Source organism: Eptesicus fuscus, chromosome 13 (genome assembly GCF_027574615.1).
Source record: "Eptesicus fuscus isolate TK198812 chromosome 13, DD_ASM_mEF_20220401, whole genome shotgun sequence".
NCBI classification, from domain to species: domain Eukaryota; kingdom Metazoa; phylum Chordata; class Mammalia; order Chiroptera; family Vespertilionidae; genus Eptesicus; species Eptesicus fuscus.
This window is the reverse complement of record NC_072485.1, coordinates 47158205-47265516: the sequence shown is the minus strand read 5'-3', so window position 1 is coordinate 47265516 and position 107312 is coordinate 47158205. Positions and strand designations below refer to the sequence as shown.

The following is a 107312-nucleotide window of genomic DNA, read 5'->3' as shown; positions in this document are numbered from 1 at the left end:
TCCAGTCCCCTCAGTCCCACTGGAGTCCCCCAGTCCTTTCAGCTCTACCGGGGGGTGGGGTGGCAGGTGCATGATGTGGCCTGACCTGCCCTCAGCCCCCCAGCCGCCCAGGGCGGGCCCAAGGTGCAGGCAAGTCTCAGATGGCGGCTGCCCAGCTGATGCCCGAGGTGCAGGCAAGCCTCGGATAACAGCTGCCCAGCCGCCCAGGGCTGCTCAAGGCTCAGGTAACCAGGGCCGGCCGAGGCTTGTGCTACCGGCAGTGACAACAGCAGAGGAGTGATGGGGGCGTCGCCTTCCCCTGATTGCCAGGTCACCCCTGAGGGCTGAGGGAACCCCCCTCCAGTGCATGAATTTTCATGCACCGGGCCTCTAGTATATATATAATGTATAAATAGAGCCAGCTCTTATATTTAGAAAATACATCAAGAATAGAGTTTATACTCAGACTATTGGAATAGTTAAACATCAGAAAAATGTTATCAGTGTCATTTACCACATTAAGAGGAGAAAATATTATCTTGATAGATACAGGAAAACTTTTTTATAAAGTTTAATACCTATATATAACAAAAATTGCAGCAAGTCAGTAATAAGAATAATTTATTTTGATACATTGTTTACCAAAACTACATTAAATGTTATTTTTAATGGAAAACTTTAGATGCACTCTAAGATTGGGAAGTAAATAAAGAATCCCACTATCATTGCTGCAGTTGGATTTGGTACTGAAGGCTTTGGCCAAATGCTTTAAGGAAAGAGAAGTATTCGGTGTAAAGATTGGAAGGGAAAGATAAAACTTAATTATTTGAGTTTATATAATTAATTTCATTAAATTTAATTTTTTAAAGCACCTAACAGAATAAACAAATTTAAACTAAAATGAGCCCAGCTGGTGTAGCTCAGTTGGTCGAGCATCCTCCCATGCACCAAGTGATCGCTGGTTCAATTCCAGTCAGGGCACATGCCGGGTTGCGGCTGGATCCCCAGTAGGGGAGGAGCAGGAGGCAGCAGATTGATGTTTCTCTTTCATCGATGTTTCTAGCTATCTCTCCCTCCCCCTCCTGAAAACTATAAAAACATACTAAAAGGAAAAAAAAACACCTAAAGTGAGGCATTAGCAGTATTGCTGGACCCAACAAATGTGGCACCAGTTAATAGGATCTACCATCTTAAAATATAATCTTACTCCACAAGATGGCCCCCTCCATGAGAAATTTTTGGACAGCTGCTAAAGGATGAAAAGTTCTCAATATTGTTAGATTTGCTTACTCTTCTACCTCTCTTACCTAACCATTAGCTCTTTGAAGTCAAGACCTATGCTGATGGGAGGGAAGGTTGATGAAGTCTCTACTGACACTCTGCATTGCTTGAAGAAAGGAGCATTGAAGAAATTAGAAGTCCCCAGGAGGTGGGAGGCAGGTAGTGAGAGCATGGATGAGGTGCAGAGGAATGAGAGGGGTGCTCAGAGATGAGCAACTTCAGGGAGGGGAAGTTGGACAAAAGGCTGGGTCCAAGCAGATTAGAGCTCAAAGTTTTCAACTTCCTGCACTGAAAAAAGAGAAGTGCTGTTGAAAAAGCTCTGAATGTGAAGTCTGGAATCTGAGTTGGAAGAGTCATGACATGGGTCATTGCAGTCAAAGAAACTATTCCAGGCTTGTTTGTTTCCAGTCAAGAAAGGGTTTAAGGTGTTCTCCCTCCAGGAAGCACACCCAAGCCTGTCCCCTTCCCTGCTTTTCCCCCAAGGGCATTACCTTTTCTTTTCTCTCTCCTGAGCTCCAAGGGCCCCTTCTTTTTGTCTCGGTAACTTGTTCCCTGAGCCCATGTCTTCCTTCCAAGGGCTTCTTTTTATTTATTTATTTATTGCCTCTGTAACTTTCTAAATAAACGTTCTCTTATTAAAAAAGGGGGGGGAGGGTTTGAATAAATATATACTTACAAATTATGCGTTTTAAAAATAAATATATTTTTATTGATTTCAGAGAGGAGGGGAGAGGGAAAGAGATAGAAATATCAATGATGAGAGAGAATCGTTGATTGGCTGCCTCCTGCATGCCTCACACTGGGGCATGTGCCCTGACCAAGATCAAACCATGACCTCCCAGTTCCGTGGTCGGCAAACTGTGGCTCGCGAGCCACATGCGGCTCTTTGGCCCCTTGAGTGTGGCTCTTCCACAAAATACCACAGCCTGGGCAAGTCTATTTTGAAGAAGTGGTATTAGAAGAAGTTTAAGTTTAAAAAATTTGGCTCTCAAAAGTAATTTCAATCGTTGTACTGTTGATATTTGTCTCTGTTGACTAATGAGTTTGCCAACCACTGTCCCAGTTCATAGGTTGACGCTCAACCACTGAGCCACGCTGGCCAGATCTGTGTTATTTTTTTTTAATTGACCAGATGTTTTAGCTTAGTTTCATCATTATTAAGAATACTAGAGGCCTAGTACATGAAATTTGTGCAGGGTCGGGGTGTAGGTCCCCTCAGCCCTCTCCAAATCCAGGACCCCTCGGGGGATGTCTGATCAGGCCTAAACCAGCTGTCAGACATCCCTCTCACAATCCTGGACCACTGGCTCCTAATCGCTCACCTGCCTGCCTGCCTGGTCGCCCCTAACTGTCCCCTGCTGCCGGCTGCGTCACCCCTCACTGCCTCTGCATGCTGGCCTGATTGCCCCTAACTGCCCTCCCTGCCAGCCTGGTTGCCCCCAACTGCCCCCTGCTGCTGGCCTGGTACCCCTCACTGTCCCCCCTGCCAGCCTAATTGCCCCCAACTGCCCCCCTCTGCTGGCCTAGTTGCCCCTAACTGCCCCCCCCCCCGCCAGCCTGGTCACCCCCAACTGCCCCCCCCCGGCCTAGTCACCCCTCACTTGCCCCCCTGCCGGCCTGGTTGCCCCCAACTGCATCCCCCCACCGGCCTGGTTGCCTCTTACTGGCCCCCCTGCTGGCCTGGTTGCCCCCAACTCCCCCCCCCTGTTGGCCTGGTCGCCCCTTAAGGCCCCCCCCCCATGGCCTGGTTTCCCCATACAGCCTGCTGTTCAGTCGTTTGGTCGTCCCTCACTAACCCCCCTGCTGGCCTGATCATAGGCAGCCATCTTGTGAGGGCATGAGGGTTAATTTGCATATTACCTCTTTATTATATAGGATTATGGTAGAAGTGCATTCCATTAGAATGTGTGACATTTTGGAGTTAGTTTCAAGCAACTGTATTCTAGACATTTTAAGCAGAAAAAAGAACTTCACATATGGAATGTTATTTTTTTTTTTAATACATTTTATTGAAAGACAGACAGACAGACAGACAGACATATGCCCTGACTGGAGTCAAACTGGCAACCTCTCAGTTCAAGTGGTTCATGGGATGACAACCAACTGAACCACACTGGGCAGGGCCACATATGGAATTTCAGATTTTACAAAATCACTGGAAAGTTTGGAGGAGCAGGGTTTCGACTGAAGATCCAAGAATGACTCCTAGAAAAATCCAGAACTGGCAGTTATTGTGTTCAAGAGCTCACCACTATATCTGTGATTCCGAGCCCTTGCTGCTTCTTAGATCCTGAAGAGAGCCTGCTCCTTTTGCCACTGTAACGCTGTCACATCCTCCACAGGCTGGAGATGGACCACTGGGATCTCTAGACCCCTCCCTGCCCACGGAACACTGACAAAAGATGCAGGAAAATAGCCCTTGTTTCTCCTTTCCATTCAAATTTCTTGTAAATGCATCTAATTTGTGGGGCCTATTTAGCATGCAGAACTCCCGTTTTTTAGAGTTCATAGCTTTCCAGCCTCTGCAATAAAGAAAGGAATAATCATGGCCAGCTGCATAATTTGCAAAATAAAAATACAGCCTTTATTTAAAAAGCAAGGAAAAAATGCCATTAAAGGAAAACTAAAATACAAAGATTTTTCCTTTCCTCTAGGGACTTCTTGACTTGTCATGGTGTCTTTATAATATTGTTCTAAGAAAAAAGAATTTAAAATGTAAATTACTGGCTTGATTTTTTAAAATTTGTATTTATATGTTGCAGTGCCTATTTAAAATGCAAATGTAAGAGCACTTAACTGTCTGCGGAGTTGCTACCACCGGTGAGATGATGAGACCTGGGTTCTTGTCTTCTTGAAGGAAATATTTCAATTAAGAGACAAAGTGCAGCAAAGCAAGCAAGAGTTTATTGGCCGCAGCAAAAACACACTTAGGACAGTGAAACAAAGAAGGGCTTAGCATAGAAGAAGCAACAGGAGAACCTAGGCTGGGCTGCTTTGATTCACTGGAAAGTGAGAGAAAAGAGGGCCTTGGAGACAGGTTCAGGGAGTCAGGCCAGGACAAGCTGCAGCTACCCATAACTCCCTGGCTGTAAGGTCTCTTGGGGTCTTTTAGAGGGAAGAAGAGGGGAAGGGAATGGCATGCTCACCTGGGGTATTCATCTCTCTCTGGCAGGTGGGAATCTTAGGGGAGGTCTCAGGGGAGGGTTTCAATAGAATGTTCATCAGCTTTGCAGGTGTGCTCTTTCAGGGTCATGGTCGCCAATGATGGGTCAGTGCCCGGGCAGGCGCTGGTGACCTTCTGTACCTGGCCCATCGTATTTGCTATGCTCATGTCTGGCTAACTGCCTATAACAGAATCAATGAAGTTATACTTTTCTACTTGGAAACTCAAACACGCATATGAATTTCATCCTTACATGAATAGAGGAAATGCTGCAAAAAGTAACTCAGCTGTTTTTCGTTTACTTCTACCAACATTCTCTACCTTTGACTTACGGATGAGTAAGGCAGGACTGAAAGGAAAGGAAACTAGGTGTTGCTTTTTCCTCTATGTCATCATTTTTAGCAGGTGATTGGTTACTATAAGGAAGTCACATAAATAAGAATGAGAGAGGATTCCTTGGTGATTTGCATTTCTTAGAATACCATTGCCTTTTTTCTTAGTGGGAAGCAAGTTCTGGTTTGAATGGAGAGCATACCCTGTCAGGATAGTCAGCAGCCCTGCTTATGCAGTTATAGACGTAAAATTTTTGCCTTGTTCTGGCTTTGAAGCTCGCTGAACTAGCAGGCATCACAGGTCCACAGGAATTCTGCGCTCCTGTTGTACTGCAAACACCGTATGGGAATGAGGCGCAAGGAACAGCGGATGTGCATATTGCTCATACAGCATCTGCTCGTGTGCATGCTCCTTTGCCTCATCAGATTTCACTTACCAAACACAAATTCAAATATAAAATTATTAAGAATTTTAAGCCTAACCAGTGTGGCTCAGATGTTGAGCGTTGACCCATGAACCAGGAAGTCACAGTTCGATTCCTGGTCAGGGCACATGCCTGGATTGCGGGCTTGATCCCTAGAAGGGGATGTGCACAAGGCAGCCGGTCAGTGATTCTCTCTCATCATTCCTGTGTCTGTCTCTCTATTCCTATCCCTCTCTCTGAAATCAATTTTAAAAGAAGTGAGGGAGAGGGGGAAGAATTTTAAGACAGCAACAGCAGAGCATTAAGCCAAGTGTGTGGCCCTTCCGAATATTAAGCCCCATGCCCAGGTGGAACACCCATGAAACTAACCCTTAGCATAATAGATGGAGGTAGAAATGGAGTTGACTGCCAATTACTACATCCAGAATAGACACTTGTGAACAGATGGGTGAGGATGGAAGGTGAGGTGAGAAGAAGGAAGCAGGGGGGCAGGAAGAAACCGTGAGTGTGTGTGTGTGTGTGTGTGTGTGTGTGTGTGTGTGTGTGTGTGTGTATGAAACAGAGAGAGAGAGAGAGAGTGCACGCACAGCTGGTGTTAACTTCCTAATTCTGTGAGGCCCAGTTATACTTCTGTGTCTTGCACCCTGTTAAGCAATGCAGAGAAAAACAGCTCCACTGTTAGCTCATAGTGTGGTTTTGGGTGAACTAGGTGCCCCTTTCTTAAGATACTTTACTGCCATCTGTTGGAAAACTGTCATAATAACTATGTAAATTAATAATGACTACAATAAGTGATGTGTCTGGGACAATGATCAATTTGTATAAATGTGAGTGGCAGCCCATCTGTTACCCTCAGGGTCCCCTGGGGGCCAGAGGCACAAATGATAACTCACAAGCTGAGCTGAGCAAAGTCAGTGGGCAGCAGACAGGAGCTGAGATGGCAGGCCAAGGGGTGAGCTGGCCACACCTCTGAATCCCAGCCTCAGAGCCATCTAGTTGAGAATCAAAACCAGTAGTTCTTGGCTTTATGTTGTCTTGCTCTTGGCAGCCCATGAAGATTGTTGTGGTGGGGGCTTACGGCCAGTTCCAACATTTGACAAAGCCTAGTGGATGGGTCTGATATTTTTATCTGGGAGAAGCCTACTAGTATATAGGCTAAAAATTAAAGTTGTGGGTTTTTTGTTTGTTTGTTTTTGGCTTTTGGCTGGAGTTACATTAATTCTTTGCAGTTCACAAATCTTGTGCTAATTAAAAGGTCTGAACATCAGATGAATGTATCTTTTATGAATAAAAAATAGGTAAACTGGCCCTGGCCAGGTAGCTCAGTTGGTTAGGGCATCATCCAGATATGCCAAGGTTTCGGGTTTAATCCCTGGTCAGGACACATACAAGAAGCAAACAATGAATGAACACATAAATAAGTAGAACAACAAATCAATGTTTCTCTCTCTCAAAAAAAAGGTGGGAAAACAATTTGTTTCAGAGGTTTCTTTCTAATTAAAGGGTCCTTGAGGATGGAAAACAACAAAAGAACTTTAAAAGATGCCACTATTGGAAACCCTACTCAAGGCCAGGACCTTCTTTGTAGATGTGGGTAAGCCAAAGATGGGAAAGTGAAGGACCTGCCTGAGGTCACATCATTTGAGTAAACTGCAGAACTAGGATTCTACTCAGGTTTCCTGGTTCCTAAGCCAGGCTTCTTCTCTATCACCATGAGTTGGCATCTGCTTCTTTCTTCTTCCTCCTCCTCTTCTTCATAAAATGTCATGAACCTTTCTTTATTCAGACTGAGAGAAAAAACCTAAACCATTTCTTGAACATTTCCCAAAATTAGTAAGTTATTAGTAATTCTTTTGTAGCCTCTACACTTACTAGTGACCCAATAACATCTCTTTTTTTTTGTCACAGAGTATATTAAACATGGCTCTTAAAAGCAGAGCAACTTCTTATGTATGAATAAAGACAAAGTGTTTCCCAATACAATCTAGGACATAATGCTCTGAACTTTAGAAATTCAGTTTATTTTTATTATAGTTAATTCTTAATGTGTTGTTAAAGTCTTGTTGTGCTGTTTTAATTTTTTCAAATTTATTATAAATTTAATAATTCTGCCGAAACCGGTTTGGCTCAGTGGATAGAGCATCGGCCTGTGGACTCAAGGGTCCCAGGTTCGATTCCGGTCAAGGGCCTGTACCTTGGTTGCGGGCACATCCCCAGTAGGGGGTGTGCAGGAGGCAGCTGATCGATGTTTCTCTTTCATCGATGTTTCTAACTCTCTATCCCTCTCTCTTCCTCTCTGTAAAAAATCAATAAAATATGTTTAAAAAAATAAATTTAATAATTCCAATAATTAAATACTGATTTTTCTCTGTCATGATTCTTTTTTAAAAAAATATATTTTTATTCATTTTTTACAGAGCGGAAGGGAGAGGGATAGAGAGTTAGAAACATCGATGAAAGAGAAACATCGATCAGCTGTGTCCTGCACACCCCCTATTGGGGATGTGCCTGCAACCAAGGTACACGCCCTTGACCGGAATCGAACCTGGGACCCTTGAGTCTGCAGGCCGACGCTCTATCCACCAAGCCAAACCGGTTAGGGCTGTCATAATTTTGTAAGTTTTTTCTATGTTATACTAAAGGCAGACTGATATAACTTAGAATATTTATAGTATGACTGTATGTTTTTGTTTACAGTCAGCTGGAAAAGTACTAAAATATTCAATGATTAATTATTTATAACTTTTCCTACTTTTAAAAAATTAAGGTACCATTTACATACAGTAAAATTCACTCTTTTTTAGTGCATGATTCTGTGAGTTTTGACAAACATAAACAATTGTGTAACCACCACCACAATCAAGATATATAATAATTCCATCTTCCCCCCACCCCCAAAAAATCTTTGAGCGCTCAGCCAGTTAAATATGTCTTCCTTTTGGAATCTGGTCCAAGGGCCTTTCACTCCCCCTTACTAGACCATCTGGCCTTTCCCAGGAAGCTCTTGGCCCTCAAGTTGATGGAACAGTGAACCCACTGTGTTCACATTCCAAGGGAGAGGGCTGGATGCAGTACATATAAAGCTGTCCACCTAGACTCTCAAAAGGCTCTAACCTAGGGTGGTAGAGGGGAAGAGGGAACAGAGGGGCCCACCAGTGAGTCACTCCTGGGTTTGTCAAGAGCCCTAGGTACCCCTCTGCTTATCTGCTCTAGCCATCCTGCCTCTCTCAACCTCCTCAGATGCACACACACTACACATGCAATTATTTACACCTGCAAATACACAGACATACATCTAAAATATATAAGCACATATATATACCTGATCACCCCCATACACAAATGCTTACTCACATATAAAGAAGTTCCAACAGACATGTACATAGATATACACATGCATGTGCTCATGACCTGTTTTGGGGAAAGTTGCACCACTTGTGGACATTATCTGCAATTTGTTCCTCCTGTTGCTCAACTTCATACTTCCCCATAGCACAGAACATCAGATGCTGCTTGATGTGGAGTCTTCTTTGGGGCTTCTTGTTGTTAAGGGTAATGGTGGCTGAAAGGTGATGATTTTTTAACTGATTTAGGCAGCTTGGGTCATAGAAGAGACATGAAGAGTTCAATGCTGGTTATGAGCAAGGTGTTGGGGGCTGGTGGGACAGTAGAACAAGGGAAAGCAAAGCATGTGTGACAGTTTTGTAGAGATGGATGGCTGTGCAGAGAGCGCTGGCTGACAGAGATGGCTGTGGGTGTGTCCCTCTGTAGCTAGCTGTATTTGTGTTTCTAGTTTTAAGAAAGCCTGAATTGTAAAGCTTAGGTTTTTCTGTATGATCAGTGGGGTTCATCTGAGTGTGCACATGGCAAACTCTTCATTGAGCACTGGTGAGGAGCTCACATAGGTAATAAGAGTGGGCGTAGGGATTTAAACACTAAATCTTAAGAGCATCCAACTTTGTCCCCTTCCCCCCCCCCCCCCGCCCCCCCCCCACCCCCCAGCTCAACTCTGGAAGAAGCAATCATTCTGCCAAACATATTTCCTACTGGGAAGGAGATCACTTTACAGTTGAGTATTCTGGGCCTCTGAGCAGTTACATTTTCCAGGGCAAATTAATACAGTCAGACTTTTGTTTCTAATTTGTGTTTTGCAAGTTGAGTTGAGAGGTCTCCCAGCACCTGATCACCCAAGACACAGTGGATAAAAAGTCTGGACTTTCAATCTGAGGACATTTAAGCCTTTCCCAAGCCTCTTCTGAGATCATTTAAAGATGTGGGTCAGATTTTGTCACTCCTCGGCTTAAATTCCTTTCATTTACCACCCCCCTGACTTGCACATTTTACATAGCAAATTCCTTAGTCTGTCCTCCTCTGTCCCTCTCCTCTTTCCCTGCTTTCATCCCTTTTAATTCTTCATCTCCCATGAAATGAATTACTCGCTGTTGCTTGAATGTAATATTTTTATTTTAAAACATATTTTTATTGATCAGAGAGGAAGGGAGAGAAACATCAATAATGAAAAGAATCATTGATCAGCTGCCTCCTGGATTGAGCCCACAACCCGGGCATGTACCCTGACAGGGAATCGAACTGTGACCTCCTGGTTCATAGGTCGATGCTCAACCACTGAGCACACTGGTCAGGCTGAATGTAATATTTTAATCTGTCACTCCCTGTTGTTGTACATGCTTACTGAAACATCTTTTCCTCCCCTTTTTACCTGAGAAATTCCTCTTGATCCTTTGGACCTCAAATCAGATGATACCTCCTTCAAAAAGCCTTCCTGCCCATCTCCCAATCTGGAGAGATGTCCTTCTTTTGTGCAATGTAGCTATTTAGCCCTCTGAACCTCTGCTACTGTCTCAGAGTCCTCAGAATACTAGATAGGGTGGGGCATCACCCTAAATGGGTGTATAGCGCAGACTTTTTTGGACACCTTTGACAATCCAATATGGATTCACTGTCGGTCATGATAGTTTGTCAAGTGCATGTCAAGACTGAGGTAAAGGGGTGTAACTGGATGCCCTTAGGAGGGGCCCCCAACACCCAAAACCACCAAGCCTGTACACTTGGATAAGGACTCCATCTGGACAAGGATATGAGTGGGTCTCCCACCCCTGGAGGACTTTAAGAACTCAGAGCTCCGACTACCTAATGCTTGAAGTTGGCTGTACCATGAGTCACACCCTGATCCCTGCTAGACTTCCACTCCACTGGACTCTTGCCGCCTCAGTAGCTGCCTGACGTGAGACAAAGGCCGTCTCTCCACCTGCAGAGGCCAACTGCAGGTGGAGAGACAGTGACTGGGACTTCGTGTTGGGACACTGGCTCCGCTCCCTTATATCTCATAAGCTCCCCACTCTTGCATAACCTGCATGTGACTCTACTGCTTATTGGGGGAGATCTCCCCTAATCAACCTGGCATTGTGGGAAGATAAAAAAGGAGCGTGAGCGACTCCTTTCGGGGAATGCTCCCTTGCTCCTGACAATGGTCTTTGTGAAGCTATCTTCTCCTTCCCACGTTTCGTCCACAGGTTTAGGAAGGTTCCATATAGGGAGAGGCCGGTGCTATGGTTCCAAGTGAGGTAGGCTGTGACCTGCAGGCCATCCTCTCTAAGGGAACGGATGCTTGAGATGAGTCCTCTGGAGAGTGCACAGGGCCAGCCCTTGGGGAAGCTAGCTGCCTTCCAGGGCCCTTAGTAGCAGCCTGCCAGAGCAAATCGTGAGCATACCTCTTGCAGGAATAGTAGTAATTTATAATACATATGGACTATCTATAATACAGGAACGATTCTGACCATTTTACCTGTATGCACATTTATCTTATGTAATCGTCACAAAAACCGTGACTGCTCAAGGTTGAAGAGTAAATGACAACGTCAGCGTTCAAATCTGAGCGCTCTGTTGTTTCCAGAGCCCATGTTGGCAACCCTCGACTCTATTACCTTCCTGGCTTCTGATCTCCAGTTTCCTGCCCACCTCCTGTGGGAAACCAAGTCAGAGGGTCCCAAGACAAGGAAGACTTCCTCACCCACCCCGACTCCCACTTCCCTCAGGAGGGCCGGCTCAGGGATGGTCTGAGAATTCTCAGAAGCAGATGAGGAGCGCCCAAGTGGCAGGGGCCTCTGGAGGCTCAAGGGGAGAAAAGGTGCACCTGGCTCGTGGGAAAAGGCCTGGCTGGGGTGGGGGGGGGGGTGAGAGGGCTGGAAGCTGACTAGGAACCCAGGATTCGAGTCCAGACTTTGTCTCTTAGACGATATAGCCTTGGAATAAGTTCTTACTTCTTTCTGGGTCTCAGTTTCCCCGTTTGTAGGACGGGCTGATCCACCTTCGCCGAAAGAGGGGGCATCCTCAGCTGTTCCGGGCAAAGGGCCGGGCGTGGACGCCAGGGAGCGGGCGCAGGGAGGAGGCGCTATCTGGGGTCTCGGCCGAGAGCCCAGACATGGGATGAGGTGGGCTGCCGAGCTCAGTCCTGCAGCCTTATCCCTGTGACAGGGCCGGCGGTAAGCAGATCTCCGGACCTGGAGCGTCCAGTTTGCGGCGGAGGGGGAGCGCGGGCTGGAGGAGGGGATGAGGGGCTGTGAACCCGAGGGGTCCCGACGGCCTCTCCGCCCCTCGCTCTAGTAAGAGGCGGAGCATGGGCCTGGGCCTGGGTCCCCGCTCTGCGGGACGCGCCCGCTCCTCCCGCACCTTTTCAAGCCTCTCCAAGGAGTCACAGCCCCGGGGGAGTGGAGGTTGCCGGCGACACGAAGGTGGCCGACCGCGCTGCGGCGACAGCGGTGGAAACTGCAGCCCGCGGGGTCCGGGGAGCATCACGTCATCCTCTCCGCCTGGAGCCCGCCCCTCCCCGACGGCGCCTGCGCAAGCGCGCGGGAGGGGTCGGCGGGGAGGGCGCTGGGGCTCCGCCGAGCTCTCCGCCCTCCGCCAGGCTCGCTCGGTCCGCGGCGTTCTCGGTCGGCGGTAGCGGCGGAGGCGCGGCGGGGAAGGCATTCAGGATGCGGCGCGGGGCGGCCCGGTGCCCCCCTGCCCCGTCACGGCAGCCTCAGCGGCCGCGGGGACCGGGCCAGGGCCGGGGGCGGCGGCCCGAGCCGCGGTAGCGGCGGCGGCGGCGGCGGCGGCGGCGGCGGGAGGGGCGGCCTGAGGCCGGGCAGGCGCTCGGGTGCGGGGGCTTCGCGCTCCGCACGGCCTGGCCCGGCTCGGCCCCGGCGCCATGAGCGGCGGCGGCGGTGGCGGCGGCGGCGGAGGGGGCTCGGCGCCCAGCCGCTTCGCCGACTACTTTGTCATCTGCGGGCTGGACACCGAGACCGGGCTGGAGCCGGACGAGCTGTCGGGTGAGTGCGCCCGCCGAGCCCTGGGCCGCTTCCCCGCGCCCGCTGCGGCCGGGACCCTCTCCCCCCGCCACCCTTCCCTCCCCTCCCCTCCCCTCCCGGAACGCCCGCTCGCCCCTGCTTTGTCCCGGGAGCCGGGCGGGGATCGGTCGGAAGGACCCGGGGCGGGCGCCGGCGGAGGGGGAGCCGGGCTGGAGGAGGGGATGAGGGGCTCTGAACCCTGAGGGGTCCCGACGGCCTCGCCGCCCCCGGCGTTGGGCGCCGTCGTCCCTGACCGGGCGGAGGGCAGGGTGTGCGTGCTCTGTCCGGGGAAGGCGGAGGGACTTCGTGTAAAATTAATGGAAGCCCGAACACCCGTTAGGGAGGCAAGAAGGCATCGCGGAGAAAGTACTAGTAAGTTCCACCCAGACTTAAAAAAGAAAAAAGAAAAAGAAAGGAAAACTTTTTGAGTTGATCTGGCCCCGTCCCAAGAAGCCTGTGATGACAGTTCCTCAAAACGGTGCTAACCCAGCCTTGGGCCGGGTCCCCTGGGTGGATGGGATGTGACAAAGTGTGCGTGAGCCACACCGAGAGGAGGGAGAGCTCTCTCATTTCTAGAAAGGGCTTGCACCCCGGGGCCATGCATTCTTTTAAGGAAAGTAATGGATGTCCTCTCTGGGGCCAGCGTCATTTGTGAATAAAAGGGCAGCGACCTCGTTGGAGAGCCTGGGCTGCATCGTGATGCTTCTGAAGTCATCTTGCAAAGGGGAAGTGGTGGGGAAGCGAAGAAGGGCCCGTGTCCCGTCAGGCTGGACACCAGTTGGTGTCAGAATTGTAAAATCCCCATGAATTCCACTGCACCCGTCATGGGAGCCTTTGAGTTACAGCAGTTGTGGAAAAGTTTTTGTCTGGAGTGTCCGCTTTGCAGGTGTCATGTGGATACTCTTTCTAGTCTTCGGTCATGATGTGTGCACTGTCAAGTGTCTCTCCTGAAAGTTATTATCTTGTTGGCTAAATTTACTTTGCTTCAGAGAAGATACACAGGTCTGTTTGTCTTGGTCGCCAGAAAAATTCCAGTGTTATGAAAAAAAAAAAATTAGGTGCATACTTCAAAGGACGAAAATGGACTGTCTTTTTAAAAAACATGATCAATTGATGACCTTTAAAAGGTCAGAACAAATATACTGTTATCTTGAAATTGATAGCAGGCGGAGAAAAAAATAAACCATGAAGCAGTAAGACAGTTAAAACTGGGCCATTTGTTGGGGAAGCTTTATCGTTTCAAGTTCACTTTTTTTTTGTCTTCAAAACTCATAGTGCAGAAGCTAATTTTTCCTGTTTCATATTTATTAGATTTATGACTTTGTGGTGCAGTTGTTGGAATTCGGTTCATGTAATGGGAGCTGGAAGGGACCTCAAAGGGGAAAATGAAGCTTAGGAAGGAGGACTGCAGGGCCAGTGTCCTGTTAGTTAATTGCCTGACTTTCGGTCCAGCGCTCCTCTCCTGACACTAAACTACACCTCCTTGCCTGGTTGGGTCTTTAGAAAACAGTAACATGTTGAGAAAGACTAAAAATAACATAGTTCTCCCCAGTAAAAGAAACTTTAAGGTGGTGGAATAAACCAGTGTTAATATGGTGTGCTTTTGAGTGTCCATTAAATTGTATAGACATTTGAAAAAGGTAAAGGAAATAACAAATTATATGGACTATCTCTGTGATGGGGCAAGTTAGATAATTCATCAGTGAAAAAGAGAATGTAAATAAAAAACATCTTACCAAGTACATCCTCAAAAATGTGAATTCTCTTTAAGTAATTATCTGTTAATTTTCTGGCTTTTCTGTGAGCTAAAATTATATTCCTGTGTAAGCTTATTGGGAGGGTAAAGAAAGGGGGATGAGTTGTATAAAATGTGTAAAGAAGGGTATTTTTTTCTGTTTTAAAATGTGTTTGCAGTAGTGGAATGTCAAGACCATTTATTCAGTAGATGGCCTTTGTTAGAATAGGCACCGATTGAAGAATTTCTTTTCTTCATTTCATTTCTGGTGGGTTGGGGGGGGAAGGGGGCATTGACATCTGGACTACCCAGGGGGAATCTTTGAATAAAACAAACAGAATACAAATGACTCTATGCAAGTCAGTCTTGAGACCTACAGGGTGCATTTTCTCTGCTGAGCCTGCCTTATAGCTCCCAAATCGGTGATGTCATAGTAAGTAAATGACAGGAAATTGTGAACTGCACCCAGGTGCAGGAGTTACTTAGGAGTAAGTCTATGATTTTTCCAGCAAATTAAGTTATATATGTCAGATAGCCACTATATTTCTTTTTTTAAAAAAATATAAATATATTTTTATTGACTTCAGAGAGGAAGGGAGAGGGATAGAGAGATAGAAACATCAGTGATAGAGAGAATCATTGATCTGCTGCCTCCTGCACGCCCCCCCACTGGGGATTGAGCCTGCAACCTGGGCATGTGCCCTTGACTGGAATCAAACCCGGGACCCTCCATTCCCCAGGCCAACCTTCTATCCACTAAGCCAAACTGGCTAGGGCAGCCAATATATTCTTAAAAAGTGAATCCAGAAAAAACAAATCAAAGATGCTCAGTGTTTCTTCTGGTTTTGTGGAGGATTAAGATTCATTGTCTGGTTGCAAGCATACAGTTTGCTATGTTGAATATAGACCCAGATCATTGGTTTTTATAGTAGATGCTTCCTGTCACCTCCTGCTCTTTCTTGCATACTTAAGCATTTAGGGAAGCTATGTAGTTTATTTGTGCAAGGAACTGAGGAAGGTGTGAAAATTATTTTGTTTTCTTTTCTGGTTAATTGAAGAAGTTCTTTGGGTTGGAAGGATAGGAAGGTACTCTATGAATGAAGCACAAGAATAGTCAATTTTAGGAGATTGTATTTGCTTGTTAGCTTTTTGAGCTTGTCAGGTAGGTAAGCAAATCTGGAAGAATCGCTTTGATTTACATTTTCCATTATTGTTGGCCCATCCTAAGTGGGGAGGCAGATGGTAGTAGAGTCCAGTACCTCTTTCTACCTAAAGGTAGAAAAGTCCAGTACCTCTTTCTTTCTAAATGGCTGGGTTTCCTGGACATCTGTATTTTCCCTTTTTCTTCTGGTCACCACCAGGTGACTACAGGAGAATACTTACCATGAGGTGGGATTCCTGTTTATTTCCCTATCTCTGCCTGAACCTTCGAATTCCAGAATGTTTATGATCTATTTTTTAAAATATATTTTATTGATTTTTTTACAGAGAGGAAGGGAAAGGGATAGAGAGTTAGAAACATCGATGAGAGAGAAACATCTATCAGCTGCCTCCTGCACACCTCCTACTGGGGATGTGCCTGCAACCAAGGTACATGCCCTTGACCAGAATCGAACCTGGGACCTTTCAGTCCGCAGGCCGACGCTCTATCCACCGAACCAAACCAGTTAGGGCATGATCTATTTTTTTTTATCTTGGACTAGAGGCCCAGTGCATGAAAATTCATGCACTGGAATGGGGGTCCCACAGCCTGGCCTGCCCCCTCTCACAGTCTGGGAGCCCTCAGGGGAGGGAGGCAACCCGGTGATCAGGGGAAGGCAATGCCCCCATCACACCTTTGCTGCTGCCACTGCCAGCAGCGCAAGCCTCAGCCAGCCCTGGTTACCTGAGCCTCAGGTGGCCCTGGGCGGCTGGGGCAGCCACCATCTGAGGCTTGCCTGTGCCTCGGGCTGGCCCTGGGCGGCTGGGGTGCTGAGGGTACTGGGGGACTCTGGAGGTGGGCAGGCCTAGCCTTGCCGCACCTGCTGCCCCAGCGGGGCTGAGCACCTCCATCTTGTGGCTGTGGGCACCGCCATCTTTGAGGGTGTGACAATTAGCATATTCCCTCCTCATTGGCTGTAGGTGCTGCCATCTTTGAGGGCGGGGCAGTCAGTCAGCATATTCCCTCCTTATTGGCTGTGGGTACCATCACCTTTGAGGGCAGGACAGTCAATTAGCATATTCCAGTCTTATTGGCTGTGGGCACCACAATCTTTGTGATGGTGTGAGGGTCAATTAGCATATCCCTCTTTATTAGATAGGATTGTTTAAGTTCCTTTGAACTGACCTGCACCCAGCATTGAGATGTAGCTTAGGTTCATGCATCCACTGCTCCAGTTTTCCCAGGCTCTGAGTACAGGGCTTGCCAAGAATTGAAGAGAAGGGGTTGGTGACAGATAGATGGGAGAGTAGCCAGTGTCCTGTAGGAGTCTACTGAGAACACTAAGGATATGCTAAAATTGTCTCTTTATGTCCCCTTTAGAAGAGAGAAAAAATGCTCACTGTTCAGAAAAGCTGCGGACTGGTTAGATCATACTCCTCCTTAAACATATTGCCTAATGAAGTTAGAATGTCAGAATTGTGGAATATCAAACATTCAGTACTCTTAGAGATTATATAGCCTTCTGATTTTACAGATTAGGAGACTGAGGCCCTGAGAAAGTTAAAGAATATTCGTCTCCCTTGCCATTCCTACTTTCTGCTACTTGAAAGATGCTCTCTTTGCACGTTTTGCATTAATCTGAAGAATAGGGGAAACAAGTGAAATATTTGTCTGGCAGGGGCAGGAGCAGACATTATGGCAGTTTTCTCTAGTGCAGGTTTCTGTTTCATGTTAAAGAATACTGTGTGTGATTGTCCTGAGGCATATCTTTTTGTACTTTTTAGCTTTTCCTAATGTAATTTCACAGCAAGCATTGTTGTGAATAGTACAAAGAACTTCAGTACATCCTTTTCCCAGATTTACTGATTGTTAACATTTTGCTCCATTTGCTTTATCACTTATGTCTAATATATATAAACAACTTTATTGAGATATAATTAACATACTATATAATTTATTTATTTAAAATGTACAGTTCAGTGGTTTTTAGTATATTTCCAGAGTTATGCAATCATCACTGCAATCAATTTTTGAATATATTCACTGTTTCCAAAACCCATACCCATTAACAGTCACTCGCCATTTCTTCCAATTCCTTAACCTCCTCCAGCCCTAGCCAACCACTAATCTCCTTTTGATCTTTATAGATTTGCCTGTTCTGTATATTTCATAAAAATGCATGATTTTAAGTTTAATTAATGTTACTAGAGGTCCGACGCACAAAATTTGTGCAAGGGGCTCGGCCCTCGCAGCCGTGGCTTTGTCTGGAAGGTTGTCCGGAAGGTCGTCAGGCTGTCCGGTCTAATTAGCATATTACACTTTTATTATTATAGATAGCATGTAGCATGTATTTATTTTTGTTGCTGAATAATATTTCATTGTGTGACTATATCACATTTTATTTACCCATCAGTTGATGGACATTTGGGTTGTTTTTACTTTTTTATTATAATGAATAATGTTGCTGTGAATATTTGTGTACCTGCTTTTGTGTGGAAATATGATTTCATTTTTCTTGGAGTGGATTGCTAACTCTGTGCTTATTCTTTTGAGAAGTTACCAGACTGTTTTTCAAAATAGCTGCATCAGTTTACATCCCCACTAGCAGCATATAAAGGTTCCACTTTTTCCACATCCTTTTTTCCACAACACTTTTGAATATACTAGTAGATATCCTAGTGGGTATAAAGTGCTGCCTCATTGTGTGTGTGTTTTTTTCCAAATTATAAGAGAAAGTTTATTTAGAAAGTTAGGTAGTAGAAGTGAGCCTGCTGGGCTGCGTAGGCTCAGGACACCGGTTACAGAGGCTGAAGAAGGGCCCTTGGAACTTAGAAAGGCAAAGGTAACCCGCGTGGGTGAGGGCAGTGAGGGGGGGGGAAGAGAGGGAAAAAGTAAAGGCTTCATTGTGGTTTTGATTTGCATAACCTTGATGGGTAAGGATAACTTACTTAAAAGAAGAAAAAAAAAAAGACTGTTACTTCCCAGAGATGAGTATCTATAAAAAGTTTGATGAGCCAGTTTCAAACAGGGAGTCAGTATGAGCTAAACTTAATTTTTATTTTCCTCTACCAGTCTGGTCAGTTCTGTGCATATCCTCTCGTAGTCGCATCTCTGCTCTAAGGCCTAGACTCTTTTCTAGGTGAAGTGAAACTCAAATCCTGATAGCTTACCTCAGGCATATGTGGCACTTTCAGAGATAAAGGTTGCTGGGGGCAAAGGAAAGGCGGGTGGCAGGGAAGAATTCCTAAGTGAGGTGGTGTGTTTCCTGTTATAAAGTAGAGCAAGTAAGAAGTCAAGAGAAGAGAATAACATACAGAAGCAATTACAGAGCAGCCCAAGGCATTTATTTTAAATTTAGTTGGAGAGACTGTATATTCTTAAACATAAGAGAACCCCACTTCACACTCCCTCAGGAAGGGAGGATCACATTGAAGGATCACATTTTACTTGAATGTCACTGGGGCCCTGATCCTCTCTTTTTAGGAGGAAATCCTCAGTCAGTGTTTGATGGTTAAACCAAATTCTTTTAGACTCTGCTCAGCCCTTCCTTCCTTCCTAGATTAAAAATAAAATTTTCTTTGCCTAAGGCCTCCTTTGGCAACACCCATTTCCAGTGCTGTAACCTTTTATAAGCTTGTGTTTTGGCTAACTCTAAAGGTGTATTTGGATTTGGCTGGGCTCCTCAATTCCTGTTGCCAAGCCTGGGTTTGAATTACTATCAAGCGGTTTTAGAGGTCTCTCAGGAACCCAGGTACACATGATGGTACATATACTTGATCTGTTTTAGGTTCCTATTGGATAGGTCATAGGATCCAGTGGAAGAGAAAGCCTTGCCTTTTAGAAGTTGATCACTTCTTTTATATATATTATTGATTTCGGAGAGGAAGGGAGAGGAAGAGAGAGAAACATAATGATGAGAGAGAATCATCAATTGGCTGCCTACTGAGGATCGAGCCTGCAACCCGGTCATGTGCCCTGACTGGGAATCCAATGGTGATACTCAACCACTGAGCCACTAAGCAGGGCTAGAAGCTGTTCACTTCTTAAGAAATTCAGTGATTACATACATGTTATCATTGCCAGATTTTTAGATTTACTTTTCAAAAGTTACTAAGTGAAGCAGATATTGGTCAAATGTCTGTTTTCCAAATGTTCTGTGATGGCTGATTTTAGTTTAGAGTGTAGAGAACCCGGGACTGGATATGAGTGTCATGGTGGAAAATGAGATCAAGTACCTGCTCTCAAGCTGTTTAGAGTATGTTCCCAAGGGATCTGGTATAAAACTCTAGGAAGTAAGATGGGAAGAGTTATAGTTTAGACCAGTGGTCGGCAAACTCATTAGTCAACAGAACCAAATATCAACAGTACAATGATTGAAATTTCTTTTGAGAGCCAAATTTTTTAAACTTAACCTTTTGCACTCGGATGTCGAGTGTGACTTAGAATAAAGGACTCGAGAAAAAAGCAAGCGAGTGCAAAGGGTTAAACTTCTTCTAACGCCACTTCTTCAAAATAGACTCGTCCAGGCCGTGGTATTTTGTGGAAGAGCCACACTCAAGGGGCCAAAGAGCCGCATGTGGCTCGCGAGCAGCAGTTTGCCGACCACGGGTTTAGACCATCACGTTTCTCAATTATTATAATTAGGATATTTGCTTGATTGTCATCCATGGGATCTGTCATAATGTCCTATTAAAAAGAGCCAGGTTAGTAAATTTTTTTGTTCATTAGGGCAAAATTTTAGTAGGCCATTTGTGATCTATTGTATGGGCTGAACTAACTGGGTTAGTCTAAAAAATTTTCCTGGAATGCTGAGACCTAAGCAGGGAGAAGTTATGTGGAAGTTCCTTCATTCTTTTGTGAGTGTGGGAGTCCCTGATTTCTAAACCATTTCCAGTTGTCAAAATATAACAAGAGGGTACGTTTGTTTATATTGGTCACAGAATCAAAAAATGTCAGAGCTAGGAATCAGATAGTCCAGCCACCACTTTTGACAGATGGTAATGATTAATATTTATAAATGACAATATAGTTTTTCAGTATACTTTTAAACAGTTGGATTTTTCTCAGCCCTACTTAAAATACAAATTTTTGTTCAGCGTCACCCAGCAAGTTAGAAAGAACTGTTAGAATCCAGGTCTTCTATCTGCTGTCTCACCATTGATGAGATTATTTTAAATTATAGATTTGGGAAAACCAAAGTAGTGGCTTAATTACTGAATAGCAGAATTGTGGCATGGCCTCTTTAATTCAGTCTTCAGCCTACATTTCAGTAGAGGAGCTCTGTCAGGAGAGGAGTCAGGTCACTTGTTTTCTGAATAGTAGTTAAGGCTGGACATTATTTTATGTGTATTTTTTCCTTTTCCCCCACTCTTTATCAGTTCTGGAAATGTTTTTCTTAGAACAAATAGTTATTAGGGCTTTGTTTCTCTGAAGCTCCTTTTGTGTGTGTGACTGTTTCAGGATGTTTTATGCTTTTTGTTTGAGGTCTGTTTTCTTTGAAAAAAAAAAAAAAGGTTTCATTTGCTAACCTCAGAAATTCCTCAGTGTAGCCTGCAGTTTGCATCTTTTGTGGTTGTAGTTTGGGGGCTGGCTGTGACTTCTGGTTTACCAATTTTTTATAATGAAAGGATATGGGAAGCAACTTTCAGGATTTTAAAAGGCAGGAAGAGAGAGGAGGAAATGATTTAGAAATAATAATTATAAACCACAATTTACAGGCCTACCTCAGAGATACGGTGGGTTTGTTTCCAAAGCACCACTATAAAGTAAGTCATTTTCTGCTGGTAGAAGATCTTGCCTTCAATTTGAAAAACACACATCAGTGAAGTACAATAAAGTGAAGTGCAGTAAAATGAGGTATGTCTGTATAAATGAGTAAACCCAATTTAGAAAAAACATGCATTTTTGTTACAATGCATTAGAATTACTTTCCAGGAATGTCAAAGGATTTGGTTCTCAGTTGTGTCATCTCTGATGCCCTTTTCTTTCTTTGTTTTTGTAGTTGTAAAATAATGGCCCTCTAACAATGTGTTAGTCTTGTTATAAATTTAGGGATTAAAGATAGTGCTTTACATAGTAGTTGCTTGACAAGATTTGTGTATTAATTATGAAAAAATAGAGATTGCCTATTCAGATTTTCAAAGAATTGTATATTACCCCCTCTTTTTTATATAAGGTATAATACTTAACTTTTTAGAATAAATAAGCCAACTTTCCACAGCTTTTCAAAGTAATAAGTGAAGAATGTAGGGGTCTGTAGAAGAGAGGAATGGCAAAGATTATTTTTTCATACTCAAAAAGCTGAAGGCCAGAGTCAGATTTATAGGTGAAATGGTGTGATGGGAAAGGCATTTTGTGCTGCACTCTGATTATTTTATAATTTTTAATTTATACAGGTAAATTTTATAATAGTTCAGATGAGCCTGTACATTTTTTTAATAATATATTTTATTGCTTTTTTTACAGAGAGGAAGGGAGAGGGATAGAGAGTTAGAAACATTGATGAGAGAGAAACATCGATCAGTTGCCTCCTGCACACCCCCCAGTGGGGATGTGCCCGCCACCAAGGCACATGCCTTCGACTGGAATCGAACCTGGGACCCTTAAGTCCGCAGGCCGACGCCCCATCCACTGAGCCAAACCGGCCAGGGCTACTTTTTTTGTTTTTTAATGAGTCTTGTTTTAGTTTATTTAAGCATTTTTATTGTCTCAGAATCATAGTCTCTTATTGAGAACAATAAGACAAATATTTAGAATCTGCCAAACTGATATTCATCAGTTTTGCTTAACTTTGAGGTTTTGTCTGTCCCAATAATTTTTAATCCCTTTTTTTGCTAAGTAATTACCTAATCTTCTCCTACCTCCATTTTCTCACATCATCTGTCAGAAACACATTATTTCTCCTGCATTTCTATTGTGTGGAAGGTGATATTTAAGCATTTGCTAGTTTTACCTTCTAGAGGAATGTTTAATGTTTTAGTCAGCTGATCCAGCTCTGTTGGCTGCTTAGCTCAGTTGATTATGAGTGTGGTCCATTTAATGAGGCCAAGGTCATTGAGTCCATCTCCATATGGATCAGTTAACTTTGTTCTACCCACTTTGTGCAAGCCTCAATTGACCATCCCATTTGCAAGTACACTCTGGGGCGTAGGGGACAGGGACATAGGCAAGAAAGTGATGCTAGAGTAGCACTTTATTCCTGTTATAGACTAGAGGCCCTGTGCACGAATTCGTGCACCAATGAGGTCCCTAGGCCTGGCCTGCAGGATTGGGCTGAAACCGGCTTTCCGACATCCCCCAAGGGATCCTGGATTGCGAGAGGGCACAGGCCATACCGAGGGACCCCACCAGTGCACAGTAGGGGCTGGGGAGGGACACAGGAGGTTGGCCAGCCAGGGAGGGATCTCGGGGGGGCTCCAGGGCGTGTTTGGCCTGTCTTGCTCAGTGCGGATCAGCCGGACCCCAGCAGCAAGCTAACCTACCGGTTGGAGCATCTGCCCCCTGGTGGTCAGTGCATATCATAGTGAGCAGTTGAGCGGCCTTAGCATATCATTAGCATATTATGCTTTGATTGGTTGAACTGACCAGACACTTAGCATATTAGGCTTTTATTATATAGGACTAGTAGCCCAGCATGTGATATCGCGCGCAATAGGCCACCCGCCGCTTCCGTGGGAGCCGGCAGGAGCTGCAATGCATCCGCGGGAGCCAGGAGTGAGCTGCTCCACTTCCGCGGGAGCCGGGAGGGAGCCGCGCCGCTTCCACGGGAGGCGGGAGGGAGGAGCCGCCTCTGGGGCTGGGACCTAGAGGTGCTCCATGCATCTCCTGGTGACCAGTTGCACACGCAGCTCTACTCCTCGCCATGCGCAGCCCCTAATGAATGGTCATTACTGTGACACAGTAATGGATAATTTGCATATTACCTCTTTATATATATAGGTCTTTATATATATAGATGATAATTACATTACTAGACATGTATTGTTTATTAAATACACTTCAATGCCATGTCCCAGATGACATTATTCCTGTTTTATAGATTAGAAAACTGAAGTGCAGAGAATTTAAATAATATGATCTAGATCAGTGGTTGCCAACCTTTCGGACCTCACGGACCACCGGTTGGTGACCACTGACCTAGATCATATAGCAAGAATGGGAAGCCTGTTTTCTCTGTCTCAAAACCTCTACCACATACTTTCTGTTATTGAAAGACCAGCTTAATGATGGCACGTTGTTTACATAGATGTATGAGATATAGTTGATGTCCTTGAAGAACTCATAGTCTTCTGAGGAGTCATACATGTAAACCAATAACTGCAGAAAAGGATCAGTTTATTAAGAGAGGAGCAGCTCAGCCAGTGTACCTCAGGGTTAAATGTTGACCCATGAACCAAGAGGTCACCAGTTCAATTCCCTGGTCAGGGCATATGCCCAGGTTGTGGGCTTGATCCCCAGTAGGGGGCATGCAGGAGGCAGCTGATCGATATTTCTCCCGCATTGATGTTTCTATTTCTCTGACCCTCTCCCTTTCTGTCTCTCAAAAAAAAAAAAAAAAAAATCAATTAAAAATATATTAAAAAGAAAAAAAGAGAGGCGCAGATAATGGTTCAGGAGAGGGAAAGAGTTCTGTTCTTTAGCTTTTTAGTTTGTCTTTTTTTAAAATAGATTTTTATTGATTTCAGAGAGGAAGGAAAAGGGAGAGAGAGAGATAGAAACATCCATGATGAGAGAGAATCATGGATCAGCTGCCTCGTGCAAGTCCTCCACTGGGGATCGAGCTCACAAACCAGGCATGTGCCCTTGACTGGAATCGAAGCTGGGACCTTTCAGTTTGCAGGCCAGTGCTCTATCCACTGAGCCAAACCAGCTAGGGCTAGTTTATGTCTTACAGAATTTACTATGAAGTGCTTAGCTCTGGATGTGATCCTGAACAAAAACAATACTCTGATTATTTATTGATTAATATGTGTAAAAATACCTATGGGCCTATACATAAATTAAGAATCTGAGGGTTGGACCATGTAAGAAATGGTATTGTTCTCTCTCTAAAAATAAAACTGAGTTATAAAGTACATATTTCCTACAGGGATCTTAGAAATTCTAGAAAGGGCCTGGCCAGTGTTGTTCAGTGGTTGAATGTCGATCCATGCACCAAGAGGTCATGGTTTGATTCCCAGTCGGGGTACCTGCTGGGGCTGTGGGCTTGATCCCCAGTAGGGGGCATGCAGGAGGCAGCCAATTGATGTTTCTCTCATCTATGTTTCAATCTATTGCTCCCTCTCTCTAAAATCAATAAAAACATATTTTAGAAATTATAGAAAGGTACAGAAATACTAGTAAGTCACTCAAAATTCTATCCAGATTTAAGCCGTTAGCATTTGATGTCTTTATGTAGTACTTTACAGTTTAAAAACATTTTTATTGCAGTATAGCTTAAATATAAATCATAAGTATATAGCTTGACATGTTTGTAACCATCACCCAGATTAATTCTTTTCATTTTTTATCATATGTGGGTTTATGTGTGTATACTTTTACATGTGAGTCTGTCAGTGATATGCATTGAAAATATATTCTTGTAACCTTTGTGTATTCTCATTCTCTATGGTGACTTACTTTTGAGGAACAAAAGTTTTTAGTTATAATATTATCCAATTTTTCAGGCTTTTCTTTTTATGTTTAATGTATTTTGTTTTCTCTTAAAGGCTTTATTGTTTCACCTTTCACATTTAGACCTGTAATCCCAAAGCTAACTTTTAAACACTATGCTATAGCACTGCTTTGGACTGCTTGAAAAAAGCTCCCCCACGTTCTTTTGTGTGTGAGAACTATTTTCAGCACTCTACAGAGTGAAAGAGAAACATTTCCATTGCTCTCACAGCTGGGCCTGAAGTACAACAAGGCTTTTGATATGACCAATACAGTGCTTTTAGTGCACATTTATTAAAACAAATGCTAGTCTTTGTGCTTTGATTTAGTATCAATTGGTTAAATTTTAGTGATTAGGAAACTCTGTACAAAAATAATTTATTACTATAAAAAGTCTTAAGGTTAAAGAAAAATTTCTTCTGTTATTGAGGGTATCTTGACAGGAGGCTCCCAGATTCTTAAATCTGTGAGCTCTGGGGAAGAAGAGGCTGTTGGGGTGGGGTCCCCTATTATAAGATGTGGATTGAAATTTGGTTTTCTGGACATGTCAGTGTTCTGGGTACAGCCATATTTGCTGCTCTGGGCTCTACTTTGGTATGCGTTCTGTGAAGCAGATAGATGTTGTCACTTTCATGCAGCAGAGGCTTCCTTCTTGGGAAGCATTTGGGAATTTCCAGGGCATTTCTGTGTTTTGTTTTCCTGGTTATAGATTTAGAGGAGACTCTTGCATGTATGGCTGTTCTTTTGTGAGGAAAAGATCTACTATTTGTTGAGTACCTTTTGTGCTCCATATAGCTATGTCTCATATGGTTTACATATGTTAACTCGCTGAGTCCTCTCTATGGGCCTATGAAATAGGTATTATCCCCATGTTACAGATGAGGAAACTGAGATTCATAAACTTGAGCAGGTTACTTAAAATTCAACAAGACATGAAACTAGTATTTGAATCTAGATTTGCCTGTGTTTAAAGTCCTCTCTTCCATTATAGTGTATATACCACAGGATATATTGTAGTACCTTCCTGGCTTTATCTGGATGAGAGGCCTTCAGATTTGTGAGGCCTGTCTCACCTGAAAGAGATACAAGGTCACTCAGATGTGTTCACGAATTCTAGGAGAGGTTAGCTTTGAAAGATAAATTTTTATGTCTCTATAGCACTTAGCATAGAGCTGTGTACATAGTAGGAATTCAGTTGAGTATGGAATAATGTAGTAATGTAGCAGAATGGCTGAGTGAGGCGTAGACAAGTTCTCTGTCCCATGGTGACTGGGTGGAGAAAACATCCCTCTGACTGCATATACTAGTATTTATAGCTTGGATTTGAGGTTTTGGATGAATTGTGTGTTTTTAAAAAAATATATTTTATTGATTTTTCACAGAGAGGAAGGGAGAGGGATAGAGAGTTAGAAACATTGATGAGAGAGAAACATTGATCAGCTGCCTCCTGCACACTTCCCACTGGGGATGTGCCTGCAACCAAGGAACATGCCCTTGACCGGAATCGAACCCAGGACCCCTGAGTCCGTAGGCCTACACTCTATCTACTGAGCCAAACCGGCTAGGGCTGGTTGAATTGTTTTGATTAAGTCTTGCACATTTAGTAAATACTTGTAGATTGATATGGTGATGAATTGTGATGATATTTTCACCTTCAGGGATAATTTAAATTTTTGGCCTGGCACATTTTCTTCTCTTTCTCTATGGTAGCAAGATATGTTCATTTTCAGAATTCTTTAGCCTCATTTTGTAATAGATTGGCTAGTTTGGTTTTTGCTGCTGTGGTAAGAACTGTTGTAATTAGCCCTAGCTGGTTTGGCTCAGTGGATAGAGCGTCAGCCTGCGGACTGAAGGGTCCTGGGCTCGATTCCAGTCAAGGGCACATGCCCGGGTTGCGGGTTCAATCCCCAATAGGGGGCATGCAGGAGGCAGCCAATCAATGATTCTCTCTCATTGATGTTTCTATATCTCTCACCCTCTCCCTTCCTCTCTGAAATCAATAATATAATAATAATAATAATAATAAAGAACTGTTATAATTAGTATCTTTGCTTTCTCTAACAGTTTTATGGGTTTGCTTAGAAGAACCTAAAAAGAAAATAAAAAAGCAGAAGAAACTTTTATTTTGCTAAATATTTCTTCAAAAAGGGTATTTTATGCTGGGTGATACTCTAAATGTGGAGTCCCAAATAACCAAAATTTTCAAATACCCCCAAGATTGAAATGGCCCCAGAAGCTTCCCCCCCAAATTGTAGGAAAATGTATAAATTGGAAAGGATAGAATTGAATTAGTTAAGAGGACACTCAACTCTGAGATCATTAAGCATTTATACAGGATTTGTACAGGGGCATTTAATTCCTTTGAATGAATTCATGTCTCCTGACCCAGACAAATTACAGCCCCGAGTTCTGAAAGAATTTTGGGATGAGATCATTTGCTCTTTGTCAATAACATTTAAGGACTCATGAAATTACCACAAAAAAACATATTTTCAAACTGAGACTGTAAGAGCTTTATGTATTCCTTTTTAAAAAAGTATATATTTTATTGATTTTTACAGAGAGGAAGGGAGAGGGATAGAGTTAGAAACATCGATGAGAGAGAAACATCGATCAGCTGCCCCCTGCACACCTCCTACCGGGGGATGTGCCGCAACCAAGGTACATGCCCTTGACCGGAATCGAACCTGGGACCCTTCAGTCCGCAGGCCGACACTCTATCCACTGAGCCAAACCGGTTAGGGCTTTATGTATTCCTAGTCAAAATCTAGAATGGCTTAAATATATGATATGAAGGTTTAGATCAGGAAACTGTAATTATGAGGAGCCAACATGGGCCCACTAAAAGTATGTTAGGTCAGACTACCCACATTTTCTTTATTAAGGGAGTTCACTGGTAGAAGAGGGGAATACTGTCAGCTATCATTTTTGAATTCAGGTGTGTTTTGATGGGAATGATTAGGATATACTTGGGGATAAGAGAGAAATTTGAATTGTTTGATGAAGCAGGTGCTGCAAAAGTAGCAGTATAGAAAGGAGATGTGATTTAATAGCAACACTAAAATGTAAGGATTGTGCCGAAACCGGTTTGGCTCAGTGGATAGAGCGTCGGCCTGCGGACTCAGAGGTCCCGGGTTCGATTCCGGTCAGGGGCATGTACCTTGGTTGCGGGCACATCCCCAGAGGGGGTGTGCAAGAGGCAGCTGATCGATGTATCTCTCTCATCGATGTTTCTAACTCTCTATCCCTCTCTCTTCCTCTCTGTAAAAAAAATCAATAAAAATGTAAGGATTGTCTTGGCTGGTGTTGCTAAGTGGTTAGAGCATTAGCCTGCACACCAAAGGTCTTGGGTTCGATTTCTGGTCAAGGGCACATACCTGGGTTGCAGGTTCGATCCCCAGCCCTGTCAGGGTGTGTGCAGGAGGCAGCCAATTGATGTGCCTCTCACATCCATGTCTTGTCTGTCTCTTTTTCTTCTCCCAACCCCTGTCCCTTCCACTCTCTCTAAAAATCAATGGAAAAATATCCTTGATTAGGATTAACCCCCCAAAAAGACAATAAAATGTAAGGTTTTTATAGTTACAAGTTTGATTTATGGCAAAAGTGTGATTTAGTTGACAAAAAGTTGTGATTTTTAGCTTGCATTAATATATATTGTTTAAAAAGAGTAGATAGTCCTGTTTTAAATTATGCTAGTTAGACCACATCTAGATAGAATACTAATTTCAGTACTAGGAGTCAGGGTGTTGAGGAATCTGAAAACCATATCATATGAATTAAGTTCAATGGAGCAGATTTGTTTTATGATTAGAAAATGACTCTGACAAAAACTTTCACAGAAGAGACCCAGAAGAACTTGGAGAAGGAGAAATGGCAACATTGTTGGAATACCGTAGATTTTGGTAGCACTCACTTGAATAATTGTAGATTGGCTAACAGGCACAGAAGTGTATGAAGTTCATTCTAGGGAGAGAATAGCATCTGCAAAAGAATGAAGGCATGAAAAAGCATGCCATATTTGAGGAAATACAAGTGAGTTAGAACAGATAATGTATAAATATGGGGTTTGGGGGGTGAGAATGGGGAAGTTAGCAGGTGCCTTATATGAAGGTGGAGTAGCTGGACACCAGGAGGATAAAAATCTATAATAATAAAAGCGTAATATGCTAATTAGATCGGACAGCCGAACGACCTTCTGGATGTCATTCTGGACGTCCTTCTGGACAAAGCCGTGGCAGCAGGAGCCGAGGCAGAGGCAGTTAGGGGCTATCAGGCAGGCAGGTGAGCGGTTAGGGGCGATCAGGCAGGCAGAGGTAGTTAGGGGTGATCAGGCAGGCAGGCAGAGGGGTTAGGGGTGATCAGGCAAGCAGGCGAGCAGTTAGGGATGATCAAGCAGGCAGAAAGAAGCGGTTAGGGGCGATCAGGCAGGCAGGCGAGTGGTTAGGGGCGATCAGGCAGGTGAGCAGTTAGGAGCCAGCGGTCCCAGATTGCGAAAGAAATGTCCAACTGCCAGTTTAGTCAGAACTGGCAGTCAGACATCCCCTGAGGGGTCCCGGATTGCAAGAGGGTGCAGGCCGGGCTGAGGGACATCCCCCCCCCCCCCCCCACGAATTTCATGCACCGGGCCTCTAGTGATTTGTATAAATCTTGATTGTAGTAGGCCTAGAATTCCAGGCTTTTTCCGCTTACTTTCAAGAGCTCTTTCTCCTTTCCTTTCTTTAGGTATGTTTTTTTTTCTCATCTGAATAGTTTTATTTGATAAATTTAACATGTTAAACTTTGTAAATTTAAGGTATACAGCATGTTGGCCCGGGTGAGACTACGCGCCCCTTGGGTATGGGTGAGGCCACGTGCCCCTTAGTCCGGGTGACGCCGTGCCCCTGGGTTCGGCCGAGACCAAACCAGAGGGAGTCGGACCTCCATTACCACCATTTGTCCACCATCCAGAGCTGAGGGGTCAGTGCTGACATGTACACATAAGGAACTACTGGACATTGAAATTGGGTCTCAAAAGAACTGTTGGTCCAGGGGGAAGCTCGCTACAGATTGATTCATTTGCCTGTCAGCATAACTATTATTGCTCGTCTCACATTCAGTTCTTATTAGTATATATCTAGTGACATATGATCTCGCTCATCTAGGGGAAATGATGAACAACATAGACTGAGGAACAAGAACAAAACCAGAAGCAAGGAGGCATCGATTGGACTATCGGGCCTCAGAGGGAGGATAGGGGAGGGTAGGGGGAAGGTGGGGGGAGGGGGAGAGTTCAACCAAAGGACCTGTATGCATGCATATAAGCCTATCCAACGGTTAAGTTCAACAGGGGATTGGGGCATGCGTGGGGAGAGGGGTGGGATGGGAATGGGGGGATGAGGACAAATATGTGACACCTTAATCAATAAAGAAATTAAAAAAAAAAAAATAAGGTATACAGCATGTTACTTTGATACATTTATATATTATGATTGCCATTGAAGCAATATTTATCACATTACATCTTTGTACAATGTTATTATCTATGTTCATTATACTATGCATTAGATCTCTATGACTTATTTACTACTTGTACAAGTTTGTACCCTTGAACACCACCAATCTTGTCTCCTCCCTCCCCCTCACCCCCAGTCCCCTGGTAACCATCCTTTTTTTTTTTTTTAATGGTCTGACTTTTTTAGATTCCACAGATAAGTGATAACTTATAGTACTTGTCTTTCTGTGTCTGACTTACCTTGCTTAGCATAATGTGCTCATTATGGTCCATCCATATTGTTGCACATGGCAGGATATCCTTCTTTCTCATGGCTGATTAATATTTCATTGTGTGTTCATACCACGTATTTTATCCATTCATCTGTCGTTGCCATTTTGGTTGTTTTTATATTTTGGCTATTGTGAATAATCTGCAGTTAAACATTGATGTGCATATATTCCTTGAAATCCTGTTTCCTTTGGGTATATACCCAGAAGTGGAATTGCTGGATTGTATGGTAGATATATTTTTAATTTTTTAAAAAAATATTTTTATTGAATTTCAGAGAGGAAGGGAGAGGGAGAGAGAGATAGAAACATCAAGGATGAGATAATACCATTGATTGGCTGTCTCCTGCACACCCCCCACTAGGGATCAAACCTGCAACCTGGGCTTGTGCTCTGAGTGGAAATTGAACCATGACTTCTTGGTTCATTGGTCGACACTCAACCTCTGAGCCACGCCGGTCAGGCTATTTTTAATTTTTTGAGGAACCTCCATATTTTTTTTCTTTCTCTTTTTTTAAATTTATTTTTTTAAAATATATTTTATTGATTTTTTACAGAGAGGAAGGAAGATGGATACAGAGTTAGAAACATCGATGAGAGAGAAACATTGATCAGCTGCCTCCTGCACACCCCCTACTGGGGATGTACCTGCAACCAAGGTACATGCCCTTGACTGGAATCGAACCCAGGACCCTTCAGTCCCTAGGCAGACGCTCTGTCCACTGAGCCAAACAGGTCAGGGCAAGGAACCTCCATATTGTTTTCCATAGTGGTTGGACTAATTTATATTCCCACCAACAGTGTTCCCTTTTCACCACATCCCTGCCAATACTTAGAGTTAGCTTGACAGATGTGTGCCCTGCAGGGTCTTCAGATGGACGGGAAGGGAGGCAGTATCTATACTTGATGTCTTGCTACCAAAGTTCTGTCCTAGCTGTGGTTTGGAGCAGTCCTATCTGGATAGGTTCTCAAACCTCAGTCTCTTGTTAAAATAGTACATTTTAGAACTAGGTACATGAGTTGGACTAGGTTGGTGCCTGAAAGATTTCAAGCAGAAGGCAAATTATCAATAAAAGTAATGGCTGTATATACAAATCTAAACTTACCTCACAAAGAAAATATGTTGAGAAAGTGAACAAATCTGCCTCGAGGGGAAAACATGGCAGTAACAGATGGTTTCTATTCCTCTTCCATTGAAAAGCCTGGTGAGCAGCTTTCCGGCGTTAGTGCCTTAAAGAGGCCCTGTGGCCTGTTCAAGATAGGGGCAGCTCATTGCCTGCATTCTGGGTATTTGTTTGTGAATGTCTGACTCCTGAGCACAAGAGTCGGCTGATGATGTGGGGCCAGGGTACAGGCTGTCTCTTCAAGGAGTAGTTTCCTTCTTCACTTGATGCTGCAGGAGCTGTAAATATACTTCAATTTCATATGTAGAAGAAGTGAAGGAGAGTCATGAATAGAGTGTAGTGTTAGTTTTCTGTAGCTACCAAAACTCTGCTAGCCTCATTGTGTTTTTAAAAGATGTCTCTATTTAAAAAGTGCTGATAATAATGAAGTAGTCACCCGAAAGCAACAGCAAGATTAATTCTCATTTATTTATTTATTTTATTATTTTATTTTTTTAATTACTTTATTGATTAAGGTATCACATATTTGTCATCAACCCCCCCCCCCCCCCCAGATTAATTCTCATTTAGTTAGAAATTGGCCTTCCCTTCTCTTATTACGTGTGCCCCACCGATCAGATGACAGGAAATAATCTCTGATTTGTACAGGGGCTCAGAAATTATCTGGAGGACAAAGAGAATTGAAATGCTGGGGCAAGCCCTAACCGGCTTGGCTCAGTGGATAGAGCGTCAGCCTGCCGACTCAAGGGTCCCAGGTTCGATTCTGGCCAAGGGCACATGCCTGGGTTGCGGGTTCCATCCCCAGTGGGCTCAATCCCCACTAGGGAGCGTGCAGGAGGCAGCCAATCAGTGATTCTCTCTCATCATTGATGTTTCTCTCTCTTCCTAGTGGGGATTTCTTCTCTGAAATAAATAAATATATTGAAAAAAAATGCTGGGGCAACAAATGAGTTGAACACAAAACACAAGTTGGTTCTTCAGCATGCACTAGAAATAGAAGTGTGACTTGACAGAACTACTATTCTGATGGACAGTCTGTTTCAGGAGTGTTTGTAACAGGAAAGATACAGTGACATCTTTTAGTGCAGAAAGTAAACTGATTATAGCATGAGTGGCACTGAATTGGTAACTGATGTCACCAACAGGATCAATTCTAGGATATCCCAGAATGTCAGTATGCAAAGGATAGCATAATAATCTGGCTATATCCACTCCCAAGAAAAATAATTTCATCACTCTTGCTATAGGTAATGTGAATGACTATAGCAGGCGTCCTCAAACCACGGCCCGCGGGCCACATGCGGGTGTTTTTGCCGTTTTGTTTTTTTTACTTCAAAATAAGATTATGTGCAGTGTGCATAGGAATTTGTTAATAGTTTTTTTTAAAACTATAGTCCGGCCCTCCAACGGTCTGAGGGACAGTGAACTGGCCCCCTGTTTAAAAAGTTTGAGGACACCTGGACTATAGGATTGGTGTTGATGTGGTGAGATAAAGCAGTTCATGTAACATTTTCAGGCCTGAAGAGAGGGATAGTTCAGTTGCCTTCAACAAATTTTGTCCAGAGTATAGCTTTGAATGCTTGAAACCTCTGCTTTAAAACATTGACGGATTGTTAAAAACATTATCTTTTATTTAATTAATAATTTGCTTTTAAAAATTAAACTTTTAATTTTATATAATAGATTCTTATGCAGTTGTAAGAAACAATACAGAAATTCCCCTGTATTTTTTATCCAGTTTCCGTCAATGGTAACATTTTGCAAAGCTATATTATCACTACCAGGATATTGACAATGATACCATCAAGATACAGAATGGTTCCATTACCACAAGAATTTCTGGGGTTGCCCTTGTATAGCCCCTCATCTCTGACCTCTGGCAACTAACAGTTTGTTCTTTATTTTTATAATTAGTTCATTTCACGAATGTTATATAAATGAAATCAGACAGTATACAATCTATTGGGATGGGCTTTTCTCCCTCTTGTGCAGGTCTGCAGGTGATGAATTCTCTTAGTTTTGCTTTACTTAAAAATGTTTTTATTTTGTCTTCATTTAAAAAAATTCTCACCTGAGGACATGCTTTTATTGATTTGAGAGAGAGAGAGAGAGAGAAGAGTGAAACATGATAGGTTGCCTCTCATTTTGGATCACACCTGCCTGCTGGGTCTGCCCTGACCCGGAATTGAACAACTTTTAGGGACTACAAGACCATGCTCCAGCCAGCTGAGCTACACTGGCCAGGGCTTGTCTTCATTTTTTAAGATTTTTTATTTCTATTAATAGAATTCTGGGTTGACAGGATTTTCTGCCCCCCCCCCCCACCACCACCTTTTTTTACTTGTAAGATGTTAGTCCATGTCTTCTAACCTCCATTGTTTCTGATGAGAAGGCAGTGGTAATTTCAATTATTTTTTTCTCCTTAAAGTAATGTATTCTTTTTTTCTGGCTCCTCTCAAGATTCTTTTTCTTTAAATCTTTTTCTTTTCTCCCCCTTCCCCTTTTCTTCCCCAAATCTGATTATGATGTACCTATGTATGTTTTGTTGTTTGTTTGTTTTGTATTTATCCTGCTTGGGATCCACTGAGCTTCTTGCATCTGTAAATTTAGTTCTGAAAAGGAAAAAAACAGCTTTTTCCTTTTTAGGTAGGAAAAAACCCATTTCTTCTATACTGTGTTTCTTGCTTGTGTATCTCCTTTACTACTTATGAAGAACACTTCACAAAAAGAAAAGAAAAAAAAAAAGATTTCACTCTGACACTTTTGGTCACCAACCAGCAATTCTCTGATCAGTATACCTGGGTGCCCTACAGTCCTGACACTGTCAACCTGGAGATAGCATCAGATCCCACAGGTTAAGGATTCAGTCTCACAAGACTGCCTCCATTCAAACAGCAATCTCAAATACCAGGTTATCACCTGTGCTTCTGACCATTGAGCTTCCAAAGACAGCCCCGCCTGGGGTTTGATTAATTTGCTAGAGTGGCTCACAGAACTCAGGGAAACACTTGTGTTTATCAGTTTATTAAAGGATGTGATAAAGGATACAGATGAACAGCCAGATGAAGAGATACATAGGGTGAGGTCTGAAAGGTCTGAGTGCAGGAGCTTCTGTCCCTGTGGAGTTTGGGTATTTCTGGATGTAGTTTGCCTGCTTGGAGCTCTCTGAACTTCATACTATTGGGATTTTATGGAACCTTCATGTAGGCATAATCAATTATTAACTCCTTTTCTATTCTCTCTTACCTCTATGGAGGATGAGGGGTGGGGCTGAAAATTCCAAGCTTCTCATCAGCGTTTGGACTAGCCCCCATCCAGGAGCCATCTAGGGGCTTACACAGAGTCACCTCAATAGAATAAAAGATGCTCCGAGTGCTCTTATAACTTAGGAATTTACAAGGCTTTTAGAAGCCTTATGTCAGGGACGAGGTTAAAGACTAATATTAGAATAAGAGATGCTATTAGTGTTTTTATCACTTAGAAATCACAAGGATTTCAGGAGCTCTGTGCTAGGAACTGGGGCAGATATCTGTCTATTTCAATTATTTCACAATATCTTTTACCAAATTTGGGAAAATTTTGTGTGTGTTTTCCCCCCACTACTTCTAAAAATATTGTTTTCTATCTCATTTGCTCTCCTTTCCTTCTGGGGCTCCAATTATATGTATGTTAAACTTGTTAACACACCGTTTTCTCAGGTCCTCTCTGCTGCCCCCCCCCCCCCCTGTTTTTTCCTCTCTGTTTTTCAGATTGGATAATTTTTGTGAATTTATTTTTAAGTTCATTAACTCTTCTGCATCTTTAATCTGCTGTTAAGCCCATCCGCTGAGTTACTGTCTGTTTCTCTGTTGAGATCTGTTTTTTCATTATTTGATCTAGCTCTTTTGAAATCCTGTGTGCTAATTTCCAGTATTTGGGTCAACTCAGGGTTGGTTTCTGTTGATTGACTCTTCAAGAGAATGATGTTTTCCTGTTTCTTTATATGCTGAGCAGTTTGTGACTGTGTTCTTGATATTGAGATACCTATGTTGTAGAGACTCTGGATTCTGTTAACTTCCAACAAAGAGCATTGAATTTTGGTTGTTTTGTTAAACTCTATTCCCCTATAGTAAGCAGCAGCTTAAATCTCTGTTCAGTTTTTTTGTTTTGTTTTTTTTTTAGCCCTAACTTGGTTGCTTGGGGTCTGCTCATCCAGAGACTTGGACAGAGTTTATACATGGTTTGGGGCACCTCCTTTCTGGCTTTCTCTGGGATTTCCCTCCCTCACTTGCCAGCTGCAGTGGTTGCCTTATAGTTTGTATTCAGGTTCTTCAAGCTAGTAAGACTGTGGGCCTTTGTCTGAATTTTAGCCACCTCTCATGGTACAGACTGAGACCTCCTGGCCAAAAGCCCTAACAAGGGAAACCAGTGTTGTTACCTTCTTCCAAGTGTTGATCCTCCTTCCCACTTCAGAATCTGCATGCTTTTTCTTCTTCAGTACCTTTGGATAGTTGTTTCTTCAAAAAATATTTTGTCCTGAGTTCATATATATGTGCAAGAGAGTTGGTCTCATAGGAACTACTTTGCCATAACTGGAAGCAAAACCTTCATCATACTAGATAAAAATTATTCTATTGACAAAGTCAATTATTATTATTTTTTGTTCACCTAGAAAGTAGTTATTTAGTAGTACATATGTTCTATTTTAGACTTTATGTAAACCTGCCCATTTAGGTTAATCTGTAAGTGATCAAAATGTTTCCTGCCCAAATTAGAAAAAACACTTGGAGCTGTGGTTTCTAACCTTTTTGGGTCATGGGACTCTGAGACTGATGAAAATTGTGTTCTCTCCCCAGAAAAATGCACATATTAAATAAAAATATAAATGTATTTATATTTAAACAAAATTTATATTTATGCAAAATTTTGTAAATCTTCAGAGACTTTAGGCTTTGAAGCTTTTCAGCATAAGCATCCCTCCTTTAGGGTTATTCTAATCAAACGAGTACCAACAGCCTAATAGCAGTACAGATGTCAGCTTGTTTCTGGCTTGGTCAAAGCAGAACAAGTAAACAAAGAACCCATTAGAAAGTCTTTGCAAGGCATGAAAGCTTAAAAAAAAATCTGCAATGATTTATCTGAACTGTACTTTCCTGGTGGCAGATTCACGAAGATAGACAGACACCTAGTTGACTAATTTTTATCTAGCTGTTAGAAATGGGCCTTAGTTTCGATATCCAGACCTACCAATATTTGTATACTCTGTATGTGTTGGGCAAATAATCGCTTATTAGTTCTAGGATAGTAGGACAGTTGTGATTGTGATGTCATATTCCTAATATTGTTTAACTCTTTTCAACATATGTTTTTATTCATTTTTATTTTTTATTTTTTAAAAAAATATATTTTATTGATTATTCACAGAGAGGAAGGGAGAGGGACAGAGAGCAAGAAACATCCATGAGAGAGAGACATCGACCAGCTGCCTCCCGCACACCCCCCACCGGGGGACACGCCCGCAACCAATGCACATGCCCTTGACCGGAATCGAACCCGGGACCTTCCAGTCCGCAGACCAACGCTCCATCCACTGAGCCAAACCAGTCTCGGCTGTTTTTATTCATTTTTAGATAGGAAGGGAGAGGGAGAGAGAGAAACACATCATTCGACTGTCTCCAGCACGCCCCCTACTGGGATCGAGCCCACCACCCCGCGAATCGAATCTGGGACCTCTTGGTCCATGGGATGACACTCAATCCACTGAGCCACACCAGGCTGGCTTGTTTAATTTTTCAAAGGTCTAAATAATTGAGGATTAGCTTGTGATATGCATACAGGTTTCAGGAGGTAGGGCTAATGTTGGTGTCCTGAGGCATTAAGTCTCTAGTGCTTATTCTCAAAACTCAGCCCTCAGTAAAACGATGAAAAATTCAATTGTTTTTTTAAATAAAAAAAAATCTTAGTTTTGTGAATCTCTTTTGTCTATTACTTTTCTCACACTTTTTATAGGGTAGCTGTAATAAACATGCTTTGTTCTCAGGGGCTTCACAACTCTTCTTTGTACACCTCCCTTTTCCCTCTCAGTGAAATGCTATGCTCCTGTTATAGGCCCAGTCTAGTACACAGGAGATTTTTGTGTAAGGTTGGCACTCTCTGTGGTGCCTCCACTCAGAACCTGACTCTTTATCTTTAAGCCTTCTTTATTCAGCTTGTTTGAAGAAGCGGCAGGAGGTGGAGAGGTGGTGGTGAGGACAGAGGATCTAAAGACCACTTCTCCCTGTAATTCATAGCTTCCCCTTTCTCTTTGTCTACGCTCCAGTTCAGCTCATCATGTCCACCTCTGGCTTCATTTTTTTTTTTAAAATTCTCTCCTTAAGTAATCGCCCATTCTTCATTTCCATGTTCATTATGTCTTAGGAGGCACCTCATTGCCATCTTAGGAAAATATCTTTTTCTAAAGGCTTTCATATAGGGCAGTGGTAACTGCCCTGGTTCCTATATACAGCATGTCCTCAAATTACGTAGTTTCATTCGATGTCATTTCATTATAACATTGATGAAAAAATAATTGATTTTGGGCTGGGGCTACTGTCTGTGTGGAGTTGGCACATTCTCCCCATATCTGCATGGGTTTTCCCTGGATACTATGGTTTCCTCTCACATTCCAAAGATGTTCATGTCAGGTGCATTGGCTTGTGTACATTGTCTCAGTCTGAGTGGGTATGGGTGTTAGTGCTCCCAGCAATGGAATGGCATCCTGTGCAAGGTTGGGTAATGCTTTGCTCTGTCACATGGCCACCTGCAACCCTGAACGGGAATAAGTGGGTTGGGAAATAATGATCTTACTTGTTTGTATTAATCTTTCATATATATACACACACACACATATATATGCACACATATATACCTATATACAGTATATTTCACATTTCATTGTTTAATATTAGAAGTGTTTTGGGTCTTTATTTAGAAGTTTAGAGATGTTTTTGTGACCAGAAATATGCAAAAGGAGCTTAATTCTAGTTTATATCAATTATCCTATTGTAAAATTAGTTTCATTATATGTCTTTTTGCTTAAAGTTGCAGTTTCCAAGAACCTATTGATGACGTTAAGTGAGGACTTACTGTAGGTTCATATATTTTGTGGTTTTTGCTGAGGGGATTTTCTAGTCTAATAAGGAAGAAATGAGCAAACTGACAATTAAAAGTGAAGAAGCTTAGCAGGAAGAAATCCTTATCTTCTCTCAGAACTGAGTACAGTTTAAAAATACATTCTGAGAATCTCAGACTGTAGACAAGATCATTATGTCGTCTGCTTGCTGTTTAATTACTTTGTACTGTAAGAGCAGACTTGGAATGGGTGGACTCTTTGCAGGTGTCACTGAAAGCTCCGAGACAAGCTCTACAGTGTTGTAGGGCTTTATTGCTACTGCTGGCACCAGCTGCCTGCTGCTGATTTTGTCAGTGTTCTTTAGTGAAGATTACCAAATGTAATTTAAGAAATGAAACTTGTTGGAAAAGAATTTCAGAAAAATCAGTTTGGAAGAAGGGATCAGGAAATGGGAGGAATTGAAATTATGGTACTTGGCTTTACTAACAGAAAGTTGAAAAATTGTCAGAAGTTGAAAATTATGAATAAGTGGGCTTACAATGATGATGGACAAAACCTGAGAGAATGGAAGTGAAGGTTTTTGTTTTAAAAGCAGTAACATTATTAGTTTCTGGAACAGGTGCCTTAGAATTATTATAAAATATTCTTTAAAAAATGTTTTTAGAGAGAAGAAGGGAGGGGGAGGGAGAGAAAGATAGAAGAGAAGAGAAAAGAGAAGAGAAGAGAAGAGAAGAGAAGAGAGAGAAACATCAATCGGTTACCTCCCACACTCACCTCGACTGGGTATTGAACCTGAAACCCTTTTGGTGCATGGAATGACACTCAACCAACTGAGCCACATTGGCCAGGGCCAAATATACTTTTAAAGAAATTTTTTCAACGTCTCTGGGATGATTTAGAGTGAAGGACTGTCTGACTTTAGGTCACCCCAATTCAGTATTGGTGAAGAATGCATCTCTCTTAGTAATCACCAGCCCCTTTGGGTGTCAAACCTACTTATAACTATACTTGGAACACAATTTATTATATCAACTAGAGCATGCGAACTGGATTCTGTACAAGTTTGTCTGAATAGTTAGACCAAATAAACTGAAGATTTGGAGCCTCCCTGATAATAACCTCCCTGTGAAATGGTTATTGGTGTCTGTTCTTTTCCCTACATATATTTGATAGCAAGGTCCTTAAGGATAGTTGCTCATCTGGATTATCTTTATCCCCCACAGTACTTAAGGCCCTTGTATAGCATAAATAAAATGATATAGAATTCAATTGCTCAATAAACAGATACAGAATTCAATTGAATTATCCTTGATCATATTTCCTACATATTTTTCTATGACTCCTAATAAACTCCTAATAAATTTATTTGTTTGACATATTTAGCCACATTTAATTTGTTCCCTACTCCATAACCCCTAAGGAAAAGCAATATTTGGGGTAGCATACTTTGGATAAATCACTAGTGCCTTTTAGTACTTTGATACCAGTTGAGTTCTTCATCCCATTATACTATACTGTAATGTTTTTCAAATTGAATTGTAACCATTAGTAGGTCAGCAATTAGCATATTTAGTTTTAATGATATAGAGCAGAAATTATGAGAGGTAATGGCATAGTAAGGGTAAGTATTATTTTGTGAAATTTTTGTTTTAGGTAAATTTAGATATATATCATGTATGTGTTTATTGCTTCATGATGAAAAATTTATTTCATACTGGAGTCATGGTCAAAAAGTTTGAATCACACTACTTTATTGTAATACTCTGTTATTTCATTTGTCATATAGCATTATGCCAGTTCATACAGGCTTCTAAAGCCAGGGACGGTGCCAGCCCTTTCATTTCCAGTACAACTGAAGGTAAAAACAAAACAAAATTGAGACTACCCAAAGCTTTCTGGTGCCTCTTACATATGTCTCTCTGGTGGCATTTTGTACCCTTTGACCTTCTAACTTTCTTGTGCCTATTTGACTAGTAGATTTTTCACATTTGTGTCCCTCTAGGTGGTGGGTTCTTTGGTTCTTCCTCTTTTCACTTAATGCACTGTTTTCAATATGCTGTAATGTTTTTAGGAGGAAGATAGGGGAAACAAAGGAGAATTTCAGAAATTTCGAATGATTTTGAATTGATAAAATAGCTTGTTAGATTTACCTTGAAGTCTGCTTTCTTGCTGTTCTTGAATCTTTAAGCTCCTTTGTATTTTTTAAGAGATCATAGAAATGCATATTTCATTCTGAACTTAAAACCATTTATGCTTCAATGCTGTTATTAGTTGACTTTAAGCAAACTAAATATGGCATTCAGAAAAAAAGAGATGGATATAATCCTTTATCATTCCTTGTGCTTTCTCCCCTCTCTCCCAAGAAAATTAACTGTTGGGTTTGTAGTAATTATTTTCATTTTAATGAAAATGAATGATAGCTAGTGGTGTCCAATATTAACCATGCTAAACTTTCAGCACCTTTTCTTACCTAATAACTTTAATACCTTTCCTATTCTTAGATGGCTGGCATTTCTGTACTTGCTTTGCCTTTATTTCTGTACATTGCTGGACTACCAAGCTCAGACATTCATAACCCTGTGATTGCAAGGGACTTTGTGGAGATGATTTACTTCTTTCTTTTTCTTGTAGGAGAAAATTTTGAGCAGACACCATTAAGACGAACATTCAAATCTAAGGTCCTTGCACGATATCCTGAGAATGTAGAATGGAATCCCTTTGACCAAGATGCAGTGGGAATGGTTAGTATTTGTTAACTACAAATATGAGAATTTACAAGAGTAAATTTTAAAAAAGGGATTGTATATATATTGCTCATGATTCTGCATTTTGATCAGTAAATCAGATATTCAGAATACGTTTATCAAAATACTAAAAGTCACAGTGTGTTTCTGTTGTGTCAGACAAATATATAGTAATGGGTCAGCAAACTTTTTGTGTGTGGTACTGAACTATTGGTTGCTTATAGCATTGAGATTACATAAGAGTGAGGTTTAAAAGCAATCTCAATCTATGTTATACATGTCTGAGTTATATGACAGAAATGACTTTTTGTTTCATCATAATTTTAAATAGGACGTGTATAAAAACACTGCTGTTACTTTTTTTTTTTTTAAATATATTTTATTGATTTTTTACAGAGAGAAAGGGAGAGGGATAGAGAGTTAGAAACATCGATGAGAGAGATACATCGACCAGCTGCCTCCTGCACATCCCCCACTGGGGACGTGCCCGCAACCAATGTACATGCCCTTGACCGGAATCGAACCTGGGACCTTTCAGTCCGCAGACTGACGCTCTATCCACTGAGCCAAACCGGTTTCGGCACTGCTGTTACTTTTAACAGTCTTGGAGAGCCTCGAGTTTTTTAATGCCTAGTCCAGTGCTTATTTCATGTTATATTCTAAAAACACCTAGGCTTTGGGAAGTCAGGGTCAAGGCTAATGGATATAACATAATGTAGGTCCTTATATTTGTTAATCCAGGCTGCTGGTAGTTCGTTTGTATAGCCAGGTTTGTGTAAAATGAAAATGGGGACTGATTGATTCAGGTCAATTTGATTAGCTTTCCAAGTTTCTTTATATAATCCATATGAGTTAAAGTGAAAAAAGTACATCTTTATCCTGATTATGTCATCTCCTTGCTTTGTATGAAATGAACACCCTTTTTTCTATGCATAGAAAGAAGGTTTTATTGATGACAAAATTGTGAGCTGATAGAGTCTAAAACTTTATTTTATTTTTAGATACAAAGTTGTATCTATCTGATTTTTAGATATATTTCTAGCATCATCTCTCAGTACGTACTATATAATGCTGCTTTCTTTTTCCTCCTTTTCTTTGTGCATTTTTTTCTGTCCCTCAAATACCCTTCTTTTCCTTGTCTACCTGATGAATTCTAATATAACCTTGTCTATGAAGCCTTTTCTGATGTTCCTAGACTGAGTTGTCTGTTCTTTCTTCCCTTAGCACTTTGTATATACTTCTCTATAGCCCTGATAACTGCATTATCATTTTATTTACTTGTGTATCTGTTTAGAATGGGAGACCTTTAGGACAGATATTTAGCTGTGTTGATCTTGATATCCCAAACACCAGGAAGTGGATGCTCTATAAGTAAAGAAATAATGGTGGGTATTCTGAAAGAGGGTCAGCAGTGAGTATTCTCACCACTTGTTTCCTTGTCTTTTGCAGCTGTGCATGCCCAAAGGGCTAGCATTCAAGACCCAGGCTGATCCCAGAGAGCCACAGTTCCATGCCTTTATTATCACAAGGGAGGATGGCTCTCGGACATTTGGGTTTGCCCTCACATTTTATGAGGAGGTGACTAGCAAGCAGATCTGCAGTGCAATGCAGACACTCTACCACATGCATAATGCTGAGTATGATGTCATACATGCTCACCCTGCTGATGGTCGAGACCACAGTGACATGGAGGATGGTGAAGGCACTCCTGGGACCAAGCTGCAGCGCTTCAACTCCTACGACATTAGCCGGGACACGTTGTATGTCTCTAAGTGCATCTGCCTCATCACGCCCATGTCCTTCATGAAAGCATGTCGGAGTGTTCTGGAACAACTTCACCAGGCAGTCACTTCACCTCAGCCCCCTCCACTGCCCCTTGAGAGCTACATATACAACGTACTCTACGAAGTGCCACTCCCACCTCCCGGCCGGTCCTTGAAGTTTTCTGGGGTCTATGGGCCAATAATCTGCCAGAGACCAAGTACCAATGAGCTTCCCCTATTCGACTTTCCTGTCAAAGAGGTCTTTGAACTGCTTGGGGTAGAGAATGTGTTTCAGCTTTTTACTTGTGCTCTTCTGGAGTTTCAGATTCTGCTCTACTCACAGCGTAAGTCAATGCTTACTAGAGCTCTCTTCTTGCATAGGGCCTCCCTTTCCATGTCAGATACAGTGGGGCTGACTGTAAAGGTCAAGGGTTGTTAAAATTTGAGCAAAACTCAGATCTTTTTCAGGTATGTGGTAGATGGCAAACCAATGGACCATGAGAGGGATACCAGTTCTTTTTGTTGTTATTAATCCTCACCGAGGATATTTTTCCCATTGATTTTTTAGAGAGTGGACTGGAGGGAGGGCAGGAGAGAGAAAAAGAGAGAGGCAGGGAGAAAGAGAAATGGATGTGGGAGAGAGACATTGATTGGTTGCCTCCTGCTCTGGCCCTGACTAGGGACGGGGATCGAACCTGCAACCCAGGTATGTGCCCTTGACAGGGAATTGAAGCCATGACCCTTTGTGTGTGGGCTGATGCTCTAACCACTGAACAGCAATGGTGAGGGTGCCAGATATCTTTTTTTTTAATTGAAATTCTTTATTGTTTAAAGTATTACATATGTCTCCTCCCCCCACGCCCCCATTGACCTCTCCCCGGCCACTCCCATTCCCCCAGCAGATACAGTTTTTAAAAAATGGAGCAAGAACTTAAGAACATTGCAAAAGAACCAGAATGGAGGCTACCTGTAGATTGTTGCAGTTTTCCCTAGTTTGCACTTTATTGCCTCATGATACTCCTAATTCACTTATAGTATTTTAGCGACTTTGCATTACTGAATCTTTTTAAAGCATTTATTTTTGTTTTCACAGAAACTGTTCTTTCTTTTGCCCTTATATTTCACCACTTGTTTACATACTATTTGGTTAAATTATATAATCCAGTTATAGGTTCAACTAACAAAAACAAATTGTTGACATTAGTTCTTTATTGCAAAAATAATGTATGCTCAAGGCATATACTCAAAACATTTTTAAAGGTAGTAAGATGAAATCTTCCCTCTTTCTTTCCTGTGGTTACCACAGTTAATTTTTTGTGTGTATTCCTAATGAAAATTATAGTTTTAAAAAACAAATAATATGTGGACAAACAATGGAGAGAAAGTTGTAAGTTTTCCTTTTTTTGATCTAGAGTTCTACCCCTGTGATCTCTTAATTATTTTAATGCCCTCCTCCCAAATATTTTTAAACAATGCACTATTTTTATGTAAACATTGAGTACACACATGTGTTAATTTTAAAATTAAATTTATTGGGGTGACATTGGCTAATAGGGTCAGATAGGTTTCAAGTGTACATTACTATGATACATAATCTGTGTATTGCATTGTGTACCCACCACCCATAGTCAAATCATCTTCCTTGACGCACTTTTCTGTAGTGTAATAAAAATGTTAGAGACTATGGCCCTGGCTGGTATGTTCAGTGGTTAGAGTGCTGGCCTGTGAACTGAAGGGTCCTGGGTTTTGATCCCTAGCCTGATTGGGATGTATGCAGGAGGCAACCAATCAATGTGTCTTTCTCACATTGATGTTTCTCTCTCTCCCCCTTCCTCCCTTCCTCTCTTTCTCAATGAAGAAAATATTCTTGGGTGAGGATTAACAACAACAACAAAATGTTACAAACGATGAATAAATGCTATTTATTTTGCATTACTAGTTAAAAAAATAACAAAATGATTTCTAGGTCTTGTTCTTCTTTCCTTAGCCATGAGCAGGGTGATAACTTTCAAAGCATTCGTAAGCAGAGGTAGGATTCTTTGTTAAACTTCTACCTAGTTTGATACATACCAGTTTCTGTTCCTACTCAGTCTTCCTCATTTTCTGGAAAGCTTCTTGTTACTTATAACTTCTTTATGAACCAAGCTGTGATTTTAAATGGTGGGTGGGTTTTCAGTACATGAAACCACTAACCCTATGGAAGCTCACTTGAAGCTAGCCATTCCTGAAGGATGATTTTAAAATGTATGTTTCTTTGTTGTCCCTTTTTGCCTGAAAAAGGGACATACCATTTGTGAATAGTAATTTTTAAAAATATATCTTCATTGATTTCAGAGAGGAAGGGAGAGGGAAAGAGAGATAAAAACATCAGTGTTGAGAGAGAATCATTGATCGGCTGTCTCCTGCACACCCCCCACTGGGGATCGAGCCTGCAACCCGGGGTTATGCCCTTGGCCAGAATTGAACCCAGGATCCCTCAGTCTGCAGGCCGACGCTCTATCCACCGAGCCAAACTGGCCAGGGCTGAATAGTGATTTTTTTTTAGTTTCAATTTTAACTGGTCCGTTTTATTGGCTTTGCCACTGTATTTATTATTCATTAAAAAATAATAAAACTAGAAATTGCATTCTGAAGAAGAGCTAAGCTTTGAGCACAAGCCTTCCCCTCCACTCTGTCTTTGACCTAAAACAAGAGTTTTGAGTCATCAAAGTCAAGTCTTGTGTGTCTTTCAAGTTCTAGGGAAGTGTTAAAATAACCCATTTGTGCTGTTCTCATTCAGGAAGCGTTGTAGCTTCTTATAGAATGCAGACATATCTGAGTGGTAAAGAGCCTGTTTGGGCTTCCGTGCTGAATAAACGGAGACCCAGACTACTGTTCTTTTCATTTCACTTCCACTTAAGAGAATCTACTTAACATTCTGGTTTAGCAAGGTGTTATGATTTCTATAATATTTTCACATTAAATTTTATTATAAGCAGGGACCTGTATGTAGGAGGATATAGTTCAACTTGTGATCTGTTAAGGTCTCTGACACCCACTAGGGAATCACACGCATACCCTTGCTGAAGTTTATTCTGATCCTTTCTAAATGTGAAATTGTAATTTTAACTTAATATTTGATAAGGAAGTGCCTCGTTTTTGACTGTTTGGTTTGTGTGTGTTTTTGTTTTGGTCTAGATTACCAGAGACTGATGACTGTGGCGGAGACAATTACAGCTCTCATGTTTCCTTTCCAGTGGCAGCATGTCTATGTCCCTATTCTCCCGGCTTCTCTCCTACATTTCTTAGATGCTCCTGTTCCATACCTGATGGGCTTGCATTCCAATGGCCTGGATGACCGGTCAAAGCTGGAGCTGCCTCAAGAGGTGAGAGAAATGTGGAGCTTGGTCCCCTGGCCTAATCTAGGATTGGGAGAGAAGGGCTTTGGGGTATACCTACTGTTTATTTTATTTTGGGGAACATTAATAATTTTCCAGGAAAAAAGTAAAAAACAATGAACATTTAGCTCAGTTTATATCATTCCAGAAACACTGGTCATTTTTATCACATGACATATCTCTGTGTTTATACAGTTGTGAATTGCCTTTTTCATACAGGTTTTCAAACACAGTACTTCACACACTTTTAAAGATATTTATTAGAAACTCTTTTTATTATATAAAACTTTAAACATATACAAAAGAGTGGCATAAGGAATCGTATGTTCTCAGTGCCCAGAGCTTCAATAGTTATACATTATATTTTATTTCTATACCTTCTGCCCCCTTTATTTTAAGGAAATCCACAAAATAGAATTTTATATCTACTCTAGTAATCAGCTGTATATTAATAAATCATTGGGTGTTTTTTTTACAGGCCACCGTTGATCTGTAAAAGTTGACTTGATCATTGTGATTCTTGTGGTACAGAGTCAGCTTCATAAACTTTCCTTGTTCAGTATAGGAAGGCCTTGAGAGAATGCTTCTCTTGCTGTGAGGGTGGCCTGCTCTTCTTTCCTATTTTAAATACCAAAAGAATTGATTAAAATAGTATTTACATGTTTATTTTCTAGTTCATTCTAAATAGATTTAAAGCATGCTTTTAAATAACATTGTTTTACTTTTTATTTTCCTACAATTACCAATAGAGCTGGTATACCTTTTTAGGTCATTTTGTGACTGTTATGAAACTAGATGGGAAAACAGCTTTCCTTCTCTGACTTTTTTTTTAATATGCTTTTACTGATTTTTAGAGAGAGAGGTAGGGAGAGGGATAGAGAGATAGAAACATCAATGAGAAAAACATCAACATCGATTGGCTGCCTCTTCCCCCCTACTGGGGATCAACCCAAACATGTGCCCTGACTAGGAATCTAAAGGGTGACCTCTTAGTTCCTGGGTCGACACTCAACCGATGAGCCACACCGGCTGGGCCCTACTCTGATTTTCTTAGACATTAGAAAGGTCTGGGAAGACGACTTTGGAACATGACTTTCTCTCCTCCATCAGAATTCTTTTGGGGAGGAAATTTTGGGGGTGTAACTGAAGAATATGAGTAAGGGTACCTCCTGTTTCTGAGTGGCATTCAGGTTATTAGGCATATCTGGACAGCATGCTTGATGAAATAGCTGATTCAGATCACATTTATAATATTTAAATTATAGTCAAATGAATCTCTGTACTCTTTTATTTCTCTCCTTTGGTTTTAGAATTAAAATGTCTTCTTGTAGCTTTTTTTATTTCTACCTCTTTTGCTCCTTTGATTCTGTAGAGCTTTGTGCTATTTTGGATGGGACAAGATTAATAAAGGAAGAAAATATCTAAATGATGGAGAAAACTATTGAATTGGAGTATTGGGTTTTTATATGTATTTGTCTACTGATAAATATAGGGTGTTCCAAAAAAATGTATATACACACTTTGAATAATTATAAAGGCAGTGTTTATTAAAATACATTTCATTTTCAAAATTAAGCTATCAGCTGTGAAAATGTGTATATATTTTTTAGGGACACTGTGTATACATAAAGAGTAGATACCAAAGATTGGAGAACAGGGATTTTTTGTTTGTTTGTTCTAAACAAATGCATATTTAATATTGACATCTCTTCCTAGTAAACTTAATTATAATTTTGTAAAGTCAAAATAAAAATAACAAAAAATGGTTGAAACTGTAAAGCCAAAAAGGCATGCTACATGCATAATCTAATAGGTCACTAGGCAACAAGCCAGATTTGTCAGTTTTATTTTAATCTTTGGCATTAGCTTGCTGTATACTTAGGGCAAATTCTGTTCCCTCTAGGATCACTCAGCATCATTTTTTTTGTTTTTAATGGACTGTTTTACTAGTATTTATTTTTTGTTTTATTTTGTGTTAATCCTTATCTGAGAGTATTTTTCCATTGATTTTTAGAAAGAGTGGAAGGGCATGGGAGAGACAGAGAGAGAAACATTGATGTGAGAGAGACACATTGCCTGGTTGCCTCCCGCACACACCCTGACCATCGGGCTGGGGATCTAGCATGCAACCGAAGTACGTGCCCTTAACTGGAATCAAACCTGGGACCCTTCAGTCCATGGCCTAACTCTCTATGCACTAAGCCAAACCGGCTAAGGCTCAGCATCATTTTTTGTGTGTTTCATATATATGTTTGTATGAAGATGCTGCAAGGACATTAGCAGTTTTCTTAGCAGGCTTGTTTGAGAAACCTGAGAGTTCACGCTGTTCTGGGTATTGGGGCTTTAACTTTTGCAGTTTTCCACATCATTGCTGCATCCTTTGATTCTCCCTGTGGTCTATTTGGGAAGGAGTGGTGACACTGGGACTATAGAATACCTGTCTATACTTAATAAGCAATTATAGGGTTTCAGGGGGCAGTTTCATAACTGGATATTTTATACATTGATTTTTAGCAGATGTCCTCTGGGATATCTGTGTATTACCCATGGGTACACATAATGAGTGATAGTATTGCTGAAAGACAACTTTGGGATGTCTCATAAATGGTACATCCTATATGATAAAAGCCTAATATGCTAAGTGTCCATCCAGTCGTCTGGTCAGCCGCTCAACCAATCAAAGTGTGATATGCTAATGATATGCTAAGGCCACTCAACTGCTCGCTATGACATGCACTGACCACCAGGGGGCAGACAGTTGACTGGTTGACCAATTGCTATGACATGCACTGACCACCAGGGAGCAGATGCTCTGACCCGTAGGTTAGCTTGCTGCTGGGGTCTGGCTGATCAGGACTGAGCAAGATGGGCCGGACATGCCCTGGAGCCCTCCTGCAGCCCCTCCCCATCTGGCCAACCTCCCATGTCCCTCCCCGGCCCTGATCGTGCACTGGTGGGGTCCCTCCGCCTGGCTTGCACCTTCTTGCAATCCAGGACCCTCGAGGGATGTTGGAGAGCCAGTTTTGGCCCGATCCTGCAGGCCAGGCTGAGGGACCCCACTGGTGCACGAGTTCATGCACTGGGCCTCTAGTATATAGTAAAAAATTCTAACAATGCACAAAAGCATAAAGAATAAAGTGAAAATTACTTCAAATTTTACCACCCAGAGATAACTGCTTTCAACATTTTGGTGGGCATCTGGTGGTATGTTTATGCTGCTAGAAGGAAGCTTTGAGGCAGTACTAGGGAAATTCACCTGGGCCTGTGCAAAAGGGCATTATCGGGGTACTGGGGTAGGGCAAGCTTGATCTGTAAAAGGGACTTTATCACAAGGGTGGGGAATGTCCGGCCCTCAGGCCAAACAAGGCCCAAGAAATCATTTGGTCTGGCCTTGCCAAGGCATTAAGGATGAGTTATTTAAATGTTTGACAAAATATAATAGGCTAATTTTTAAGTTGATAATTTTGGCCTGTGAATGGTGTTATAAATATCCAAATGGCCCTTGGCAGAAAAAAGGTTCCCCACCCCTGATCTAGAGCGATGTAGAGTGTACATTCCCTGACCCTCCTCTATGTCAGAATTCATCAGTTGCTGCTCCATCTTTGAGCATCAAAAGTCTCAAAAGCCCTTTGTTTCTTTTTACACCAACACATGATCTCAGCTGGCCCTTAGCAAGTGAGAGTGCTGGGCTCCTTTGTGAAGCATCCTTTGTCCTATCCTTCTCTTCTGGGTTTCATTGTCTGAGTTCAGGAAGGAGACAATTCATCCACAACTATGTCAGGAGAGGCACGCAGAAGTATGAGTAAAGAAGGGGGTGCTACTTCTTTCTATCTTGTGCCCTTCTTTCTCTCCTACTTTCCCTCATCTTTTTCAGGATACTCTTACAGTGTCTTTTCCCAGTAATTTGTGGATTGGGCTTCCCTTCCAATAGTGAATAACATGGAGAGAGACGAGGAGGTCAGGCTGGCTGTGATTTGGCGTTAGGAACTTAGGGCTGGGAAAGGGCATTGTGATCTCCTGCAGGAAGAGATTTGGGAGAGATTTTGGGATTTGGGGGATCCATGTGGTTACAACCTCAGAGCCGTTAAGTCTTCACATGGCCTTTCCCAAGAAGGCAGGAGGTTAATTGAGGAAAACTGATCACTTGGATTTAGTGCCTCTTCCAGAATACTTTGGTCTGCCAGTCTGTTTTGCAGTTCTCCTCGTCTCAGCTGAGGAAAGGGGTGAATGAGAATTTGAGGCACACTTTTGTCGTCAGAGCCCTATCTGTGCTGGCAGGAAATAGCATGAGGCTCTTCTATGAGCCTAGCAATTGAATGGCCTCCTTTTTTACTTTGCTTTCTTATCTTTACCTCCTTTAAGCCAACTCTGCAAAGAATGGCTAAGTGGAATCTACTCATAGGCACCTATCTTCCTCTAGCCCATCTGTGAAGTGTGCCTGAGTGGCTTCCTCTCCTCTAGCCACCTCTGATCAGGATTGTAACTTCAATATGTGGATATAGCATTTGGAGTTAATAAAATTCTTTACAGACATTCTATATTTGACTCACAGCATTGGGAGAAAAGCCAACCAAGCATTGTTGAGCGGATGCAGTTATTTTTAGCTACCTCTGTGTTTCCTATTCCACAAACTGCTTTTTTTCTTCTAAAGAGGAGAACCCATGGGGTAAATGCATTGTGTCTCTGGTGGGTCACAGTGCTTTCTTCTGTTAGCTGTATGGACAGGGCTAAGGAAGCAGGCAGGTGGTCTTCATGACTAGATAATTTAATTCCGACTTTACTATCTTTTTAAATTATTTGATCTGAAAGCATTTATAATTTTAAAGTCTTAATGGAATAAACAAAAATAGCCTATTTTTAGATCTTAAACATTATTGGCCCTTTAACTTAGACAGGGCTTAAAGTTGTTATTTTGTGAGGAACTCTAGAAGGCTAAATTTAAAGTGATTCTTCTCCTAATCTTTGAATCATGGATATAGGAAAGTTCTCTTTTTTTATTTATTTTATTTTATTTTATTTTATTTTTTTTTGAAAGTTCTCTTTTTTTAGTTATAGATTGGTAGGCAGAATAATTTATACATTGAGCAAATGTTTATTGAATGAATGCATGCACAGACATGTTAAAACATTCAGTTTTAATAGGTTGAGAGTTTGTGAAATAGTTATATTAAGCTGGACTTATGTTACCCTCCTGCCTTTCTTTTAGAATGCAAGACTTAATAGGTACAGGGATAAACAAAAAGATCAATGGACCATCACTTTGTTATACAATTGAGGTACCATGCCAAAGGAGGGACTGCTTCATATCGGAACTGGAAAAATTGCTTGTTCAAAGAGGAAAATAGTAGAAAAGGATCCTTACACCATAACAAAATAAACTTGAGATGGATTAAGAAGTTAAATGTCAAAAGCAAAACTCTAATTCTGGAAGAAAATATTAATAAATACCTTTCTGACATCTGGGTAGGGACTTCTTAAACAGGATACAGAAAACACAAAATAAAAGATGAATAAATTTGATTTTATAAATTAAGAAAAGTGAAAAGATAACTATGACAAGATATGTGTAACACATACAACCTACCAAGTATTAGCATCAGCAGATAATAAAGAACTTCTACAAATCAGTAACAATGATGATAAGTAACCCAATAGAAAAGCGGGTTAAAAACATGAAAGGTATTGCATAAAACATACACATTTTAAAATTTCACTAGTGATCAGAAGTGTAAATTAAATTCACTCATTTCAGTGGCAAAATTAAGCAAATCTGATGATACCAACATTAGCATCTTTTATTATGGAATTTTCCTATTTAGTAGTACTGTATATATACACATCTATTTATTGAAATTTTATATTTTACATTAACAATGTTAATTAACATTTGTTGTATTCTATAGGCCTGGCACTGTGCTAAGTCTTTGACATTGTTTTATAATCCTCAAAACAAACCTGTGATATAGGTAATATTCCTGTTATATGAATGAAAGAGACAAATTTTTAAACAGCAGTACAGTTCAATGAAGGAAATGACACCTATCTTGGCTAGAACAGGTTCATGGACATAAGATAAATATAAAATAATAGGCATTTCTGATTTACAATTGCAAGACAATTCCATTAGGGACAGGAACTATAAAATATTCCTTAACTTTCAGTTAAGTCAAACAAGAAATATATAAGACCAGTAAGGGGAAGAGTGGATGGTTAAGAGCTTGAGGGTATGACTGAAGTCAGGGTAAGCGGAGTTCAAATCCCAGCTCTACCACTTACCAGCTGTGTGACTTGGGACAAATTTATCTCTCTGTGCCAGTTTTGTCTGTAAAATAAGAATAGATAGATATTGCCAAATTGTTCTTTGCTAGTCTAGATTACCAACCTCACCAGCAGTGTATGAGAGTCTCTCTATCCAGAAGCAATCTTAAAGCCAGAAGGAAGCACAGAAAACATCATGAACAGCCACTAAATCTTGCAAATCAGAAAGAGGTAATGGTCCCCTCAGGGTCATATGGAGAGATAGTGACAGAGTCAAGTCTGAAACCTAGACTTTCTGACTTATTCCTGGTGTTCTTTTTACTACTGTAAGAATTCATGAATCAAACATTTTATGAGCATTATTTGTGAGACTTTTGTGCTAGATGCTAAATACTTATGTTTAGCATAATAATCCTTACCACTCTGAGGAAGCAGAATCAGAGAGGTTAAGTAACTTTCTCAAGATCATACACCTAGGAAGTGGCAGGGTAAGATTGGAACCTAGGTCTATTTTCTTCCTGAGCCCCATCTTCTTTTTAAAAAAAATCCTTATTGAGGATATGTGTTACTGATTTTTAAAGAGAAGGGGAAGGAGAGAGGGAGAGGGAGAGAGAGAGAAAGAGAAACATTGATTGGTTGCCTCCCATACACAGGCCCACCAGGGATTGAACCCGCAACTTAGGTATGTGCTCTGACTGGGAATCGAATCCATCACTTTTGGTGTATGGGACGATGCTCCAACCAACTGAGTCACACCAGCTAGGGCAAGCCCCATCTTCTTTACACTGGACTTCATATGTGCCCATTTCAGATGTTTTCTCTTTTCTATTTGTTCATTATCCTTTCTAAAACTTTCTGAATGTTCGGTTCACACTCCTCATCCTTTTTTGACTGCCAGGCTAACCTCTGCTTTGTGGATATTGACAACCACTTCATTGAGCTGCCGGAGGACTTGCCTCAGTTTCCCAACAAATTGGAGTTTGTCCAGGAAGTCTCTGAGATTCTCATGGCATTTGGCATTCCCCCTGAAGGGAACCTTCATTGCAGTGAGAGTGCCTCCAAGCTGAAGAGGCTCCGGGCCTCTGAGCTTGTCTCTGACAAGAGGAATGGGAACATCGCAGGCTCCCCTTTGCATTCCTATGAGCTCCTCAAGGAGAATGAAACTATCGCCCGGCTGCAAGCCTTGGTCAAGAGGACTGGGGTGAGCCTGGAAAAGGTAAGATGCTGTGTATGAATCTGTGACAGGTTTGGTCTGTGCTAGGCTTCTGTCCTGGTAAATAAGTTGTGGGGTGAGAAAGCACTCAGTTCAGGAAAAGGCGTATTTGTCAGCGGTGAAAGAATGCTCTGGTTTGGGAGACTGGATTCAGCTTTGGAAAACATTATCCTCGTAAATGCTACTGGAATCTAAATCTTGGATTAAGTCTGGGTGCTTTCTCACTTGGGCATCAAGGAGAGTCTGCTCTCATCCTATGTGAACACAGCAGCAGAGCGACTCAGAGGGATGATATTGGTAATCTTGGTGTTCAGACCTCTTTCTCAGCAGCCTAAAGCATACAGAGCAGGTATTTTTAACTAACTTTTTTTTGTTTTGTTAATCCTCACCTGAGGATATTTTTCAATTGATTTTTTAGAGAGAGTGAAAGGCAGGGGGAGAGACAGAGAGAAACATCAATGTGAGAGAGTCACATTGATTAGTCGCCTCCTGCACGCGCCCCAACCAGAGCCAGGGATTGAGCCTGCAATTGAGGTACATGCCCTTGGCTGGAATTGAACCCAGGACCCTTCAGTCCGCGGGCTGATGCTCTGTCCACTGAGCCAAACTGGCAAGGGCTTATCTCTCTTTGCACTCAAGGAACCGAGTAGAGCCTGAGTGCTTGGCCTAACATTAGCCTCGTAAGTGGCTGAGTTGAGGCTAGAGCGTAGTCCTAGGATCCCCTTGAATTCTGGTCCTGTGCTCTTTCCAGGGATGTACTTAGCTCTCCCTTTTTTGACTTTTACCCATCTCTTCAGCCTCCCCTATTCTCATTGTTAAATTAAAATTTTAAATTACATATAAGCAAAATGAGCCAGTGTAATCATTTTGTTGGGCTATTTTTTTTTTTTTTTAAGAGAGGGAGGAAGAAAGAGAGAGAGGATGAGAGAGAGGAGAGAAATAGAAACATTGATGTGAGAGAGATATATTAATCTGTTGCCTCTTCTGTGTACCCTGACTGGGAATTGAACCTGGGACATTTCAGTGCATGGAACAATGCTCTAACCAACTGAGCCATACAGGCCAGGGTTTGCTGGGGTATATTTTAGTGAAGTGTGAAACATTTCATTTTCCTGCTTTATTTAGTTAGTTGAGCAGATATTTTTTTAAAAAATCATGGCCAGTTAGTAGTAACTATGTATGGTGCCAGTTGGATACTGGAAATATCAGGGGAATACTTTGTAAAGTGCATGATTGTCTAACCACTATGCTATACACTTGAAACTAACATAAAATAATATTGCATGTTAACTGTAATTGAAAATATTAAAAAAAAATCATGGCCAGTTGTAGAGCAGAGAAGTATTGGATATATTAAAAAGGTTAAAGAAAAACACAGTAAGGAAAAATTCTTAGGGAGAAAGATAAGGAAAGTGTATGTGGGAGAAAATCAAAGAGATGTAGGTAGAGCTAGAATCTAACCATGTTGCTTTGCGTTATCATTTTCTTACTGACGTCCAGATTCCCACCTTCCCCAGACCCTTGAGATAAGTTGCACCTTTCTCTATTGCTGAATCTCTCTCTGCCCATAATGATCACTTTCACCGAGTTACTGAGTACCTGCAAGTGGAACATCTCATTTATCTCTTCTCCATGTCAGAATTCCTTTCTTTTTTTCCTTCTCCCATTTTCTCTTTTTTCCTCCTTTCCATTTGCTGCGAAGTAAATGATGTGGGGGAAGGGGAGAGGAACGAACCAGTTGCATTTCTTTGGGATAAAAGGAAAAGCTTGTGTGTTCTCAGCTGTCACTTCTCTCTTTTTTTTTTATAGCTGGAAGTGCGTGAAGACCCCAGCAGCAATAAGGATCTGAAAGTTCAGTGTGATGAAGAAGAACTCAGGATTTACCAGCTAAACATTCAGATCCGGGAAGTTTTTGCAAATCGTTTCACTCAGATGTTTGCAGATTATGAGGTGTTTGTCATTCAACCTAGCCAGGATAAGGAGTCCTGGTTTAATAACAGGGAACAGATGCAAAACTTTGATAAAGTGAGTTTAATCTGCTGGGGAGGGAGGTGAGGCATGAAGATTTAACTGATAATGAGTTTTTCTTTCATAATACAGATGACCCTTGAACAATGTGGGGGTTAGGGGTGTCAATCCCCTGCATAGTCAGAAATTTGTCTATAACTTTTGACTCCTCCAAAACTCAAGATGTCCTTTGGTATCTGTCGGTGCTTGGTTCCAGGACCCTGTGGATACCAAAATTTGCAGATGTTCAAGTCCCATTTTTATTTTTATTTTTTAAAATATTTTTATTGATTTCAGAGAGGAAGAGAGAGATAGAAACATCAGTGATGAGAGAGAATCATTTATTGACTGCCTCCTGCACGCCCCACAATTGGGGGGGGATCGAACCTGCAACCCAGGCATGTGTTAGGGAGAAAGCTAAGGTGAATCGAACCATGACCTCCTGGTTGATGCTCAACCACTGAGCCATGCCGGCCGGTTTAAAAATGGTGTAGAAAAAGGCATACTGTCAGCCCACCACATCCATGGATTCTCAACAGTGTTTTTAAAAAAATATATTTCTTTATTGATTTCAGAGAGGAAGGGAGAGGGAGAGAGAGATAGAAACATCAATGATAAGAGAGAAAAACTGATTGGCTGCCTCCTGCATGTTCTCCACTGGGGATCGAGAGCCCGCAACCCGGGCATGTGCCCTTGGCTGGAATCGAACCCGGACCCTTCAGTCCACAGGGCGACGCTCTATCCACTGAGTCAAACTGGCTAGGGCCCAACAGTATTTTTGATCTGCAGTTGTTTAACTCCACAAATGCAAAATCTGGGGATACGGATGGAGGGCCAACTGTATGTTTATTGAAAAATATATGTGTATAAATGGACCTGTGCAGTTCAAACCTATGTTGTTCAAGATTAAATGTGGGGCCCTGGCCGGCCTGGCTCAGTGGATAGAGTGGCAGCCTGCGGACTGAGGGGTCCCGGGTTCGATTCCGGCCAAGGGCACATGCCTGGGTTGCGGGCTCGATCCCCAGTAGGGGGTGTGCAGAAGGCAGCCGGTCAATGATTCTCTCTCATCATTGATGTTTCTATCTCTCCTCCTCCCTTCCTCTCTGAAATCAATAAAGAAATATATTAAAAAAGATTAAATGTGGGGATTAAATATGGGAAACAAGTTCATGATCCTTCTGATGCTGATAAAATGCAAGGTCTTGCTGCTTTACAACAGAGTGCTGGTTCTTATTGTCAGGTGATTTACCTTCATTGTTTAAAAAAAAAATGATGAAGAGATTTTGCTGTTGGCTTTTCATAAAGACCTAGGAAGCTTCAGAGAATTATCCCATTGGATCCTTTGGGTGTGTGTTGCCTTTGCTGGTCAAAGGTGACATACCCTTTTCCCTTTTTCCTCTTCTCTGTTGATTGATGACTGTCTGTTTCCTTGTCTCACCAGGCATCTTTTCTATCAGATCAGCCTGAGCCCTACTTGCCCTTTCTCTCAAGATTCCTGGAGACCCAGATGTTTGCTTCTTTCATTGACAATAAAATTATGTTTCATGATGATGATGATAAAGACCCTGTGCTCCGGGTGTTCGATTCCCGAGTAGATAAGATCAGGCTGTTGAATGTTCGGACGCCTACTCTCCGCACATCCATGTACCAGAAGTGTACCACTGTGGATGAAGCAGGTGAGGCCTCCTTGTTGCTATACTTTCTGGCTTCCTGCATTATGTCACTAATGTGTCCCTGCTCCTAAACATGCCAGCTTCTTTCTGTTTCTGCTTTTGCATAAGTGTTTCCCATAGCCTGAAATGCTCTTTCCTTTCTTTTTTGCCTGGTTAGCTCTTTTCATCCTTTAACACTGTGTCAATTGGGAATGGGTCCTGCTGTAGGTAATAGAGAAGAGAAGCTAATTAGCAGGGGGCTAGAAAGATGTGGAGATATTTTTCCCAGATTAGCAAGAAATGCAGAATTGGTGGTTGCTGGTGTTGGTTCAGCTGCTCGACAGTGTAATCAGGAACTGAGGTTCTGTCTTTACTCACCTACCCTTAGTGTATTGACTTATATTCATGCTATTTGCCTCATGTTTACAAGAGGCTTTTTTTTTTTTTAAACACAGCCTTCTCTGGGAATTGAAAAAAAAAAGTTATTATTTATTTTATTTTATAGAGAGAGGAAGGGAGAGAGGGAAAGAGGGAGAGAGAGAGAGAGAGAGAGACAGAGAGACAGAGAGACAGAGAGACAGAGAGATTGGTTGCCTCTGAGACGACACTCCAACCAACTGAGCCACACAGGCTAGGGCGCCATTTTCTAAGTTTTGAAGATACAACTGGTGACAATTTGGACAAAGTCCTGCCTTCATTGAGTACATTCTCTAGCCTCTGTCTTTACCTTTCAGCTCTCGATTCAGGTCTTTCATTAAGATGACAACCCTCTTGGTTAAGCCTTTTAGTGGGGTAATTGTGTGGTTTTTAGTTTGTTAATGTGGCAATTTATTGATTTTTAAAGATGTAAACTAACCTTGCATTCTTGAGATAAACCCTTTATGTGATCATGATGTATTATCTTTTTTGTATATTATTGAATTCAATTTATTACAATTTTGTTTAGAATTTTTGCATATATGCTCATGAAGGATATTGGTTCATAGTTTGTTTGTAATATCTTCTCTGATTTGGTGTCACTATAATGTTGGCCTGAAAGAAAAGTTAGGAAGTATTCTCTCCTCTTCAGTTTCCCAGAAGAGCTTGTGTAAGTGATACTACTTTTTCTTTAGATGTTTGGCAGAATTCATCAGTGAAGCCCTCCGGGCTTGGTGGTTTTTTTGTTGTTGTTGCTGCTTTTTTGTGAGAGAAGATTTTAAACTACAGATTCAGTTTAAAAAATAGGGCTATTCAGATGAACTATTTCTTCTTGAGTGAGCTTTGGCAGTTTGCATCCTTCAAGGAATTTGTCCCTTTCACCTGTTGTCAAATTTGTTGGCATTAAGTTTTTTGTAATATGTCCTATATTGATATCTGTAGAGTCTGTCACTTCTCTCATTACTGATATTGGTAATTTGTGTTTTTTCCTTTCTATTCTAATCAGTCTGATTAGAAGTTTATTAATTTTACTGATCGTTTGAAAGAACAGTTTTTGGATTTATTTATTTGTCTTTTTATTTCATTGATTTCACTCTGGCCTTTATTTTTTCCTTTCTTGTACTTTGAATTTAATTTGCTAGTCTTTTTTTCTAGTTTTTTAAAGGTGGAAGCCACGGTCATTAATTTGAGACCTTTCTTCTTTTTCTAAGATAGGCATTTAGTGCCATAAATTTCCTTTCAAGTAATAATGACATACTACAAATTCTCATATTTTGTGTTTTTATTTCCCTTTTGATTTTCGATGGCAGGGTTATTTGGAAGTGTGTTATTTAGTTTTAAGATGTTCTTGATTATTGTAGTCAGAGGACATATTTTGTATTATTCAAATTGTTTTAAATTTATTGAGTATTATATGGCCCAGAATATGGTATATTTTTTAAAAGTTTGATATTTTTTTCTTATCCAGAGAAAGCAATTGAGCTGCGTCTGGCAAAAATAGACCATACTGCGGTTCACCCCCATTTACTTGACATGAAGATTGGACAAGGAAAGTATGAACCAGGCTTCTTCCCAAAGTTGCAGTCTGATGTGCTTTCCATTGGGCCAGCCAGCAACAAGTGAGTCAACCCCAGGGATTCCCTGATTCAGTTCCCTAACAGTCCAGTATCTGAGCCTGAGCTGGTAGAAGACCCTTGAATTTTATAAAGCAAATATGGAGAAGACCAAAATTATCCATGTTTTTCACTTTTTTAACAAGAAAATGGGTGACAGAGTATCATCAGCTTCTGTCTCCACTGTGCCAATTGGGATAGCCCCACATGCCCAGGACCTGCAAAAAGCCAGAAGGGTTAAAATGATCTCATGACTAAATCCCATACAACATGTAGCTGGCATTTTAGCTCCAGTAAGTGGTAGTTGAAATGGAGTCTGAACTGGAAGTAGGTAACTTAGCAGGATTGCTGTTCTTTAGTTACGTTTGGAGATGAGTATAACAAAGCCCAGACAGAGCTGAGTATAGTTTTGGATCTGCATGTGAACTTCATGTAGATGTTTGAAGAGAGAGAGAGAGAGAGAGAGAGAGAGAGAGAGAGAGAGAGAGAGGTCTGTGTTCCCTGGGGAGTTATTTTTCTTGCCCACTCACTGATCTTTAAGCTGCTCTTCCCCAGGGTCTCTGAGCTATCTCTGGTGACTCTTTGGTGGTTTTCTGTGCCCAGCATTGGTCCCTAGACATTCCAGTTTTCTTCTGTCAGTTGACCATACTTTTTTTTAAAAAGAATTTTTGTTGTTGTTGTTAATCCTCACCAGAGGCTATTTTTTCTATTGATCTTTAGGGAGAGCGAAAGGGAGGGAGGTATAAGAGAGACACATTGATTGGTTGACTCCCACACATGCCCCCAACTGGGCTGGGAATTGAACCCGCAGCCCTTTAGTGCAAGCATATCAAACTCGTGGCCCAGCCAATATAACGGTATGCAATTTAATTTTTAAAATATCCTGTTATACATAACTAGAGGCCTGCTGCACGACATTCGTGCACTGGGGGTGGGGAGAGGGTGTCCCTCAGCCAAGCCTGTACCCTTGCATAGTCCGGGAGCCCTCAGGGGATGTCTGACTGTGGCGGCGGAGGCAGGCCACTGCGCTTGCCCCCTAGTGGTCAGTGTGCGTCACAGCAGCCATTTGTTCCCCGGTTCATTCGATTTGCATATTACCCTTTTATTATATAGGATTATTAATAACTAGTGGCCTGGTGCATGGATTCGTGCACATTGAAGGAAATTAATTAGAAGAAATATTTTAATATCACTATTTGCCCTTTCTCTGTAATAGAAGTGTCAGAGATGAAAGAAAATTAGTAAAATGTATATGAAAAGAATATATAAATTGATTAATAAATAAACAATAACATGCTATAACAACAACAAAGACATGATATAAAACAACAAAAACATGATATAAAAACATTGATAAAAACAATGACTGATAAATTGATTAAACTTATTCTAATATCTCCCTGTATACCACATTAAGAGTAAAAACACTTTCAGAGTGCTTGACTAATTTCCCTTGTGATGAAGTATTTACAACTTTAACTTTAATGTCACATGTTCTTCGAACTTGAGAGAAAGCAACATATAACTGACCATGTCTGAAAACAGGTTTAGGTAGGAATATTCCTACTCTTGTCTAGAGTTTGTCCTTGCAATTTATTTATTTATTTATTTATTTATTTTTATTATTGTCTAAAGTTTTACATATGTCTCCTTTTTCCCCAATTGAGCCCCCATCGCCCTCCCGTCAGCCATTCCCACCCTGGGCAAGCCCCCACCAACCCAGTGTATGTGTCCATTGGTTATGCTAATATGCATGCATACAAGTCCTTTGGTTGCTCTCTAACCTGCCCCCCCCCACCACCATTTGTCTCTAGATCGATCTATTCTTGTTCATCAAATTATGTTGATCATTATATCCCACATATGAGTGAGATCATGTGATATTTATCTTTCTCCGGCTGGCTTATTTCGCTTAGCATAATGTTCTCCAGCTCCACCCATGTTGTTGCAAATGTTAAAAGTTCCTTCTTTTTTATAGCAGCATAGTATTCCATTGTGTAGATGTACCACAGTTTTTTAATCCACTCATCTGCTAATGGGTACTTAGGCTATTTCCAAATCTTAGCTATTGCATATTTTGCTGCTATGAACATAGGGGTGCATATATCCTTTCTGATTGGTGTTTCTGGTTTCTTGGGATATAGTCCTAGGAGTGAGATTACTGGGTCAAATGGGAGTTCCATTTTTAACTTTTTGAGGAAACTCCATACTGTCTTACACAGTGGCTGCACCAGTCTGCATTCCCACCAACAGTGCAGGAGGGTTCCTTTTTCTCCACATCCTCACCAGCACTTGTTGTTTGTTGATGATAACCATTCTGACAGGTGTGAGATGGTACCTCATTGTTGTTTTGATTTCCATCTCTCGGATGATTAGTGAGTTTGAGCATGTTTTCATATGTCTCTGGGCCTTCTGTATGTCCTCTTTTGAAAAGTGTCTATTTACATCCTTTGACCATTTTTTGATTGGATCATTTATCTTTCTTTTGTTAAGTTGTATGAGTTCTCTGTAAATTTTGGAGATTAAGCCCTTATAGGAAATGTCATTGGCAAATATGTTCTCCCATGCAGTGGGCCTTCTTGTTGTTTTGTTGATGGTTTCTTTTGCTGTGCAGAAGCTTTTTATTTTGTTGTAATCCCATTTTTTATTTTCTCCTTAGTGTCCATTGCCCTAGGAGCTGTGTCTGTAAATATATTGCTGCGACATATGTCTGCTATTTTGCTGCCTATAGAGTCTTGTAGGATTTTTATGGTTTCCCGTCTTACATTCAAATCCTTTAGCCATTTTGAATTTGTTTTTGTGTATGGTGTAAGTTGGTGATCTAGTTTCATTTTTTTGCATGTAACCAAATTTCCCAGCACCTGGTATCATGGGAAACTGTCTTTAAATTAAACAACCAAATTCAGGATCGACAATGACAGATTGAAACACATGCGTGCGATTGGCGCCAGCCAGAGCTTTATATGTATCTCGCATGCGTGAGTCAGTGTTTATTTTTAAATTGCCAGTATGTGTCATATGTACCGGTTGGATGGACGTATGGTCGGTTATTTAGTCTTTTTTATATATAGATGAACTACAACATTTGCTAATGACTGATTACTATAATCATGTTGCATTCATTTCCCTTACGTGCCTTATGCACAGGTACACCATTTCTCTCCACTAATATTAGCAGTGAATATTTTGGCAGCCGATTGCCACATCATTAGTCTTGTACTGACTTGTTTGGTGTGCACAACAGGAAATATTTCGCTTTTGGAGAACAAGAAAAATAGGTTTATTTGCATTATGCTTATTAATTTGTGCAGTTATTCAATGTCTGGTAAGTTAATGTTCAAGGAAAAATATTAATTTTTATTAAAATGTTCTATTTTATGATAACGATTACTCATTTATTTCAGCCCTTTGTATTCAGCATGTCTCTATCGAAATAAACATATGTTTTTATGAAAATTGAAGCTTTTGTTTTTTTGTGGCTCACATAAACTTAAACTTTGTTTATTTGGCCCATGTTAGCCTTTGAGTTTGACATGCTTGCTTTAGTATGTGGGCCAGCACTCTAACCATTGAGCCACCGGCCAGGGCTGACCTTACTTTTTACTGGGATATTGTTAATTGCCTGTTTTGATTCTTTTAGATGGACAAAAAGGAATGCCCCTGCCCAGTGGAGGAGGAAAGATCGGCAGAAGCAGCACACAGAACACTTGCGTTTAGACAATGACCAGAGAGAGGTAAGCCACCTTATGATTGACAAGGAATGGGCCTATTATCATGCTACATTCTCTTTCTCTTTTCTGTTTTTTTAACCTCTGGTCTGATTCAAGTGTCCTAACAGTACAGTGACCACCGAACCAAGAAGGTTATTTGAGGCCAAAAAACGAAGCAGCCAACCCTATATAGAACATCCAGCCTTCGAGCTATATAAGACCAATGAAATCATTTGGTCTGGCCCTGTCATGGCATTAGGGGTTAATTAAATGTTTGACCAAATACAGCAGGCTAATTTTTAAGTTGATAATGTTGAATGGCCTGAGAATGATGTTATAAATATCCAAATGGCCCTTGACAGATAAAAGGTTCCCCACCCCTACTATAGATTATAATGGGATTTGTTGTAGGGAAGTTACAGGGATGGAGTCTAAGCAGAGATTGTCTGTGCAGACTGTTGGGGTCGCCTCTACTATACATTTAGAGACCTCTCCCCATAAAGAAGGGTTATTAATAGAGTAGTTCCTGATACTTGATACTGGGCCTAGGTTAGGACAAATCCAGGATGTATGATGTTTTACACGTGACAGCTAGCCACTAACCATGTAGGTCCTCTCTCTGAGCCAGGCCCTGTTTGCAGCCGACTCAGGAATGATGGCAGTCTTAGAAGAGAGCCTTTCACTGTCCTTTCAGTACTCTCTCATACATCATACTCCCGGGGAAGTGTGACAGAACCTCAGGAGATAAGAGCCTGAGACTTGGGAGAAATCCTTTTAAAATTTGTGAGGCTTCTTTTGTGTGTGGTATGGTAGTGAAGAATTAATTCTGTTAGAATTAGAAGGAAGAAAAGCTGAACTTGGGTTAATGCTGTCAATATCTGAACCTGGGAGGAGGGAGTACTTTCCCTCTATTTTTTGTGTATCATAATTTAAAACAGATAATCTTGACTTTTTTTCTTTGAGGAGCAAAGGAGAGGAATGTTATCTTCAGGTGCCTGGGGGGGGGGGGGTTGAGGCTTTTTGATTTGACCTCCTGAGTGCTCATTGCTTATAGGCTGAGTTTCTCAGCTCTACTTAACTTGTTCCCAGTAAAGCTTTTAGTTATAAAACTCAAGTTGGAAACCCTGCCTGCCTGACTCAGTTGTAGAGAAGTTGTGAAAATGGGAATTTAACCTTCAGAAACCTGTTTCAGGAACTTCTCTTTGAGAAAATACCTTGCAAATTGTGTTATCTACACACACACACACACACACACACACACACACACACACACACACACACACGCACGCACACACACATATATATATATATATATATATATATATATATATATATATAAAGAGCCAGGGTCCATAATGTCTAAAACGACCGAACGGACAACCAGACACCAGAAGTCATTCCTACAGTCAGTGCTGGGTCGCCAGCAGGGGAGGGCAGCTGTGGGCGAGATCAGGCCAGCAGGGGAGGGCTGTTGGGGGTGAGATCAGGCCGGCAGGGGAGGGCAGTTAGGGGCGATCAGGCAGGCAGAGGCAGTTAGGGGCGATCAGGTCGGCAGGGGAGAGCAGTTAGGGGCGAGATCAGGCTGGCAGGGAGGGCAGTTGGGGGCGATCAGGCAGGCAGGCAGAGGGGTTAGAGGCAATCAGGCAGGCAGGCAGAGGCAGTTAGGGGGCGATCAGGCAGGCAAGCAGGTGAGCAGTTTAGGAGCCAGAGGTCCCAGATTGTGAGAGGGATGTCCAACTGCCTTTGCTATATTTTAATGGAATATATTAAAATCGCAAGGTATGGTTATAAATTTTTAACTGCTGATTTATAGGATACAGTTGTGCTTAGAGTTTTTGCGAGTGTGCTATAAGGGGTATGGGTATTGGTGTTATTTTTAAAGTCTCCCCTGGGTTTTCCACCTCACCTCCAGATTACTTCTTTCAGCAGTATTTATTGAGCACATGTTCTTGGTCAAAATCACTGTCGTAAGCACTTTGAAATATAAAGATGACAAGGAGTTAGCCAGTTTATTAAGGGAGCAAAGTCAGGTACACAAATAACTTTAGTAGAAGAGTCTTGTTAAAGGGTCACATAAGAGACAAGCCAGTGTTTGATCACTGATTAGAGAAAGCAGAGGTCAGTTCTACTTGGGGTAATCATCAAACAAAACTTTTTGGTGGAGTTAAAATCTGTTTGAAGCCTTGGAGAATGATAGGATTGTTATAGAGACAAAGAAAAATATTTTAAGTAGAGGAAATATAGGACCAAAAGCTTGGTGATTGTTGTGTAATGAAGACTGGCAGAATGTTTGGAGGAAGGAGGTATTAGAAGTAGCTACATAGCTAGCAAGTTAGGAGGCAGGTAGTGGTAGTCCAGGTAGTAATTGAAGCCTAACCTTGGGGATTGGTAGTAAGGGCAGATTGGGGGGGCCAGACAGAAATGTTCTACTAGAATAAATGTGGGGGAAGAAGAAGTCTAGGGTAAAAGTGTTGTTGTGACCTGGAATACTGAGGATGTCAGTGTGCAGTTCACTGCATTTATACACATTCTGTGTAAAACAAACAGCATGTGGAGAATCACCAGCCGTTTGCAGAAAATACAGTTGTTATTTTGAGCAAGGTTGTTACACTTGATGATGACAACAGTAGTTATCTTTGCTGTGGGCAGAAGAGTTAAATTCTTCCCAGCTTAGTAGGTAAAATGATTTTTTTCAGTAATCCCACAACTCTGAGATTTGGGATGGCAAACTGATCTATACATGCTGCAGCTTTATTTTTTTTTGTATCTTTAAAGAAAAGGTAATTACAGCAGTTATGAAGTGCTTTACATCAGAGAAAACAATTCATATTTTCTCAGGTTTTCCCTTTTATACAGAATTGCATTTGAAAAAAACTCTTTGATTGCTTTTAAAGAGAGAGAGAGAAAAACACCTATTTGTTGTTCCACTTATTTATGCATGCATTGGTTGATCCTTGTATATGTGCCTTGACCCGGTATTAAACCTGCAACCTTGGGGTATAAGGACAGTGCTGTAACCAACTGAACTACCCAGCCAGGGCTACAGAGTTACATTTTAAACTTTCTGCCCCAACTTTATCTGAGCCTTGGAAAGAAGCAGTAAGAAAGTGCTGGGTGGTAGTGCCCTCTTCAGGCACTCACCAGTACTGGTCGCTTATCCTTTGTGTGTATGGATAGAGTCTTTGATTTTTCCGTTTGCTGTAGAAATACATCCAAGAAGCCAGGAATATGGGCAGCACCATCCGCCAGCCCAAACTGTCCAACCTCTCCCCGTCAGTGATTGCCCAAACCAACTGGAAGTTTGTAGAGGGCCTGCTGAAGGAATGCCGCAACAAGGTGAGCTGTGGACGCCTCTGTGTGTGTGCTATTTCCCTTGGCAGCCAAGGTAAGGCCAAGGCTTGGCTCTGACCTTTCTTGGTTTTAAAAATATTGTTAATGTAATGGGATAGTATGAATTTTAAGATCCTTTTTACTTGGAATTAGGCATATTTGTTTTTTCCTTGTCTTTAAAAATTGTTTTTTATTGATTTCAGAGAGAAAGCAAAGGGAGAGAGAGAAAAACATAAATGGTGAGAGAGAATCATTGATCGGCTGCCTCCTGCACGCCCCACATTAGGGATGGAGCCCACAACCCAGGCATGTGCCCTGACTGGAAATCAAACCCTGACCTCCTGGTTCAACCACTGAGCCACACTGGCTAGGCGGCATATTTGTTTTACATAAAATAAACCATTAATCAAGAGCAAGCACAGTTTGTTGATAAAATATGTATTATTTAAAACTGAGAGATACAGTTTTTAATTTTAGACATCTAACATTTTTGAAATCATTGTTGTTGAATTGTCTTCAGCAGATTAGTCTTACACACATGAAAATGTTGCCTCTATTTTAATTTGATAGCAGTGATTTCATATGTCTAGACACAAGAGTTTATGAATGCCTACTATGTGCCAGGCCTAAGTGTGTTATTCAGTGTAAGCTGTTATGGGGTGTTTTTCTCAATTCTACCAAGACAGTCACTTTAAAAAAAAGCTTTATTGAGAATTGATGTACAAAAAATTGCACACATTTAATGTATACATCTTTGGATATACACATGCACCTATGATACTATTACTACGATCAAGGTACTAAATATATCGGTTACTTCCCAAAATTTTCTTATGTTCTTTTGTGGTTTTCACTTGTTTGTTTTTTGTGATAAGAACATAATATGATATCTATTCTCTTAACATATTTTAAAATGTACAATACTGTTGTTAATTATAGGTACTATGTTGTATAACAGATCTCCAGAACTTACTCATCTTGCATACTGAAACTTCATATCTATCCAGCAACAATTCCCCTCCCCACAACCCCTGGTAACCACTATTCTATTTTCTGCTTCTGTGAGTCTGACTATTTTAGATACTTCATATAAGTGCAGTATTTGTGCTTTAGTGACAATTTAGTGGCATATTTCACTTAGTATAATGTTCCTCCAGGTTCATTCATGTTGCTGCAAATGTCAGGATATCCTTCCTTTTCTAGGGCTGAATAATATTCCATTGTGTATCTATATCACCTCTTGTTTATCCAATCATCTGTTGATGGACACTTGGGCTATTTCCAGATTTTGGCTGTTGTGAATAATGTTGGGTGGGATATAGGCATCTCTTTGAGATTCTGATTTTAGTTCTTTTGGATATATACTCATGATAAGGGTTGCTAGATTAAATGACAGTCATTCTTAATTTTTAAAAAAATATATATTTTATTGATTTTTTACAGAGAGGAAGGGAGAGGGATAGAGAGTTAGAAACATCAATCAGCTGCCTCCTGCACACCCCCCACTGGGGATGTACCTGCAACCAAAGTACATGCCCCTGACCAGAATTGAACCTGGGACCCTTCAGTCCGCAGGCCAACACTCTATCCACTGAGCCAAACCAGCCATGGCACATTCTTAATTTTTAATGTTTTAGTTATGAATGTAATTTCTTACCTAATAAAAATGTAGCCTTTCAACCAAATTGGTATGCCATATTTTTTAGGACAATTCAACTAACTTGATCTCTACTATATCCTGTTTGTTCATCAGTGAAAAAGAAAAGAGATTTTCCTGCATTTTCAGATTATGAAGAGACATATTATTGGAAGTGTATGTTGGTATGACCACTTTGCAAAGCAGCTTAACATTATCTAGTATTCTTCTCCTAGGTATATTCCCTAGAGAAACCTTTGTAGCATGACCCAGGAGATAATGTGCAGAAAGTATACAGCAGCATTCTTTATAACAGCCCTGAACTGGAAAAAACTCAAATACCAATCAGTAGGAGAATCAGTATGTAAATTATAGTATATTCATCTGATGGAATGTTATACAGTGGTGGAAACGGACAACAACCATACCCATCAATGTAGATGAATTGCACAAATATATAGTTGAGTGAAAAAGCAAATCACAAAAGAAAACATATTGGCAAAATTGAACTATGTTATTTAGGAACACAAATATAGGTGAAAATTATTTCCTTGCTTTTCTGTAGTATTGTGTAAGTCAGGATACTGATCACTTTTAGAGTGGGAGGATGATTAGAGAGGGTATGTAAGATCTTTCAAAGGTATACATGGACAATACTGTATTTCTTAACCTGGGTGATGGTTATAATATAACAATGTGTGTGTGTATACATATATATGTAGCTACACACATATACATATGTATGAGAGGTATATTTTGCAATAAAAACATTTAAAATAGTAACACTAGAAAGAAATATGCCAAAGTGTTGCTTCTGAAAGGTAAGATTAGTAGTGATTTCCCCCTGCTCTTTAAATTTTTATATGTCACAAATTTATAATGTGGTTAAATCTTACTTAAGAACTTGGACTCAATATTCAGACAGATTTTTAGGTTCAAAGGCCTGATGTGCTATTTCTTTGCTGTGTGATTTTGGCAAGTTACTTTTTCTTATCAGTAAATTAGGACCTTGATTTCCTTATCAATTAATTGGGAACAATAATAATACTTATAGAGTTATTTGGAGTCTTAAATGAGATAATGCAGTGCTTAATAGAGTACCTGGCAACTAGAATTAAAGCTGAGATTATCATTATACGGTATGTGGGTGTGTTTTTTTACAATAAGCACTAGAGTTTTATTCAACTCCTTTTATCTCATAAATGTACAAACTGAATCCAGAGTGATGAAATCACTTGTTCAGGGTCATATAGTAATTGCTATGTTCTTATCTTCTTAACTAAACTTTTAAAGAATGCGTTTCATCATGACCTGACCTATATCTATATGGTGGAGATACTCTATGTATCTGGGTTTCACTTATATTGTCCCTCCCAGCCCAACAGACGTGCAAGTGGCCACAACTCTCTCCAGTTGCATGTGACCTTGTTCACTGTGGTTGTCTAATCCTACTGACGATTCCTTGTAGACCAAGAGAATGCTGGTGGAGAAGATGGGCCGAGAGGCTGTGGAGCTAGGGCACGGGGAGGTCAACATCACAGGGGTGGAAGAGAACACCTTGATTGCCAGCCTTTGTGACCTCTTGGAAAGGATCTGGAGTCATGGACTCCAAGTAAAACAGGTAATGAATGTCAAGCCTCTTTGTGCTGTGCAAACTATCTTCTTGTTTTCACTTACTAGCTTTCCCATACTCTTCCAGTGGCTAGCTTTGGAGAATGGTACATAGTATGCATGGAGTGAGATTAGAAATAGGTAAACAAACAATTAAATAGGATCTAAACAATTTTGTTTAAAAATAAACTTCATAAATCTGTGTGTTTGTCAGACATTTTAAAAGTGGTGCTTCTGTCCTGCAAGTAGAGCTTAAGGCCATACTGATAGATCCTGTTTGGCAGCTGGCCCTGGAGATGGAGCTTAGAGAAAGAGGGAACGTGAAGCTCAGAAGTGCCAAACATACCCTAGGAGTCCTTCACTAGCTGTACATTCCCAGTGGATAAAGGTCTGTCATTGACATTTCTTTTACCTGTGGATAGTTTAACCATCTAAAGATTTGAGAAAAGTCTACAGGAAGTTGAGTAAGTTTGATTTTTACTGCTTATTACCCAGAGAATGTTCTTATTCCAAAATACTCTAATTTGAAAAATCAAGATGGACAACTTTTACTTTTATGCATTTTTAAATTTGAAAAGAACTTGAAACATTATCAGAAACAATTTTATTTTGGACAAATTAGAAACTATATATAAGTATCCAGCAAATATTTATTGAGGGCCTATAGTGTTCTAGGAACTGATGTGGGCACTTGAGATAACATTAGTAAACAAAACAGACCAAGATGCCCTCGCTGGTTTGGCTCAGTGGATGGAGCATCAGCCTGCAGACTGAAGGGTCCTGGGTTTGATTCTGCTCCAGGACCCATACACGGGTTGCAGGCCTGATCCCCAGTAGGGGGTGTGCAGGAGGCAGCCGATCAATGAATCTCTCTCATCATTGATGTTTCCATCTCAACAAAAACAACAACAACAAAACAACAGACTAAGATCTCTGCCCTTCTGGAGTTTCCATTCTTATGGTTTGGAGACAGTCTACCACATCTGTCCTTCAAAACATTTTGGTGTGCACATACCCATATACAGGTGTGTATTAAAAAAAAATCCAGCAAAACCACAATGAGATACCTTTTCACACCCACTAGGATAACTAAAATAAAAAAAGATAAAGTGTTAGTGAGGATTTGGAGAAATTACAACCTTCATACATTGCTGGTGGAATGTAAAATGGTACAGCCACTTTGGAAAATGGTCTGGCAGTTCCTCAAAATGTTAACCATAGTGTTGTGACCCAGCAAGTCCACTTCTAGCTATGTATTCAAGAGAAATGGGAACATCCTATCTAATAATAGACAAATATGCAAATTGACCATACCTCTGACACACCAACAAGCCACACCCACAAGCCACGCCCACCATCCAATCAGAGCAAGTATGCAAATTAACCCAAACCAAGATGGCTACAGCCACAGAGAGTAAGGTTTCCTAGGTAACAGAGGAAGCCACGCTTTCTGCCAGCCGTTGCAGGCCTAAGCCTCCACTCAAGCTACAAAGTTTCAATTATAGAAGGTAAACAAATTCAAACAAATGGCGGCAGAATGGAGCTTGAGAGAGCAGGCCAGGGTTGCTGCCGGGAACTGGGGAAGCAAAGCTTTCTGCACACCCTGGCCGGGCCCACCCGCTTAAGGCAACAAAGTTTCAATTATAACCCAACACAAATGGCTGCGGGCCTCGGAGGGAGCCCCAGGCTTGGCTCTGCTCCAGGCTACAAAGTTTCAATTGTAGAAGGAAAATAAATTCCAGATACCAGGGCCTCCACTTGCATTGCCAGGGGGCATGGCCCGCCTGCAAACCACCACAGGCCCCTCACTCAGGCCACCCCATGCCCCAAGGGAACCCCACCCTGATCAGGGACACCCTTCAGGGCAAACCAGCTGGCCCCCACTCCTGTACCAGGCCTCTATCCTATCTAATAAAAGAGTACTATGCAGATTGATCATCACTGCAACACACAATATAGCTGCCCCCATGTGGTCAAAGATCCTGCCCCCATGTGGACACAAGATGGCCACCACAAGATGGCCAGCAGGAGAGGGCAGTTGGGAGGCACCTGGCCTGCAAGGGAGGGCAGTTGAGAAGGACCAGGCCTGCAAGGGAGGGCAGTTGGAGGTGATCAACCCTGCAGGAGAGGGCAGTAGGGGTGACCAGGCCGGCAGAGGAGGGAAGTTGGGGGCAAACAGGCTGGCAGCAGAGTGGTTAGGGGGTGATCAGGCTGGCAGGCAGAAGCGGTTAGGGGCAATCAGGAAGGCAGGCAGGCAAGCAGTTGGGAGCCAGCAGTCCTGGATTGTGAGAGGGATGTCCGACTGCCCGTTTAGGCCCGATCCCTTGGATCGGGCCTAAACGGGCAGTCGGACATCCCTTGTGGGGTCCCAGATTGGAGAGGGTACAGGCTGGGCTGAGGGACAACCCTCCTCCGTGCACGAATTTCGTGCACCAGGCTTCTAGTGTCTACATAAAAACATGTACACATTGTTCATAGCGGCATTATTCCAGATAGGCCCAAAGTAGAAAATCCCAAATGTCCATCAGCTGATGAATGCATAAACTAAATATGTGTGGCCTATCCATACAATGGAATATTATTTAATAAAAAGAATAAAGTATGGATACATGACACAACATGGATGAACTGTGAAAACATACTAAATGAAAGAAGCCAGTCACAAAAGACCACATATTGTATGACCCCATTTAGGCAAATCCATAGACAAAAAGATTAAAAGATGCCAGAGGTGGGAGGGAGGGAGGATTGGGGAGTGACTGCTAATGGATATGGGATTTCTGTTTGGGGTGATGAAAATGTTCTAAAATTAACTAATGGTGATGGTTGCACAACTCTTTGAATATATTAGAAACCAGATTTTTTGTGTGTGCAGAAAATTATATACTTTACTAGAGGCCCGGTGCACGAAATTCGTGCACGGAGGGGGGTTGTCCCTCAGCCCAGCCTGTACCCTCTCCAATATGGGACCTCTTGAGGGATGTCCGACTGCCCGGGGGACCAGTCTGCTGCACTAAACGGGCAGTCGGACATCCCTCTCACAATCCAGGACTGCTGGCTCCCAACTGCTTGCCTGCCTGCCTTCCTGATTGCCCCTAACCGCTTCTGCCTGCCAGCCTGATCACCCCCTAACCACTCTGCTGCCAGCCTGTTTGCCCCCAACTTCCCTCCTCTGCCGGCCTGGTCACCCCTAACTGCCCTCTCCTGCAGGGTTGATCACCTCCAATTGCCCTCCCTGCAGGCCTGGTCCCTCTCAACTGCCCTCCCTTGCAGGCAGGGTACCTCCCAACTGCCCTCTCCTGCTGGCCATCTTGTGGTGGCCATCTTGTGTCCACATGGGGGCAGGATCTTTAACCACATGGGGGCAGCTATATTGTGTGTTGCAGTGATGATCAATCTGCATAGTACTCTTTTATTAGATGCCCTCAAAACTTTTAATATTTGCCATAAAAATCTTGAGGCAGTTAAAAAAAATAACCTTATCATCACATGTTCTAAACCTGTCCTCTGAGACTTGGCACCCATATTCTACAAGAAATCTCACAGCGTGGGGATTTCTTTTGGGATTCATTTGATCCCTCTCTCAGTTTGGATAGACAGGCTACTTGTTTGGTGAGAAACCAGTACAAAAAAATGGGGGCTTTTTTGTTCAGGTTCTGTTTTCTGAGTTCTGTTTTTGGATCACTAAAAGTGTCACCGGAGGGAAGTGAGGGCCTGTGCCTATTGGCAGGGCACTTATGCCCTCAGGGACACATGTTCACTGGACAGTGACCCTGACTATCTATGTTGGGCTCCTACAGCATGCTCCTTAGACCTCCATTTTGGTGGCCTGTGTGTAGAGCACCTTTCTTCTGCTGAGACAGTCTTCAGTTATGTTCCAATCCAAAGGTTATAACCTGGCTACCTGGTCTCCTCCCTCATGCAGACTGTGCATGGTCATGCACAGATCGTGACCAAATTCACTCTCAGAGAACTATCTTATCTCCCTCTTCCTGGGGGCACCTTACGGATCAACTGCCCATTTTATCTACTTACAAAGTAGAGAGAACCAAACGGCAGTTTTTACTGCTAGCTTCCTAAATTTTGTTATTAGCCATGATGGTCTGCGTGGAAGGCTGTTGCAGCAAATCCTCACCACTCTCTTTCGCTTTCGATGACATATTCCAAGGAGATGGGTATCCTACTCTATGATATTTACCTGACAGTAAGAGGTGAGGTTTGATTTTTCATAATAGTTTTATAATTGCTGTCATTTGGGGACTGGTAAGTGAAAAGGGGTTGTTTCTCACCCTTTGTGCATTGACATTCTTGGAGAATCTGGTACTATCGATGTGTCATGTGGCCACATCCCTAATGGATAGTCAGACTATATTGAACCTTGCAGTCTCTGTCAGTCCCTTGGCAAAAGATGAAAAGTGTAATTCATGTCTTTTGTACTAGAAAGACCCCAGTGCCCTCTTACTAAGCTTCAGCCCAGCTGCTTTTCTCTCACTCTTGCCCTCGCCCTCCCTCCTTGACTAATATAATCACTGTGAGCCCAGGCATCCTTCTGGCACGGTGGCCTGGTGTTGCTCTTGCCTTTGGTTCTTCAGCGGCATGGCATGTGAGGGCTCTCAGGTGACCAGCTATATTTAGTTTGTATCACATCCACACAGTCCTATTAAGGGAGGCTGCCTTCCAAGTCAGCCTAGATGCTAGAAATATAGTGATGAATAAGTCAAAGTCCCTGCCCTTTTAGGAGCCTACTCCAATGGTTTTAATAAATGAATGGATGAATGGATTTCTAGAAGTTGAATTACTATCTCAAAGAGCATGGCTATTTTAAGCTTTTGTATTCTACATATATTCTATTAATATAACAGTAACAGTGTATAGGAGCTGTTAAGTCTCATTGATTTTTGCTGAACTATTTTTTCACAGTTTTGGTATTTCAATGAATAAAAAATGGCCTTCTCTAGTTTTAACGTGTATTTTTTTTTTTAATCGTCATTGAAGTTGTTGGGCTTTGTTTTAAGCTGGTTAAATCTTGTAGGAAATCCAAATGTACAGCAAATGTATGTTAACAACTTGCTGATCCATTGATGAAGGTTTTCTCTCATTCAGTTGCTTTATTCCATCTCCTCACCCCCCCCCCAAATATATCAAAGTGATGGATAGAAACAAAATAGGATATTGATATTCTCAAGGGAAAAACCTTGAGACCTTAAAGTTTCACATTCATCCCAGAGCATAAAATTTTCTTCAGAAGGTATAACTTCCAAAGGTAAATGATCCCTTTCAGAAGCAGTCTGCCTAGGGTCATTATTAAGAGTAGTGGTTAGATGGACTTAAGCTTGAATCCCAACACTCTCCTTACTAGCTGTGTGATCTCTTACAATCTTTCTGATTCACAATTTGCTCTTTTCTAAAGCAAATGAGGATAGGGTACCTACTTTATAGGATTTTGGGGAGCATTAAATAAAATGTTGTATTTTAAACATTTAACATAGTTCATAGCAAACCTTAAGCAAGACATGGTAGCTTCTATCATTATTATTTCATAAAGTGCAGAACTAAAGTTATTTATAAAATTATTATAATAAATTCTACTAAAACAAATATGTTACATTTGTATTATATCAGCTGTATAGGAACATTTACCATGAATCTGAAATAAAGGTTTTATCACATAATGAGAGTCTCTATGTACTGAAGGATGACTGGGAAGAGACAAAGCAGTTGCTGGGGGCCAGCTGGGCTCACTCACTACCTAGGCAAATTGCTCCCTTACATCAGGCTTGCACGTGCTATTCAGACTCGTGTCTTGTTAAAATGACTCATTATGCCCTAGCCTGTAGTGTGGCCAAGAGCTGTCAGAGCCCTGGAGGGGAAATGAGGGATGAAAGCTGGTTTGGCTCAGTGGCTAGAGCGTTGGCCTGGGGACTGAAAGGTCTCAGGTTCAATTCTGGTCAAGGGCATATGCCTGGGTTGCGGGCTCAATCCCCAGTAGGGGGTGTGCAGGGAAACAGCCAATCAATGACTCTCATCATTGATGTTTCTATCTCTATCTTCCTCTCCCTTCCTCTCTGAAATCAATAAAGATATATTTAAAAAATAAAATAAATAAAATGACTAATTACTACATGACTCAAACACAGGGTGGGACAAAAGTAGGTTTGCAATTGTTCATAGGGAAATAATACAATAATTAACAAATAATAATAGAAGAAGAAACTGTTGTGAGAACTCACAACTGTAAACCTACTTTTGCCCCACCCCATAATTTTAAACTGCAAATGCCAAGGTTCTGTTATGCTGACTGCAATAGCTCAGCTTTGCAGTAAAGTAGCAGCCTACCTTCCTGCAGGCTTCTTCAACTGTACCTTCAATAGTGAATCCTCATCTTAGTGAAGATTTATTCTCCCCAGCCTGCACTAAGGGCAGGAATGTCTGTATTTTAGGAAATCCAGGAGCTATCATAGAATTTTGTAGACGGGATATCAGCTCCTCTATGCAAAACTCATGCTCTACCTAAGCTGACCTTCAACTAGCAAACCATTTAGAGGTTATTTGATTTTTGTCTTTCTCATCCACTGGTTCATACACATCTCTCTTTGACCATGCCCTCCTTCTTCCCAGTGGGGACCTTTTCTCTTTTCTTTGTTTCTCCAGGATTTTAGTAGCGGGGTATATGTGTGTACATTGCATCCGGTGTACACTGAGATAAGAAATAGTACAGTAAGTCCTCACTTAACGTTGTTGATAGATTCTGTGACTTTAAGCTAAATGATGTACAATGAAACCAGTTTTACCATAGGCCAATTTACATAAAGAGTTAAGTTTCTATGACATCTCATCAACATTACAACAAAATAACATTAAATGAAATGTTATTTGAGGACCTGCTGTACAGGTACTTTTTATCAAAAGCTGGAATCTATATGTTTAAATTATCTCTGTCTCTGTCCACTGGATGCCTTGGCCTTTGAAATCTAAACTGATAGATATTTTCCCCTTGTATTGGTTCCAGGGGAAATCAGCCTTGTGGTCCCATCTGTTACATTATCAGGAAAACCGACAGAGAAAACTCACATCAGGAAGCCTCAGTACCTCAGGTAAGATGGTCTCTGCATCATTGGAGAGAATGCCCTCCACCCACATTCCATCCCCCACTGGAGAGAACAGCAGGAGCGATTCAGGTCACTGAAGCCTTTGGTCTGTGATGTTTTCTTTTTTACATATTAAGCCCCCGGGTCCTTTGAACCTCAGAGCATGCCATAGCCATGGAGTTTGCTTTCATTATATACTCTTTTGATCAGTGAAATAGAAGACATATCAGCAAGGTATGTCTCATTAGAATGAGTTTAAGTTTTAAATGAATTTGGGTGGTACTAATGTCTTGTGTTTGGAGCAAGCTGTTTTCAGAGTCTTTTGTTTTATTTCTCTAAGATGAGCATTGAGAGGATGTATCCTGTCAAGTAAGGGAGCCTGTTTGTCAGTGTCCTTCCTTAAGTCTTGGTGTGAATGATTCCTTACACTTCCTTTCTGTTTCTAATTTAATGAAAATATCAGAGTTGTCAGGGACCCCCCGAGATCATCTAGTCCAGCCCCTTATTTACAAGAGGAGGAAACTGGGATTGAGAGAGGAGTGGATTTACTAGAGATCACCCAGTGAATTGATAGAAGAGGCCAGATTAGGAGCCGGCCTCTTGTCTCCTGATCTGGTGTTCTTTAGGCTATTCTTCAGTGTCCCTTCCAGGACAGTCCTCCTCCTTCCTCTACTTCTTGGCAACATCTCCCCTTCACACCATCTTTCATTCTTCTCTCTCTGCCCAGCAGTTTGTTCACCTTTCTTGGGTGTTCTTATCCTAATGATAAAGATCGGTTTAAATGGGGGTTAAAAGATAGGCATGAACTCAGTGTCATCTTTGCTTTTGAATTAGTTGACCTCAACTAGCACTGAAAGTGGGGAGAATAGTTGACTGAAAACGAGGTCCAAGAGCTCCCTAAGTAGCCTTTTAAGAGTTTTTTGGTTCACTTTCTGGATATGAGTCTTCTCAGGAAGGCTATTGAAGTTATTGCTAAGGGATAAACTATAGCCGAAAATTCTCAACAGCTGAGTAATCAGGGTACTAAGTTTTCAACGTTGGGCCAGACGGGCCAGATATAAAGGTATTGTATCTAGAGGCCTGGTTTTCTGCAACATGTGTTTTTTACCCATCCTGTTGGCTCTTTTGCAGCCTATTTTGAGGCAAGAGCAGGACAAAAGCAGTGCCTCCAAGTGGAAGCACTGCCTTCTATGCATTGTGATGAGAATGTGCCAGATTAGGAGCCAGGGGATCCGACTTTGCCACTTGGTGACTGGGCAAAGCAGCGAACCTCTCTGAATCTGTTCCCTCTAGGATACCTTCTTTGGTTATCTCATAAGTTATTAAATAATTAGATGCGATAATATGCATACAAGTATTAAATCTGAAACCTAGTGGGTACTTAATAAATATTATGAAATGATTGATCAAAGTGTTATAAAAATAACTGCTTCCTGTAGAAATATGTGATTTGAGATTAGAAGGGTAGTCAGCTATTTGGATAGTCAGATCTTAGAAATGACCAGTTTCTTTGTTCTAGGAATACTTGTTGATTCAGAACGGAGGAAGTCCGATGCCAGCTCAGTCATGTCTCCCCTGAGAATCTCCCTCATTCAGGATATGAGGTCAGTGTGAGCTCAGACATAATAAGCCACTGAAATCCTGTTTCCAGCTGCTGCTTAGGTGTCCACGTTACTTCGCAGTGTCTCAGTGACCCGTGCTTCCACAGCGTCTCCGTTAACCAGGAAGCCCTTCTCATTGGTCTTGTGCTTTATGATGTGTTTATAGAGCAGTTGGGTTTCCTGACATTTTTGGAGAATTATATCAGAGTATCTCAACGCCTAAGGGCTCTGGGGTTAACCTGACTTTTTTGGAGAGTTGTACTGTCACCCCCAACCCCCATCCTTTGCCAGGTGAGCCCATCTGGCAAAGCTACATGGGAGCCCAGGATTTAGAGAATAAGAGCGATGCACTCTCCCAGGGGTGGATAGAGCTGTCTCACTAGGTCTCCCTTGGCTTTACAGGGGAGGTATTGGTAGTGAGTTCATCTCCCACCCACCCTCACTTTCTTCTTCCCATTTCCCCTTCAGGCACATCCAGAACATTGGGGAAATCAAGACAGACGTGGGAAAGGCCAGAGCATGGGTGCGACTCTCCATGGAAAAAAAGTTACTTTCCAGACACCTGAAGCAGCTTCTCTCAGATCATGAGCTCACCAAGTAAGGCCACTCCATCTGGAGTAGAACAGGCTCTCAGGAATGCTGGGGGATTGGGAACCGTGTGGGAAGGGGGAATAGACAGTGTGTCATCACTGCTGTATTCGCTAAACTCAAATTGCGTATGAAGGTTTTGAAGCATGTCCACTTCTATCTGCAGAAGAATAATTCTGCTGTATTTGTCCTCCCTGCCTTCCCAATCGGCATGCCCAAAACGGCTTTCTCAAAGAGTAGTGAGAAGGATGGCGCCCTCATTGGCTACCTTAGAGTTTGGGGGCTCCTCCTCTCCTCTCTGCACTCTGGTGACTTGTATATCACAGGCATCTTTTCAGTCTCTTTCCTGAAGGATTGCAGAATTACAAGGAAACTTCTAAAATATATATACCTTTATCTCTCTTGTTCTCTCTTGGGCCCAGGGCAAGCCCACAGTAACCAAGTCTTTGCTCTTCCTCTTTGGACCTTTACTTCTAGGACAAGTTTCAGGAACCTATTATTTGTAGGGCAGATTTGTAGACATATTTGGCTTAAATATATATTTATATATTTTATATTTAAATATATTTTTATTGATTTCAGAGAGGAAGGGAGAGAGAGAGAAAGAGAGAGATAGAAACATCAGTGATGAGAGAGAATCATTGATTGGCTGCCTCCTGCACGCCCACACTGGGGATTGAACCTGAAACCCAGGTATATGCCCCAGCTAGGAATTCATTTTGACCTTCTGGTTCATAAGTCGACGCTCAACCACAGCCATGCCGGCAGGGCCCTCTGCCTTAAATATTTAGAGCCTTCCTTTGACTCTAGCCTAACTTTTCAGGCTCATTGCTAACTGATCACTTTTCTGAGCCCTCAACCCCAGTCAAACTGGTTTTCACATTCTGTCATCCTCTTCCTACGTGCCTGTTTAAATTTGTGCCATCTTTCAGGCCCCTCTTGTTCTAGGATCATTGAAGCTTATGGCCCTTTAAATTTCCAGAGAGCCTTGCATTTGGCAACTCATTATTATACTGTAGTCTTTACCTGATTAATTCATCTAGACTGTATTTGAGGGTAGGTGCTTCCCTCTCCAGCACCTGCACATAGTAGGCCTTGTTTGGTGAAGTATCTGTTGAAAGCACCATATAAACCTTACAGGTATACTGAATCCCATACCTCTTTGGCCATGATGATTGCAGTCTTGGCAACCAGGATTGTTACATTCTTTTGTTTTGTGTGTGTGTGTGCATTTCTCCGTGCTGAGGGCCTGTACATTTGGCTCTCTGTGTCCCCTCTCCTTGGAGAAGGTATCATTGCTGAGCAGTTGCAGAAGGCCTGCAATGTCAGGCAAAGGAGTTGGCCTCTGATGAGTAAGCAGTGGGGATGCGGGGTGGAGATGGGAGGAAGTTAGAAAAGGGGAAGGACCTGGTCTGTGACCTGGCTCATTCCCTTCATTGCCCTTTATTGTCTCTGAAGTGTCCCTGGCTTACTTTCACATTCAGAGCAGTGTTCTGACCCGTGGGTCTCAGGTCAGCTGGGATCTGAGACTTGGCCTGGGAATGAGTATTGACCACAGACCTCCTGTCGTTGCTCCTCCAACACCACACACTGGGGTGAAGCCCTAGCAAGATGCCTGCGAGGGCCTGTGTCTTCCCTGAGAAAATTACATTTGGGCCCTCAGTTAAAGGAAGGAGATCCCATGAACTCTGACACTTTACATTGTAGTAACATTCACCCTTAGACACAGGGTAGAGTTTGGTTTTTGTTGTTCCTGCTGTAGCTTAAGCCACTTTCCCTCTAGCCCTCAGTTAGAGTAACTGGCTTTGTTCCTTTTTCAGGTAGCTCTAAAGAACTTAAGGCTTGCCATCTCATTCTTCCCCTAGCGGCTCCTTCCAGAACTGAGTAATTCTAGCCTCTTTCCTCTCCTCTTGACTGGGATACTGATGTATTGCCTCCTCTCTGACAGAAAGTTGTACAAGCGCTATGCCTTCCTGCGCTGTGATGACGAGAAGGAGCAGTTCCTCTATCACCTCCTCTCTTTCAATGCCGTCGATTACTTTTGCTTCACCAATGTCTTCACAACTATCCGTGAGTACCCCACTAGCCTTCTTAGTTCCTGTCTTCATGAGCTTGCTTGAGGCTAACTCACTGTTCCCCCCCCTTTTTAAAAAAATATATTTTATTGATTTTTTTACAGAGAGGAAGGGAGAGGGATAGAGAGTTAGAAACATCAGTGAGAGAGAAACATCGATCAGCTGCCTCCTGCACACCCCCGTGCTCTGAACTGGGGAGCTCAGTCTTTTTGGCCATCGTATTGTCACTGTTGTTCTAGGCCAGTGGTCGGCAAACCGCGGCTCGCGAGCCACATGAGGCTCTTTGGCCCCTTGAGTGTGGCTCTTCCACAAAATATCACGTGCGGGCGCGCATGTACAGTGCGATTGAAGGAGTACCCTAATTAAGTTAATAATGTACCTACCTATATAGTTTAAGTTTAAAAAATTTGGCTCTCAAAAGAAATTTCAACCCTTGTACTGTTGATATTTGGCTCTGCTGACTAATGAGTTTGCCGACCACTGTTCTAGGCACTGCCCTGGGAGCCTCAGGTGATGCAGATGGATCGGATTGGGTGCGGTGGGGAAGTTCACTGCCCTCTAGGTACCTGTAAAGAAATTTCCCTTGGGTTTTGGGCTGAGAGAGTCATTCAGTATCACAGAAGGTTTCAGAACTGCCCATAGGGACAAGCAACTCTTCCACATAGCCATGGAGGTTTGGGTCCAGACCCTAACTCATTTGGTTTCCTTGAGCAGAGTCTGCCCCTCCTGTGGGCCTCATTCTTCCTATTTTCAGAGTGAGGAAGAGGGTTTAGTATGGTCTAAGGCAGGCCCCTGGAGCCTCATCTTTCTTTGGTGCCAGGATGTTGGGTGGGGGGAGTCTCTGAATTTGCCCCATGACTAATTGTTTGGCCAGTGACTCAACAGCCTCAGTAGTGTGGTATGGACTCTTTTTTTTTTTTTTTACATATTTTTAAAAATTCAAATACCATTCTGATCGCTCATGGCCTAAGAACATTCAAATAATAGACCAAAAAGAAGCAGATGTTAAAGATTTGTCTTCAAACATTAGAGCCAATGATGCCACACTTGCCTATGATATCGCAGCATTAAATCACATCCACACCTCAGTGGCCACCAACCCACTCAGCAGAGCTTCCTTAACTGTGAGCTGTTTGAAGCTACCATTTTGAGTACTAGTGACTATTTTTTTTCAGGCTCTCAGCAAGGGTTAGAGGAATCAGCTCAACCTCGGCACAGTGCCAGAATGTGGCCGAGTAAGGCTTTGAGTCCGTCACAGCAGCATTTACTAACGCGGGGGCCTTGTCCGCGAGGTTGCGGACAAATTGGGCCATGGTTCTAGGATGGAAATTCCGTGGTCCAAATGGTCAGCTGAATGTCACAGCGTGCACTTTTGTTTCTACGTGATATCCATCTTCCCTCTCAGAGAAGAGGGCTGTAGGCTTCAGTAGAAGCAGCACTGAAGTAGAATTTAGGAGATCCGAGGGAAACTAATTCCCTCTCAGTGCCTCAGAAAAGGTAACGGAATACCTGCATGGCCTCTCCTGAGATTGTTATTAGAGTGCAAGAGATGATAGATGGAAGTGCTCTGAAAAGCAATTCAGTACAATGTCGAGTTGGTGATGTTATTTAAGGAACAGGTTGACTTAGCTCTGAGGCTGCATATGGGCTTGGATCTTTGATGTTCGTGGGTAACCCGAGGGGGAGTGAGATTGACGGGAGGGTTGGCTGATATTCTGAGCCAGCCAGAGACTAGCTCCTGGTGACTTGCTGTTCTGGGCTGTGCTGCGGCTGCAGTCATATGAGCATGCCTGGAGCAGACCCTTTCAGGTATGGGAGGGATTCCTGATCCTCCTCCATGCCTTTGTGGCTTCCCCTAAACAGTGATCCCCTACCACATCCTGATTGTACCGAGCAAGAAGCTGGGGGGCTCCATGTTCACCGCCAACCCATGGATTTGCATCTCGGGAGAATTGGGTGAGACACAGATCCTGCAGATTCCCAGGAACGTGTTAGAGATGACCTTCGAGGTACGTGTTGTCCGGGAACCACAACTTGAAGCTCAGTGGAAATCTGAGTTTGCAACAGCTGCTTTTCTGGAGCTTTCTGCAGAGGTTTTTGGAGGCCTTGCTCTATACAGTGTTATGCATCAGCACAGCTGACCTGTCCTGAGATGATTGGAGCCAAGGGTTGACCCAAGGAGCGGGGAGCCTGCCCTGTCTAAATAGTATCTGGCTGGAAGGCACTTACCCATCTGAACTCTCATACCTCCCTGTCCATAGTGTGCTGAGAAATCCCCAAGAGTTCTTTCAGCTGCTGGGCCCAAATGTTCACAGAGACCTCTGGACCTCAGACTGCCATCCCACTTCCAGAGCTGCCTGCTCCCGGGCCCTGTTCTCTCTGTAGTAGCAGCCATTGGCCCTTCTTGAGATGGTGAGGTGGAACCATGAGCTCTGTCCCTGCCAGGTTGCAGGCAGCCAGTCAGATGTCAGCCTCCAAGGAGTGTCACTATTTTTTCCTACTTCCTTTTCCTACCTCATCTTCTCTATTTGGCTGTTCTCTCATAGTGCCAGAACCTGGGGAAGCTCACTACTGTGCAGATAGGCCATGACAACTCTGGGCTGTATGCCAAATGGCTGGTGGAGTATGTGATGGTTAGGAATGAGATCACAGGACATACCTACAAGTAAGTGTTCCCTCAGCTATGCTCTAAGATGCTGGGGCAAGGGTACCACCAGGGGCTGTGTTTGATGCTTGGGTATGTGGAGTTCTCAAGGAGGCTGTTTAGGCTGTGATAGGCTGGGGCACTTCCTGTTTGGCTCTGCCTCATGCATCTGAAAAAAAATAGGAGTAGGGTTTACCAAGGGAAGATGTGTGACATTGCTGTGACAGGTTTCAGGCCACCCATTACTCCCCAACTGTGCACATGGGATGGATGAGCAGGCCCGTGAGGGATCCTCAGGGATGGCTTTGTTGATGGCTCTTTCTGAGCAGTAAGGGGACGGGCATGGGAGGAGCTGGCAGCTCTGACAGGCCATTGCCTGACCTGTAGGTTCCCCTGTGGCCGGTGGCTGGGGAAGGGCATGGACGACGGAAGCCTGGAGCGGGTCCTAGTGGGAGAGCTGCTCACATCCCAGCCTGAGGTGGACGAGAGACCGTGTCGGACTCCGCCCCTGCAGCAGTCCCCCAGCGTCATCCGCAGGCTTGTTACCATCTCACCCAACAACAAGCCCAGTAAGTGGGAAGAGAGGCTGGGCCCTCATGCTACCCAGCCTGGGAAATGTGGGCAGATCTCTGGGAGCCCTGATATGTTAGCTCAAATCCCAGCCTATGAGCTGCCTCAGGAACCACCTCTATCACCTAACACTCTCCCTCGAGGCCTGGAAGGAGAGGGGAGAGCTTATGGAGGCTGGCCTGGGGCCTCCATACTGTTTGTATATGATCCTAGAGAGGTGAGGGGTCTACTGTCAGGTCTTCTCTTTCCTGATTCCAGGGCTTCACAGCCAAGTCTTGGCCCTCTTTTGGTTGCCAAATGCTCCAGGGTAAAATGGAAAATAAACTATCAGCATCTCTTAGAGACAGAACTCGAAGGTATTGACTTTGCTTTTCTTCCTAAGATTTTAGGAAGAGCTAGCTCAGCAAAGTTCGGTGGGTGAGAGCTACTTTTCCCAAGGTCAGGCTGCCCTGCCTCTCGCATGAGTCCTCAGTTTCCTGCTCAGGCAGCTAAGCACTGTTAGCCTCTGAGATTGGTGAGGGGTGTCTGCTTGATTTTTATCAGAACTGAACACTGGGCAGATCCAGGAGTCCATTGGGGAGGCAGTCAATGGCATCGTGAAGCACTTCCATAAGCCTGAGAAAGAGGTAAGCCTTCCTATCCTCCAGCCCAGGGCCTTACATTGAGTAAGAGAGAATCATACTGTTCTTGGCCCATGTGCTTGGACAGCCTAGAGTGCAGAGTGTGTGCCTCAGTTTGAGACTGAGCAGACTTCTTCCTCTGGGGGCCTCTGCTTGGGTTACCCTGTTTTCCTTACACACTAATGGCCCACAGAGACCTGGGACCTCTAGTGAACAGTGTGTATTCCTCTTTTCTTCAGGATTTGCCCGTCTCCCTGAATAATGGCCACATTGGCTTTGTCCCCCTGGTGGGAACCCACATTCATCATCTATTCATTTATTCATTCACTCAATAGCTATTCACTGAGAGCTGTTCTGAGCCAGGCACTGTGCCAGGTGCTGGGGGAACAGACAAGGTCCCTGCCTGTCTTTTGCTGCCCTCTTAGCTGTGGGTTGTGGATTTGGGGATGCAGGGGTGGGAGGGCAGCTTGAGGCAAGCCTGTCACTCTCCCATTTCCTTACTAGAGAGGCAGTCTGACGCTGTTGCTTTGTGGAGAGTGTGGCCTTGTCTCAGCTCTGGAACAGGCTTTCCAGCATGGATTTAAATCACCCCGTCTCTTCAAAAATGTCTTCATTTGGGATTTCCTGGGTGAGTTGGACTAGGATGTGTGGGTGGGAAAGCATATACAGACATGGGGACTCACCAGCATAATGTGGGTGCTGACCACTGGGGTCTGAGGTACAGAAGCCAAATCAGGTAACTCTCAGATCTGTTTGCCCTGCCTTTCCCCAAAAGTAATGGCAGAAGTTCCCCCATCTTCACCCCTCACCTCCTGAGAACTGGATGGAGAAGATTCTCTCTGAGCATCTGTTGTATAGTACAGATGCTTCGTCATGAGTCCTCACACCCTTTCCTTGGAGATCTAGAAGGCCAGCCCAAGCCTGGTGTTGCGCCCACTTAGAGAATTTTTATGCAAGGAGCTTCTTCAAGAGTTTTTATGAAATCTTCAGACTAGAGAAAGTAGCATCTTTATATCAGGGGCAACGTAAATTTTAAAAATAAGGATAAGGAATATAGGAATCATTTTGAAAGGTGATGAGAGACATCAGAACACTCATGTTATTCTCATTAAGTTACTTACATCAACATTGAGAGGCCCATGGCTGGTGGCCTGCAGGACAGTGAGAGACAGGTCGGCTTTAAGAGGCTTTGTCATCGGCAAGCTTTTCTCCTCTTCACAGAAAAAGCACAAACCTATTATGAGACTTTGGAGCAGAATGAAGTTGTTCCTGAGGAAAATTGGCATATAAGGGCTCGGAATTTCTGCCGATTTGTCACTGCAATCAACAATACTCCCCGGAACATTGGCAAGGATGGCAAGTTCCAGATGCTGGTGTGCTTGGGAGCCAGGTACTACAGCCTCACAGCCCAGAGTACATAGCAGCCAGCCTTGGAGGTGGTGCTGGAGTCCTAGTGTGGTGCAGGGGTGGGGAGTGGCTGATGACTAGGCATTCTTGGGTAGGTGAGGCCTTAGAGGACTTCCTAGAGTCCCTTAATTTCCTTTATGTACCATGCATATGGGTGGGGATCTGTGGGAGTGGGGGTGAGAGTGTGTGTAGCTGGGGAGGAAGAGCCACATTAAAAAAAAAAAATATATATATATATATATATTGATTTCAGAGAGGAAGGGAGAGGGAGAGAGAGAGAGAGACAGAAATATCTATGTGAGAGAGAATCATTGATCAGTTGGCTGCCTCCTGCAACCCCGCCCCCCCCCCCCCCCCCCCCTTACTGGTAATCAAGCCCACAACCTGGGCATGTGCCCTGACAGGGATCGAACTGTGATCTCCTGGTTTATAAGTCAAAGCCCAACCAATGAGCCATACCAGCCAGGCCAAGAGCCACATGTTGATGGAAGGAATAAAACCACCCCACTGGAGAAATTTAAAAGAATATATATAGTCATTCCTTCAGTAAACATATGAATGTGCCAGGCCTTGTGATGGCGGGAATAGAGAAGGTGTGAATAGAGCTGAATGAAACATGGCCCCTACCATGTAGAAGTTTACTTGTCCCAATTAAATACAGTACAAGGCAGAAGGTTTGAGAGCCCAAAGAAGAGGAACACATTTATATTATACGGTATGCTGGAAATATAGAGGAGAAAGATAGAGAAGGCTTCAGGGCGGAGGCGCTGAGGACCTGGGACAGAGGATCCTTCCCTATTAGGATAGAGTTGTTTAACCAGGGGACTGAAATGATACTAATTTGATATCGTGGATGGTGTGCATAAGATTGGGCAAGATTGTTAGGGGCTAGTCCAGTAGGTCAGGTGAGAGCATGAAGCTCTAATAAACCTAAGGCAATAGTTTGTTTAGGCACAAAAGGGAGGGAGTTTGTGTGGTGGTAAAAAACAGAGTCTGGAACCAGATTCCTTAGGTTCACATCCCACATTAGCCACTTACTAACCGTGTGATCTTGGAGAAGCTATTGAACCTCTATGCTCCTCAATTTCTTCTTCTATAAAGTGGGGATTATAATAAGCACTAATGGCATTATATCATACTGGAGGGCCGATGCACAAAGTTCGTGCAAGAGTAGGCCTTCGCAGCCCCAGCTTCGTCTGGAAGGTTGTCTGAAAGTCGTCTGGATGGTCGTTCCACTGTTCGGCCGTTCGGTCAGTTTGCATATTACGCTTTTATTATTATAGATCATAGGGGTGCAATGATGGTTAAATATCTTATAACAGTGCTTGGTACATGCTAAGCTCTATGTGGATGTTAGCTCTCGTTATTACTCCTGGTGGTGGTAGCTGTGGGGAGGAAGGATCGACTGGCTATTGGTTAGAGACTGGCTGTTGAGACGGATGAAGTGGTGCTGAGTGGACTTGGTGTCTGGTTGGTGGTGGGGTTATCTAGAGAGGAACAGGCCCAGTGGCAGATGTCAGGGTTGATTTAGGTCAGGTTGGGTTGGTGTTCTGGGGCAGGGCAGCCCTCAGTAGGAGCCTTTTATTGCTGTGTAAGGTCTCTTTCCCAAGCCCTATTGGAGGAAAAAAGGGGCTGTGGGGAACTATCCACTTCTCCAGCTTCAGACTTTGTTCAAGGTTTCCCCTTGGCCTTGCACTAACCGTCTCCCTTTCTTTCCCTTCTGACCCACCTGGACTGATCCTGCCCTGCCAGAGATCACCTCCTACACCACTGGATTGCCCTGTTGGCCGACTGCCCCATCACCGCACACATGTATGAGGATGTGGCGCTGATCAAAGACCACACACTTGTCAATTCCTTGATCCGCGTGCTGCAGACATTGCAGGAGTTCAATATCACGCTAGAGACATCCCTGGTCAAGGGCATCGACATCTGACCTCTCAGCACCAGCTAGCAACAGGACTGAGAAAGACTCACCCTGCAGCTCTGACCCGTCTTCCCCAAGGACTTAAGCGAGTTGTGCAGGAGACGGAGAGGAGATGTACACTCACTGTAAAAAGAAAACTAGAGGATTTTTGGAACAAATAATCTATTTTAGAGTTTATTTGCTGATTTGCTTTTTACACACTTTCATGTGAAAGAGTGATAGGGAGAGGGAGACGAGGTTGGTGCCGCTTATTTTGAAGCTGGTGCCCTCCCTCGCTGTGGCCGCGTGCTGGGAGCCTGCGGCCTCCCTGGACTGAGGCTGGCACCGCGTGCAGGGCAGTTCCGCTTCCTTGCCCTGCTGCGTCAGTGAGGCCATTCCACATCGTTTTTAACTAATGTTTTCTATATTAACATTATTATGGATATTTGGCTTTCCTGGGCCACACAGGTGTGCTGAGTGGAAGCCCGAAGCTCCAATCAAAGGGATTTTTAGTAGTGCCTCTTCAAGCACTGACAAGTCAGTCCACATCTTTTCTTTTCTTTTTTTGTCAGTATTATTTGGGAAGAAGACATGCTAAGATGTATCATTGTGCAGAAAATCACGTTTCCTCTTGGCACGCAGTTGCGCAGAAGTAAACAAGCATGTTTTAACAGGTTTTCCTTTCCCCCATATTATTTATTTAACCCTTCGTTGTGTGTTTTAAGTCCTTCTTTTTTTCTTTTTTTAAGGAAAGAAAAAGCTTGTCACAGTCTAACTGGCTATATTATTGTTAAATTTATGTTGTTTTGCAACTTAGAAACCAGCTACAGTTTGGCCCACTTAATAAAACACCTGAAACAAAACTGCATGGTTCCTGATTTTTATGGGGGTTTATGAGCAGTGGGCGGTGGAGGGTGCAGTGTGGTCTGTCTGAGGACCGGGCTGCAGCATCGCTTCTCTCCCCGCTCCCCGCTGGCTAGCTGGCTCCGGGCTGTGGGCTGCCCCGGATGCCCCTGAGGGGCGGTGTCTCCTGGGTCCTTCCCGCTGCAGCACTTGGAGCTTTCACAGCTGTTAACTCACGTGGTTATTTATCTTTTTTGAAAGGCTAGAATGTGTCATTTCATCCTTCGTCCTCTCATGTAAACTCAAGTAGAGACCAAATTACACGTGACTGCAGATTAGGAGGGTGGTCAGCATCAGCATGGAGGTCTCTCGGGTGCCAGGCGAGCCCACTGTGACAAAGGCTCTTTCCTGTCATCGGGTTGTTTTGAAATTAACAACCGAGAAGGAAAGAAAGGGCATCTTTCTGTGCGTGCGTTCTTCTGAATTCTGCACGTGGCTTTTCTGGTTCTGTCCCAGGCTGCCAAGCTCCCTCAGGTGGTGCAGCAGCAGACCCCGGTGGCCTCCGCTTCCCAGCAGGTAGGTGCGGAGAGGGCAGCCAGCGGGAAGTTCCCACGGGGCTTCTCAGCAACCTCCGTGTGAGTTCTTGGTTTTCCTCTGTTGAACTGGGGGCCGCGTCCTGTGCCGCATGGTTATTTGAGAGGGATGCACACGGCTTATTTTTCTATTCTACAGAGGAGGAGGCTAGACAGAGGGGAAAAGACCTGGCCAAGGTTGCAAAGATCATCACCTGACTGAGATAGGATGGGCCATTTCTTGAAGGGTAGGGAAGACCAGGCGTGGGAACACAGGACACTTGAGAGCCTGTCTACCCTCAGGAAAAAAGCTCTTTCTTGAGACGGGCTTACTTTTCCTGGGATGGCAGGTGTAGCTTTATGAGAGTCGTGGGAACCAGCTCTTCAACCAAGCTGCTTTATGGAGGCATTGACCAGGTAGAACACCTCAAACCAATATCCTCTTACGTTTCCCTGATCTCGGCATGTACTGTTCCCTCTGCCCAGAATGCCTCCCCTCGTGCCCACTTCCCGTTCATTGTTCAAGGTGTACTTTAGGAGTCACCCATCATACAGACTTCCTTAATTCCTGCTGGGCACGGTTAATCATTCCCTCATTGTGCTCCTAGAGTTTCTTAGATGTTGGCATTTCCTTCATTTTTTATTGCTGCTTTCATGTTGGGTCCACTTCCTAGCCTGAGCACCTAGAGGGCAGAGAGGGTCTCTTGTTCATTTCATCCCTGGTGTCTGACAGGTGGTGAGTGCCCTGATACAGCTTTTTGAAGAGATGACCAAGGGGACTGGAGGCTCCTAGGACAGCTGCAGTGCAGCATCCTGCAGGCAGGGGGCGTTAGTGGGCTGCACTACAGCTGTCTAACGGAAGGACAAGGGGATTCTTCAGGTTTTTTGGAAGTGGAGCTTCGGGAGCAGGAAGGGGGATTTCTGGCTGGGCGAGAAGGGCAGCACGGACATCATCTATGTATGGCTCTTATGGGCCTAGGCCAGAGGTGCCCTTAGTCATGCTTTACACATATATATACCTCTTTTCCTCACAACCCTGCCAGGCAAGTGTAGATTACCCCTGGTTTACAGGTGCGGAAAGCAAAGCGCAGGGTTTAATCACTTGCCCAAGGCCACACTATTTCATAAGCAGTTTGCAGTTACCAGAACGGTCACTCTAGGCTGAGCTTTTCCATTGACCACTACTCCCTTATTTGATGCAGGTCTCTGCTCAGATGTCAGCAGAGAGACCTACCCTGACTGCTCTAACATTCCAACAGGTCAGTCACTTTTTACCCCCTCATTCTGCTTTATTTTCCTTCCTAACACAATCATCATACTCATTATTTGCTAATTCTAAATGTGTATTTTGTAAGGGAGGGACATGGTCTGCTTTGTTCATTAAGTAGTAACTGGCACATTGTAGGTACCCAATAAGTATCTGTGGAATAAATTAATTCATTGCCAGTGGTTATAAGACTATGGAGCCAAAGTTCTTAGGCTGAATCCTTGCTCTGCTACTGTCATCTAGAGCAAGCTACATAACTTTGCCAAATGTCAGTTTACTTATCTGTAAAATGGGAATGATAATAGTGCCTGCATCATAGGGTTGTTGTGAGGACTAAATGGCTCTACCTGTATGCTTGCAATAGTGTAAGGTATATACTAAGTGCTCAATAAATGGTGGTGGTTATAATTAACCTATCATATTAAGCCCTGTTCTGGTTCCTGACTTGAGACCCAGACCTCTTGTCTTTAAGGAGATGAAAGGCAAGTTCTGTGGGGAGTGAGATACCAGGGGGAGGTACTTAGGGTAGAGGAATGTCAGGAGTGGAGATTGCATGTAGAGAGAACAGCATGAGCAAAGGCATGGATGAGCTGTGAAAATGCTAGATAGTGAAGATTATAGGAAGTCTAGTGCTAGAGAGGAGTCCGAGACAGAGAGGGAGCACTACCCACGGCAAGAATAGAGCTTTCCCAGTCTCCCCAGAACTCCTCCATGTTCCCCTGCTCCCCATCCCAGTCCCAGCTACCTCCCTCCATTCAACTTCTTGACATTATAGTAATAATCACTTACTTGAGTTTCTTTATTGTTTGTTTTTGTTAATCCTCCCCCAAGGATATTTTTTTCCATTGATTTTTAGAGGGAGTGGAAGGAAGGGAGAGACAGAGAGAAAGAAACATTGATATGACAGTGACACATCGATTGGTTGCCTCCCGCACATGCCCTGACCAGGCCAGGGATCGAGCCTGCAATTGAGGTACATGCCCTTGACTGGACTCAAACCCGCAACCTTTCAGTCTGAGGGCTGACACTCTAACCCCTGAGAAAACCTGGCCAGGGCAAGTTTCTTTATTGTTTTATTACCCAAGTGTGGATCCTTAGACACTATAGTTTTCAGCCTCACTTTTTAAAAACTTGATACGGCTTTTAAGTTTTGTTTAATCTAAAGGGCCCCTTCTATACACACAGCCTTTTTTTTTTTTTTTTTTTTTTTACAGTTTATCTGTTGAAGAACCTGGGCCATTGATCTGTAGTTTTCCAGTCTGGATTTTGCTAATTTTATGCTAGGGTGCAGTTCACTGTGCTCCATCATCTCTGCATTTTCTGCAAATCAGCAGCTAGATCCAGAGACCTGATCTGCCTCAGGTGTGATGAACTCTAGGTGGTTGTGTGCTCATTTATCAGGAGGCACATCATGTCTGGTGTTTACTTTTTTGATATTAGCAGCCACTGATGCTCAATGCCTACATCCTATAAGTAATTCACTTGGGTGGGGGCAATGCAACATAGAGATATTCTAACCTATCATTTTGTTTTAATTTATTAGATGAAGTAATTTTATTAGGAAATGCTGCCCCTCATCTATTTGATCTCTCAGAGTTTGTATAGGAAAAGCAGGATAAGTGTGTAATTTTATTTATTCAACTTTTAGGATAACGAGCTGGATTTGGCTCCCTGATATCCTTAGAAGGTGGCATTTAAAAAAAAATATGATGATGAACTCAGGTTTAAATGTAGTTGATGGTTTCATCCCATTGCATTTATTATTATTATTGTTTCTATTTGGCTGTTGGGAGCCTCTTTAAGTCGGCTCCTGAGAGGACTAGTGGTTGCTTTCTGGTATTTCAAGATGCTGTAGGCTCCTCTTGTACATTTTCTGTCCTAGACTTGGAATCAGTTATTTGGCTAAGAAGCCAGGGGTTTCACATGTGTTTTACCCACCCCCGAGGCATAAAGGCAGCCCTGCCACCTTCTGCTGTTCAGGTTTAATGGTCTTTGCCAAGATGGGGACTCTATTTTTGGTCTGCTGGTCCTTAGACACAAGTAGTCCAAACTGTCCTGGTAGCAGGGTACTGGGACCTACAGAACGTACTTCTGTGTTCCCTCGCAAGAAAATGCCCTTTGGGGGCCAGCACTTCCGACCCTGCAGAACCCGGAGTCGAAGGACCAGGAAGCACAGTCTCCCTCAGTGGGTCTTTGGAAGTGACTGAGACTGTGGCCGTTCCTGCTTCTCGGTTTTGGGACCTATGTGTTCCTCCTTAGGGACACACAGTACCACATACAGGTCTCTGATTTCATGCATTAGATCCTGAAGGATGGCACTCCACCATCCTTGCATATTATTGCCTCAGATTATTGAAGCCAGTGCTTCCGTTGTGCCTTCAGTAGGCCATTCCAGTGCTCTTTGAGGTTGGCAGTTTCCGAATGGTGCAGTATATACATAACCAGTAGATCCTAATATCATGGGCCCACTCCCTAACTTCCTTCCCTGTGAAATGGACGCACGCTGGTTGGGAGCCATGCTGGATGGAATTCCATACCTGATGATCAGGTCTGAACTTCTGGATATTGGTGCTGTCTCAGGTTCTGTGGGCAGAAAAGACTCACTAACCTGTTCCCAGAATAGAGCTCTGTCCCTGTGAAGATGAACGGCTGGCTCTCTCAGGGTGGAAAGGGCCTGATATAATTGATTTGCCATCAAGTGACTGGTTGGTCTCCTCATATCTGGGACTCAGCATTGGTCTCGTTTGCTGGCAGATTGGACATTCAGAGGCAGCAGTAGCTAGAATAGCGATGGTACACGGAAGCCGTGCTGTTGGGCCTATGCATACCCTCCATCTCTGCCACTGTGACCAACTCCTTGATGTGCCTAGTAAGCCAGTTCCAGGATGGCCAATGACAGAGTGGCTGAGTCATTTAACTTACTTGTTTGTTCAGTTTTCTTCTATGGTAGATGCTTTGTGGTAGGTACTAATGTGTGATACAAAAGCCTTTCATACTTGGTGCCTACTCGTAAAATGACCATCCATATGCCTCTACCCAGACCTTTTTGTCCTTGATCTTCCAGACTTTTCCTTTCCAGTCCTCTGACCAGCCAGCTAGACCACTGGCCACTGCCCAGGAATGTGTATATATTCTCCTGCATGTAGCTCTCCTTCCATAACCAGGTGCACCACCTGCCGCTCTGCTCACTTGGGAAGATTTTTCTCTTGCTTTCCCTGGCTTCCTACTGTCTTTCAAGGCAGCTCCTGAATGTAACTGTCAGGCAGCCACTGTCCATTTTCAGTTTCCACCCACACACCAAGCTGACCCATTAGCAAACCAAGCTCAGTTACCATTTCCATCTTACAATGAAATACTGCTGGCTGCACCTGGCTTTATGACTTGGCAGGTCTGACAGAGTCCAGTTTATAACGGGAAGTTCCTGATGTACTGTCACTTGATGCTCATGGTCTAGCATTTCATTTATTTTTATTTCATTTTAAAAAAATTGATTTTAGAGAGAGGAAGGGGAGAGAGAGAGGAAGGGAGAGAGAGAGAAACATCGATGAGAGAGAAACATTGATTGGTTGCCTCCCGCATGTACCCTCAACTGGGGATCAAACCCAAAACTGGGTATGTGTCCTGACCAGGAATTGAACCCAGCACCTTTGGTATATGGGACGACACTCCAACCAGTTGAGCCACACCGGCCAGGGCTAGCGTTTCATTTAAGCCAGGGCCCAGCCCATGCCAGGGACTTTCTCAAAAGGTGCAGATGGCATGGCTTTGCTCCAGAAGCCTAGGGGCCTGCTTTGTGATTCTTTCACTGGGGTTTGCAGTGAGCTCTACATTGCTTCTTTACTCATCACTGACACTTCCAACACTATAGAGTCCACTGGATCATATGACCCAAATGATAAAATATTTGCTTAGCAGCTTGAATCTCTTGTAGAACCTTCTTCTGCTCCAGGGTAGCAAATCACTGGGTTTATACCCACCTTCTGGAGCACATGTGTCTTACCAAGGTTTTCAATAAACTACCCACCTCTTGCTTTTCCCACTCAATCACCATGATGTAATGGGTCTGTAATGCTCTATGGGATGTCCAGATGGTCCAGATCTCTTTAGACAGTACTACCATCGAGGGAAAAAGAGTTAATGCAGCTTTGGGGAAAACAGTAAATGAATATTATTGTCTGTTCCACATGAGTGTGAACTGTTTCTGATTCTCCTGTTCCATTGGAATAGAAAAGAACGCATTTACCAACTCAGTGGCCACATACCATGTATCTGAGGTCTGAGTGGTCTGCTCTAGCAATGATAGCACATCCAGCACAACAGTTAGGGCTACTCCTTGGCTAAGCTGTGGTAGCCTATGCTATTCTCCAGGATTCATCTGGCTTTCCAGGGGCCAGAGTGGAGAATTAAATGGAGATATAATCTACTATCCCTGTGTCCTTTAGGTCTTTTGGTGGCATTAATCTCTCCCAGCCTCCAGCCCCCACAAGTTGTGATTTTTTTAAATTTAATATCTTGGCTAGGTGGGGTGAGGAGCAATTTCAGAGACTTCTGCTTGGTTTTCCCCATGATGATTGCTCAGATCTCCAGGCTAAGGACTCTAATTGCCAGTATATCAATTCCAATTATACACTTGGGGATTGGGGAAATGACCAATTGGACGGATCTGTGGACCCAGGGGACTGAGGCTGAGCTTTAGCCAGGACTCTATTTATCTAGCCCCAGGAGTCCTACTCTAATGGGGCGGGGGTCATGATGACACTTTGGGTCTTTGTATGTTAATAGTAGATCATACCTTTGCCCAGTAGTCCTTGAAACACCTGGGCATTCCCCTTTCCACAGCGTACAGTCACCTGGGTAAGTGGTGGTAGCCGTAGGTCATTCCTGGATTCCTACAGGAATCTATATAGTAAATAGTTGTCACTAGGTCTTGGGGACTGCCCTTCCCTTTAGTCAGTGGGTCTGGATCTAAATATTGGCGCAGCTCTGGGAACTGATCATGCTCTCTATTGAGGCGGCCACCCTCTGCTACTCAACTCTGGTTGTGGAAGTTAAGCGGCTCCCTTGTTGGCGATCTGTTTTGCTCCTAAGGGACGTTAGGTCCTATTGACCATTTTCACAGCTCCCTGCTGGTCAAGCACCCTCGTCTGTCTTTCCAACCTTGTAAGGCTTTGAGGTAATTATGGCCTCCTGGCATCTGATGGTTAAGTTCTACCAACTGGCCTCTATTACTTCAGGGTCTCATCATTCCTATGACCATTTCTAAGCTAGCTTGCCTCTCCGTCAACCCTGGCCTGCTGGAGGCAGTCCAGTAGGTCAGCATGATCCAGTCTTCTGGCTGACACCTAAAAACAATAGTGTTTTTACTTATTCTTCTGTTCATTTTTCCATCACATATTTATTGAGTCCCAATTATGTGCCAGACACTGTTCTAGGCATTTAAGAAGCAGTAGGGGTGGTGGTGGAATTAGAGGGAAGGGACAAGATTCTAGTGTTGCTTCAGAGGCCAGACTGTACACCCTGGTGATGGATTGGATTAGGGGTGGGGAAGAAGAGTTGTCAAGGAGTCTCCTAGGGAGAAACCAAGATGGCGGCATAAGTGAAACACCTAACCTGCAGCCGGGCACAACAATTTCAAAGGCACAACTAGAGGTCAGAACGGACATCGTCCAGAACCACAGGAGAGCTGGCGGACTGAAATGCCCACAGCTGGGGGGAAGGAGAAGGCCACGGGGACAATCGGGGGAGCCGTAAAAGCCTGAGGTATGGAGAAACTGGCGGAGACACGAGCACGCGCGCCTGCGGGGAGGATGGAGCCGGAGAGGAAGGGGCGGCTGACGGCCTGGCCGGCGTTCACTGGCAGGAAGGAGATAAAGGCTCCAGAGTGCGCTAAGCGCCGGCTCCGACTGCACTGAGCGCCAGTTCCGGGCGAAACCCTGGGAAGCCAGGCGCAGGCTGGGGGAATGAATCTGGGCTGTGGGGCGCAGGCACAGAGGAGCGGGGGAAGGCAGAGCTCCAGAGGCGCGCACGGGAAGGAGCGCAAAGGACGGACTGTTGCCTGCGCCACTGAACTGCCCTAGCGGGAAGGAGACATAAGCTCAGGACCATGCTGAACCCCAGTTCCGACTGCACTGAACCCCAGTTCCGGGCGAAACCCTGGGAAGCCAGGCGCACGCTGGGGGAATGAATTTGGGCTGTGGTGGCGGAGGCACAGAGAAGCGGCGGCTCCAGACGCGCGCACTGGAAGGTGCGCAGAGGACGGACTTTTGCCTGCGCCACTGGGTGGCCCTGCTGGGAAGGAGACAGGGACGCCAGACTGCGCTGAGACCCAGTTCCAACTGCACTGAAACCCAGTTCCAGGGGAGAATCTGGGAGTCCAGATTCATTAGGGGAGGGACTGGACTGTTTGGCAGTGGGCGAAACTCCAGGGCGCGTTTCTCTCAGAGGTGTTTGCAAGAATACAGAGGGACACAGACGCAGGAGCCTCATAGGGCGGGGCTGACAGGAAGCCAAGGTTGTAGGCTCCACCCTGTAGCTCCGCCCCAGCCAAGCTGAGCAGAAGCTTTTTCCTGCTGAGTGCCTCAGGTAGTGGCTGACCCACACTGCATTGGAGACCCAGAAACGAGGGCATCTAGTGGTTGGTGGGAGATGACACCAGATTTCAATCACTTGCATAAGGGAGGCATTCTAGAGGCAGACTCAGTGAGCGCCAAGGCATTGCTGCATCAAGACCCGGCCCACAAACATGTCTCCTGCACAGCAACTCTTCCTATATGGACAAAGAGGGTCCTCACGGCCAATTGGCCTGGAGGACAATTCCTCCCAGTGACACCAACAACAATCAAGACTTAACTGTACAAAGGAGGACCAAGATGGAGACATAGGGCGGCAGCCTGATCGTTGCCTACCACAACAATATTGAGACTACGACGGGAGAGCAGAGCAGACACCAGCCAGAAAGACCGGGGGGCTGGCTGAGCAGATGCTCTACAACTAGAATAAAAGAGAGGGGTACGCAGGATGATGCTGATGCCGGTGACCCAAAGTCCACACTTTAAGAACTATGGCTCAGGCGACACAATGGTGGCCAGGAACGTGCTCGGCGCAGTTCCCCCGGCGGTCTCCGGCTGAGGGGACGGCTCCACTCGCTGCCGAGCACGGACAGACGAGCCCCTGGGAGACATGGGGTGGGAGACTCCGTGCTTGCTGACCTCCGAGTCCTTCAAGAATCTCAATGCCCCGAAGTGGCCAGGTGCGCACGCTCAGCGACTGGCCACCGTTGCAGACCCAAGGGCCGACGCAGCGACACCGGACCAGCCCACCGCCGGGCACCGGGCACACCGGAGCCTTGCCGAGCCCGCCGCCCAACGAGTTCTGCGGCAGCCGCCCTGGAGCTCTGAGAAAATGACCGAAGGAATTGCTGAGAGGGAATTGACCAACAGGAATTGGGATCAAGAAGACGAAACCCCGCTGAGACCCGAGTCCAGGCGAGCCTGCGAGCCTCTGGGCTCAGATGTGGTCACATGCCTCTGGGTCTAGGTGAGGCCTCACGCCCCTGGGTTTGGATGAGGCCACGCGCCCCTGGGTCCAGGTGAAGCTGGATTCCGGGTTCGGGTGAGGCCATGTGCCCCTGGGTACGGGCGAATCTGAACCCTGGGTCCGGGCGAGACCATGTGTCCCTGGATCCTGGTGGGGCCTCGTGCACCTAGGCCCGGGTGGGGCCGCGTGCCCCTGGGTCTGGGGGAGGCCAGGCGTCCCTGGGTCCGGGTGAGACCGTGTGTCCCTGGATCCGGGTGAGGCCTCGTGCGCCTAGGCCCGGGTGAGGCCACGTGCCCCTGGGTCTGGGGGAGGCCAGGCGTCCCTGGGTCCGGGTGAGACCGTGTGTCCCTGGATCCGGGTGAGGCCTCGTGCGCCTAGGCCCGGGTGAGGCCACGTGCCCCTGGGTTTGGGGGAGGCCAGGCGTCCCTGGGTCCGGGTGAGACCGTGTGTCCCTGGATCCGGGTGAGACCTCGTGCACCTAGGCATGGGTGAGGTCACGTGCCCCGGGGTCTGAGAGCCCAAGCGTCCCTGGGTCCGGGTGAGACCATGTGTCCCTGGATCCGGGTGAGGCCGCGTGCATCTAGACCTGGGTGAGCCCAAGTGGCCCTGGGTCTGGGAGAGGCCAAGCGTCCCTGGGTCCGGGTGCGACCATGTGTCCCTGGAGCCGGATGAGGCCTCGTGCACCTAGGCCCGGGTGAGCCCAAGTGGCCCTGGGTCTGGAAGAGGCCAAGCGTCCCTGGGTCCGGGTGAGACCATGTGTCCCTGGATCCGGGTGAGGCCTCGTGCACCTAGGCCCGGGTGAGCCCAAGTGGCCCTGGGTCTGGAAGAGGCCAAGCGTCCCTGGGTCCGGGTGAGACCATGTGTCCCTGGATCCGGGTGAGGCCTCGTGCAGCTAGACCCGGGTGAGGCCACGTGCCCCTGGGTCTGGAAGAGGCCAAGCGTCCCTGGGTCCGGGTGAGACCATGTGTCCCTGGATCCGGGTGAGGCCTCGTGCAGCTAGACCCGGGTGAGGCCACGTGCCCCTGGGTCTGGGAGAGGCCAAGCGTCCCTGGGTCCGGGTGAGACCATACGTCCCTGGATCCGGGGGAGGCCGCGTGCACCTAGGCCCGGGTGAGCCCAAGTGGCCCTGGGTCTGGGAGAGGCCAAGCATCCCTGGGTCCGGGTGAGACCATGTGTCCCTGGATCCGGGGGAGGCCGCGTGCACCTAGGCCCGGGTGAGCCCAAGTGGCCCTGGGTCTGGGAGAGGCCAAGCGTCCCTGGGTCCAGGTGCGACCATGTGTCCCTGGATCCGGATGAGGCCTCGTGCACCTAGGCCCGGGTGAGCCCAAGTGGCCCTGGGTCTGGGAGAGGCCAAGCGTCCCTGGGTCCGGGTGCTACCATGTTTCCCTGGATCCGGGTGAGGCCTCGTGCACCTAGGCCCGGGTGAGCCCAAGTGGCCCTGGGTCTGGGAGAGGCCAATCATCCCTGGGTCCGGGTGAGACCATGTGTCCCTGGATCCGGGTGAGGCCTCGTGCACCTAGGCCCGGGTGAGCCCAAGTGGCCCTGGGTCTGGGAGAGGCCAAGCGTCCCTGGGTCCGGGTGCGACCATGTGTCCCTGGATCCGGATGAGGCCTCGTGCACCTAGGCCCGGGTGAGCCCAAGTGGCCCTGGGTCTGGGAGAGGCCAAGCGTCCCTCGGTCCGGGTGAGACCATGTGTCCCTGGATCCGGGTGAGGCCTCGTGCACCTAGGCCCGGGTGAGCCCAAGTGGCCCTGGGTCTGGGAGAGGCCAAGCATCCCTGGGTCCGGGTGAGACCATGTGTCCCTGGATCCGGGTGAAGCCGCGTGCACCTAGGCCCGGGTGAGCCCAAGTGGCCCTGGGTCTGGGAGAGGCCAAGCGCCCCTGGGTCCGGGTGCGACCATGTGTCCCTGAATCCGGATGAGGCCTCGTGCACCTAGGCCCGGGTGAGCCCAAGTGGCCCTGGGTCTGGGAGAGGCCAAGCGTCCCTCGGTCCGGGTGAGACCATGTGTCCCTGGATCCGGGTGAGGCCTCGTACACCTAGGCCCGGGTGAGCCCAAGTGGCCCTGGGTCTGGGAGAGGCCAAGCGTCCCTGGGTCCGGGTGCGACCATGTGTCCCTGGATCCGGATGAGGCCTCGTGCACCTAGGCCCGGGTGAGGCCACGTGCCCCTGGGTCTGGGAGAGGCCAAGCGTCCCTGGGTACGGGTGAAGCCAGATCCTGAGTCCGGGTGAGGCCGTGCGCCCCTGGACCCATCCGGGTGAGGCGGGGTCCCAGGCCCGGGTGAGACCACGCGCCCCTTGGGTAGGGGTGAGGCCACGTGCCCCTTAGTCTGGGTGACGCCGTGCCCCTGGGTTCGGCCGAGACCAAACCAGAGGGAGTCGGACCTCCATTACCACCATTTGTCCACCATCCAGAGCTGAGGGGTCAGTGCTGACATGTACACATAAGGAACTACTGGACATTGAAATTGGGTCTCAAAAGAACTGTTGGTCCAGGGGAAGCTCGCTACAGATTGATTCATTTGCCTGTCAGCATAACTATTATTGCTCGTCTCATTCAGTTCTTATAAGTATATCTCTAGTGACACATGATCTCGCTCTCTAGGGGAAATGATGAACAACATAGACTGATGAACAAGAACAGAACCAGAAACAAGGAGGCATCGATCAGACTATCAGGCCTCAGAGGGAGGATAGGGGAGGGTGGGGGGAGGGGGGAGAGTTCAACCAAAGGACCTGTATGCATGCATATAAGCCTATCCAACGGTTAAGTTCAACAGGGGATTGGGGCATGCGTGGGGAGAGGGGTGGGATGGGAATGGGGGGATGAGGACAAATATGTGACACCTTAATCAATAAAGAAATTAAAAAAAAAAAAAAAGGAGTCTCCTAGGCCTTAGGGGTGCATAGTCTACACCTCCGTTCACTACATGGACTTGGCTTTTAGCCAAGCTAAAGTGTGTGGGGTGGCATGTATGTCCATGCTCATAGGCTTACATTCACCTGTGGGGCACCCGCCAGCTGTTTAGAACTTCCTTCACTCATACTAATTCTGAGGAGGTGGGGCAGGCTGGGCACATGAAAATCCCTGGATCTTGAGGTTCCTTCCTTCCTTTCCCTGACCCTGCTGTTTCCTCTGGGGTGGGGCAGACCCTGAACACTTCTGCCCTGGCTGGGGTCATAATGATCTCAACTTCCGAAAGGTTTATTCTAGGGTCTGACCTTTAACTTGAGCTGCGCAGGCTGGACAGTTGTAGCAACCTCGAAACAGCAGGATTAATTGCTGAGAGCCTGGTTTCGATACCTTGATTGCTCATCCCAGAGCTGGGCCAAGGGCATCCCTGGATCAAACTGTGTTACTTTCCATCTTGGTTCAAATTCTTGAATCCCGATCTCTTGCTCTGTCCTTGGTAACTTCTGGCCTCTGGGACAGCCAATACCATCCCTACCTCTGTGGGCAGTCACGGACCAGGCTGCTGTTTGAATCCCGATGCTTCACTTTCCCATAATGTTACTGTTCTCAGTGATGTTACAACTGAGAACCAAAACAAAGAAACCTTTAACCAAGATCTTGTAAGACTTTCTAAAAGCTTCCTGGCTTTGTGTGCCGCCTCTTTGTTTTAGTTTTGGCATTTGGAGGCACCTCTGAATAGAGCTGGAATTGCATGACTTCAGCCCATCACTGTGGCTTACCTGATTTGTACAGATTTTAAAAACTTATTTATTTTTATTGATTTCAGAGAGGAAGGAAGAGGGGGAGAGAGAGATAGAAACATCAATGATGAGAGAGAATCATTGATTGGCTGCCTCCCACACACCCCACACTGGGGATCAAGCCTGTAACCTGGGCATGTGCCCTGACCAGGAATTGAACCGAGACCTCTTGGCTCATGGGTCGTCGCTCAACCACTGAGGCACGCCAGCCAGGCTGATTTTTCATCTTAGGTATTATTTCTTTATTTCTTGCTATAGAAGTTGAGGATTTATTTTACTTTCCTCCTACACCTCCAGGATACATATACATCTCCCCATTCTCCTGTCCTCCTGATAAAATGACATGGTAGTTTTGGTTTGATAAATATGTTTTACATTGTTATAGTTACGTAAACACTATTGATAGCTGCATGGTGTAGTAAAATATGATGAATTGACCTTTACTCCACAAATGTCCTTTTCTCTGGAGTTGTCTTGTTGTAGGTTGGGGGTTCCCCAAACAAACTCTGAGATGAAGTTTAGTGTATCAGATGTTTATTAGGGATCCCTTAGTATCAACACCTGTGGAGGGATGGGAAGATTGGGGATGGGATTGGGGAAAGGGAGAAGTCAGGATGCCCTGCAGGCCAGAGCCAGCACTGACTGACACCATCGGAGCTCTGGGGCTAGAGTGGCCCTTCAGAATGGTATCCTCTGAGTTTGTTTAGTTTCCTTGAATTAATTACTAATCTAAGCCCAAGCCCTTGGCCAGTTGTCAGAATCTCCTTTCAATATTTTAGTTTGCGTTAGACATTCTATGCATTTTACCTTTGTGTGTGTGTGTGTGTGTGTGTGTGTGTGTGTGTGTGTGTGTTCTTTGTTAATCCTCACCAGAGGATATTTTTTCCATTGATTTTTAGAGAGAATGGAAGGGAGATGGAGAGACAGAAACATCAATGTGAGAGAGACACATGGATTGGTTGCCTCCTGCATGCACCCCACGCAGGGCCGGGGATTTGTTTGTTTGTTAGTCAGCACTGACTTCCAAGTCCTTCTAGTATGCCTTTCTGCACTGCATAGCCTGACAAGCTAATAAAACCAGCATAAACAGTAGTTTCAGACTCCCTTGCAGCTAGGGCCCTGGATATAATTTACATTGTGCCTGTGAAATGTTTTCATGTGCAATTTGAGAAATGGGAGTGAAGCAGAGGCTATTTTCCAACTGGTTTTGGCTTTGTTTTGCTTATAAGAAACACTGTGGAGGTAAGTCTATCATCCAGTTTATAGGTATTGAGAAGCAGTTGCTGGTAACTTCTTCATATCTTGATTCTTGAGAGGTTAAGTACCTTGTACAAGGTTACATAAATAATAAGTGATTGTTCAAGCTCAGATGTCTGGATTCACAGCTACTCAGAGAGGTCTTAAGGTTTGCCTATGTTGTGCAGAAAGAGTGGCTTTCCTGGTAGGTTAGGTCTGGTGTCTTCTGGGAATTGTCCCTGAAGGCCCAGCCTAGCGCTCACCCCTGTAGTTATTTCAATCATTTTGTAAGCTTTTAGTTCTTTTCATTACTTATCTTTAGAGCCGTTTGGATTTCTGGCACTGAAACCTTCTCACTAGCATAATACAGGAAACATCCTTCTGGGATCCGGACAGAGAGAGCCTATCTCCAAAAATTCCAGGCTTCCAACAACCAGAGGCAAGTACCTGTGCAAGTACCTGAACAGAGGAACTCAGAAAATATGGCACCAGCCTGGCTTGGCTTCTACAGGTCCTGCCTCTATTGGGTTGGTGGGAAATGAGAATCCCTTTTACTTGCCCATTCTGCACCAGAGCCTGCACTCAGCACGTCACACAAATAGACTCATCCACAACTCGCTAGAGCCCTGCAGAGCTCATGTGATTACCCTCAGTTTACATATGAGGAAGCTCAGGTTACAAAAGGCTAATAAACGACAGGATCATAGCTAACATCCATGTCTGTCTACACACTCATTTTTACGTTTTTAAAAATCTTTTGTCGTTTACATTTTAAAAATCTCTTTTCCTAATTATACGTGTAATACCTGTTCATTGAAGAAACTTAGTCATTACCCCTTTGGTGTTATGGGATTTTTTTTTTTCTACACATGTATTTACATAATTATAAATTCCCTGCTTCTATCACACAAGCTGCCCAGTTTTTGATATAAGCTGTATTTTTTCTTTTCCTTTTTTTTTTCTTAAACACTGACATGAACACTATTTTAGAAATAAGAAGTAATTGATAAACTGGCTTGTGTTGACCTATGATTAAATGAAAGAGCAAAATGGATCAACAGGTAATTGCATGGTACCACACATCACATCTTATGTTATTAATAGGCTCTATGAGCTAATTTAAAAGGGTTAAAACACCTCTAATATCAGTAATCTTGTCTGATGATTTTAATGACTGACCAAAGAGTATGTGTGTGTGTGTGTGTGTGTGTGTCTTTTGATTGCCGATTATCTTCCCACAGGTTTTAGGCAGTAGTTACCAGTGTTGCCACAAGAATTTAAAAGATGTTATCTGTTGCCTGTTTGGTGTAAATTGGTCCAGGATGATAACTCACCATCATCAGGTGTCAACAATTCTAAGGCAGCAGGAGAAGTTCAGTTATATCCTATGGCTGAAAATGAGCTACAAACAAAGCGCACATTGAAAATTAGCATGATCCTAAAAATTGGTTGGGATCTAGACTTCATTTGATTTTAGGTTCCTCAGGTGGTAATAATAAAACCACAATAGAAACAACCTCCACTTCCGTTTTCTTCTCCTCCTTCTATGGCAATATAGTCAGATGGTTCAATAGCTAAAAGCTATAAAGAGATAATCACTGAAAACCTCCCTCCCATTCTTTTTTAAAAAAACATTTTTAAATTGATTTCAGAGAGGAAGGCAGAAGGGAGAGAGATAGAAACATGAATGATGAGAGGGAATCATTGATCAGCTGCCTCTTGCACACCCCCAACTGGGGATAGAGCCCACAACCTCAGCATGTGCCTGACCAGGAATCGAACTGTGACCCCCTGGTTCATAGAGAGATGGTCAATCTCTGAGCCACACCAGCCAGCATCCCTTCCCTTCTTGACCTTCATCTATCCTGATTTCCTCCTAATTTCTTATATGTTTTTTGTAGAGATTATGTATATAAAAGCAAATACAAATATAGATTCTTGTTTTTACAAAAAAAGTAACAAAATATACATGTTGTTTTGCACCTTATTTTTTTTCATTTAAAAGTAGATTTTGGAGATCTTTCCATATTAGAACATACAGAGCTTCTTTATTTTTATTTTTTTAGCTGCATAATGTTCTATTTTATGGATGTTACATAATTTATATTTCTAGCCCCCTATTGATGGCCACTTGAGTGGTTTCTAATCTTTTGCTGCTACAAACGTTGCTGAGATGTATAGCTTTGTACATGTCATTTTGCACATTTTGTGCTAGTCAATCTGTATTAAATATATATTTATTTAATTAATTGCAATACTTTAAGATTGTTTTGTAAAACTTATATCAATATACACTCACACCACTAATGTTTTAAATGCCTGTTTCCTTAATCTTACCGTAAGAATGCATTATCAAATTTTGGATTTTTTGTTTCATATGTTTAAAATTCATTACATATCTTTTAATTCATGTCCTTTGCTCATTTTCTATTGGATCACTGACCTTCAATTAACATCGTTGTTTTTTTTGTTTGTTTGTGTGGGTTTGTTTTTTTGCAGTTTATCATTTGTTCTTTGACTCCATTTATGTTTTTTTTTTTTAACATCAGAGTTTTTTTTTAATTTAATAAATCTTTATTGTTCAGATTATTACAATTGTTTCTCCTTTTTTTCCCCCCATAGCTCCCCTCCACCAAATTCCCCCTCCACCCTCTGCCCTTACCTCCCCCCACACTGTCCTCGTCCATAGGTGTACGATTTTTGTCCAGTCTCTTCCCGTACCCCCCACACCCTTTTCCCCCTGAGAATTATCAATCCACTCCCATTCTATGCCCCTGATTCTATTATATGCACCAGTTTATTCTGTTCCTCAGATTTTTAATTCACTTGATTTTTAGATTCACTTGTTGATAGATATGTATTTGTTGTACATAATTTTTATCTTTACCTTTTTCTTCTTCTTCTTCTTAAAGAATACCCTTCAGCATTTTATATAATACTGGTTTGGCATTGATGAACTCCTTTAGCTTTTTCTTATCTGTGAAGCTCTTTATCTGACCTTCAATTCTGAATGATAGCTTTGCTGGGTAGAGTAATCTTGGTTGTAGGTTCTTGCTGTTCATCACTTTTAATATTTCTTGCCATTCCCATCTGGCCTGCATAGTTTCTGTTGAGAAATCAGCTGATAATCATATGGGTGCTCCCTTGTAGGTAACTAACTGTTTTTCTCTTGCTGCTTTTAATATTCTCTCTTTGTCTTTTGCTCTTGGCATTTTAATTATGATGTGTCTTGGTGTGGTCCTCTTTGTATTCCTTTTGTTTGGAGTTCTGTGCGCTTCCTGGACTTG

The 107312-nt window shown here is 43.5% G+C and overlaps 1 protein-coding gene, 1 long non-coding RNA gene and 1 pseudogene across 3 annotated transcripts; 1 reads left to right on the top strand and 2 right to left on the bottom strand.

Moving 5' to 3' along the window:
- Window positions 1-12075: 12075 nt before the first annotated feature.
- DENND5A (DENN domain containing 5A) lies at window positions 12076-89723 on the top strand. Of its 2 annotated transcripts, XM_054725785.1 has the most exons (23): window positions 12077-12511; window positions 40817-40888; window positions 41662-41771; window positions 43224-43881; window positions 46715-46902; window positions 54071-54388; window positions 56195-56410; window positions 57834-58068; window positions 59930-60080; window positions 63715-63808; window positions 66989-67120; window positions 70219-70371; window positions 77371-77455; window positions 78969-79053; window positions 79519-79647; window positions 81587-81708; window positions 83577-83722; window positions 84260-84378; window positions 84745-84926; window positions 85471-85553; window positions 86052-86175; window positions 86769-86937; window positions 88707-89723. In XM_054725785.1, exons 1-23 carry the CDS (start codon window positions 12391-12393, stop codon window positions 88888-88890), a joined length of 3876 nt encoding a protein of 1291 aa, XP_054581760.1. In that variant the 5' UTR covers window positions 12077-12390; the 3' UTR covers window positions 88891-89723. The 2 variants fall into 2 exon arrangements, with proteins under 2 accessions (XP_054581761.1, XP_054581760.1); XM_054725786.1 differs by lacking the exons at window positions 85471-85553; window positions 86769-86937; window positions 88707-89723 and having other exon boundaries at window positions 12076-12511.
- Window positions 56599-86731, bottom strand: LOC129151347 (uncharacterized). The gene is made up of 3 exons (XR_008558029.1): window positions 86669-86731; window positions 65691-65758; window positions 56599-56613 (listed from the first exon to the last, which is right to left on the bottom strand). It is a non-coding gene; the product is annotated as an uncharacterized LOC129151347 (long non-coding RNA).
- Window positions 82733-83026, bottom strand: LOC103294636 (ATP synthase subunit g, mitochondrial-like; annotated as a pseudogene).
- Window positions 89724-107312: the final 17589 nt, after the last annotated feature.

What these genes read in the sequence shown, in the direction of transcription:
- DENND5A (XM_054725785.1), top strand. Translation starts at nt 12,391, where the DNA reads ATGAGCGGCGGCGGCGGTGGCGGCGGCGGCGGAGGGGGCTCGGCGCCC. An exon ending in TGAAGGAATGCCGCAACAAG is followed by an intron (nt 67,121 to 70,218) that starts GTGAGCTGTGGA and finishes GATTCCTTGTAG; the next exon opens with ACCAAGAGAATGCTGGTGGA. An exon ending in ATCACAGGACATACCTACAA is followed by an intron (nt 84,379 to 84,744) that starts GTAAGTGTTCCC and finishes CCTGACCTGTAG; the next exon opens with GTTCCCCTGTGGCCGGTGGC.